This window comes from Quercus suber, unplaced genomic scaffold (genome assembly GCF_002906115.3).
Source record: "Quercus suber isolate HL8 unplaced genomic scaffold, Cork oak 2.0 scaffold_379, whole genome shotgun sequence".
Taxonomy (NCBI): domain Eukaryota; kingdom Viridiplantae; phylum Streptophyta; class Magnoliopsida; order Fagales; family Fagaceae; genus Quercus; species Quercus suber.
The window spans coordinates 28,469-161,157 of record NW_027069831.1 but is presented as its reverse complement, the minus strand read 5'-3'; the positions used below and the strand labels follow the sequence as shown (position 1 = coordinate 161,157).

At 32.2% G+C, this 132,689-nt stretch overlaps 1 protein-coding gene across 8 annotated transcripts; it reads right to left on the bottom strand.

The window, feature by feature from the left end:
* Nucleotides 1–37,324: 37,324 nt before the first annotated feature.
* LOC111986598 (cyclic nucleotide-gated ion channel 1) lies at nucleotides 37,325–96,828 on the bottom strand. Of its 8 annotated transcripts, XM_065760714.1 has the most exons (14): nucleotides 96,645–96,828; nucleotides 95,346–95,561; nucleotides 93,393–93,822; nucleotides 67,128–67,260; nucleotides 62,464–62,487; nucleotides 59,134–59,272; nucleotides 57,113–57,591; nucleotides 55,815–55,882; nucleotides 53,670–53,882; nucleotides 50,838–51,121; nucleotides 50,207–50,318; nucleotides 48,642–48,684; nucleotides 48,320–48,522; nucleotides 37,325–37,969 (listed from the first exon to the last, which is right to left on the bottom strand). In XM_065760714.1, exons 6-14 carry the CDS (start codon nucleotides 59,169–59,171, stop codon nucleotides 37,826–37,828), a joined length of 1,584 nt encoding a protein of 527 aa, XP_065616786.1. In that variant the 5' UTR covers nucleotides 59,172–59,272; nucleotides 62,464–62,487; nucleotides 67,128–67,260; nucleotides 93,393–93,822; nucleotides 95,346–95,561; nucleotides 96,645–96,828; the 3' UTR covers nucleotides 37,325–37,825. The 8 variants fall into 8 exon arrangements, with proteins under 8 accessions (XP_065616786.1, XP_065616787.1, XP_065616790.1 ...); XM_065760715.1 differs by lacking the exon at nucleotides 96,645–96,828 and having other exon boundaries at nucleotides 95,346–95,572; XM_065760718.1 differs by lacking the exons at nucleotides 93,393–93,822; nucleotides 95,346–95,561; nucleotides 96,645–96,828 and adding an exon at nucleotides 68,767–68,801.
* Between the last annotated feature and the right edge of the window lie 35,861 nt (nucleotides 96,829–132,689).

Below are 132,689 nucleotides of genomic sequence, written 5' to 3'. Positions count from 1 at the left end.
TGTATTAACGAATTTTTTTGGCATCTCTGTCCGCTACCTATTCACTAATATTGCCCCTGCTACCAACAAACAACAATCAGTCAAAGTGTCAAATGCTTTATATATATATATATATATATATTTTTTTTTTTTGAGAAAATAAAATGCTTTATATATAAATACTCTTAACTATTATAACTATATTAAGATATTAGATATAATCATCTACTAACAAAAACAAAATATACAAAATACTATTGCTTCTTAATACACACTACAAAAAATTGGACCTATAGTGGCTATTTTTTAGTGGCATTTGTAAAAAACGCCACTATAGGTACCCTATAATGGCGTTTTCTATATAGGCTGCTATATGCATATCTATAGCAGCGTTTCCAACGGCCTATAGTGGCGTTTTAAAAAATGGGTCTATAGGTCCTAGTGGCTATTTTTATTTATTTATTTTCGGTTGGGTAGGCCTATAGTGACATTTGGCGTTTGGCAAACACCACTGTAGGCATTTGTAAGAGTATGACCTGTAGTGGTGTTTGCGAAACACCACTATACTCTAGCATGACCAAAAAAAACTCTACTAAATGAGAGTCAACAAAAAAGAAAACTATGAAACATGCCTAGAATATTCTATGGCATATTCTAAAATATTTGAATATAATATAAATAAATATATTTATTTATATTTAAATGAGAGATGCAATTTTCACAATATTTTCACAACAAATTATAGATGGTTAGTTGTTATTAGTTCAAATTTGAATCTAATACTAATATTACTTTTTTGCCTTAACAATAACAACCAATAGTCATATCAAAAAAAAAAAAAAAAACAACCAATAGTAACCTGCCACTTAAAAATTGTTGTAAAAATGTTATTGACATATCATTTCTCTTTATATATATATATATATATATTTAGGTATGAGAGATGCTACGTCCACAATATTTTCACAACAAATCATAAGTGGTTAGTTGTTATTGGTTCAAATTTAAACTTAATATTAAGATTACTTTTTTTTTCACTAACAATTACAACCAGTAACAACCTATCACTAAAAATTTGTTATAAAAATATTGTGAAAATATTATGAATATATCATTTATATGTATATATATATACACACACACACATACATACTTATCATTTCTCTCTCTCTCTCTCTCTCTCACTCTCTCTCTCTCTCTCTCTCTCTCTATATATATATATATATATAATTAAAAAAAAAAAAAACATTTAAACCCCACCTACCCCCACTCTCCCATATCTCTTCCTATATATATATATATATATATAAATTTAAAAAAACATTAAAACCCCACCTACCCCCACTCGCCCACATCTCTTCCTTTTATATATATATATATATATAAATTTAAAAAAACATTAAAACCCCGACCTACCCCGACCTACCCCACTCTCCATATCTCTTCCTTATCTCCACGCCAAAGTCTCAGGGCTGTTTGGCCACCTTTTTTTGGTCACTCAATTTTCGTCATTCCATTTCTGTCACACATCACTCATCACTTATCACTCAATACTCATCAGTCATCACCCATCACTCTAAAATTAATACCCGTTTGGCCCATCACTGAAATGCAATAACTCAATATTTTTCACATTATTTTGTGGGCCCAGCTCTGTCACCCACTGTAGCTTTTTCTTTTTCTTTTTTTTTCTTTTTCTTTTTTTCACTGGGTTCGGTGAGTTCCCAGTGAAAAAAAAAACGAAAAAAAAAAAAAAAAAAAAGAAGGAAGAACAGGGACGGTGAACCAGGTGAAAAAAAAAAAAAAAAAAAAAAAGAAGGAAGAACCCAGTGAAAGAACAAAAAAAAAAAAAAAACCAGTCAACAAAAACTAGTGAAAGAAGAAGAAAAAAAGGACCAAACCCAGAAAGTGAAAAAGAGAAGAAAAAAAGAAAAAAAAAAAAAAAGAACCAGACCCAGAAAGTGAAAAGAAAGAAAAGAAAAGAAGAAAAAAAGAAGAAGAAGAGGAGCAGATAGTCCCAGACCCGTGAAAGACAAAAGAAAAGAAAAAAAAAAAAAAAAAGAAGATAAAGAGGGAGCAAAAATCTGACTGTGGGACCGGTTATGTGATGTTATTTACAAGTTTGCCATTGAAAACTGAAAACTGAAAACAGCTAAAAGTTGTTTTCAATTTTCACAACTCATAACTCAAAAAGTAGAGAATTAAGTATTAGAAACAGAGTTATGAAAACAAAGAAATTGTGTAGGCAAAACAAGTATTCTGCTATGGGTCCCACCATTTTTGAGAATGAGTTATGGAAACTGAGAATTGAGTTATGAAAATGTCAATCCAAACAGTCTCTCAGGCTTCCTTTAATTTCTCTTTTGGTTGTTTTTGTTTTTTCCTTTCTTTCTTTTCTCCCTTACCTCTCCATGCCAAGTCTCAACTTCCTTTTTTTTTCTTTTTCTTTTTTCTCCCTGTCTCCACTCCTCCATCTTTCTTCTTTTCTTTTTCTTTCACTCTTCTTTCACTTCACACCTGAACTGATACTTTTCTCTCCTCTCCATTTTGATTTTATTTCTTTTGTTTTATTTGTGGTAGTGTTAATGTTTTGTGGTTTGGATTTGCAGATGTGTTGCAGCTTATTGATTTTGTTCAAATTTGTAGATGGTGTTTGAAGCCATTGTTGTTATAGTTCAGGTAAGTATTTTTTTTTTTTTTTTTAATTATGATTGTTTGGGTCTATTTATTTTGTGATAATAGTTTTGGTCTATTCCTTGTTTGCTGTCAACTTTGCTTCATGGGTCTATGAGATTTCTGATCAATTGATGATTTCTTTTGCAGGTTGGTCTGTGCGGTTAAGTGTGTTGGGTGGATTGCTAAAAAAAAAAAATTCTTTTGATTACCAAAAATTAATTTTTGGTAATCAAAATTTTTTTTTGGTGGTTTTTTTGCTATAGTGGTGTTTGTAGAGGCTATAATGGCGTTTGCAAACACCACTATAGCCAAAATGTGCCTATAGTGGCGTTTTTAGTACCTATAGTAGCATTTCACAAACACCACTATATTACCAAAAATTAATTTTGGTAATCAAATTTTTTTTTGGTGGTTTTTTGGCTATAGTGGTGTTTGTAGAGGCTATAGTGGCATTTGCAAACACCACTATAGCCAAAATGGGCCTATAGTGGCTTTTTAGTACCCATAGTGGCATTTCACAAACGCCACTATAGGTCCATTTTTTGTAGTGACATTATCTATGAAAAGGGAATTCAATACTCTTTTAAATCTTCAAAATCATCTATCTTTGTCAGACTATAACCTACTACCCCAAACACACTATTACCCTCGTCCTCCAGTACTAATTTATAATGTATTAACGAATTTTTTGGGTATCTATGTCCGCTGCCTATTCACTAATATTGCCCCCACTACCAACAAACAACAACCAGTCAAAGTGTCAAATGCTTTATATGTAAATACTCCTAACTATTATAACTATATATAAATCACAGTTCACATCTCACTTTCTTAACTCAGACACTCCCACTCAGCAGCTGCATGAGTTTGAAACAAACAAAGACTCCCAAGTCCCAAACAATCAAACATAATCACATATTCAAATTAAATTCACAAATAATAGATTCACAATCATCCTCATTCCTCAGAGAAAAAAAAAATCACAGATTCACAAAACAGTGTATGGTCTAAAGTAGGGCTGTCCACGAGTCGGGTTTGGGCCTGGCCCAGACTCGACCCGACTGGGTTGGATTACCAAAAATGTGACCCACAACCAACCTGATATATGAGTCAGACTTGACGGTTTAGGTCATCAGTTGAACGGGTCAGATTCGTCGGTTAGGCGAGTTTAGGCTTCAAATTGGGCCAAATTTGTGAATTTACATGAATTTTTTTTAACTCAATTTTTGACAGGCCTTTTGGGCCCAAATTAATGGGCTTACTTTTAACAAAGATTTATATATTTTTGAACAATGTATATATATATATATATATCATATGGGCCTCTTTTCACATCCTTTATTTCAAATTGGGCCTTCAAGCTCAACTTGTATGCCATTACACAACTTTGAATCTTTTGGGCCCCCAGGCCTTATCAGTCCAAATTTAATGTTTCTAGCTCACATATAGTGACAACAAATACAGTAAATAACACATAAAAACCTGGGCAAATTAGCAAGCACATAAAAACACACATAAAATATCACTTTCTAATCACCTATTAAAACCACACAATACAAGAAAGAAATATTTTTCAAAATGCCTTAGGCCTTAGCCTTAAGACTTGGGCAGTACATAAAAACACACATAATAACACTTTCTAACCACTTGTTAAAACCATACAATACAAGAAATATTTTTCAAAATGCCTTAGCATTAAGACCTGGGCAGTACCTTAAAAATCCAAAAACAAATCAAGAAAGTCTAATAAGCACAAAAGCACATTTCAACCTATTAAACTTGCCAAGTTATGCCATCCATTCCATACATATAACACAAGCTAGCAAACAAATTCCAACAAATAAACCAATTACAACCACACCACAAGTATGGCAACAATAGATAATAAGAGCATCTTACAATATTTCCATAGAGTCAAAGAAGGCAGAAAGGTAGTTACCACAAGTGTGTAAGACAATAAACTACCAAGACAGTAGTTAGTTATAATTAGTTACAATTATGAAATACCTAAGTATTTCCAAAAAATAGCTTTTCTGAAGCATTAAAGAGCAACTACTCTATAGTTAAGTCCATGACTTATAGAAAAGAAAGCCTATAAACTTAATAAGTTTTCTTTCCTATAAGCAAGAGTTGATTTATAAATTATAAGTTAGAAAAACACTATGTCCAAAAGAGCTTCCAAAATGTATCCAAAAATCTGCCTCCTATACAAAATGTGTCCTTCCTCTTACAAGAAAATGGGCAAAAAGATATTTATCAATAGAAATATAAGGACAAGACCAAAAAATACAGAATAGTAATAACTAATAACAATAGAGAGGGCAGAACCAACTCAATAGAAATAACAGTAAGGGCATAAACTTACCCAGTTAGTGATTAGTTATCAACACTAATTAAGATACCTTTGCTTGAGCTTGAACTTCCACCACCTGCTGCTGCTTGGCGTATAACTAGAAAAGAGAAAGAAATGAAGGCTATTAGATTAAATTTCATTTGCATAAGACACATTTAATAGCACTTAATAGACAAAAAGTTTGGACGTTAACATATTACCTAAATCATGAAATTCATCTTCCAAGGCCTCTAACTCATCCTTTGATTTGTGAAAAGAAATTGGAACCAAGGCTTGAAGCCAATCTTGTGCACAAACAAGATTTTTGAACCATGAGTGGAGAGAGTGAACTCCGAAATGGATCAAGTATGCGTTCTCCAGTACTAAATGCTGACTCAGAAGCAACAGTAGAAACAGGTACAGCCAACACATCCCTAGCCAATTTGGACAGCACTTGATACCTATTTGAATTGGCCTTCCACCACCCCAATATCTCAAATTTCACATCCCCCCTTCTACTTTCACAATTTTCAACCAAATATTTGTCAATCTCATTGCTACACCCTATGGACTACTTAGCCTCCAAAAAATGCTCAAACCTAGAATTAACCATCGCATATGGATCGCCACAACCAATTGACTCACCTTCTATGTGTGTCCTCTCACTCCCACTTGGTACTTGTACATTTGGTGAATCAACACAAGAGTAATAATTATACAACTTGACCAAGGAACCCCTCACTAATTCAATCATCTCATCAGCCACTTCATTCCCATAAATTTCAAAAAAACAAAACTTCAAAAACCTCAACTTCTTTCTTGGATCAAGAACCATAGCCACATACAAGAGATGATTAATTTTATCCCATTTCCCCCAATACCTATCAAACGTAGATTCTATTTTAGTTGCCATGTTTTTCAAGAGGTGGTTTTGAGATTTACTTAAATGGGAAATATTCTCTTGAATAATAAACATCTCATCAAAAAAAGTGTTTGCAGTAACATACAAAGAACTTGAAAACTTTTTCGTTACTTCGTAAAAAGGCTTCAAAAAACCCACAAATATCCTACAATTTTGGAAATCAATACCACTAGGAGATCCCATACCACCACTATTCTCCTTGTTCATAAAGTATGAAGAATAACTATCATCCTCAAAGTCCATTCGTATGAACACTTTCTCAAATTTTTGTGTGGTTTCTAACATAAGATAAGTAGAGTTTCACCTAGTTGGTACATCTGGACAAAGAAGAGACTTAGACTCAATACTTAATCTCTTCACAAAACACATAAAAGTTTGGTTCCTATTTGGTGAGGACTTCACATACCTCACAGCTTCACGCACCTTAGCAATGGATGCATCAATTTCTCTCATACCATCCCCCACAATCATATTTAGGATATGTGCACAACACCTCATGTGTAAGAACTCATGTTCTAAAACAGTCCCCTTCCAATCTTTGAGTTACAATTTGCAAAAACTTAATGGTGGCACCATTTGAGCTAGCATTGTCCATTGTTAAAGTGAATATGCCATTAATACCCCACTCACGCAAACACATCTCAATCTTTCTACCTATAGTATTCCCTTTATGATCTTCAACTTGACAAAAATTCAAAATTCTCTTATGCAACTTCCAATCATCATTGATCAAATGACCTGTAAGGGACATATAATTCATATTTTGAATACTAGTCTATGTGTCCGTAGTAAGACACACCCTACGACCCTTTAAGAACCCCCTTAGTTTCTCTCTCTCAACACCATAAATGCCAATCACATCCCTAGCCATAGTTTGACGAGATGGGATATCCCTAATTCGCAACTTAGGTTGTAAGGTTGTTGAATATCTTTGAAACACATACCCTTCACAAACCTAAAAGGCAACTTATCTATTATAACCATTTCAGCGAGTGCCTTTCTAGAAGCCTCAACAGTAAAGACTATTGGTACAAGCTGACACCCTTCCTCTCCATCCATTTTGGGTTCAAATGCTAAGGTTTGTTGCCCTTTAAGTGTATCTCTATTAGGGTTTTTAACACAAACTTGCATATGATTCAATAAATTAGCAATATTATGCCCCTTACTACTAGCTAGATAAGTTTTTTGACAATAATTGCAAATAGCCTTAAAATGACCCTCTCTACTTTTTCAAAATGGTCCCAAGCAATAGAATTTTTCCTATTATTACACACCTTGCCTTTACCTTTAGGTGGAAGTGGGGGAACCTAAGCATTAGTTGGAGTGGCAGTAAGTACAGCTTGGGCAGTAGGTGTTGTTTGGGAAAGGGGCGCATCACTAGAGGGTTCCATAACCTAAAGACATCAAATTTATGCATTAGCAAACTACCATAACAATGATACTACTAAACCAGTAACAAGAACACACACAAGTGACACAACAACAACAATAGGTCAAAATAGCAACAAAAACAACAACAAAGTAACAAACAAACAACAACAAGTTAAAAGAGAAACAACTGAAGATAAATAATACCTTAGAGAATCCTTAGCTGTTATGGATTTGACCTTGAAGAGGAAGCAAAAAGAGCAGCCTACTTGAACAAATGTCAACTCTTGTATAAAATTAGGGTTCCAATTTTTTAAATTAGGAAAAAAATGAATCGGAAGGATAGGAACATATAGAAAGAACTTCAGGAGTGAATGAAATTAGGAAATAAGAAAGCACATGAAATAGCAGGATAAAAACAGGAGGCATGGATGAAAATGTGCAGGGAAAGTGCTCCACCTTCTACACTCATTTATTTATACTTAAAATACTTTTTTTTATAAGTTATTTATACTTAAAATACTTCAAATAAGTGGGCATATTGTTACAAATATGACTACCTCAGCTGTGCAAAGGATAATAAGAACAAATAAAATATAAAAATCACTATGACAAATGAAATATTGCTACAGAATAGAGCAACTATATGTAGGAAATTCTACCTGTAAATGATACCAAAAGGGTAAAAAAAAAAAGTGAAGATAGAAGTATATTGCTCATTAAAAAGAAATAAAAAATAGAACAAGGAATAAAATTGGGTAGATACAAACAGGACCACCACACGATCTAGCCTACATAGGATAAAAATGAAGAAAAAGAACACAAATGAGCACACTCAAATTAGGGGTTCATCTTTGACCCAACAAATCAAATCAAGACAATTAGGGTTTCATATTGAATCCAATCACATGGCCTATTTTGGTCCGCTAATGTTTGAATCAAATAGCAAAGTATAGAAACTAGAGAGACTGACTGCACTGGATACTATGTTTCAAAGTGGAATCAAGCACATGCAACTCTATGGCAGTACGGCTAAGCAATTTCTCACAACTGATCTTTAAGTTTACAATAAATTGAACAAGATGAAAAGCCCATATCTCAAAATAGAGAAAAAGATAGATGAAAAAGGAAGAAAATATACCTGAGAGTCTTGAGACTAGGAAGTTGATCCGTGAGCATGAGAAGGCTTAATAGCTTAACCCGTGGTGGAAAGTGAGGCGAAGCCGTGAGTGTGGTGATGAGGCGGCGGTGGCAATAGCTAGGGTTTGGATTGTGGAGGGTATAGAGTGAAGTGTTGAGACTTGAGACTAGAGAGACTTGAGATTGAGAGTAGAGAGAATGGAGACTGAGATTGAGAGTGAGATTTTGATTTATGAGAGAGTGAAATACTGAGAATAGGTCTAAGATGGGATTGAAGACTAAGGCTTGCGTGTGAAACAGTGTCTGAGATGGGATTTCCATTTCAATTTTAGCCGTTTTGAGCTTCGGTGTTTTGGTGATTTGATTTTTGCTTTGCTAATTTGATTTTTGCTTTTGTGTGGAAGATTCTAGATGCATGTAGTTATCAATTAGATAGTGCTTTAGTCTTATCATTCTCAGTCTCAAGTGCTCACCTCAAAAGATCTGAGATATATATATGTATATATATTTTCTTTACTTTGAAACTTTCGGGCGGGTTGAGTTATACGGGTTTTTAAACCCTTCACCTGCTACCCGAACCGAATATTCTGGTTTTTTAAGAGAAGGACCCGAACCTAATCGATCATAGGCTTCAGGTTGATGGAAATAGAGAACTGATCACACTATATTAAATTTTGTGTTGTTAATTTTTAATTTGTACTAACGTGCTTTTGTTAGTCCCGAATCACATGAAAACTTGGGATAGGAAGAACAATTAGTTGTGATATGGGAAACAACAATTACAAAATTACGGTACAACAATTAGCTGAGAGGTCTCCCTTACCTGTGGGACTGGAAAAATAACCAGAATGTCGATTAGGAATAGGAAGTATGGCCAAAAACACCTCCAAGCTCTTCTACAAGCACCTGCATTTTCATCTTTGGGAAATTTCTCTTCTTTATAACAAGTGCGAATTTGGAAACAAATATTCATTAAGTAAAAGAAATCAGTGACAGATCGCAAAGCCAGAGCTGTGGTCCACAACTTTTTGTCTAACCCAATGCACTTCTCTGATTCATTGATTAAAGGAGGGATCCAGTAATACTGAGAACACGCACACCACTACAAATATTGAGCGCAAAATACAAATACATGTCTTTGTTCTTTGATTCATTGCATCAACTCCACCATTCTCGGGAATTGGACACTCAGGGTCTTGATTATTATTCCTGATCAATACACAGTAATCATAAGAGCATTCTTATCAAACATGTCAAAAAATATAGCATTTAGCATCTCCAAACTCAATTTTATAATATATAACATACCACTTTTCAAAACAACCTATATCAAAACTTCTACTTTTTTTTTTTACCATTTCATTTAAATAATGTTTCTTTATTATTTTTCAATAATTTTTTATTTTTCCTCTCTCTCCTCTGTCTCTCTCTTTCTCACAGCACCGTCGGCACCACACTACCAACCACCCACCAAAAACCCACCACCCATACCACAACCACCACTAACAAAAAAAGAAAAAAAAAATCACAGCAGAAAGAAACCTCCACGTCCACATCTACATCCACATCCACCCACAACCACCAAATCCACTCACCACCACCAACCACAGTAGAAAAAAAGAAAAAAAAGAAAAGAAACCTCCACCATCACCGCCACTAGCGAACCCACTAGCAGACCCATCACGCTCTCTCTCTCTTCCTCTCACAATGAAAGCTTCTCCTCTCTCTCAAGATCGGCTTGCAGGCTTTAGATTGATGTGGGATTTAGATTGTCGTGGGTTGGTGGTGGTCGTGGCTCGCCGTGGGTGGGGTTCAGATTGTCGTGGGTGGCCATGGGTGGGTTCAAATCACCGTGGATTGCTGTGGATGGCTTCAAATCATGTGAATGGCTATGGGTTGGTTTAGATTGTGTGAGTGGCCATGGGGCCATTGCTCGCTGTGGGCCGCCACGGTTTGCTCACCTTGGGCTGCCGCGGTGATGGTCGGTGGCTGATTTGAGGTCAGTCACAAAGCAACCATGGGTTTGTGATTTGGATGGTCATTGACTATCAACCATGGGTTTGGAGGCAGAGCAGAGGGAGAGAGAGAGAGAGAGAGAGAGAGAGAGAGAGAGAGCAGAGAAATGGTGAGACGGGAGAAATGGAAATGAGAAAGAAAAGAAAGTGGGCCCCACTTGAATAAAAAAATAATATAAATTTTACAATTGGTGAACAATGCAGTCTCAAATATTACATTGCACTGTTCATCAATGCAAAAAATTATAGCATTTAAAACCCTTGATGGAGCAAGCTTTTGGGTCAAAAATGCTAAAAAAAAAAAGCATCTTTTAGCATATAGAAGGCTTAATGAGAATGCTCTAAGCATTCGCATAAGGTAATGCAAAACTTTCTGTCTATTTTAACATAGAAACAAATCTTTTATATTTTACATATTTACTTTTCAAACACTTCATATTATATATTATCTATTTTACAACTCATATCATATCATATTATATATAAAGGAAATGTATTCCTATCAAATACAAGTATCATTTTTTTTTTCTTTTAATAATAAAAAGGGTAATGTTTTGTATTTAACTATTTATTTTACTTCTTCTCAAAAAATTTTTTTTTTTTATTTTACTAAAAGAGAAATGATATATCCACAATATTTTTATTATAATTTCACAACAAATTCTAGGTGGCAAGTTATAATTGGTAGGTAAAAAAGTGATGTAAATAGAGAGCTCATATTATAATCAATAACAATTTATCACATAAGATTTGTTGTGAAATTGTAAACCAAAAAGGAAAAAAATTGCCAAAACTCACATCCCAATTTTGTTTGTTGCTTTATAGTCTATGCCTTGTGCTCCCAACACCAAAGTAATCATTGATATAGTTTATAAAAAAAAATACTAAATTACTATAAATCTTACACAATAAATTACAAATTGACATGATAATGAATGCAATTGGTTTTATTTCAACACAATATGTGTTCAAATTATCTTTTATGAATGAAATATTGTAAGACTTATATAGTAAAATTTGTAGTATTTTTAGTATCACTCTATAAGTAATTTTTTTCGGATTTTGGATTAAATCACACATGACTAGACATAAAGGTCATAAAACAAAGATTACTCTATTTATTTGAAAGAAAAAGTTAATTTTTTTTTTCATTTTTGTTACAATTTTTTTTGAAGATAAATATAATATACTCATACTATACACGTTGTTAGGAGCTTTAGTTGGTGATGATGATGGCACGAGGAATGATGATGCTTGGACAACATTAGGCCAGTCACATGGTTTTATGTCTCCTCAACACATTAATGTTTCCTTATGTCAGATTCAATATGCTCCTAAATGCTCTCTAAGGGGGATATGCATGGTCCCCCAACTCAAGTTTCATCATTAAGCAATGGATGGGGGTAGCAAGTGGAGGCACCTTGCTCCGCATGACATCCCAAGGCCGTGGAATAGGAGGGCTATGGTAGGCAGAGTGGGTTTCATGATGGGCAACAATAGGTGGTGTCGATCCTTGTGTATTGGTGCATGACATTGGTGGCTTAGTGGCTGGTTTCTTGTGTGTGGCTTGGGTGGCTTATGAGACAATAGCAGCAATTGATGATGTCCTAAGTAAGACCTAAGTGGCAGGTAGTCCAAGATGCAATTATTTGGCAATAACTGCCATTGACAGTTATTTCTGTGTATTTGACCCTTATGCTGTTGGGGTGTCAATAGTAAATGGTGTAGCTGGCTTTGTGAGAATTCTGTGTATTTCTCCAGGCTTTGTAAGGTTTTCCTTTGTCTTGAGAGTTAGTAGTAAATATTAGGGTTTTTCCTATAAACATAATGTGTGTTGTGAGCTTGTGTTCCTAATCAATGTTGAAAGGTTGTGTTTTACAACCATCTAATCTTGGTAACCAAACCTTGCACCCATGATTGTTTATGATTGTTTTGTTTCATTGTTTATAGTTTAAACCCATTAAAACTTATTGCTTGATGATATTTCACGGTTTTTTCCCTTTACTTTTTCTTTCAGGGTTGCTAGGAACACTTTCCCAGGTTTGTGATTTTTTTTCATTGTTTAAAGTTTAGACCTACTAAAATTTAAAACTTATTACTTTATGGGTTCATGTACTTTTTTCTTTTTCTTATTTTTCTCTTTTGAATAGTCATATATTTTTGGCATTTTGGAAGTTTTAACATCTGAATTTTTGTGTTAATTTTTGCAATATTTGAACATGTTTAGCAGGTTTTAACAACTATACCATGTATTATTCTTTTGAAGGTAATCAATTTTTCTTTCTTTCTTTCTTTTTTGGTTAAAAGGACATAAATAATACAAACTAGGAAGCCAAAATGGCTAAGTTCACGGCTGATAGCCTACAGTGGTTTACCCCATTAACATTAGAGCATAACAACTCCTTAACAAAGTTTAGGGTTGAATCAAAAATACAAAAATCTTCCTCCATCGTGCTACCTTTCCTTGCAAGCGCATCAGCACTGCGATTTGCTTCCTGAAATACATGGCTCACTATGGCATGAGGAATTTGGCTTAGCAGCAACCTGCAATCCACCAGAAGAGTAGTATATGCTGCATTAGTTTGGGAGTTAGAGTTGATCAAATCCATAACAACTTTTGCATCCAATTCAACTTCTAGATTTTGGATGCCGAGTTGGATAGCTAAAAATAGCCCATCCCTAAGAGCCCAACACTCTGCTAACCTTGAGAAGCCTTTAACCTAAAAACCAGCACTATCTCTTATAAGTCCACCTCCCCCAACCTTGCCCGGGTTCCCCATTGAAGCTCCATCAATATTTAGTTTAAACCGCCCAAATGGGGGCTTATTCCACCTAACATTTATAACCACCCTGCTTCTTTGCATTTTTATTTTCCCCACACAATAAAAATACTCTACTGCTTGAGTTATGCATTGTTTCTGCAGGTTGGGGTTTAAAGCAACATTTTCAAAAACCATCCGGTTCCTATGATTCTAGAGACACCACAAGGCAAAAGGAAAGATGTATGACCAGAGAGTATTAGAATGGTGAGTAACTCTACTAAGACAATTGACCCTAAGCCATTCCAAAAGATCACTGTTAAATGATCCAATCAAAGCAGCAGGTGCATGAATTTTATGCCAGAAATCATGAGCAAAAACACACTCCCTCAGCACATGAATAATGGACTCATTATGATTCTTGCACAGAGGACATTTTCTATCACAATCAATCCCTCTTGAGGCAAGCACATCCCTCACAGGCATGCTATTATGTATGATGAGTCAAAGGAAGTTGACAATCTTTGGAAGCATGTCCAACTTCCAAATCCATTCCCCTTGGAAGGGGGGAATTTTGTTCTTGCTCCAAGTTAGCAAGATCATAAGCTGACTTTGTGGAGAAATTACCATCCTTCGAAAATTTCCAAATTATAATATCTTCAGCTCTTCCAACTTGTTGGCAAGGAATGGCTATGATCATGTCTTTAATTCCTTAAGGGAGATCAAAAGAGATAGCTTCCCAATTCCAACCATGACCTCCACTGTACATAAAATCTACAACAACCATATCACTCTCTAGCCCAGTCAGTGGCCCTTGCACCAGCTCCCTTAAGGATTGCCCCTTAACCCAACAGTCAGTCCACACTTTTATTTTTTCGCCATTGCCTACACCCCAACATATACCTTCTTCAAAGGTTTTAAAGCCCAGCTTCACGGCTGCCCAATTAGGAGATGCAGGCAACTTATCCGAATTTCTTGACCTTCTCCTATCTGCAGAACAATACTTCCCCAAAATCACTTTAGACCATAAATCCTCTTTTTCTTGGTTCATTCTCCAGTTCAGCTTGGCTAAAAAGCCAATATTCCTTGCCCTTGCTGCTTGAATTCCCAATCCTCCATTCTCTTTGTGGTTCGCGCCATTGATGTAGCGAGTGAAAGGCATTATGGTATATAAGATTGTTCTTTAAAAGATCTCTTGCAGCTGGACTGCGACTTATGAACACCACCAATCCTATATTTTTATCTTCTGGTAAGGTATGGTCTTGAAGACGCTAGAGGCAAGTGCACATATCATGCAGAGTGAGTACTGGAGCATTTTTAGTGTCCCATGATAGGGCTCCTTCTTAAGTGGAATGGATCGATGTGGTCCTTAATGGAAGCGATCAATAAGGATTTATACTCAGAGGATATAGTTTTATTATCAAAAAAAATTTCTACAGTTTTTTTTTTTTTTTTAAATTATTCATTAAAAAAAATTAGACACCCAAATTCTGTGCATCCCATGAGTTATAAGCTACTTATTATAATTAAAAGAAATTCTTCTTTTACATAGTATGGTATAATGTAAATTTATATTTTAGACAAATATATATATATATATATATTGTACACATTTGCAAAAAATAGTAAATATTGTACACTTTTTATAAATGTGTACAATATTTACCACTTTTTGTGTAAAAGGGTAGACATAAAGTTTGACATCAAACAATTTCTCATTTCACATATTCTTCTTTTCCTAATTTTACCATTATCACTAAAGTTTATTATTTCACACACACTAGTTGCTAACCCGTGCGATGCACGGGATAGTTGGTTAAATAACAATTACAAATAATCATACAAAGCCTGCAAAATATGTTCTTTAATTATAAATGTAGGGTGTTTTGCATAACACATAAAGATATTGCCAACATTCCAATAGCTCATACACAAATTTGGGCATAATATGAATTCACATAATACTCAATTGCAAATCAATTTATAGTCTACCACCAATATAAATCATATAAAAAAAATTTATTGATTAAATGAATATTTAAATGTGTAAATAATCTCATGACAGCATTAGCAAGACCATGCATTTGCTGCCAGGGAATAATATGCCACATAAACACATGGGGCACTATAACACTATCTCTTATAAGAAGCAACTCATAAACACAATATTCAAAACTTTGGAAAGAAACAGCTGGCAAATAGTCTAATTAAGTATCTTTGCTTATCTACTCTTGATGGCCCTCAATTTTGATTATGTTGGCTTCTTGGAAACTGTTGAGGAGATCATTTGCAGCAACATATATTTGTGTCAGATGCATATAATTTCCTTTAGATACATCTTAAGTACATGCAAATAATGGTAGTTTGAAAGAGTGTCTATTTGAAAGGAATCAAACGAAATGTCTATATATTTCAATTTCAACTATCTTTATAAACAATTAAAACCAAATTTCATAGACTCTTTGGATACATCTTAAGACAGACATACAATCAATTTCATAAACACCAAATGTTGGGTTGAAAATAATACACAATTATTTGAAGCAGTGCTATTAGGCTCAGCCAAGCCACTCTCTATGAAAAAAATTTAAAATACAGTAAGGTTCATTTAAATAGAGACAATGCAATAATGTATTAATAGCTATTTCTATGCTAGGTTGCACAGACACGCCATTTTTGGTGTCATGTCGGTGTTGGACACGTGTCGGACATCGGAACGAGTACGACTCGCCGGATTCTGGTGTTCGGCGAGTGTCCTCTTTTTTCTTTTTTCTTTTTTTTTTCTCTAACATACACCGACGTGGTGCCGACACGGCTCCGATGGTGCTCTGACGCGTCCGACACGCCAACAGTGAAGAAAAAAAAAATCACAAATTTTGAGTTTAAGAAGTCATTTTGAGAAACCCACCTCTCAAGTTCTCAAACCACCCTCCCTCTGACCTCTGTCGTTGCCCTCTGTCCCTCGCCGGAGCTAGATCGGGTTGATCGAGCTCCATAGATGTAGAGTGACGTCATACCTTGTCCCTTCCGGCAATCTCTCTCTCTCTCTCTTGGCGTGGACAACAGGTCCAACTTCCTCTCCCTTCGGCGAGCTCAATGGACTTACCAGTCTTTCGGTGATCTCTCTCTCCCTTCGTTCAATGAATTATTATGTCATTTCATCTCAGTACTGTTACTCACTTATATAATTTATAACGCGTTTTTTTTTTTTTTTATTTAATCCCACTCTCACAATTAATGTATTTCTTTTCTCAGCCTTTTGTTTTGCCTTATAAATTATAATATTTATTATGAATTTAGTGACTTTTGTTTTTGTGTGTCCTGTTATAGTTTTATTTATTTATTAAAGTTAAATATTGTGTATTATTGTACTACTTTGGGTTTTAGTTTACTTATTTGTAGTTCTTACATAATTTAAATTCTAGACATAAACGTATTTTATGTCTAAAAATATTTAAAAATATGCCTAAATATAAAATATAATTAATTATTTAACCGCCATGTCTTGTCCTTATTTTTCAAAAATTACCGTATCCCCGTGTCCGTGCAACATAGTTTCTATGAGCAAGAAAATAAAAAATATTTGAAGCAATTGCTTGAAATCATTTAAGTACATGCCATCAATGAAGCTGCTTGAAATCATTTTAAGTACATACCATCAATGAAGCTACAACATTAGCATTGTTCATAACATTATTTTATTATTTGTAGCACAAGTTCTTGGTTCATGATAAGCAATGTGGGCATGTAAGATATACATTGGTGCATGGAAATCTACAAAATCACCTACCAAAAAACAAAAAAGGAGAGAGTTAAATCAATGATTGTGTAATAATCATAGTGCAGTTTAGATAGAGATGAATTCTAAATGCATGTTTAATCTCCTCCTTTTTTGGGTCTATAAAATTTACAAAATCATAGAAGCATTGCAAACAAACACCAACTGATTGTTGGAAATATGCATAAACGCAACGGAAAAATTAACGGATCTCCTTCATTCAGAATTGATAACATGCATTAAGTAATTTTCAGAATATAGAAAAAGAGAGTGTACATTGATGCGGTGAATTTCAAAACAAAGATCGAAGCACTTGGGAATACTTTTAATCTTCACTTCAATTCCACTAACGCCCAAGAAGTGTGGACTCTCAATCGGTCACAAAGGGATTAGAAAGTGACTTACACTCACTTACACACCATTTCACAATGATGTTTTTCATCCATCAAATTCTGTACATTTTTCTCTTTGTATCTAACCAATTATCTAATTGGGTTGGCCTTTTTGGGCCTTTCCAATTGGGCTTAAGTGTGTGGCTTGGAGTGGGACCAAAATGGACCAATAAGACACTAGCTCCAATGGGCCTTGGGCTTTTCTGTCAACTCTTGAAAAATCCAAAGTTACCATTAACTATATTTAATACCACTATATAAATATAGTTGCACTCTAGGCCTTATCTATAAATTATATCCAAAGACTTTATTATACATGCAACTCATTCATAAAATATTCGTAGTAATTCAAAGTCATAAATATAGACTGTCACTTTGAAGATTACTACATCTTAATCCTTGAGTACCTGGTTTAATCCTTTCAAGTTATTCACCATATATTTATGAAATCCAATTTCATAAATATATACTTTAGTAATTTCTTACCAAAGTGGTTAGGCCTAACTCTCTGAATAACTGAACCCATTAAACTTATCTCAAGGGAATATTTTACATCTCCATTAAGAGACTATAAATTCCATCTTGAGAATATATGTTCCATCAACACTAAATGTGGCTGCCCAACATACTGAGGTTTTAACCGTTACTTTAGATCTCACTCCTGATATATCAAAGCAACCTACACTTNACGTGTCGTTCCCCTCAATTTTTTTTTTTTTTTTTTCAGATTTTTCTTTTAATTCCGAATTAAAAAAAAAAAAAAAACCATGAAAACGACGTCGTTTTGGCAGCAGTAACGGCAGCAGTAACGGAGTCTTGAATTGACAAAAATTAAAAGTTAGAGAACTGAATTGACAAAAATGAAAGTTAGAGGACTGAAATGAAAAACGGTGAAAGTTAGAAGGTCAGTTTTGCATTTTTGCCTAAAAAATATTATCTTTCACAATGAGAACTAACTGCTATCCACTTATGTATTTGAAACGGAGGTTGTTTCAGTTTAGTAAGGGAAGTGAAATAATTTTCAGATTTACCACTAATTTTATATATTTACATATATAGATAAATAGATATAAATAGGGTAAAATATCATTTTCGTCCCTAAACTATCACAAAAGTTCGTTTTTCGTCCCTAAACTTTCAAAAGTTCTATTTTCGTCCCTAAACTATTACAAAAGTTCGTTTTTCATCCCTAAACTTTCAAAAGTTCTATTTTCGTCCCTAAACTTTTCCAAACGTATTGATTTTCGTCCCTCCCACATCAGTATTGTGTCAAGCCACGTCAGCACTCCGTTAGAATTTTTGAAAATTTAGGGACGAAAATAGAACTTTTGAAAGTTTAAGGACGAAAAATGAACTTTTGTGATAGTTTAGGGACGAAAATAGAACTTTTGAAAATTTAGGGATGAAAAACGAACTTTTATAATAGTTTAGGGACGAAAATGATATTTTACCCATATAAATATTTATTTATATGTTCCTTAGCTAAGATATGTATAATTATTTAAAATATTTAAAATCATTAGCTCATATCTCATTTATTAATATGCTAACCTTTAGCTAAAATGTCAATTTATTAATAATAATATACAATTGATGTATTTATATTAGACGGTAATGATGCAATGTTCTTTTTTTCTTGATGGGTATTATTTTATGATGACAGCAGTATCTTAGCTTGTAATAAAAAAAAAATTTAATTGTGGTAGGATTCATTTTTTAAAAAATTAATTTGTTTTTTTATGGGAAAATTATTATTATTATTTTCTTATTAATCAAATAGGTTTAGTCAGAATCAGATGTAATTTTTTAATGAGATTTGATTTGATTTTAAAATTTCTTTTAGTCAGATTTATTTTCTATTTAAATTAAATTAAAATTTAAAATTTCCAATTCAATTAGAATTTAAAAAGAACATTTTATTTTAAAAATGATTTTTATGGGAAAGTGGTCACATGCACAGCATGTGGCCATTTTATTTGACAAAATCAAGATAGAGGGGTCAATTTAGATAGTTCTTAAACCACGTGAGTCAATAATACCAAACTAATAGTACAGTTGACCCAAAGCCTAAGGAATCTTGTTGCATTTTGGCGTAAAAACAAAAGTATGGTCCGCTTAGATAAAATTGATTGTTGCTGAAATTGAAAGTTGTTGAAACTAAAAACTGAAAATTAAAAATATTGTAACAAAATAATTTTTAAATATGTAAATAATATCATGAGACCTATTTTTCATAAAAAAATTACTGAAAAGTAAAGTTTGTAGGTCTCATATATTGTTCTAGTACCCACTAATGTGCTTAAACAGTTAAAAAGTCAAAATTTTAGGTTACTGTTCATGTACTGTGTATAAACAGTAACCTTTGTCTCTGAAACGGGCGTGCAAAAAAAAAAAAAAGAAGAAAAGAAAAGAAAAGAAAAAAAGAAGAAGGAAAAACGCAGACGCAAGTTTAATTGGTATCCAAACCCCTCTTATATATCTTTTTTTCTGGTGTTAATCCAAGCTTCTTTCTGTTCATGTAGTCGTAATGACTACTTTGATAACTATTGGAAAATTTAAGGACAAAATTGTATTAACAAAATTGAAAATTTTAACTACGAAAATGACAGTTATTCTAAGCTAAAAATACTAACAAAAAATAAATAAATAAAAATTGTAATTTCAGATTTAGTAAGGCCTTGACATTTGTTCATAGCATATAGGGATAAGGATTTTTTTTTTTTTTTTAAATTCATTTTTCTCATAATTTATAAAAAAATACAGGTTATGGAAAACAAGATCTTGACGACGTTGCAGCTCCATCTGTGATTTCAATAAATAAAAACAAATCCATGTAAGGGTCGTGCGACAAATAAATCCATGTAACAAAAAAGTAAATATATTTTGCAATTTTCTGACTGACTAAAATATTTTAGTAAGGGTAGTGCGACAAATAAATCCATCTCTTTTCGTTGATAACAAAATATTTAAAAAAAAAAAAAAAAGGCTAGCAGGATCTAAGTCTAAAATAGATGATAAAGTAGTTGGTGTCAAATAGAGATACTTGAACAGTTGAACTTGTTTCGTTTAATCGTTTCTATTCACCCCGTTCTTTTCCAGCATGACTCTTCTCTAATCTCTAGTCGTTTTGTATTCATAGTTATTGGTGTAGATTTGGCAAAAACAAAATTTCCTTTTAAGATGGTTGCAAATGCAATAAATAAGACAGAAAAAAAGATACCATAATTAACTAAGCAAGCTGATGTGTAAAGTAATTAATATTTAGAATAATAATACAGTTATAAATTATTTTACAACATTTTTACAAAATGTTAATGTAGCCAATCTCTTATTGGTTTTCATCTAGGCCCACTATTAATATCACTTTTTCATTTACTAATAATTACTCACCCTATTAGCAGTTTGTAAAATTTTTTGTAAAATAGTTTATATCTTTAACATTATTCTAATATTTAAGGATGATTTGAGGAACCATTAAGCCAACTCCTTGGTGTTTACCGTTAGATCTTTTAAAAAACTATAATATAAAAAATGTGTAAACATATATAAGTGGGTTCCAGTTAGCTTAAATGATAAAATAAGAGATCTGGAGTTCAATTCCTGCCTATACCAAAAACCTTTTGATGTCTTGATCTGATGATTAAGAGTTATCATCAACAGCAGATGTCATAGCTTGAAACACTCTAAAAATAAATAAATAAATAAATAAATAAACAAATGGATCTTGTAGAATTCCCTAGAAATTCTTCGATTTCTTCTGTCTTCCAACTTTTTAAAGGAAAAACCCACCGATGTTGAATGTCCAAAAGTGTTGAATTTTGTTGTGATTCTAGCATTTTTCATATTTTAGCATGAGAGATCACGTCTGATCTACTTAGGAAGTGTTACTGCTTGAACAGTCCCAACAATGACATCCTGCTAAAAAGATGAAAGCAGTTGTTGCGCTTTGAATCACTTGCTGCACTCAAAGGAACACAAGGATAAACGACAAGTAGCATAAGCATTGGAGTTCTATCTGTATTCAAAACTACAAGTAGCTCAATGTTTTATTTTATCACACGTGAATAGCACGTGCCTTATATAATACAAGTGTACATGTAGCCGTTAGGTTTGTTAAGTTTGTTAGAGGGAGTAGAGAAAAAGTTTTAGTTAATTACCGAAACTGTTACTTATTGCTTAGCTTTGTTTTTTTACTATATAAACAGAGATTGTACTAGCTTTAGTTAATTAATTCAATGCACAAAATTCTCTCAATTCTTGGTCATAAATTGATACAGTTAATTTCAAGTAAGAATTTCTGATTGGTGTATGTCACAGTATTGTCACGCATAACCTCGCTTTTCAAATCAACAAAACCTTATTCCAAAATTCTCAATTAAATCCATGTTCAGTATATGATTAGAAGTGTATAATATACGATGAACCAATTAGAAAACCTCATATTCTAAATCTAAAAGGACCAAAAAAAAAAAAAAGGCCATTATTGTTAATGCATCCAAACTCAAGTGGAAATGCTATATCTTTTTCGGTTCATATGCACAATTAATTTAAGTAATTTAACATCCAAATCAAAATGAGCACAAATTCTAGACCCAAAAAAAAAAAAAATTCAGCAAAAATTATAAAACAAAAAAGCATAATCTAAACAAATTAAACAACTCAACGAAAATTCGAACCACATTGTTAATGAACCTCTCGAAACCATCTATTAATGCATACTGGGCTGGCTTAAGGCCTAGGCCTAAGGCTCTCTTTGCCCCCAAACATTTAAATAAGTTCTTAAGCCCCCCATTACATATAAAAAGGCCCACCAAAATTGTATAAAAATGTCCCAAAAAAAAACAAAAAAGAATGATAATTGAATATTTTTAAAAAGAGAATAATATAGGTGGGTTTTGTGTGCTTCCCCCACTTCCAAGTAGACATTCAAAATATTGAGTCAATAGAAATCCATCCCAATTAAAATGCCAAAGAGTTTCACTAAAAAATGTTATTAGTGTTTCAAAGAAGTATGATTTTTTTTTTTCCGCTCAACTTCGTCTTTTATCCTGTTTTTGTTGTAATTTATCCCCTTTTTTAATAGATTTTTTAACATGTATTTTTTTCACTCTGATAGATACGTATCATACGATACGTATGAATCCTCATTGTGCCAAATAAAGTGCGTACAAGTTACTAGCTAGCTGTGGTTCGCGCCATTGATGTAGCGAGTGAAAGGCATTATGGTATATAAGATTGTTCTTTAAAAGATCTCTTGCAGCTGGACTGCGACTTATGAACACCACCAATCCTATATTTTTATCTTCTGGTAAGGTATGGTCTTGAAGACGCTAGAGGCAAGTGCACATATCATGCAGAGTGAGTACTGGAGCATTTTTAGTGTCCCATGATAGGGCTCCTTCTTAAGTGGAATGGATCGATGTGGTCCTTAATGGAAGCGATCAATAAGGATTTATACTCAGAGGATATAGTTTTATTATCAAAAAAAATTTCTACAGTTTTTTTTTTTTTTTTAAATTATTCATTAAAAAAAATTAGACACCCAAATTCTGTGCATCCCATGAGTTATAAGCTACTTATTATAATTAAAAGAAATTCTTCTTTTACATAGTATGGTATAATGTAAATTTATATTTTAGACAAATATATATATATATATATATTGTACACATTTGCAAAAAATAGTAAATATTGTACACTTTTTATAAATGTGTACAATATTTACCACTTTTTGTGTAAAAGGGTAGACATAAAGTTTGACATCAAACAATTTCTCATTTCACATATTCTTCTTTTCCTAATTTTACCATTATCACTAAAGTTTATTATTTCACACACACTAGTTGCTAACCCGTGCGATGCACGGGATAGTTGGTTAAATAACAATTACAAATAATCATACAAAGCCTGCAAAATATGTTCTTTAATTATAAATGTAGGGTGTTTTGCATAACACATAAAGATATTGCCAACATTCCAATAGCTCATACACAAATTTGGGCATAATATGAATTCACATAATACTCAATTGCAAATCAATTTATAGTCTACCACCAATATAAATCATATAAAAAAAATTTATTGATTAAATGAATATTTAAATGTGTAAATAATCTCATGACAGCATTAGCAAGACCATGCATTTGCTGCCAGGGAATAATATGCCACATAAACACATGGGGCACTATAACACTATCTCTTATAAGAAGCAACTCATAAACACAATATTCAAAACTTTGGAAAGAAACAGCTGGCAAATAGTCTAATTAAGTATCTTTGCTTATCTACTCTTGATGGCCCTCAATTTTGATTATGTTGGCTTCTTGGAAACTGTTGAGGAGATCATTTGCAGCAACATATATTTGTGTCAGATGCATATAATTTCCTTTAGATACATCTTAAGTACATGCAAATAATGGTAGTTTGAAAGAGTGTCTATTTGAAAGGAATCAAACGAAATGTCTATATATTTCAATTTCAACTATCTTTATAAACAATTAAAACCAAATTTCATAGACTCTTTGGATACATCTTAAGACAGACATACAATCAATTTCATAAACACCAAATGTTGGGTTGAAAATAATACACAATTATTTGAAGCAGTGCTATTAGGCTCAGCCAAGCCACTCTCTATGAAAAAAATTTAAAATACAGTAAGGTTCATTTAAATAGAGACAATGCAATAATGTATTAATAGCTATTTCTATGCTAGGTTGCACAGACACGCCATTTTTGGTGTCATGTCGGTGTTGGACACGTGTCGGACATCGGAACGAGTACGACTCGCCGGATTCTGGTGTTCGGCGAGTGTCCTCTTTTTTCTTTTTTCTTTTTTTTTTCTCTAACATACACCGACGTGGTGCCGACACGGCTCCGATGGTGCTCTGACGCGTCCGACACGCCAACAGTGAAGAAAAAAAAAATCACAAATTTTGAGTTTAAGAAGTCATTTTGAGAAACCCACCTCTCAAGTTCTCAAACCACCCTCCCTCTGACCTCTGTCGTTGCCCTCTGTCCCTCGCCGGAGCTAGATCGGGTTGATCGAGCTCCATAGATGTAGAGTGACGTCATACCTTGTCCCTTCCGGCAATCTCTCTCTCTCTCTCTTGGCGTGGACAACAGGTCCAACTTCCTCTCCCTTCGGCGAGCTCAATGGACTTACCAGTCTTTCGGTGATCTCTCTCTCCCTTCGTTCAATGAATTATTATGTCATTTCATCTCAGTACTGTTACTCACTTATATAATTTATAACGCGTTTTTTTTTTTTTTTATTTAATCCCACTCTCACAATTAATGTATTTCTTTTCTCAGCCTTTTGTTTTGCCTTATAAATTATAATATTTATTATGAATTTAGTGACTTTTGTTTTTGTGTGTCCTGTTATAGTTTTATTTATTTATTAAAGTTAAATATTGTGTATTATTGTACTACTTTGGGTTTTAGTTTACTTATTTGTAGTTCTTACATAATTTAAATTCTAGACATAAACGTATTTTATGTCTAAAAATATTTAAAAATATGCCTAAATATAAAATATAATTAATTATTTAACCGCCATGTCTTGTCCTTATTTTTCAAAAATTACCGTATCCCCGTGTCCGTGCAACATAGTTTCTATGAGCAAGAAAATAAAAAATATTTGAAGCAATTGCTTGAAATCATTTAAGTACATGCCATCAATGAAGCTGCTTGAAATCATTTTAAGTACATACCATCAATGAAGCTACAACATTAGCATTGTTCATAACATTATTTTATTATTTGTAGCACAAGTTCTTGGTTCATGATAAGCAATGTGGGCATGTAAGATATACATTGGTGCATGGAAATCTACAAAATCACCTACCAAAAAAAAAAAAAAGAAGAAGAAGAAAAAAAAAAAAAGAAGAAAAAAGAAAAAAAAAAGGAGATAGTTAAATTAATGATTGTGTAATAATCATAGTGCAATTTAGATAGAGATGAATTCTAAATGTAGGTTTAGTCTCCTCCTTTTTTGGGTCTATAAAATTTACAAAATCATAGATGCATTGCAAACAAACACCAATTGATTTGATCATAGATTGATCAAATTAGAATGGAGTATATACGTTCCTATTATGCTATTCTTTTTTATTTATTAAACAAAGTAACAACTTTCCTAATAACCGGACAACATGGACTTTTAAAAAGGAAAGAAGTGAGAGACCAACCACAACAAACTAATATCTTTCCTGATATTTAGTTTTTTAAAAGTTGGCAATATGCTACAAAGGTTTGCATTTTGAATTTCTCAACTCCAAATATTTTCCTTGTTCATGACCTTTATTTTATTTTTATTTTTTGTATATAATACAACAATCACACTCATTACTTAAAATTAGGGCTCAGATTCATTAACTTATAATTAGAAGATTTTTAATGCACCTATCAAAATGAATACTCATGGCAGTTTCAATTTTCAATCAATCTTGTATTCCCAAAATAAGGTTACATTGAACAAAGTAGAAATCTAACAAAGAGGCAAATGAATTGCAATCTGCACTTCAATTTTCTTCAATTAGACAAAGACATAGGAAATGAAAAGATGGAAAAAAAATGAAATCAACAAAGATAGATGTAAGCAAGAATCTACCTAAAAAACCCTATCTCTATAACTGAAATTTCGCAACCAACATTAGGAAAGAATTATAGTTGGATTCAAAATTGGAATCACATATATTACAGCACTTGCAACTCATGTTGATATAAGAGTCTTAGGATGCTCAGAACATCCTATCACAAAAATTAAAATTGAATGAAAAAGATGGCATAAAGAAATTGAAACAAATCCTCTAACAATGACAAAACCATAACCTAAATAAAGAAAACTTTAAAATCTCTCAAAAGTATACCAAACAGGGAAAAATATTCTAACCAAAAAACAATAATTGACAAAACAGATCCCCAGAAACTGGAAAAATAAAATGGGAAATCAGGGTACCTTTAACCTTGATTCAATTATTTTTTTTGGCATAAGACCCACTGTCTAGTTCAAAAACACGGTGTGGGGCCAGCTATATAAGGTGGGATTGGTAAGTTTGTAGGGAATGGGCCTGCGGTCCAATGGCCCAAGATTCACCTCAGAACGATAGTCCGAGGTGGATGTAACTATCTGATTACCCTAGATAGTCCATAAGGTTGTATTGTAATTGAGAAACAGATATGGGATAGTGGAGGCAACAAATATCTTTTGACGCTGCTACCTCCACATTAAATGCTTCCCAGCTAACTCTCTGGCCGCATTAATGTGGAGGTGATACCTGAACAGTGATCAAGCAGCCTTATGATGGCTGGTTAAGAATTCTAGAGAGTGGGAGATGGGACACAAAGGAGTTCTCAGGATAGAACCTACACGTGTACGGCAAAAGTAAGGGGAGGAACGTAGTATAGAAACAGATATGGGATAGTGGAGGCAACAAATATCTTTTGACGCTGCTACCTCCACATTAAATGCTTCCCAGCTAACTCTCTGGCCGCATTAATGTGGAGGTGATACCTGAACAGTGATCAAGCAGCCTTATGATGGCTGGTTAAGAATTCTAGAGAGTGGGAGATGGGACACAAAGGAGTTCTCAGGATAGAACCTACACGTGTACGGCAAAAGTAAGGGGAGGAACGTAGTATATAACATGAAAGGGAATGACATTATAGGGAGAGACAAAAAGTAGACAAAGAAACGAGAGGCTTTTCCTATCAAGTAGAGCTAGTTCTTTTACCCACTTTCTAAAAATTTATTGTTTGGGCTTGTTGGACCATTTTTCCCTTTCATTTTAGGAGGCTTTTCCAAATTGAGTCCCTACACACGGTATACTGCAATTGGAGAAAAAGACGAAAAAGAATGAAAATAAGAAATAAGAAATTAATTAGGAAGATGTAATCTTAACAACAGTGAACAATATGGAAGTATTAAGGCATAAACAGTGAACAATATAGAATTCCATTTGTATCTTTAAAATTCTCACTAATCAATACCTTGAGCATAATAGGTTTTTAAAATTGGTATCCTAGCATTTGTTTTGGAATTGGAGAAGACAGTTGTAAACTAATTATTGAACTAGGTCCTGTGATTTTTTCCTTCCCATTTGAGGGATTTCACATAACAATTTGGTGTTTTGAATGTGAGTTTGCATGTTGAATTTTTTGTTTTTGTTAATTATTGTGTTTGGATAGTTTTACTTGGAATACCTATTGAATTTCCACAAAAGCTAAAATTAAAATAATTTCTTTGCATGTGTTGTATTTATTGCTATTTTTCCCAACAGTCTATACGTAATAGCACTTTATATATGTAACAATATGTGACCCCATGGCTTAACTTCAAAAGTAGTTTTCCATTGGTCATGAAAGTTTAGAAGTTAGAGAATCTATTTTTTCCTTTTTAGAATGATTATTAATTATTACTTTTTTTCTTTAGTTTTTATTGTAAAAAAAAAAATTATATAAAGGAATTCAGCAGAAGTTTCATTTAATTTCCATTTGGGAACAACTTATCTAACTTTTTTGAAAATTTTTTATTGAAAATGTACTAAAGCATACTTGTATTTTAAAAAAGGATGAAAAAAATATTTAAAAAAAAAAAAGAGATTTTAAAAAGTTGTACATAAAATCTAACTTTTTTTAAAAAATATTTTTAAAATGACATAAAAACTAATTTATAAGCTAGTTCTAAACATACATTTAATTTCTCTCTTATTGTTAGGACAAAAAACCTTACCTTTCAACTAATTGAAACCACTGTTATTGTTGTTTCGTTATAATATTTGCAGAATATAATGATGTTTAATGAGATGCTGGTGTTTTAGGTATTGGGAGCCTTTTGGTATTTTTTCTCTACTCAACGAATGACAGCTTGTTGGCATAAATATTGTGAAAGACATACTGGATGTGTCCAAAGTTCTTTCAACTGTGACCTCAATGAAGGAAATCACAGATTTCTTAATTAATAATGTTTGCCGTATTAATAAACCAAATACAAAGCTATTTGATTTTGGAATATTTCTTGAAGCCCTTCAATCTGGTGTGTTGGAATCCAAGGATTTTCCACAAAAATTATTTTACTGTTTCTGGTGGGGCTTGCAAAATCTGAGGTTTGCACACAAATTAGACTCTTCTGTTTCATATTAAGCAACTCCTAAATTTGAGGTTTGCGTTGTCGAGTCATACTTTGTGCCTTTAGTTATAATTTTTCACATTAGCATCTCATCTCATATATTGTAGTTGTGCTTGTTTTGCAGTTCACTTGGTCAAAACCTTCGTACAAGTAATTATATATGAGAAAACTGCTTTTCACTTTCCATTTGTATCTTGGGCTTGTTACTGTTTCTCTATTTTTTGGGAAATTTACAGGTTAGTACCCAATGCCCAACGTTTTTTCTTCTCTTATTTACATTCTTTTTAAAAGGTTTAACGCTTTTAGTTGTACAATTATGAATTGAAAATAGTTTAGAGAGAAATAGAGGGTGTATGCTTCTAGATAGGAAGTAAAGGAAATAGATACATAACATTGCCTCAATCCCTCAAATTGTTATGTGAAATCCCTCAAATGGGAAGGAAAAAATCACAGGACCTAGTTCAATAATTGGTTTACAACTGTCTTCTCCAATTCCAAAACAAATGCTAGGATACCAATTTTAAAAACCTATTATGCTCAAGGTATTGATTAGTGAGAATTCTAAAGACGTTTAATTTGCACTAGAGGTTTAATCCGTGTAATTGCAAAAATTAAAACTACTACTACTACTAAAACAATAAATAATAATAATAATAATAATAATAATAATAATAATAATAATAGCATTTGATAAAATTCGATAGATTGTCAAGGTTAAATTTATATAAAATCTGTATATGTAATCAAACTTACATGGCCAGCAAGGAGATACAGAAAGAAGTTCAGTGCAGCTTTAAACCATATGGTTTTTTCAAATTTCTCGTTACTTCTTATCAGTTTCTTCCAGGATATAGGTCGATTGGGAGAATTCTTGGCACATATTGTAACAGAACAAAAGAGTTGAACATCTTTATTTTATTTGAAGATTTCGTTTGTGCCATTTCTGAAAAAATCCATGAAGTTACCACCTGATAGATTACACTAGTGTTTAGAGTTAATGGATAAATCTAATTATGCATGGGACAATGTTAATTTAAAGATAATTCTGAGTTGGAAATTGTCTAAAACTTTTCCTTTTCACTTAATAGACTATTTGAAATTTTTCAGTATTGAAGGAAAATTATTTTCCTTGTTGAAAAATTAATTTGGCAATTCTTATCAAAGAAGTAATTTATTATTCCTTATCTTTAAAAATTAAAATTAAAAATTAAAACCAATCACTATGTTCTATTAAGAATGGGAAAAGGTTCATAAGAAAAAATAGTTTAGAAAAAAATTCCTCCAAGCCAATGCATGGAAATTGATAAAACCAACTATGCCTCATAATAATAATAATAAAATATAAAAATATAAAAAAATAAAAAACATTTGCTTGTACTTCTGGTCACATTGGATAAATTAGCGTTGTTGTGATGAAATATGAATCAAATTGTGGTAGAAAATTATTACACGGGAAGAATTTTAATAGATAGAAATCTAGATCAACGTCTAGACCATGGCAGAATATTAGTTGTATGGAGTTCTATTAATATCATAAGATGAGATATTATTAGTATTTTTGGAAGATTAAAGATCAATAACTATATTATTGATCAAAATTTTTGTAGTCTATAATTATATATGCATAAAAAAACGTTTATAAATCAAATAGTAAATAACATTAAATTGGTATAAAATTTGACATACATATTAAGAATATAAAAAACATGCAAGTCAATTTCAAAATATGTAGTTATGTTAATTTTTTTTACTGAAAGTTATAGTCATTACAGGTGAACTTATGTGAATATAAAGAACATGCAATGGGTGTGAATTTGTGTGAATGCACTTTTGTTAGCCTAATTACAACATGAGGTGAAAATAATATTTCTCAATATAAACATTATAGTTAAATAGAAGTATACCTGTGGGATGGGGAGAATTACTAGAAGGTCTAATAGGAAGTATGGCCACAAATACCTCCGAGCTATTTTCCAAGAATCTGTAATTAACGCAGGTCTTCCAAGTTTATGAAGTTTCTTGTCTATAAAACCAGTACGAAATTGTAATATGATATGCATTAGGTAAATCATATCGTTGAATGATCGCCGAAAGAGAGCTCTGGTCCACAACCTTTCGTCTAACTCAATGCACTTTTTGTCTTCATTGATCACGGGCAGGTAAAAGAACAAGGGATCCATTAATATAGCGATCACACACGACAATACAAATATTATATTCCACCTTGTAAGAATTTTCCATGTGGGTCAATAATTGTCTTTGTCCTCGTTCTTTTTGACGCTGAATCACCACCACCATCCTTGACCTTGTGAGGTTGCCTCACGATATCGTAATTACTGAACAAAATTTGGTCAGTGAAAGACCAAAATCAAAATGTTCTCAAACCTTCCCATTATCAAAATAATCTTTAGACTTTCAAAATGATCAAAACACACTCAAAAAGCTACATTATGACTAAAATTCCAAGAGTTAGACATTATTTAAAATCTAAGGATTTTGGGTTTTACATCCTATGGTGGATTTGGCCCAAATCCAATCGTTGCCTTCTCAAACTATGCAAATAGGTACCAGATTTAAACTCTCAAATCCAAATTCACAGGAAACAAATACTGTTGTACAAACACACCAATGACTCCATAATAGTAGTAACTAATTTAGTAGTAACTAAATAGTTTAAACTTCTGGCCAAAAAATTAGTAAAAAAGGAAAAATGTAATTGTCAAGTGTCAATGCATAATTAAGCAGAGGAGAAGAATTTTTTTTTTTAAAAAAATGCCAAAAGTCTTATAACTCAATTGATATCTTATAATGTTTTTAATGAAAATAACCAAGGTTTAAGTCCCACTATTATATTGTAACCATCAAATTACGCAAAAAGTTTTGCCACTCAACTTGTCTCTTTTGTGTTTCCAAAGAAAATGTTAAAGTTTCAAATCCCCCTCCCAGCCGTAACCAAAGTTTTGAATTCCATGCTGTTTTCCAGGCTTCCAGCAGGAACTTTTTGTTCCAGTGGGTAGATCGATCATCTGGAATCAGGGGTACGTCTCACTTCAAATTCCGACCTGCACCGGCTTGAACTGGTGTGCCAGCCAAAATACTAATTCCGGGCCGAAATAAAGAGATGGCCTTATTAGCTCGACTCCTCTGCATTTGATCTTAGTTAATCATGGTAATGAGTAGGTCGGGAGGTGATATGTTGTTTAGCACTTGACTTGCAGAGACAAGTTTTGCTTGATATGGCGAGAAGGTCAAAGAGGGCTAAACTAAAGAAGGTGAGAAAGATGAGAACAGAGAGTATAAAAGGGTTCTATGAGATGCCAATAATGAAATAATAAAAAGGAAAAAAAAAATCTAGAATAACAAATTATTACACAACATTTTTGCTCTAATTGTGATGTACCAAATTATGAAAGGTGAAGAAAATATAGTGATCTATGTGTGAGTGATAGAACTCTCGAATAAAGAAGACAAAAAAGATAAGGTGCGTAGAAAATAGACAATAAGGAGTGGGAAAAGAAAAATGATAGTCACGAGAGTGGGAAGGGTCAATTTTTGAATAGTTGAAAGAAATTTTCTTGGAAGCTGGATGCTTGCTTATTTACAAGAGCACCAACCTACGAAGTTTGATTTTTTATTTTTATATTCTCACTTTACAACTAACCATTTTGTCTTCTAAAAAAATAAAGACATGGCCTACGTAGTCCAAGAATGTTAGGAGTATTTTATAATCAATAATTTTGTGACGGCAACATTAACCATGTTTTTCTGCAACTATCCTACCTAGCTAATTGTAAACAGTGAAAAAAAATATTATGATTAATTAATTTGAAACGATTCAGAGGCTCAAATTGGCGACACAAAAGCTGAGCAAAAGAGACGAACCTTACACCGTTCCAAAGTTGACTCCAAAGGTTATGGATAACAAGTGATACAGTGGCGACAACCTTCATACAATCCATACTTGCATAGACCCAGAAAACTTTACTTGAAAAATCAGAATAATGATCCCTGGATAATTAAATGGAAAATAGATTAGACAAAAATACAACCAATTTTTCATTTATTTCAAGAACAAACTCCCAAGTGTGTGCACCATAAAACAAAAGTTTTTTCCAGCAGAAGCAAAAGGAAAAGTAAAGAGTTGTAAATATGTAAGTATGCCCATGGAGAGAAATAACATTTGTATTCATAAAAAAGTAAATGGTACCTGATAAACTCAAGTAGCTCGCATTTTACAAAAATTGGTAGAAACTGGGTTTTTTATAGGATTTTTAAGATTGCGAAGGTGAACGTGAACGTGCAGATACTACAAAGTCATAGTCAAAGTCAACTTCTGCGGTGCAACTGTGCAAGTAAACTAAATAAGCAAAGACCACACGTCAATTTTTCAAGTTTTCCTATACAACAATTTCCTAACATTCTCTGCTTCCCACTAACCATCTAACCCCCTGTACCTTCTACCCACAGAGAGGGAATTGATGAAAGTTGAAACTTATTAGTGGTTTTAGTTTATTTTAGCTACTATTTATGAGTTTTATTGTATTTTTGAGTACTATTTATGAGTCTCACTATATTATTCAACTGATTTTTAGCTTTTTTTCAGTACTTTCAGTCAAAAGTTTTCAGTTTTAACTAAATAAATTGTTCTCAAGCGAACTCATAGTGTCTCATATATTAATACAAGGTGTAAGCTAATTTGACAATGTTGTAAAATAAAATAATAATAATAACAAAGACTTCAAATATGTTCGAAGCTATTCTGCTTCAACCCATTATATAACAACTAAAAAAATTATCCATATGCAGTTTTGGTCTATTTTTTTAACGAGACATATGATGTGTTTAAATAATAATAATGGATTAGAAAAATACCTTCAAACATGTTTGGATTCAAAATTTATCTATTATGAATTGTTATAAATTTTTGTTATATCATTAAAAAAAATAATCTTTTCTATAATGGGGAAGTATTTCCGGATTTTTTTTTTTAATTTAATCACAGAATTATAATATTATTTTTTTACAAAGCTTGCCCTATTTTGAACCACGGGTAGCAAAGTGAAAAGGGCCTAACTCAGTGGGTTTATGTAATTATCCCTATATATATATATATATATATGCTGTGTTTGGAAAAGTCTTTCCCCTTCATTAAGGATTGCATGACATATACACCCTTTTTAAGCTGAACCTGAGTCCACACTGCTAGCATAGTCACATCTCTTTGGGGATTTCATCACCCCATCTACAGATGCCCAGATGAAAACATCAGCAGGGTTACCCATAATGAGATCTGGGGCTGATGTTGTACGCACTTCTGGGTCCATGGGTGAACATGAGTAGCTAAAAAGGCTCTCTCAATCCTTCCTACCCCATAACTTTCATGAAGGGAGGGGTATGGCGATTGAGGACCCTAGGATATGAACAACCTACCAGTTAAGCCTTTGCATATAGTTGGCCTAGTTATGTCAAACTCGTGAGGACTAGACCAAGCCAAAAGCCCATCAGGACTAGGTGAAACCTAAAGAGTGAACATTTGAACCTAGGAAAGGATACCCTTACAGAGCTAGAGGTCAGGGGAAACTGTCTTGTAACATGTGCGACCTTTTTGCTTGCGCCAAGGAAATTGTGCTCTACTCCAGGTTTTTTCCATCCTATTTGCACAGTATCAATGATTAAACCCCTAGGGAAAGCAACCCGTTGCTTGTACATGCTAGATCATACCCTATCCCTAAGGGTTTACAACACTATAAGGGCACTCATGCATACATTAATTGATTCCGTCACCTAATTGTACAAAGATAAAATCTGTGGCGAGTAGCCGAACCTCCGTTCAAGAGGAAATGCTACCAAGAAACGGTTAAGGATTCCAAAGCATCAAGAGTTCAAGACCTTTCCTAGAAAAGATCCAAAAAGATTGCCCATAAGCTTAAATCATCAAAGAGATCACACGTTGTCAAGAATCCAAGGCTCCCCAAGAGATCCAAGTGTCCAAGAGCTTCCCCAAGAACATCATTCCTTCTATGGTACCTACAATAAAACATACTTCACTTTTCTATTTCTATTGGCTCATGTTTGTAAGGGAGTAAGATTACCACTCCATCCTCTATCCAGGATGATGTATAACTCTTCTATTAATACAAAGAAAGGGGAGGAATATTGCTTCTCTCCTTTTTCTCCCTTTGGTTCACTTCTTTACTTCTTCCACCATAGCTGCTTCTATCTTCTTACTTTCTCACTTCTAAGGTGGCTTGGAAGCACTAGCGGTGTGCGAAGTCAAACTCTTGGAAGGATTCCTCACAGACACGGTGGTCCTTTTGGCAAATTCCTCTAGCCTAGTAAAACTAGGGATCTGTAGATTCTCCAAATATGGACGGTACTCGAACAACATACTGGCGATGCAAATATCTACCATCTTTTCCTTCTACGGGATTATAACATATCAGGGAGAGGTCTCTGAACCTATGAATGTAGTCTAGTAGTTCTTTAGAGACTCTCTGCCTCTCTTGCTGTAGGTCTAATTGCATAAGCCTCTCATCTAAGGCAAAAAATTTCTTCATGAACTAAGTGACCATTTCATACAATTGAGGACTGACCCTGGTGAAAGGCTAGTATACCAGGCAAAGGCCTAGCCCTAAGTGACTTGGAAAACTCTCTAAGTCTCAGTTCATGGTCATGAGAGTGAGTTGCCAGAGAGTCTACATACCTCTTGATATGCTCTCTAGCATTTCTAGCTATACCATCATATTTGGGAAATATAGAGGGCGTGTAGTTGGTACGGTATGGCTTTATAGCCATCTCTTCAGGATAGGGAGGCCTTGTGTCAATGTAGAAAGAGCTCTCTACCTTTCTGGCCTCAATTAAAATGACGACAATGTCTTCCTTGGTCAGATAGGGGGATGCCTGAGGTTTGAAATGTTGATGGGGTGCTTTTTGTTCTTGATTTGGGGGTGGACCCAAATTTGACCTCTTGGTTTCTCCTTGAGGTGGTTGACCTCCTTGTGGGTATGAGGAGTGGACACCCTTTGACATAGTAATTGAACTTCTGCCCACATGGTGGCTTGAAAACGTTGGGGGTCCTTTATGGTTGTGACAAGAGCTCGGTTGCTAAGTTTCCCGACTTCTTCAGAAGACTTTAAACCCTCAGTATGCACAGAAACATGATCAACGCTAACCTCCACTCACGATTCCTCATTGGAACCTGTTAGAGCCACTGCATTCTTCTTTCTCAAACGCATTGGATGATGAAAAAGAGAGAATGAGCAGAAATTCTCCCCAGTGGAGTCGACAAAAATGTACATGCAAGTTAGACTTTAGAATAACTCAGATGTTATATGACGTAAATCCTAATGGTACATTTGAATCCTAATGGTACATTTGGGTGTCAAGCTTGTTAAGTATTAAAAATGACATCTTTAACATCAAAGCATAAAAAGGGAAAATGGAAGAAAAGAAAAGCAAAAGAAAGACAGAGTAAGTATGTGGAAATCCTAAGAATAGGGATAAAAAAACCACGGTGGGAGGAAGGATGGAGTATCCTTATCCCTTAAAGACTATGCAATATTAAGAAAGATTAAGAATTACATAGCATTTCCCTTCCCAAAACCTTTACACTTTTTTTGCTCTCTTTCTCTACCTAAATTTTCCTTCTTGTTGTCATTGCTTAACAACATTCTCCTTTTATAGTATGAGAAATGTTGCTAGCTATACAAGGACAGGGTGCCTCACTCTCATTGCCCCTTACAAACCCAAAATACAACTACCACTAGCACTATTCCGTAGCTAAAAGAGAGAGAAAAACCATATTTGTCAAGGTGTAGGCTGAAGGGTGGCTTGTACTATCATTAAGGACAAGCAAAGAGAGAAGGAGAGGAAATTAAGCATGAGGCCTGAGGACATTACACGTGTCCTTGGCCGTGGTCTAAACTTGTACTATCCAACGAGAGGTGTCTTGTAGCATCTAACCAAAATGGGCTGAATTCTCTCTCATGATAATGCTAAGTGTCCATGCCAGACTACACACTTCTCTTCCTCCAATGGCATTTACGCTAATGGCATGAGCCAAATGCGCAACTCCCCTCACCAAAGTCCCTGCTTTTCTAACTCAAAGTTGTCCACATGTAAGGCCAAGATGTAGCAAAGTCAGTATGCTCATTTACACCAGCTTGTGTTCTGTATAGACGCTAAGGTTTTTTTTTTTTTTTTTTTTTTGATGTGTATGTTTGCTGCTAGGTAAAGAAAAAATTATTTTATTTAAAATATTTTAAAAGGCCAAGTTGTTTGTTTTGGGTAAAATTTGTTGGTCAGGCTTAATTTTTAAGTTTTGCTATTGGTATTTTTTGTGCTAATTTTTTTTGGACTCGTATATTTTGTTTAAAATTTTAGATCTATAGATTTTTTATAGCCTCTAAAGGAGGAAAATGTTAAAGACACAAACATTTTTCCATAAAATAATGATGTCCAAACCCACCCTCCCCACCCCCCCCCCCCCTTCTCCCAAGTCCAAGGTTTAGCTCCATCATTGATTGAATCCTATCATATAAAATAAAATTAGATATCCAAATTCATCACACGATCACAAGCTAGTCTAAATCAAAAGGTATAAATATAAGATTCTACACACAAGAAGGCATTTGGTATCAAATAATACCATGTCAACAGTATCAAAATCCAATAAATGTGTGACATGTCAGCCAAAAATAACTATCCCACTAACAAATGAAAGACATGTAAGTTGGTAGTTATTTTTATACACATTTCTCTCATTAATTGGTTTTGATATGGATGACATGATAGCATTTGATAGAAAATATTTTTCCTACAGACAATCCTTCCTGAATTTAATACCGTGCATCAAACTGTTTATTATTTCAGACGTTATCTTTTTCCTAATTTTACCATTATCATTGAGAATCCGTAGTCCAAACAAGTAGCAACTCACTAGAAAAACAAACGTAATACAAAGACATCAATACAAACCATTTCTTTGCAACAACAGTGAAGCACCAACACTTAGGAAATTCAACAATATCATCAGGCTCCGCTGGATTCATAAGTTTTTCTTGAACCACCAATGCCATCGTTATCATCATTTTCTTTTGAGCAAGTCGTTGGCCATTAGAGCAAAGGCTTCCACTTTTGTATGGGTTTTGAGGGATTTTGAGTAAATGGGAACTTTGGATAGATTGAACATGTTGGAGGAAGGTTCCCAAAACAATTCAAGAAGTTCTTCTCCAAAGAAGTCACCTGCTTCAAGACGCTCAGCACATCGGGAGGCAGTTCCTGTTCCTTCACCATTACTGCTGCTAGGAAAGGCCCATGCACTGCCGTCTGTAATCAAGAAAACCGCATCCATAGGCTCTCCCTCCGAACAATGTAGCACTGCTCGTTGTAGTACACTGGCTTGAGAGAGTTGCAGATGTCACACAACAAATTTTCATGCTCAGGATTAGCCAAGCTATTCTTTTTTTGGATCATGAACTGAGCAAGAAAAAATATTAGTTGAAGTGCAAATCTATTTCCTAACCAAAAAAAGAAGAAGTTTTTTTAATAAGTAAAATAGAAGTGTTTTATAGACTAATTTTTTAATATATTAATATACACCAAATAAAGTTTAGAGTTCTATATATATCACTATAGAGTTGCAACCATTAATTTTTATGTTATCCCTTTTATCTAGTACAAAATTAACAATTTTACAAACTAAAAGCATTCATAGCAAAGATGTGAAAAAAGCTAAAAAGCTATTTTAACAACTCAAATCATGAAAATCAGGCTGCATCAAAGTTGCTATATCTAAAATTTTTAGCTTTCAGCTACAGTAAGCTGTTATCTATAATAGCTCACTGTAGCATCAACTTAAACATAAAACTCAAATTTTTATACTACCATCTCTCTTCCTACAATTAAAATTCATTTCTTTCTCACTCTCTCCAATGTTTCTCTCTTTATTCTCCTCCCTCTCAAACCCAATGTCTTTATTCTACCATCTCCTTCCTTTACTTATTTTTTTATTCCTCTCATCTCTCATTTTCTCTCTTCTCTCACTCTCTTGGCTGTGTTGTGGGTTATGGTGGTTCTGTTTGTGGTTGTGGGTCTCAGTGGTTCAATCGTGATTATGGGTGACTGATTTGTGGTTGGATTGATTTTGGAATGAGTTATGGTGGGTTTATGATGGTTGAAGTTCTGTGGGGTTTTTTTTTTTTCTCTAGAGAGTTGCTTTTTTCTTGTTTGTGCTTGAAGTTTATGAGTTTTTTTGTCCGGTGGTGGTGGTGGTAGTTGGCAGTGGTTGAAGTTTGTGGGTTTTTTTTCCTCCAACAAGTTGCTTTTTTTCTTGTTTGTGGTTGAAGTTTTATGGTTTTTTTTCTTCTTCAGTGGGGGTGTTGGTAGTGGCTAGCAGTGGTTGAAGTTTGTGGGTTTTTTTTTTTTTTTGGTTCCGGTGGTGGTGGCTGGCTGTGGGTTGTGGGTTCTTGTTTTATGTTTTTTTTAACCAGTGGTGGCAATAGGTATGGGCCGCAGAGAAGAGAAGAGAAAGAGATGGAGGAGAAGAATAGAAGATGGAGAAAGAGAAGACTAAGAATAAAAAATGAATAAAGAGAAAATATTTAAATGAAGCGGTAAAAAAATAGAAAATTTAATGTAGGGTGTATTGTAAAGTAAAAAATTAAAATAAATAAAGTAAGGTTTTGAGTTGCTCAAAACTAAAATTTTTAGTTCCTTTGATGTGAATGGTCTAATTAGAAAAGAACTGTCAAAATTTATATTTAGATCACATGTGATGAAAATTATATATTGTTAAGAAAATGATAATGAGAGAGAGGGAGAGATCGTGAGAATTTAAGGCTAACTCTTTTTTATTATTTGTAAGGATATTATGTGACAATGACATGCATCATTTAAGAAGACCAAAAAGTCTTTTATTTATTTATTTATTAAGAAACAAACACACATGGGAGAAAAAAAGAGATTCTAAATCCAAACTAATTTGGAAAGAAATTGTTTCAAACTCCGGCGATATCTTTTTATCGGGTGTGAATTTTAAAAATCAAGCTTTAGATTGCACGTTCTTATTATATCTTTCATGTTTGCAAAATTCAAAGAATATCAAAGATCGATAGATATGTCATCAATGAAAATGTTTAAATTTTAAGCATTTGTGATATAAAATTATGCATAAAAAGTTAATTTATTAATTGAATAGTAAAAACATTAGATTTGAATGAAATTTGACATGCGTGTTAAAGTACATGAAATTCAATGGTTTGATTTTCAAAATTCACATTTAATAAAAAGATATATGAAAAATTTAATAGGTATTTTTGTAAATTAGTTTGTAGACAAACTTTGTCCTGATAAGAATATGCATATATGTATGTATTTGGTATAGGCACCTCTAGAGTGGGTATTCCAATATTTAATATGTATCAAACACAAACACGCCTCGTACACTTGTTAAACACTTATTCAAAAAAAATATTGATCTTGACATTAAACAAAAATAAATATTTCAATAAATATTGGACAAAAACTTTTTCTAACTTTTGTAGATAATAAAGGTATGCAAGATGCTCGTATCATTTATAAAACAAGATGCTCATATTAGTGCCAGCTCTAGGAAATTTTTAAGAGCTGTCACTAAGAAAATTAAATTATATAAAATTTAATAAAAAGATAACTTAAATATATCAACATCACAACAACAACAACATGAAAATACATGAATTATTACAATTTTTTCCTACTAACAAAGAGAAAAAGAAAGAAATGTACTAATAAGAAATAAAGTGGTAATTGAGAATGCTAAGATTAGAGTAATAAAGTAAGAATTGAAATGATAATAGAAAAGAGAAAGAAAAATGGATGATTTTGTTACAACTATGAGCTGGTTTGCCAAGGATAGCAAAATTATTGCGATTGCAAAACCAAAAAAAGCATAACTGCCAACACTGCCAAAGAACCTATGAAATTAGAGATTATTTTTATAAGATATGTTGAAAGAATTACAAATTTGAATGATTATTTTTATTTTTTCTTTTTGAATAGGTATTTTGTTGAATAATTTGTTTACTAGTTGTTGTTTGATCTAGTATTGTTTTTGTTTGGGTTATTTTTGTTGTTATTTGGGCTTTCTTTTTGTCATTTAAGGGTTTTTTTTTTTTAGGGGTTAAGAATTATGTTTGGAGAGCCAAAATTATTTTTGGAATATTGCTACATCTACAACATTTAAAAAAAAAAAAAATAAAAAAATTGTATGCACTAATTTGCTATTAGTGGGTTAAAAAGTGATGTCAATGTTGGGTTCAAATTAGAATTAATAGCCACTTTCCGCTTATCACATAAAATTTATTGTAAAATTATTATAAAAATGTTGTGAATGNCGAAATAAAGAGATGGCCTTATTAGCTCGACTCCTCTGCATTTGATCTTAGTTAATCATGGTAATGAGTAGGTCGGGAGGTGATATGTTGTTTAGCACTTGACTTGCAGAGACAAGTTTTGCTTGATATGGCGAGAAGGTCAAAGAGGGCTAAACTAAAGAAGGTGAGAAAGATGAGAACAGAGAGTATAAAAGGGTTCTATGAGATGCCAATAATGAAATAATAAAAAGGAAAAAAAAAATCTAGAATAACAAATTATTACACAACATTTTTGCTCTAATTGTGATGTACCAAATTATGAAAGGTGAAGAAAATATAGTGATCTATGTGTGAGTGATAGAACTCTCGAATAAAGAAGACAAAAAAGATAAGGTGCGTAGAAAATAGACAATAAGGAGTGGGAAAAGAAAAATGATAGTCACGAGAGTGGGAAGGGTCAATTTTTGAATAGTTGAAAGAAATTTTCTTGGAAGCTGGATGCTTGCTTATTTACAAGAGCACCAACCTACGAAGTTTGATTTTTTATTTTTATATTCTCACTTTACAACTAACCATTTTGTCTTCTAAAAAAATAAAGACATGGCCTACGTAGTCCAAGAATGTTAGGAGTATTTTATAATCAATAATTTTGTGACGGCAACATTAACCATGTTTTTCTGCAACTATCCTACCTAGCTAATTGTAAACAGTGAAAAAAAATATTATGATTAATTAATTTGAAACGATTCAGAGGCTCAAATTGGCGACACAAAAGCTGAGCAAAAGAGACGAACCTTACACCGTTCCAAAGTTGACTCCAAAGGTTATGGATAACAAGTGATACAGTGGCGACAACCTTCATACAATCCATACTTGCATAGACCCAGAAAACTTTACTTGAAAAATCAGAATAATGATCCCTGGATAATTAAATGGAAAATAGATTAGACAAAAATACAACCAATTTTTCATTTATTTCAAGAACAAACTCCCAAGTGTGTGCACCATAAAACAAAAGTTTTTTCCAGCAGAAGCAAAAGGAAAAGTAAAGAGTTGTAAATATGTAAGTATGCCCATGGAGAGAAATAACATTTGTATTCATAAAAAAGTAAATGGTACCTGATAAACTCAAGTAGCTCGCATTTTACAAAAATTGGTAGAAACTGGGTTTTTTATAGGATTTTTAAGATTGCGAAGGTGAACGTGAACGTGCAGATACTACAAAGTCATAGTCAAAGTCAACTTCTGCGGTGCAACTGTGCAAGTAAACTAAATAAGCAAAGACCACACGTCAATTTTTCAAGTTTTCCTATACAACAATTTCCTAACATTCTCTGCTTCCCACTAACCATCTAACCCCCTGTACCTTCTACCCACAGAGAGGGAATTGATGAAAGTTGAAACTTATTAGTGGTTTTAGTTTATTTTAGCTACTATTTATGAGTTTTATTGTATTTTTGAGTACTATTTATGAGTCTCACTATATTATTCAACTGATTTTTAGCTTTTTTTCAGTACTTTCAGTCAAAAGTTTTCAGTTTTAACTAAATAAATTGTTCTCAAGCGAACTCATAGTGTCTCATATATTAATACAAGGTGTAAGCTAATTTGACAATGTTGTAAAATAAAATAATAATAATAACAAAGACTTCAAATATGTTCGAAGCTATTCTGCTTCAACCCATTATATAACAACTAAAAAAATTATCCATATGCAGTTTTGGTCTATTTTTTTAACGAGACATATGATGTGTTTAAATAATAATAATGGATTAGAAAAATACCTTCAAACATGTTTGGATTCAAAATTTATCTATTATGAATTGTTATAAATTTTTGTTATATCATTAAAAAAAATAATCTTTTCTATAATGGGGAAGTATTTCCGGATTTTTTTTTTTAATTTAATCACAGAATTATAATATTATTTTTTTACAAAGCTTGCCCTACTGAAGTACCAAAAAAGGTGCGCATCGTAGGTTGGTTCTTTGGTTTCCTTTAGAATGAAAGTAGCTCATACAATAAGGCAAGATTTTTTTTTTTTTTTTTTTTTTTGAGAAAGAATAAGGCAAGAATTTAAGACTAGAATTTATTTCCAATCTTTTTTGGATTTATTCACAGTTTTTTTTTTTTTTTTAATGTCATATTCATAGAACTTTTTTTTTTTTTTTTTTTTTTGATGGGATATTCATAGAACTATTGATAAAATACAAATGTGACAAAAACTTACCGTTTACTTATAAACGAGACAAAAACTAACTTTTCAACGTATATTTTGCTAATAATTTTTTTTTTTTATATACCTCCCTTCACATTTAAAATATATATATACAAAGACCATTTGATGTATTAATGTCTCATTTTATTTTTTTAATATCTAACTTTTTTTGCAATATATAACTAATTAACTTTAGAAGCATTTAAGTCATATGTTTCAATAAAGAAATAAATAAATATACATAAATTCTAATAAAATAGTAAAAACATTTATTCCTTTCCAAATATAAATTCTTTTCATTTTAAATTTGGAGATGTAGTTTTATTAGAGGTGCACATGGTCAAATTGAGAAATTTTCAACCCAACCCAACCCAACCAATAATATGTATAGAAACCAACCTAACCTAAGTCACATGGGTCATGATGGGTTGGGTTGAGTTAGTGGATTGTACATACTATGAACATACATATTTTATGGCTTATAAAAATTTGAGTTTCCATAAATTATTTAAAATTTTTTTCAATAAACTATTAAAATTCATATACTATGCTTAAATTATAATCTAAATTTCTAAATTCATCAAAACTAGTTCTTAAAATACCAAAGTCAATCAAATTAAAGAATTAAAATAATGCTAATAAAATAAACTTATATACATGGTGGGTCAGGTTAGGTCATATGGGTAAAAACAACTATTAACTTGATCCTGACCCAACCCAAAGCTCAAAATAAAATTCCAACCCAACTCACCAACTCACAAAACCCAACCAGATGCATCAGATTGGATTGGGTTCAATCGGTTTCGTCAGGTTGGCGTGCATGATGCACACCCTTAAGGCTCTAATGGCGTATGAATCCATGGTTTATTTATTTATTTTTGTTAACACCGTATTTTGGCTACCCTCGATTTGTGTGTCAGACCCTAAAAACCCCAAAAATAACATTTTCTCTCCATGAGGTCACAAGAACTTATATAATGGTGTGGCACAACCCGTTCGGACACCAAAGCGCTCAAAATTCCTTTTTCAGCCAAAATGACCAAAATGCCTCGGTTAAACCTGGGTTAACTAAAGGTCAAACAAGGTCAAAATCCTTACAAAACAATATTTTTGATAGTTTAATATCAAACTCGAGCTCCCCATAGATTTTTAACAAGTTTGATCAGAGTTGACTCCTAGTGGCTTTTCATGTCTCTTACCACTTTCTATGCTTGCCATGTCTATCATGCTTATCTGCTTTATGCCTTTTTCATATACTCTTTGCATCTTTTTCCTTCCATTACTTGTCTACTGGTTTCTTATCTTTGCCTTTGCATTTACACATATGGAGTGAGGACGCGTGGAGCTAGGGCATGATCTCCCAAGCGCAAGCAACAAGGGCGAAGATACAAGCATGTAGATGTAAGCCAATCGGTTATGTTCAGTAGGTTTAGGGTCTAGCTTCTCACCTTTGGTTATATACTCTTCTAAACTCCCCTTCCTTCCCCCTTTTATATCTTAGATAGGTTGTATTAGGTATATCATGTCATGTATCATTTGTCCTCATCTCTAGAATATGGCGACCCCTGTTTATTTTCCTGCACTTATATTTTGGGCCATGCTCTAAGGATGTAGGCATTTAATTTCCCGCTCTGCGTGCTTGCATTGTGCATGATGTATGTATATATATACCCGCTCGCCCCTTCCAATGTGATTGTCAAGTCCATGTCACCTAAGGCCAAGCGATGCCTAATTTCTCCTACGAAAGTAAGGTGACATGCCATCGGATTTTCACCATGGAAATCTGGCACTCTGCTTGAATGCCTTAGGAAAGCATAGATTGGGACCACACCCATTCAAAAGCCAAACCTCAAAGCCCCCATGCATGCAAAGCCCCGAAAGCCAATGCCAAAATCATGTCTTTATTATCAATCTCTAAAAATTAAGGTTTTATCAAAACAAAAGATTGTCCTTGGACATACATTGTGGGGTGCCTAACACCTTCCCTGTATGTAACAAAACTTCCAGATCTAAGAATCAAGATTTTTTGCCATCCACAGTAGATTAGGAAAAATGTCATTTTTCTTAACCTAGAATTGGTAATAAAATCAACTAGAAATAGGGAACCAATCACACCTTAGAAAAACCCAATGATTGGTGGTGACTCCACTTACTTTTGCTAATCCCTTAAAATTTGGCCCAGGTTCCTACCGTAACGCCAAAGGTAGACCTACCTTCCTCCACCAAGAGAGAGAGCACACGAAGGCTCACACAAACCACAACACACACTACAACGCACAATAAGCCGAGAAGGGCTCCAACAGGCCCCGTGTGCGTGGGAGCATTGCCATGGCGAGTGTTCGAACAAAGACCCAACGATGGCAGTTTTTCGCTCTGTTTTCAAGGCCAGGTGTCGATAAACTGGCGACTCCACTGGGGATCGATGAGAGTTTAGCCTTTAGAGCTTTTGATAAAACCATAATCTTTGGACATTGGCTTTCAAAAACACAAAAATTGGCATTGGCCTCTGGGGCTTTCTTTTTGAAAAAGGCTTCTATTATATCCTAGTAGACTATTTTCAAAAGAGCAAAAATTATTTCTTTCGAAAAAATCCTTTGGCGAAAGGGAGGCTTTGAGGTATTTTCACATGGGGCTTTACGGCTTTTCTCACATGCTTCACAACTTTCCTCACATGCTTTATCGCTTTCCTCACATGCTTTACAGCTTTTCTTCACATGCAAACATAGGGTAGCAAAATTTAATTTATGCTACACCTTTATCCACTTTCATATATATATATATATATATAGGGATAATTACAGTAAACCCACATGAGGTTAGGCCCATTTTCACTTTGCTTACCCGTGGTTCAAAACTTATCACTTTACCGACCTGAACTTCAATTCGTTACTCCCCGTTGCCCACCTCACCCTCAGACGTTAGACAAACATGTTTTTATTCCAAATTAGAACATTAAACTTTTTTCTTCTTCAGTGGGGGTGTTGGTAGTGGCTAGCAGTGGTTGAAGTTTGTGGGTTTTTTTTTTTTTTTGGTTCCGGTGGTGGTGGCTGGCTGTGGGTTGTGGGTTCTTGTTTTATGTTTTTTTTAACCAGTGGTGGCAATAGGTATGGGCCGCAGAGAAGAGAAGAGAAAGAGATGGAGGAGAAGAATAGAAGATGGAGAAAGAGAAGACTAAGAATAAAAAATGAATAAAGAGAAAATATTTAAATGAAGCGGTAAAAAAATAGAAAATTTAATGTAGGGTGTATTGTAAAGTAAAAAATTAAAATAAATAAAGTAAGGTTTTGAGTTGCTCAAAACTAAAATTTTTAGTTCCTTTGATGTGAATGGTCTAATTAGAAAAGAACTGTCAAAATTTATATTTAGATCACATGTGATGAAAATTATATATTGTTAAGAAAATGATAATGAGAGAGAGGGAGAGATCGTGAGAATTTAAGGCTAACTCTTTTTTATTATTTGTAAGGATATTATGTGACAATGACATGCATCATTTAAGAAGACCAAAAAGTCTTTTATTTATTTATTTATTAAGAAACAAACACACATGGGAGAAAAAAAGAGATTCTAAATCCAAACTAATTTGGAAAGAAATTGTTTCAAACTCCGGCGATATCTTTTTATCGGGTGTGAATTTTAAAAATCAAGCTTTAGATTGCACGTTCTTATTATATCTTTCATGTTTGCAAAATTCAAAGAATATCAAAGATCGATAGATATGTCATCAATGAAAATGTTTAAATTTTAAGCATTTGTGATATAAAATTATGCATAAAAAGTTAATTTATTAATTGAATAGTAAAAACATTAGATTTGAATGAAATTTGACATGCGTGTTAAAGTACATGAAATTCAATGGTTTGATTTTCAAAATTCACATTTAATAAAAAGATATATGAAAAATTTAATAGGTATTTTTGTAAATTAGTTTGTAGACAAACTTTGTCCTGATAAGAATATGCATATATGTATGTATTTGGTATAGGCACCTCTAGAGTGGGTATTCCAATATTTAATATGTATCAAACACAAACACGCCTCGTACACTTGTTAAACACTTATTCAAAAAAAATATTGATCTTGACATTAAACAAAAATAAATATTTCAATAAATATTGGACAAAAACTTTTTCTAACTTTTGTAGATAATAAAGGTATGCAAGATGCTCGTATCATTTATAAAACAAGATGCTCATATTAGTGCCAGCTCTAGGAAATTTTTAAGAGCTGTCACTAAGAAAATTAAATTATATAAAATTTAATAAAAAGATAACTTAAATATATCAACATCACAACAACAACAACATGAAAATACATGAATTATTACAATTTTTTCCTACTAACAAAGAGAAAAAGAAAGAAATGTACTAATAAGAAATAAAGTGGTAATTGAGAATGCTAAGATTAGAGTAATAAAGTAAGAATTGAAATGATAATAGAAAAGAGAAAGAAAAATGGATGATTTTGTTACAACTATGAGCTGGTTTGCCAAGGATAGCAAAATTATTGCGATTGCAAAACCAAAAAAAGCATAACTGCCAACACTGCCAAAGAACCTATGAAATTAGAGATTATTTTTATAAGATATGTTGAAAGAATTACAAATTTGAATGATTATTTTTATTTTTTCTTTTTGAATAGGTATTTTGTTGAATAATTTGTTTACTAGTTGTTGTTTGATCTAGTATTGTTTTTGTTTGGGTTATTTTTGTTGTTATTTGGGCTTTCTTTTTGTCATTTAAGGGTTTTTTTTTTTTAGGGGTTAAGAATTATGTTTGGAGAGCCAAAATTATTTTTGGAATATTGCTACATCTACAACATTTAAAAAAAAAAAAAATAAAAAAATTGTATGCACTAATTTGCTATTAGTGGGTTAAAAAGTGATGTCAATGTTGGGTTCAAATTAGAATTAATAGCCACTTTCCGCTTATCACATAAAATTTATTGTAAAATTATTATAAAAATGTTGTGAATGTAGCATCACTCTTATTTTGATTGAACCAAAATTTTTGTAATTCTCAAGTTAGGATGGTCAATATTTTTATTAAGGTAGTCAAAATAGATTAGTTTAGTGTGTGTGTATATATAAATATTTTGGCAAGTAGGTAGTCCAGTAACCATCCTGAGTTACATATGGAGCCACCACTTATAATAATATAATCCTTCAATGATATTTATAATACCATTCAATGGCATGTTCAATAATGCCCGGGACAAACAGTTATTTAGCAAATTTATAGAGGCAAAGAAACTCACATTCTTTAGTGGATTAAAGCAGATTTGGTTCTTGACATCCCTTTGAAGTTGTGAAGGAAGTTCAGAGATCAGTATCTCCACATAAATATCTTCTTCTTCCTGAAATTTCTTTTGCATGATCTTAATAATTTCTCTGCTTGTTTCTGTCTTGAGCTCTTTATTTTGAATCCACGAGTTAATGCTTTCTTCTTTCCTTTTCGCGGCTGTTTGGTAGAACTCATCTTTTCAGTTTTTGAAAAGGAAAATCTAGGATTTTTTAAAGAGTTGTACTTGGAAAAAAGTTAATACTTGGAAGAAAAAAGTTGTACGTACTAGAACGTACCTTCTGCGATTGATTTTGAAGTTATCCGCCGCTGCAAATATATCTGTCCCACTTATGCTAGTAAGTTAACTTTGGCATATCTTACAATATACTACAAATTTACAAGCATACATCTCATTGTTCCAAACACATCTTCTTTTTTTGCTTTTTTTGAGAAAGTTGTTCCAAAATTCTTAAGTGGGAGATCCACTAATGAAAAAAAAAAAAAAGCACTCATTACCCTAAAATTGAGAAGTGTAGCTTAGCAATATCTCTCTGGAAAAATTGGAAAAAGAGAAGGTTTGATGGCATAATAAAAGCGAATTGGTCTTGAATTTTTTTTTTTTTTAATAGAATCTTTGACAAAGACCAAAATAATAAATATTATGAGGTTCCAAGGTATTTGGGAAGACCAAAGACAATAAATGTTGTGTGATTCCTAGATGGTTATGTTTGAAGAGAAGAATTCCAAGACAATTTCAACTACTTTACTAAACATCCAAACTCATGTGATGGGATAATTATTAAATTTGGATAAGACATTAACCTAGTCTAAGAGTTGGGTCATTTGGTCATTGGTTCAACTAATGGCTTATCAGTCAAACCACATTATTAAATAAAAATATATATATATATTAAAATAAGTTTGAGATGCCATGAAATAAATATGAAAGTTGGAAAAATTAGCATGTCTAAAATACAAGCCATCTAATATAACTCAATGTTTCCCAAGTGACAACACTAAAAAATAAAAAATAAGAGATAAAAGAATGTCAAAATTGTGGCCAAGTCCTTACTATATAATTTTAAAAAAAGAGTCTTTACTATTTTTTTTTTTTTTTTTTTTACAACACATTTTTTAAAATTTTTAAATAAGAGATAAAAGAATGTCAAAATTGTGGCCAAGTCCTTACTATATAATTTTAAAAAAAGAGTCTTTACTATTTTTTTTTTTTTTTTTTTTACAACACATTTCTTAAAATTCTAGGAATAAAAGCATATCCCAACCTTCTTTTTTTTTATAGGTAATAACAAACTTTATTGATAAGCATATCCCAACCTTCTAAAAGTCACATTTTACATTTACATATTAAAAACCATATATGAATATATTTTCATAAAGATGTTAAATGTTCATGATTAAAAATCATATTTGAAATTTCCTTTGAAAAAATATTTCTTTTTCATATAAAAAATCAGATCTGGAAATTCACTTTCAAAATCATTCTCTTTTGCATATCAAAAACCAGATCTGAATCTATTTTCCTAATAAAAAATCAGATCTAATATTTTTTATATATAATATATATTTCTTTCAATAAAAATAACAATTAACAACAATAGTAAAAACGAGAGCAACAAGTAAAAATAACAGAAATATAAAAATAGCATTATGAGATTGACAATCGTATCAATGTAATAATATAGTAGGATGATTAGTATATTACTTGAAAATTATGGTGTTTCATTCTTCCTATTTAGAAACCACTGTCTCTCTGCTTTATAATTGTACAACTAAGAGCCTAACATTAAATAAAAAATAACAAATAATAAAAAATAAATAAATAGAAGAATTGGATTCGCACCTGAAAATTTCCCATGTAATATAGAAATAGTAACAAGCCAAAGATAGTAATGCAAAGTACAAAGCAGTTTTCCCATACATCGTTACTTATTCGGAGGTTTGAACCAAATGAACTGCAAAAGTGGCACAACTATAAGGTATGAGATGCTAATCTTGAAAATTTATAACTACAATGAATTTACAAAATTTTATAGGGAATGAATAAGTTTAGAGAATATATAAACATATATATATATATATATATTTGTGCGCGTGTGTGTACGTGCATGCGCATGCATGAATCCACTAGGTTACGAGCATAGGTTTTAGGCCCTCCAATCCTAATATGCAAGACGTAGAGTAATGACAATGCTTTTGGCAATCAGAGAAGTCCTGAACCACTTTGCTGATACTCATCTACCAGGGTAACAGTTTTAACATCAAGTATAGAGGTCTGTATGTTGAGCACGAAATCCAAGTCCTCATAGTGGATAAATGCTATGGGATAAACCACCTAGGAAACTAATAGTAACTCTTTTAGTCCGTAATGTAAGCAAAAAACAAATTTAATGCATTGAAATAGCTTAATATGGATCTTCTCAAAAAAATAAAAAGCTTAATATGGAATTGTACAAAGTCTAATATGTGCAAACCTCAGATTTCGCATGCCCCAACAGAAACAGTAGAATATTTTTTGTGGAATATTTTTGGACTCAAGGATATAAGACTGATGAGCGTCCAGATATACTCCAAAATCAAAGAGCTCCACATTTGGCATATTTTTAGGGCAAAAATCATCTATAACGGAGTGATAGCCAAAGTTGTGGTCGCAGTAATAAAAAGAATTTCGGGCACATCCACCATGATTTTCACACGCCATGTACCAGCAAGACACAGTTCGTTGAATAGAGAAACAATACCAAAAGGCTCCTAATACCTAAAAGACGAGCAAATCATTTAACATCAGTAAATTTTGTAGATATCATAACCAAATGTAATAACTATTTCAACTAATACGATAATAATTAAAAGAAAAAAGAAGAAGAGAATAGAATTCAAAAGATATGAAACTACTTAATTTAGTTAAAAGATTTAAAAAAGGAACGAAGTAATACACTGAATTCCAGTAATAATGCCAAGTTTACTTAATTAGCCAATTATGCTCGAGTAATATTGTTTGTGATTTATCACAATATGCAACCATATCGCAAAATAACGAATTGTAGAAAATAAATAACATTAACAATATAGTTACAAAGAAAAAACACTATATACAAAATACTCTCTGGGAGTTTACTACCAACCCTCAAGGAAACAGAGCCACTATAATAGAATGAAAGTTTTAAAATATATTTCGCCATAAATCTATTGCTACCTCATGTAGTGCTTAGTTACATGACGATACTCAACTCCATGACCATTGAATCTTCTATCATGAACTTTATTTCACATGAACGTTCAGCTTGCAAATTCAAGAACCTCTTGAAGATTCTTCATAGCAACTTGACTGTTCTTATTGCAGCAACTTCAACTTGATCACCAAGTCTTGAATCCTTGATCACTGGGTGATGCTTTGAGAGGAATTAGTTAACCCTAACCCTAGATATACAATCCATAGTTCTCCAAAAGTCTAAGTTCATGTCCTCTAGGTTTTCATTTTATACCTTGGCTATGGGGTCAAAGCTTGGATGGCTGATTAAGCTAAATTAGGAATCTATATGCAGGATTCTTGATTGATCAAATTTAGAAAGCTATTTGTCAACATCTCATTTGATCAATTATGTGTAGATTACGTATTGAGATTTCAAACCTTGTAGATCTCCATTAGTCATCCAGAGCACATGTCTTGGACTTTAAATACATCTCAAAGATACTAACAAGTGTATACACCCCATTTTGCACCTCTCATTTAACATCACTTGCATTACATTTGCATATCATCACAATCTCATTTCTCTAAGGCAAGACTGTGATTTTGATCATTTGATCTCTAAATACTTTTCAAAAAAAACAAATCTTGAGGTTACAACAATCAAAATGACAGTTCATGAGCATTAATCAGATCACTGTATTAAAAGATATCAAAGAAATAGTTTAAAGGTAAAGTGCACTTCAATTTTGGTAAAAGTGTCAAGCACACTTAAGTGCATAAGCCTCCTAGAGCATAAGCACAAAAAGCACACTTGATTGCAGTGAAGCGCACCATTTTCAAAGATAATATTTCATAACTTCTAATAGAAATATTCGAAACATATTATAAAAAAAATAAGTACAAAGTTTAGCTTAAAAAAAAATAACATTATTACATATTTTGAAAATTTAATAATTGGATTGTATGCTCTTTATTCTCTATACACATGTCAAAATTGTGTCAATTGGACATTATTTATTATATGATTTATAAGCTTATATTTTATGCATAATTTTAAACTATAAAAACTTGCATTTTAAACAATTTATTGATGACATAGTTATTAATCTTTAATTTGCTAGAAATTTTGCAAGCAAGGAGGGTGTAAAAAGAAAATGTAATCCAATTGTGAATTTGTTAAAATTCACCTCCAATTAAACTTTTTCCAAAAAATAATAATAGCCCAAAATTTCTATTTTTTACCTATTAGGGAAGTCAATTGTATAATGTTTGTAAATTCAATTTTTACCTAAGTTATTACAATCCTTAAAAATTTTATATGGTAAATTGAAAACAATTATCAATGGTCAATATCATAATAATCTAGTCATAGAAAGTTTTATGTATAATATTTTCTATATTTCTCTTGGGCTTTATAAAGTACATAATCATGATAGTTATAATCAAATGATGAATGTCGTTCAATCAACATACATCTAAAAGTCAAAGATCAAAAAGCACAAGAATTGTAAATTAACCTATCTTATGACACGTAAATAAAAAAATAATTTGTATAATACAACACCCTAAAGATAATAGTTGTGTAGTAAATCATTGGTCCATGTTATTTCTTTCAAGATCAAACAATTAATTTTAATGATCCATATCTTTTTTAGCAATAAAATAAAATAAAAACGTGCCTATGCGTGCTTTATTTTTCTTCAAAAAGCTCCCAAAAAAAAAAAAGCGTAAAGCATGCTTCATTAAATGATCTATTTTTTGGCCTCGCAAAGCTTTGAGAGATTGGGGTTTTGAGCTTTGAGCTTAGGCGCACTTACATGAAACCAGTCTTGACCACATGTGATTCTGATCTCTTAAGATATGAAACTACTTAATTTTAAGAGGGGAACCTAAGCACCAATACCAAAGTAACCTAAGTTCTGCCCATAGTTATATAAGATCTAACTTTACCCCAACTCCTCAATAAAAAAATAATAATAAATAATAAAAAATGAACCCATCTCTCTCTCTCTCTCTCTCTCTCTCTCAAAGATAGAGAGAGATGGGTTCAACACTTGCACACTTGCCAAAATTAAATTTAATGAATATGAAATTTCTACACAATCAAACTTACATGGCCGGCAATGATGTATAGAAAGAAATCCAGTGGACCTAGGACCCATAGCCTTTCACCAAGTATCTCATGATTTGATCCCAGATCCTTCCTTGGTAGGTAAATTTGAAAAACTCTTGGCCAATATTGGAAGAAAATAAAAATGTTTAAGATCTGTAATGTTTTTAAAGATTTCATGGCTCTCACGTCTAAGAGTATGCATAACATTACCACCTGAACAAATTACAAGTAGTTCCATGTTTAGAGGTGCTGAATAAAATCTAATTATGCGTACGACAATGTTAATTCAAATAAGACAGTATGCACGTATGAGAAATTGCATCAAATTTCTGTTTTAAACTTATAATTATTCTATTTGAACCCTTTTGTTGTGGAAGAAAAATGTTTTATTTGTCAAAGAAATAATTTAGTTTTCCTTATAAAAGAATTAGTATTATTTGTCCATTAAAAATTAGGTGTTATAGCCGTATGTAGGCACTGCAATTAATAAGTAATTAAGAATTAAATATATGCAACCAAAAAAAAAAAAATGTGATTATGTTTAGAGGTTAACAGATATCTTATTGGTTTTGTGGTCAAAAGATACAGGAGCATGATTTTTTGTTTATTTTTGTAGTCAATAGATACAGATATCATATTTTTGTATATTGGCGTAATTCGAATTAAAACAAACTTATAATGTGTTAGAGCGGTATCTAGGCACCGCTATTGATAAGTAATTAAAGAATTGAAACATATGCAATAAACATGATTGTGTTTGGAGTCTGACAGATATCTTATTGGATTTTTGGTCAAAGATACAGGAGCATGATTTTTTGTTTATTTGCATGGGTGAACACATTGAGTATTGTTTGGGTCATATTTTTGTATTTTGGCATAATCTGAATCAAAACGCACTTTTTATGTATTTGAGTCTTAGTTTAAGTGTGTTCATATTCATAAACAAAGGGAATATACTGAAGACACAAGAAACTACTAAAGAACTGTTGAATCTGCTACCTCAATATCAAGCTCAACTCCACTGCAATGGCTTGGAGGTATGACAAAATTGCTTTCCATAGATTCTATTTTCCCCCATACTCAAGTAGTTAAAGGGTTATTGTAAACTTGCCTCCAACATATAACCAATCCTATTGGGTTTTACAAATTGCAACTTTGGAGAATACCTAGTGTTTCTAAATTTTTTTGTTAGGGAGAATAATGAGAGTTTATACATTATATATAGACCATGAAAATTCAGAAATAAAATGTTATAAGGGCTAAAAAAATGTTAAAAACAATCTCCAAATATTCATAAATGTTTAGATATGAAACGGTGCAACTCTTGGCAATAACTCTGTAAAAAAAAAAAAAATTGCATAATCTCATAAGACATTTGGTCAATGAGCGTTTCAGACAAAAACTCTCGTAAGACATTTGTTAGATGTTCAATCATTCAAAAACACAATTTCAATCAACTCAACATCTATCCAAACATTATAAATGCATTTTTCACTTGATTTTTAATCATTTCTTTCACACTATCTCTTCTAAAGAGATAATATCACTTTTCAACTTGCAAAGTGGAATCAAACGACATTCTTCCACTACCAAAGTGGGATCAAACTTGTACTACAACTTATTTAGATATACAAAATATCCAATGAAAATTTGGTATTTTGATTCTAGGTTGTTGCTAAATTTTAAGCTTTCAGCTGCTCAGGAAGTGACTGGCTGCTCCTTCAATCCAGAGTGGATTCTAGGGGAAGGGCAAGGCATTCAAACAAACAGGGGGCAAGGAAATAGTCTGTTGTGTGTTATATCTATTAATTGACTCTTTTTCCCAATAAAATATTTGAGAATTTGTTTTGAGCTTAATGAGATTTAGGTTAATTTGTGTTTTTTAAAGGATTGTGAGTGCATTGATATTTGTAAGTTCGTAAGTGAGGTCTATAAAAATTTATCAAATGTGTAATACATATCTTTGATAATAAATTTTAACTGTTGTTGCAAATGAATGAAAACATGTGATTTGTTGAACTATGTTAAATTTTTGTGTCGTTAAACCTCAGTTTACATGATTGTGCTTTTGTTAGTCCGAAACTACAAGAAGATGTGAAAAATGTATTTTGCAACCAAGAATTTAGCTTTAGTCTACTCCATTACCTGTGGGATGGGAAGAAAAACTAAAATGTCAAATAGAAAGTGTCGATGCAAGAAAAATTTTCTGAGATCTGCATAAAGAGAAGCAGGATTTTAGTATTCGGGGAGCCAAATTATAAATAATTATTTTTTTAATTAAGAATTAGAAATATACTCAGGGTTCATTTGGGAATAGCTTATTTAGCTAAAGCTAAAAACTTTTTGCTGAAAGTGTAGAAAAAAAGTTGAAAAATAAGTTAAATAGTACAATAAAACTCATGAATAGTATCAAAAAGTACAGTAGGATTCATGAATAGTAGCAAAAATAAGTTAAAATTGAAAATAAGCTGAAAATTTCAACTCATCCTAAACGATCTCTTAGAGTGTGTTTGGGACTAGCTTATAAGCTAGCTTTTTGTTTTTTGTTTTTTTTATTTTTATTTTTTTTACAGCTTTTTGAAAACCTCTTTTTTTTTTTTTTTTCTTACTTTTTTAAAGTACAAGTATACTTTAACACACTTTTTGTAAAAAGTTAAATAAGTTGTTCCCAAACAACACTAAAAAACAAAATGCTAGCTTATAAGCTAGTCCCAAACACACATAAGATGCATTACTAAATACTATGAAAAAAATAAAACTAGTACCAATTCAATATAACAATATATAAACAAATGAAAAGACAAATAAATATTACTCAATGCATTTCAATCCGTCATTTATGAAAAAGAAAAATAATTATTACTCAATGCATTTCAATCAGTCATTTATCAAAAAGAAATTTGACACTCTTTTAAATACAGGAAATCATTTATGATATAAATGATTCTATATTAAGCTCAAGGTAATTTTCCTTTCAATGAACAAAATCAAGTAGTCCTTTAAACAATCATTTTCCATAAGAATAACTAGTAAGCATAATTACAATCACTTTATAAACAAGTTGGTAGATCTTTATCTTTAAATCACTATCAACCATTTGGTACCATTCAAAAAGAAATGGTGAATAATTTTTATAAAAAAAATTATATATATGTGCGTGTACTTCAGATTTACTACCATTCCATCAAAATTTTGAAGAAAAAACACACACATGGACACCTGTACATGCAACATATATAAGATCAAGAAAGCAACTCAGAATTAATATTTAGTAAAAAAACTGGGGGGTGTAGTATGGATTGTTGATATCATTATTATTTTTTTTGCTTATGTTGTTATTATTATTTAACTAGGTTCATTTTATTTATTTATTTATTTATTTTTATTGGAGAGATATTACGTAGATTACAATTTAGATAGCATGTAATTATGTTGATATTTACCCTTAACAGGTGTTGAGTGGGAGGAGCCGATTGGGCCAGTGGGGGCCATGGTCTCCGTTGGTCTTGACGCGGCTCCTTTTCTTTCTGCGTGTAACTTATTTTTTAATTTTCTTCTATATTTCTGAAATTGGTTGCCTAAATACCCAGTATGAAATCGCAGAACTAGGTAACTGATATCAAGGAAAGATCGCGAAACTATAGCTGTGATCCCCAACATTCTGTCTATCTCAACGCATTTCTTGTATTCATTGATCATGAGACCATACAAGAACAAGGGTTCCAGTGATAATGCAATCATGCGCACCAATATAACTATTATATTCCAATCCCATGGAAGAGAATTTACCCATTTAATTATTCTATTCCAATCCCATGGAAGAGAATTCCCTCGTGAGTCCGAACTTGTCTTTTCTGTCGTAGATTCTTTCACTGAAGCAACTTTGCCAACCTCGAGACCCTGCTCTTCAGTATCATTTAGCCTAAATAAAAAGCATGGCAAACATAAAATTAGCTTATGTAACTCTTATCTTATGTACGATGCAGAAGAACCCCAAAATCTTTGACTAGTAGAAGTAACTACATCTACACATCTATTCAATTCTATGGTGGTGTGAAATGAGAAAGGAGAAACTAGAGAGTCCATTTAAAATCCTTGACTATTGTGCCCATAGTTTTAAAAAATGGTACGGTCAAGGTATTGGAATAGTAAATGGTTCTCAGTTTTATGGTCGGACCAAAGTCAAAGTCATATCAATGGTCGAACCAATGATGATGACATAAACAAATAATTAATTAATTAATAATTATAAAATTATACTGTATAAATAAATAAATAATTTTATAACTGTTCATTGTAACTAAAAAATTGAATAATAGTAAAACATTAAACATTGGTATGTAAGCTCACACAATAGTTTTTAATGTTTAAACACTAAAAACTGTAGGCCCCAAAAAGAAGGCTGTGCTTGGTAGGAGTTTTTTTTTTATCAAGAGTGTTTGAGTCGTAGTTCTCAATTTAGGTTGTTTAAAACATGAATTTTCAAAATTCATCTTTACCAATTTTTAGTTTTCAATTAACGTTGTTGAATGTTTTTTTTGTAAATAAGTTAATAATTGTGGGGACCATTGACAAGACCAAACTCTTTCTTTTTTCTTTCTTTTCTCTCACAGGCCTATCACTTTGTCCTTCTCTCTTCTCTTATTCTTTATTTTTCTCTCTCCTTAAATAAAATAGTATTTTTTTATCACTTAAAAAAAAAAAAAAACATATACACATACCAAGCTAACAATTATATTTTTTTTTTTCATATTTTAAAATATGTTATTTGAAACATGATACCAAACACATTTTTTGCATTGTAAGTATTTTAAACACATGTTTTCACAACATTTCTTAAACCACATTTTTCACATTATTTTAAACAACAAATACTTAAACACCACTACCAAACATACCCTAACTTACCAACTTTTGGACACCACTTCACAAAATAATAATAAAAACATATAAAGGCAGCCACAACCCCAAAACCCACTACAAAGTATTTTAGTTATTTTTTAATCTTTCAAATAACAAAAAGTAAGTGCACCAATGAGTAACAAAATCATTGCCCACTTGGTACTTTTTCCAACCACATATCCACTTAAGCATTAATATTGGTGTAGGCATTTTGCTAAAATGCTAAATTTACCATCAAAATATAGCAAAAGTTAAGACTCATAAATAGTATTAAAAAGTGCAGTGTGACTCATAAATAATAGCAAAAATAAGCTAAAAGTGTAGATAAGCTGAATTTTTCAGCTCATCCCAAACGGATGCCTAATAGTAACCAATTTAGAAATATGTTAGACTAGTAAAAAAAGACAAGTGTTATTGTTAGAACATAAAAAGAGGCAAAAAAGAATAATAATTAACTAAATATGATTAATTAATTTGAAAGGATTTACAGTATTTTGAATAGATATTAAAGACACAATAGATGAGGTAAAAAAAAATGATGTCAAGAGCTAAGGAAACTAACCTCGTACTATTCCGTCGCTGATATGAACGAGAATTCATAACTAAAGCTTATCAAGGAAACGATGTCCAAAATAAAGAATCAGCCTTTAAACTATATGTAGTCCCAGCCAACTTAAACAGGAAAATCTGAATCTTGATCCCTGGAGAAATGGGAAACAGATTAGACAAATAAGGCAAATTTCCTTTTCTTTTTCGTATGTTTTTTTCTTGAGAGAAGCAAAAGATTTGCACCAGATGGTGTTACTAGCGTGTGAAGTGTGAGAAGGTGGAGCAATGCATAAAGTGGCAGAAGTTGGCTTTGTAATGGGATTTTAAGAGTGCTCAGAGGCAGATGCAAGTAATAATAAGCAGGAGCAAATCCTGGCTTCTAATAGTCAATCCCTCAAGTCTTCTAATGTTGTCTACTACTAGCGTGTGAAGTGTGAGAGCCATTCACAATGGTCAATAGTCTTCTAATGTTGTCCTATTTCAGCAAGTCTTTGGTTTTTCTTTTTTTTTTTTTTTTTTTTTTTTTTTTAATAAAAGAAGAACTATTTCACAATTTGTTGCTACAACTTTAATGAGGTAAATTATGAGTAATTATAAATAAATCTACAAAATTAATAAAAATATTTTATAAATTTTTTTATATGAGAACGTTTTTTCAAAAAAAAAAATCTTATTATTTTAGATAATTATGTAGTTAATGGCAATATTTTAATAGAATTAGTGAAAGCAAGGCCAGCCTCAAGCATATACAAGTAAGTGATGCAATATCCTAAGCCCCCAAATAAAATAAGGTCTCCAATTTAACTAATACAATATAATTTTTTTATTTTAATTTAGAAAAAAATTTTAAGTCCTTTTATTGGTCAATAAAATGCATCAAAAAGGCCTCACTGTATCCCAAAATATAGAAAATTAAAAAGGAAAAAAAAAAAAAAAACACAAAAAAAATTAGTCAAAATTCAGCTAACAAATTCATAGGAAACAAATTCATTACCTCATTCTTGAAATCCACTAAAATCAAATTTAATACCAGACAAATTCGCTAATAATACAACACAAATATCTTGAAATATGCTAAAATAGAGATTATAAATCTCTAAAAAAGACAAAAAAAAAAAAAAACTCTCTCACACTCATACCCATATTGCTATGCAATCAAGAAATCTCCACTAACAAAGGATGAAACAATTAAGATTTTTAGAAGTTTATTCACAGATGAAATTGATAGGTCAACATTTCTTCATCCCTCTATTCTCTGAGTACAAATAAAATACTCAGAAATCACACTAAAGCATCACATAAATGAACTTCATCACAAAAAAGTGGTTCAATTCTTTTCCCATTTACCTAAAAATATAAACTACCATTGTTTCTTGGATTGAGTATGGGATAGGTGGCCTATACATCCACTATCATAGCATAGCTGGTGTGTCAGTGAATGCCGTATTACTTTATATGGTCACTTACACCTTATCAAGTAGTAGTTTTTTTAAGCTTTCATTACACTTATAACTCCTCACAAACCCAACGAAACAACTTAACCAAGCTACAAATTAAGCGCCTNCCCGGTCAACTCCATCTGCTCAGCTACTGTAGTGTGGACCATGGTCCATGGACAATGGTCTAGTCTTTCTTTAGCATTGTCTCTTCTCCAACCAATAAGAACTCAATTTTAAACTTCGTGTTTTACAGCTTGATTTAACTCACCCTCAAAAACAGGCAACTTGAATGTATTTTTGCAAGATTGCAACTTTATTTTATTTTATTGTTTTTCATTTATAGGTAGGCACTAGGCAGTACAAGTACGAATCAATTGGTTAAAAGTCCGCAACTAATTCAACAACTTTTGATTTGATTTTAAAATCCTAAACTATTTCACAATTTGTTGCTACAACTTTAATGAGGTAATTATGAGTAATTTAAAATAAATCTACAAAATTAATAAAAATATTTTATAAATTTTTTTATATGAGAACTTTTTTCAAAAAAAAAAATCTTATTATTTTAGATAATTAATAGTTAATGGCAATATTTTAATAGAATTAGTGAAACAAGGCCAGCCTTAAGCATATAAAGTAAGTGATGCAATATCCTAAGCCCCCAAATAAAATAAGGTCCCAATTTTAACTAATACAATATAATTTTTTATTTTAATTTAGAAAAAAAAAATTTAAGTCCTTTTATTGGTCAATAAAATGCATCAAAAGCCTTACTGTATCCCAAAATAAGAAAATTAAAAAGGAAAAAAAAAAAAAAAACACAAAAAAAATTAGTCAAAATTCAGCTAACAAATTCATAGGAACAAATTCATTAACTCATTCTTAAATCCCTAAAATCAAATTTAATACCAAACAAATTCGCTAATAATACAACACAAATATCTTGAAATATGCTTAAATAGAGATTATAAATCTCTAAAAAAAAAACTCTCTCACACTCATACCCATATTGCTATGCAATCAAGAAATCTCCACTAACAAAGGATGAAACAATTAAGATTTTAGAAGTTTATTCACAGATGAAATTGATAGGTCAACATTTCTTCATCCCTCTATTCTCTTTAACCAAGCTACAAATTGAGCGCCTAGTGTAGAATACTCCTCCAACCCATAATACATCACTTGGGTGGAGAGCACTTGCCATATTTAATGTTAAAATAGCTATCTAAAAAGCTTGATCTCAAGGTTTTGAATAAAGTTTCTATATTGACATTGATATTCTAGAACAATCAACAATTTATATACTGTACTTCGACGTTCTAAAGCATTCTAAACATCATTAATTATTAGTTTAACAGATTCAACCAGAGCAACAAAAGATATTAATTCAGTCCCCTAAATTACAACATCATGCTCCTCCCCTTCTTGGCACAAAACTAATCAAGAATGTAAAGAATTAAAATTTTCACTTTTAATTAATAAGTAAATTTTGAAATGTCAAGGTTTGGGTAATGTGCTTCATACGCATATCTTTACACACAATGTTGCTCAGTTTCTCTCAAATCTAGGAGAGGTATCATATTTACAACCAAAAAAAAAAAGCCCAAAGAGCCCAGATCATGTCAAATTAATGTAACTTAAAGTATTTTCTAAATGATATAGTTCAATATTTAGGTGTTTTTCCTTAAGTTCTCTTTTTAAAATTCAGTTATGTAGCTACTTAACTAAAAATACACTTTTATCTCATAAGAAAAAAACCACATAACTGAATTTTAAAAAGAGAACCCAAGGAACAACACCTAAGGTACTACATCTAAGTTTTATCCACACACACACACACACACATATATATATATATACACACAGAGAGAGAGAGAGAGAGAGAGAGAGAGAGAGAGAGAGACCTCAAGATCAAGGCAGCGGTAGAACTGCAGGTCACGGGCATCAACAACCATTACAAATTGAAAAGAACAAAATGAAATCAGTATTAACCTAAACTAAATCATATGATTTAAGACGAAGGAAGCAATGTGTTCCATAAAAAGAAATGCAAAAAATAAAGGGATTGCTTGATATGTGTGCAAGGAATACTAACATGAGACTTTAAAAGGGAAATCTATCAGGATTTCATAATTATGGTAGATTGCATGTATCAACATTACAAGTGAATAAAAATTGCTATCAGCCAGTAAGGTCAATGCTCAAAAAAGATAGGTCATTAAGTATGATCACAAACTAAAACTTAGAGAAAGCATACTATGACCGCAAGGTCCACAAACTAAAACTTCAAGAAAACATACTCCAAACATGCATTAGAGCAGTTACTGCCAAATATAATCACCAAATGCCTACAAGAATCTTAAGTGAAATAAAACAAGTCTTCCAATTACAGGCAATGACACCTAATCTTCAATATTTAGGCATGTTTGTTAAATTAATTATATGATAAGTAGAATTCTAGCATGTTTATAAAAAAATTTACTGCCTGGATAATAATGCTGAAGGCAAACAAACATCTCGGGTGAACAAGAGTAAAAAAAGAATCAAAATCATATGCCTTAGCCTATGAGATATTTTTATGCAAAGAGCAATAATTTCCTAAAATAACGGTGGTTTAGAAATATCATTACAATTACACTCCTAAATATATGTCAAAACAATGAATATCTTCATTCCTAATATTTAATTAAGTCAATTTAAGAATGAAATATTTCTGTTAACAGCTTGTATTAACTTTTGACATCCCAATCGTTTAGAAAGCAGCAGTGTTTAGAGCCAATTAGAAGTCTCATTTACTGTGAGAGCTTATATGATAATAGTAGGTAAACCCAAAACTAATTTGTGCTGTACGAAATTTTCCTATCTTTCCAGGATACTTCTACAGCCATTTAATAGACCAAGAAGATATGGCCAGACAAATGTAATAATTTTTTTCAATTGGTCTCTTTGTAAAATCTCTCTGTTTTAATACAAATATTTAATGCCTATAAAAAGAACATGAGTAAACAAGGCCAAACATGAAACCAACAAACGGCATGAGCACTCAAAATCCCCAAATTATAAACCATTTTGAAAAAACAATATATAGAAAATAAAAAAATAAAAAGCAAAACTAACCAGGTAGATTGAAGCCAGTTTCCTACCCCTACATTACAGCTTGTTATCAAGGGTACTTCAAAGCCATCCATATCCCATATACAGGGCAATGTCATAATATACAATTGTTTACTAAAGCGACGGTCTTTACAAAGTTACTAGTCTAAGCTTACGTGGTCTTTAATTGAGTAAATCCCTTCCGGCTTCATCATTATCTGGAGTTTCAATTTTCAAGCCAATTTACAGAATTACTCCTTCAGATGTCTAGTACTTGCCATAACAATTTCAGAGTCAAAGAATAAAGCCATTATTTATTAAATTCATATAAGCCAATATACTCAAATCTGCCTAAACAGAATTTCAGTCAACTTAGAAATTGCACCATTATTTCTATATTCATCCAATTGCTGTGAGACCAATTCCATTATAAAAATGTATATTAGCTTTCATAAGAACTGCCCCCAGCATCCAAATTCACAGAATAGGATTTAATCGAACATTTTCATGTTGAGAACACAGAATCTGTCATAGTGGCAGAGTTAAAACATTTACACAAAATCATAAAATAATTTTATATTGTCTTATTATCATCTGAGGATTTTTATACACTCATTAGACATGTCAAACAACACTTACAAACAATCATTTCACCATTTATAACAAAATGAATTATAACAAGAATTCCAGAGGTATTTAGTAATCAAAGTTGAAACAATAAACACACTAAGAATTTTGTTTTTGGCAAAGTTTCACCATGACTGTGAGGTTATCAAAATCTGCTTCTTAAGGTATTTTATGTAGTATTTTCATCTGTACTACATTAGTGAAACTTTTACTTGGCAAGACAAGTATTAGCTGCATGACAAGTTGTTCAGTAACAAGCAATATATCATAAACTAAAAAAGAGCACATGTATAGCATGCCAGCACGCCATCTTTTGAGCACTCAAATAATAAATTCCAGCTAACCTAATACTAGAGATTTTAAAATCATTCAACACTTATGCTACCAAATACCAATAAGATGGCATCAGCTACAATGTTGGGCATTATCAATTTAAACCAGTAGGGTTTTGCACTACCAATATCTTCATGCATCATTCAGGTGTCATTTAAAAATTATTCATGTTTAAAGTTGTATTGCTCTGTTTAATTGCTAAAATGAGATATTTTCACTACAAAACTTTGGAAGTTAATCAAGATTGATTTCATCTGCTTTCTTACCATATCTTAGCATCCAAATGTGGTATAACCTCTAAGCTATATAGAAACGATGCAAGATCTTTATCCAACCTATTTAAATTATCCATAAAATTTAACTCAGAAAAATGTCAAGCATGTGGAGTTCACTTTAAAGAACAGATAAATAATACCAAGAAAATAAATGATCTTCTCAGCTAATGGCATGACAATTAGAGATCATAGTATCATACTCATGAAAAGCAAAGGAGAGGCAAACCCCAAGAATTAATATTTCCTTTTTGTAAGTTTAGAGAAAAAATAACAGCAAAGCTATAGTTCATTGCTTTGTTAAATCTCAAGAACAACTAAGTTTTGGATGTTAATTACCAGGAAGGTGCATCTCACATATTAAAAAAATCAAAATTAAAATTCACTTAAGCTACCAACGACAGTAAAAAGTAAGTGTACAATCAAAACCATTTAGGCCACTTAACCATCAGTAAGTAGTTAATGCTTCCATAGCCAAAATCGAAACACCCACAAAAAGAAGCAAATCTGAATAGTATGTACCAGCACAAATCTAACATTATAACCCATCTTCTTCATTTGGTTATGAGTGAGTGAATACCATGAAGGAAACAACCACAAAAGAAAAATAAAACATAAGACAAATTCAATTCATCTCCTTTTCGTCCATTTTCAGAGCAACCAAATAAAAATTAAAGCTGAAGTTTCTTAGAATCTCATATTTGTAACCAAAAAGTACAAGATTGAGAAGTTAAACCACAAATCAAAAGCTTTAACATAAATCAGATAATCATGTAGGTTACATATCTTTCAGAAGATTTAACTTTTAGCACCATAATAACCACCACCAACACCCCCCTAAAACAAGATCTCATATATAAAAACTTTCAAAAGGCCAAAAAATTTAATAATTAAACTCAGAAATTATTAAAACTAAGCCACCCCACCCACACACACACACGACTACAAAACAAAGAAAAATAAGAGATAAGAGGGGAAAAAAACAATTGAATATCTTCACAGTTGTTGAGGTGATAACTTGGTGATCAAACTTGTATACCATATTGCCATCCACGTCCCCATGTAAACTACTACCATGGTGATTTTGAAAGGAAGTTTAGAATTAATTCATGCTGCCTATGCACCCTTCCCCACATTGCTTCAATTTCGTCTATTATTTTTCTTTCAAAAAAACCGGATATCTAATAAGTGACACTGAATGTATACATTTATAAGTTATATAATGATTTATGGGGAAATAGAACTAAACAAAATTTGAAACAGGTACATTTAAAAATATATTTAAAAAAAAAAGGGTGAAACAGGTCTAAATGGTATTATAACTTGTTTAGTACGTACTATATAGTTTTATTCAAACATTAATAACACAAAAAACACAAACCCAGATATTTATATATCAAGATTCATTACAAATAAATGAATTTAGGACCTAAACTTGGTGAGAACACCAAGCTCACCATACTTCTTATTGAAATATGAGTTGTATAGATAGCAAGAGTATAAATATCAGTTAAGGAATTAAGTGGTTAGGTAGCTCTGAAATACCTTAGGACCCATGGTGACCACTATTATCCCAACACCTATACAGGCTTGTAACCAACAGGTGCAAAAATGCCAAGTAACACCAGTTGCTCTTAGAGGCATTTCGTCAAACACCTAGCAGATATAACAAAGAAATAAACCTTGGTTCATCTACAGTTTCTGTAATAGAGGGAAGCATAATTTTCAGCACCTAAAAGATATTTAGAATAATGGAATCTACTATTTAGAAACATATTGATACATCAAAGTTATGAGTGATTGTATACCATGAAGGAAATAACCACAAAAGGAAAAATAAACATAAGACTCAAATTCAATTCATCTCCTTTTCATTCATTTTCAGACCAACAAAACAGAAATTAAAGCTGAAATTTTTCTTAGAATCTCACATCTGTAACCAAAAAACATGAGATTGAGAAGATAAACCACAATTCCAAAGATTTAACATAAGTCAGATAATCATGTAGGTTACAAATCTTTCAAAAGATTTAACTTTTAGCACTTCAATAAACAGTGCCGTCCCCTCCCCCCAAAAAAAAATCTCAGATATGAAGACTTCCAAAAGGCCAAAAAAATTAATAATTAAACTCAATTTATTGAAACTAGGCCATATGTGCGTGTGTGTGTGAGAGAGACGATAAAACAGAGAAAAATAAGAGATAAGAGTGGCTAACATTTATAAAGCATAAGATGAAACATACAAATGGATATACCAACGTAGTATCACATTAGACATGCCACCATTGGAACTTCAATTTTAGTAGCCTTGTCATATGGCTTTCCATTGTCCCAAGTCTCAACCGCAGCAAGTTCATCATTGGGTTCTCACAACACCTAAACCAAATATCAAAACTAATTACCATCAAATCTAGCTTAGCATAACTTACACATGCATCTCACAGCCTACCTCTTAAAATCAAGAAAAGCCTAATCCCACCTCAAGGAGGTTTCCCAAACATTAAAAAAAATTAAAAAAAAAAAAAAGGAGGAGATTTCCCAAACATAAGATACATATATCAAACAACATGAAGTGCCAAACTATGGAGAAACCATTATTTTTATGTTCACATTCATATCAAGTCAAACAAAGCTAAAACCAGTTCAGAATGTGTTTGAGTTTGGGAGCAATATTGCATGCATATACATAAGATCCTTAGGTTCCAAAAAGGGCACAATGAAGACATATTAGAGTCAAGTTCATTGGTTTTAAGAATCACTTCGGAATTATGACTTGTCTAGCAAAGCTAGCTTAATGAACCATACTGAAAACAAGCTTTTGTCATATAAATCAAATGACAGTCTTAAGGAGCCTTTTACTTGAGTTTCTTACATGCATTAACATACTTAGTTAAATACATTCAAGGACTGGACAGCCATACAACTTAAGGGAAGAAAACACAAAACAACAACTATGACAACGAAATACAACCAATTTCCAAGATAGTTACTTAAGGCTTCTTAAATCAATTCTTTAGGCAGATGCATACAATTTAGGGCTTTCATAAAACATGAAACACATACTTGGACACAAGAAATTGCTTAAAAAAAAGTACAACCATGCCTTATGCTGTAGCATGATTATACAATAAACATCTACAGCCATGATCAACAAATTTTGCAAAAGTTGTTACAATGTCATTAACAAGGCATAAGGTTAAGAGTTACATTAGCACAACTCCAGGGATTTAAGATGTTCAATACAAAGAGGTTAAGGTGCTGAACCATTTATTAGAAACAAGGTACATCACAAAGAGAGCTTAAAAATACCATCATGAACACAAGATGTCACATGCATGCATAATTATTGAATCAAGGGCAAGAACAACATGAAATTGACTTAGGATCATGGAATTAACTCAAGAAATGTATTAGTAATATAAAAACCATACTATATTGAATCCAAATAAAGAGCTATGTACAGCCAAGGGGAAATACTACTTACACAACTAAATTTAGAAACGGAATAGGTAGAATAGATAAGTCTTACACCGAAATTTCTTTATTTCTCATTTATTTTAGCTCATGCACTTGGTCCTCATATGTTGGCTGCCTAAAAGTAAAGTCCCAAATGTCGTGTCTGTGCTTTTCAGAAATAGATTCATCCTTTACAAAAGCTACACAATGCTATGTTCTCTCTATGTTGGCTGCCTAAAAGTTAATAATTTCTCTTGTTACATGAAATTCAATTGTGGAATGTATACATCCTAAGTTATGGATCATCATAAGAACTACTAAGTTTTTGGATGTTAATTACCAAGAAGGTGCATCTCAGATATTAAAAACATCAAAATTAACTTAAGCTACCAACAACAAAAGTTAAAAATAAGGTACGATCAAAACCATTCAGGCCACAGTCAGTAGTTAATGCTTCCATAGCCAAAATCCAAACACCTACAAACAGAAGCAAATATGAAAAGTAGTACCAGCAAAATCTAACATTTAAGCCATCTTCTTCATTTGGTTACGAGTGATTGAATACGATGAAGAAACATCCACAAAAGGAAAAATAAAACACAAGACACAAATTCAATTCATCTGCCTTTTCACCCATCTTCAGAGCAACCAAATAGAAATTAAAGCTGCAAATTTTCATAGAATCTCACATTTGTAACCAAAATTCAAAAGATTAGCATTGAAGATTAATCAACCCAACTTATTGGCAACTTGAATAAGATTTGAAACTCCCACCATGATGTCAATCACTAGTATTTAGAGACTTTTTACAAACACATTTTCAACCCAACCTTTTTGCTCAAAAACTCAATCCCACACAATTATCTGGAATAAACACTCCACCCCATTATATATTTTCACCATTCCAATCTCCAATACATTTCACCATCAGAATAATCCAGAGATTCAAAAAAGTGGAACTAAAATTTGAATTAAAGCATAGGATGATACAAAAGATTAAGACCCAAAAAGAAATTTAGTCTCTTTCATCACTCTACTCTTCAAAACCCTAAGCCCAGATGAAAATTGTACAAGTATCAAATGCAGGTGTACTATACAGCCAAGCTAGTCTCTTTCATCGCTCTACTCAGCAAAACGACAGAACGAAAAAAAGCAAAAGATCAGAAAGATATTAACCCAAAAAAAAAATGAGAAAGAGGACTCACCGGAAAGAAAAAACTCCACGATGTTAAAAGGAGAAGCTTCTCCGGCGAGAGAGACTGAAATAGCCCTTACAAAATTAAAAAAAAAATTAGAATATTTTTTTTTTTTTTTTTTTTTTTTATGACAAGAATTTCACAAAGATAAAATCACAAAAGTTTAACAAAAAANAAAAAAAAACGCAGTTGATTAGGCTTTTTTTTTTTTTTTTTTTTTTGAGCTAAATAGATCAGTTGATTAGTTTAAATCAAATAGGAGTATATAATTATTTTTTTTTTAAGAAAAAAAACCAAGTATATGGTAAAACCTATTAAACTTAATTATTAGGTAAGACTTTCTTACATAATTTTTTTTAGATTAAATTTAAACATATACTTGGTCAATATAATCATGAATTTCCTTTTTTTTTTTAAAGGAAACGTAGTGTATTACATTGAATGTACTATACCTAAGTTTTGTTTTATTTATATGAATTAAATGGTTATATTTTATGTCTTGAAAAATTCAACCCATTATACCACAAATAATTAGTCGTATTGCGAGTTTTAGTTAATTCAATTAATAAAGTTTCTGATGGTTATATAAGAGACTTGGAGTTCAATCTCTGCTTACACTAAAAACTGATTAGTGTTTTGGTCTAATGATAAAGAGTTATCATCAAGAGCGGACGTTATAAATTGAAACTCTCTAAAAAAAAAATTAGTCGTATTGATTCATATTGACTGTAGGTTAAGCATGTCAACCTACAATTCACTCATCTCTTGGGCTAAACACATTTTAGAGAGATGGAATATTTATGTTATAAATCCACCAGTTCCTAAAGAAAAATAGATAGGAATTGTTTGTGAATTTACTTAATTTAATGCAGTTTTTCTCCGATTGACATATTAAGAGAGACAATGCACAAATACAACAACTTTGTTATTGTTAAACGTGATACAAAAAGGGATTATATGCATTTATTTATAGACATATGACATGCTTAATAGTATTATCCCACATGGCTCAAGACTATTGGTTTATTAGTATTCCATGTGCTTTTACTAATATCACATATGTTCATAAAAAATGCATATGTGATAAATGTGCTAGACTACTAACCAGGCTACCATTGATTATCCAATTGTAACTAACTATTAATTAATTTTTCTAATCTAATTCCACCATTTATATATCATCCCTCTAAGTTATTGGGGTTCCTAGTATTTCCCTCCCCTCTTGAACACCTTTCCCACAAGGTGGTATTGCCAAATGTTCATCTTGCTTCTTAATTAAAAGGGATCTTTAAGTGGAACAATTTTTTGGTGGCATATTGATCACCATGTTGACAAGCGGCCTCATGTACATTAAAGTTATTTCTTCATATAATTTCAAAATATGCTTAAATCCTTTAGCCTTCAATGGTTCTTCAATCTACAAGGCCTTGTTAGTTCTTTAGACCTTGGATTAATCTTGGATCTTTAAGACCTCGTTTGAATTTTGAATCATTAGAATTTTTTGCTCTCTCATATTCAATTCATGGATCATACTTGGATTGCCAATTGTTGAATCATGGAAACTCTAGTAGAGCCTCCATTGGTGCATCAAGGATTAGTATTTGAAACTGACATTGTATGCTACATACGTATTCCACCAAATTCACAAATAGTCTTGATGCCTCCATGTATTGAAATCAACATGCGTCTCATTCCATGTAATAAGAGACAATGGAAACCACAAGCAGTGGTGGAATATCATCAAGAGTATGTGCAAATGTCTAGCACTCTCCATAGATTGTTACAAATGGTATCATGGCAAACTTGGTAACACCATATGGCTCAAGGGAACTATAGTACAACATGAACCTTAATGATGAACACAAGTTGTCATATGCATGCATAATTATTGAATCAAGGGCAAGAACAACATGAAATTGAATTAGGATCATGGAATTAACTCAAGAAATGTATTAGTAATATAAAAACCATGCTATATTGAATCCACATAAAGAGTTATGTACAGCCAAGGGGAAATACTACTTACACAACTAAATTTAGAAACGGAATGAGTAGAATAGATAAGTCTTACACCAAAATTTCTTTATTTCTCATTTATTTTAGCTCATGCACTTGTTCTCTCATATGTTGGCTGCCTAAAAGTTAATAATTTCTCTTGTTACCATGAAATTCAATTGTGCGAATGTATACATCCTAAGTTATGGATCATCATAAGAACTACTAAGTTTTTGGATGTTAATTACCAAGAAGGTGCATCTCAGATATTAAAAACATCAAAATTAACTTAAGCTACCAACAACAAAAGTTAAAAATAAGCGTACGATCAAAACCATTCAGGCCACATCAGTCAGTAGTTAATGCTTCCATAGCCAAAATCCAAACACCTACAAACAGAAGCAAATATGAAAAGTACGTACCAGCATAAATCTAACATTGTAAGCCATCTTCTTCATTTGGTTACGAGTGATTGAATACGATGAAGGAAACATCCACAAAAGGAAAAATAAAACACAAGACACAAATTCAATTCATCTGCCTTTTCACCCATCTTCAGAGCAACCAAATAGAAATTAAAGCTGCAAATTTTCATAGAATCTCACATTTGTAACCAAAATTCAAAAGATTAGCATTGAAGATTAATCAACCCAACTTATTGGCAACTTGAATAAGATTTGAAACTCCCACCATGATGTCAATCACTAGTATTTAGGACCTTTTTACAAACACATTTTCAACCCAACCTTTTTTTTTGCTCAAAAACTCAATCCCACACAATTATACTGGAATAAACAACTCCACCCCATTATATATTTTCACCATTCCAATGCTCCAATACATTTCACCATCAGAATAATCCAGAGATTCAAAAAAGTGGAACTAAAATTTGAATTAAAGCATAGGATGATACATAAAGACTAAGACCCAAAAAGAAATTTAGTCTCTTTCATCACTCTACTCGTTCAAAACTCTAAGGCCCAGATGACAAATGTGTACAAGTATCAAATGCAGGTTGTACTATACAGCCAAGCTAGTCTCTTTCATCGCTCTACTCAGCAAAACGACAGAACGAAAAAAAGCAAAAGATCAGAAAGATATTAACCCAAAAAATAAATATAGGAGAAAGAGGACTCACTGGAAAGAGAGAGAACTCCACGATGTTAAAAGGAGAAGCTTCTCCGGCGAGAGAGACTGATATAGCCCTTACAAAAATTAGAATTACTTTTTATCTAAAATAAATAAAAAAAATTAGAATTACTTTTTTTTTTCTTTTCAAAATTCAAATGCAGGTTGTGTAAAAAACGTAATTGATTAGTCTAAAACAAGTAGAGTATAATTTTTTTTTTTGACAAAAAAAAAAAAAGTATAAATTAATTAAAGGTAAATTTTTTTTTTTTTTTTTTATAAATTAATTAAAGGTAAAATTCTTCTTTTTTTTTTTTTTTTTTGAGGAATGTTTTCTTTAGACTTAATTATATGGTAAAACCTATTAAACTTAATTATCAAGTAAGACTTTCTTTCATAATTCTTTTTAGAGTAAAATTTTAGATGCATTTCATTATATTCTCCAATTAAATTTAAACATATAATTGGTCAATATAACCATGATTTTTTTTTTTTAAGGAAACGTAATGTACTACATTAAATGTACTATTCCTAAGTTTTGTCTTATCTATATGAATTAAATGGTTATATTTTATGTCTTGAAAAATTCGACCCATTATACCACAAACAAGTAATCGTATTGATTCATATTGATTGTAGGTTAAGCATGTCAACCTGCAATTGACTCATTTCTTGGGCTAAACATATTTTAGAGGGAAGGAATATTTATGTTATAAATCCACTAATTCCTAAAGAAAAATCGATAGGAATTGTTTGTGAATTTACTTAATTTAATGTAGTTTTTCTCCTATTGACATATTAAGAGAGACAATGCACAAATACAACAACTTTGTTATTGTTAAATGTGATACAAAAAGGGATTATATGCATTTATTTATAGATATATGACATGCTTAATAGTATTGTCCCACATCACTCAAAACTATTGGTTTATTAGTATTCCATGTGCTTTTACTAATGTCACATGTGTTCATAAAAAATGCACATGTGATAAATGTGATTAATGTGCTAGACTACTAACCAAGCTACCATTGATTATCCAATTGTAATTAACTATTAATTAATTTTTCCAATCTAATTCCACCATTTATATATCATCCCTCTAAGTTATTGGGTTCCTAGTATTTCCTTCCCCTCTTAAACACCTTTCCCACAAGGTGGTATTGCCAAATGTTCATCTTGCTTCTTAATTAAAAGGGATCTTTAAGTGGAACAATTTTTTGGTAGCATCTTGATCACCATATTGACAAGCGGCCTCATGTACATTAAAGTTATTTCTTCATATATGTTCAAACTATGCTTAAATCCTTTAACCTTCAATGGTTCTTCAATCTTCAAGATCTTGTTAGTTCTTCAAACCTTGGATTAATCTTGGATCCTTAAGACCTCGTTTGAATTTTGAATCATTGGAATTTTTTGCTCTCTCATATTCAATTCATGGATCATACTTGGATTGCCAATTGTTGAATTGTGAAAACTTTAGAAGAGCCTCCATTGGTGCATCAAGGATTAGTATTTGAAACTGACAATGTATGCTACATACGTATTCCACCAAATTCACAAATAGTCTTGATGCCTCCATATATTGAAATCAACATGCGTCTCATTCCATGTAATAAGAGACAATGGAAACCACAAGCAATGGTGGAATATAGTCAAGAGTATGTGCAAATGTGGCTAGCACTCTCCACAAATCGTTACAAATGGTATCATAGCAAACTTGGTAACACCATGTGACTTAGGGGAACTATATTACAACATGAACCTTAATGATGACATTAAGAATTTAAGAGATTAAGATTATGACATCCCAAATCGGGTGAATTGAATTGTTTGAGTGTGTATTATGCAAATGTGTACTAAACCACAAAATGGGTGTTTACTATGTTGATCTTAAAATTACAATAGATTACAAGGAGCCTCAATTGCAACTTGTCTAGTCCTTGTGGGGTATAAGCACAAAATGGCTAACATTTTTTTATTGTTACAAAACAGTAGCATATGATAACGAGTGTGATCAATGTAAGTTGATGAAAATGTGTATGCAAATTGGTTAAGTTCATGCACTAATTTTGATCTATGGGTCATAGATGAGAGTTAAGTAGAGATAAAAACCATAGGAATAACATATGTACACAAATTGGCAAGGTTATGCTCAAAATGTGTTTTTAAATTTAGTCTAAAGGTAAAATAAATTTAACAACTATTAAGGTAGGAAGTTGTTATTGATAAATAAAAAAGTGGAATTAGTAGTGTTCTCACATATTAATAAAAATTGATAAATAAATTATTATGAACATTTTTATAAAATTACTTATAAAAAATGGAATTTTTATACAATTATCATGCATGTAGGCAATACTTGTGTTTTTACTAAGAAAGTCTATAGAAACAACAACAAAAAAAAAAATAAAATAAAATAAAAAAATAAAAAAAAATCATACATAGTGTGCACTTGGCATTGGTTAAAAAATTAGTTTTTTTTTTTTTACTATTTAGCTTATTTTTATTATTTTTTTTACTGTTACAAAACAGTAGCATATGATAAGGGGTGTGATCAATGTAAGTTGACGAAAATGTGTATGCAAATTGGTTAAGTTCATGCAGTAATTATGATCTATGGTTCATAGATGAGAATTAAATTGAGATAAAAACCATAGGAATAACACGTACACAAATTGGCAAGGTTATGCTCAAAATGAGTTTTTAAATTTAGTCTAAAGGTAAAATAAATTTAACAACAATTAAGGTAGGAAGTTGTTATTAGTAAATAAAAAAGTGATGTTAGTAGTGTTCTCACATGTTAATAAAATTTGATAAATAAATTATTATAAACATTTTTATAAAATTACTTATAAAAAATGGATTTTTTACACAATTATCATGCATGTAGGCATTACTCATGTTTTTATTAAGAGAAAGTCTATAAATACAAAAAAAAAAAAAATTCATATGCAATGTGTGTTTGGCATTGGTTACAAAAAACCAGCTTTTCTTACTATTTAGCTTATTTTTGTTACCATTTATGGGTCTTATTGCACTTTTTGGTACTATTTATGGGTTTTACTGTATTATTTCAGTTATCTTTTAGCTTTATTTACAGTACTTTCAGCAAAAAGTTTTCAGTTTCAGTAAAAAGTTTTTAGTTTTAGTAAAATAAGTCGTTCCCAAACGAACCTGTAATGTGATAAATTGTTAGTGAGATAAAAAAATAATGTTAAAGATGGGCCCAAATAAAAGCGGTCCAATTCAACTATTATAAATAATAGTTTAAAATTATTTGAGTATGCAATATTACTTTTTATTTATTAAGAGTTTGTTTGGATTTGCTTATTTTGCTGTAACTAAAAACTTTTTGCTGAAAGTACTATAAATAAATATAAAAGTTAGTTAAAATAGTACAGTAAGACCCATAAATAATACCAAAAAGTACAGTGAAACTCATGAATAGTAATAAAAATAAACTGAATAATATAATAATTAGGTTTTTTTTTTAATTTGAAGTCAAACTCAAGTTACTAGTAGCTAAATGGTTATTCCCTGTATATATTTTATTATTATTTATTTTTGGGTTAATCCAACAACAACTTTGGACAAAACTTTTAATTATGAGACAATTGATGGAGACTAGTCGACTAGAGATGCTCAGGTTGTCTTGCAATCACATTTTGATGCTTTTGTTTCTTCTTTTTTTTCCTCTAATAGTGGGATTGCGGTAGCAAAGTACTCATGCATAATAAACCAGCTTCCCACTACCTGAGCTTGTAGACCAACATAGGAGGCTTGGGCTTGGGCTTGGGCTTGGGCTTGGGCCGTTAGGTTTAATCATTATTATTATTATTATTATTATTTTAAGTTACTTTCAACCTTTAACATTATCACTCTTTTGTGTTTTTCTCCATGAGGATTGAGGCAAGAGGGTGGGAGATAAATCTCTCTCTCTCTCTCTCCAATTCCAACATTATCACTCTTTTGTGTTTATTATTATTATTATTATTATTATCTTCTTTTTAAGAACTGACTTTTTGATAATTTTTTTATCAATTAGACGAGAACATGTATTTTTTTGGTCCACTTTTGGGTCAATTAGAGAATCGTAATTATGTTAATATTCACACAGAACATACCCTTATTTTATTTTATTTTATTTATTTATTTTTTGTGGAAAAACAATAACTTCATTTCATTTAACTTTGAAAGAAAACATTACAAAGCTTCATTGGCAATTATAACAACAATACAGTTAGGATAGTCTTAATCCATACATTCTCTAAATCAAGTTTTTATTTTTGCATTTCAAGCCATCCAACGAGCAACTTCATTAACCTTTCTATCACATGTGAGAAGTCCCATTTTCCTACTGCTCTGGCAGCAACTTTTGCATCCTCGATTATAGGACATACATAAAAATTATTAAAATAAAAGAATAAGAAGATAAGTATATGTTGATGATGAAGAAAAGAATTTAAATGAGGAAATAATTTCGCAAGATGATGAACATTATGATAATATTAACTTAGATAGAGTTGATTAAACATTAATCAATTTGAATGTGTATGTTATAAACACATATTAATTTGATTTATTTAGATAGTTTTGTTAAATATTATTTCATAAGTAATAATTAAATGAGATTAAATTCTATAACGATGGGGTGTAAAACCCATGTTTTACACAATCCAATAAGTGATTACTACATCAGCATTTTACTTAAAATTCAATACATATTACCACACCTAATAACATCTTGAAAGATTTTCAATTTGGTTGGATTTATATATGGGTATTAGAATTGATTGGGTATAATTGTATTTATTTTTAAATATGTGATAAGATGATGTGGCATGTTGGGATTGGAAGAGTAAAACATGAGTTTTACACCACGTCTTTATAGAATTTAATCTCTAATTAAATTAGTTATTAGTTGAATCTATTTTGAATATATATAAATATGCATTTTATATGTATATCTATAATTTTTTTTATAAAATTTTTTTGGTGTTTATATATCGTACGATACACAATACGATACAATACGATACATTAATAATTTTTTTTAATATTCCTAGCATTAGTTGATAATGTCTATAAGCCTCGTCACATTAAACCTAGAAATGGATTGAAAAAGATTCGCTAGAACTTTCTCCACATCAATGGCTGAAGTGCAACCTGCTGTAAGTGCAAGAACAGATGGTGAAAGAGTTGAGCTCATGAAAGTTAAAAGTTCCTTCTCTTTAGATTTTCAAATCTGGTAATCTAGATTGAGTATTGCAGTAATTGAACCAGAAAGATCTTTGAGAAATCAGAAAGATCTTTGAGAAATTTCTCTGGAATCGGTTGAAACTCATCAAGTAAATCGAACATTGAGTTATTTTCAAGCACCATAGTAATCTAATGCTTCCAAACAATATAGTTTGTACTATCCAACTTGACAGTCTTCATATACACCATGTTAAAAAGAAGCAACAGAGGCTGAGTCATCAAGTTCACATACAAAGTTGTAGTTGAGGGAGCCATTGCTGAAGTGCTCAAATTAGAAGTTGAATTAGATGATACATTTGATACCATGAAGAAATTCTGTGTTTCTTAAGCTAAGCAATAATGGAGGAATTTAGAGAGGGAGAGAGCCAGTAGATAAAACTTGTATATGCTTTCATAAAAATAATTCAATACACAATGTATATATTTCTACATCCCTCAACTCACTAACTGAATACTAAAACTGACTCCACAAATATCGAATTTTCAGCGTGATCCACGCTTCTCTAATAGATTGGGCTTACGGGGGAGATCGACCATAACTGCTATAACTGTATTTTGTATTTCATGGAGGGAAAGGATGGCTTAGACAAAACACTGTCTTGTTTTGATCTATGCACATCTTTTAGTAAATCGGCTTCATGTGACTTAGTTATTTCACATGTGATCTTTCGAAATGATTTTTCCACACGTGTGACATGTGTCCTTAGACGAAATATAGTTTTGTGCCAATTTTTTTTCATAAACGTTGTCATTTGTTGCAATCTTTGTTTTAGAGTGAATCTAATGTTTAACGCTTGTCATTTAGGATTTGTCGTGAAATTTTTGTGAATGTGTAGCATTTCTTAAAAAAAAAAAAAAGGCAAATGAACTTGTTTGATGGAGAGAGGAATAACTTAATGGGGGAGGATAATTAACTGGGCTGTTACGGAGGGAAGCCAAAAAAATTGTGGAGGTATTAAATAATCAAGAATAATTGAAAAAAAAATGTTTTGGATCAAAAATAGCTTTAAATATTTTTGCATACTTACCATTACATATATAACTTTTTATTTTTTATTTTTTATTTTTTTGATAATTGAGGAAGGAGGATTTATTAGATTTGAATCTTGAATGAATGTCTTATTTGAAAACACCAAAAAGTACCATCTAGTTGAGCTATATGATTTTAGGTGACTTTTATTTTTTATTTTTTGGGAGTGCAATATCTGAGTCCAGGAAGCAAAAGCAGTTTGTTATTTTGAAATAACTGATATAATGACTGCTTGCATTGGTGCTTACCCGGGCCAATAGTTGGAGATGGTTTGTAAGTGGCTAGTTATTCAACCATTATTAAGTTTAAGGTTGGAGCGCATCAACGGTTGTGGCTATTGAGGGATAGTGACGTTCACTAAGTAATTGGCTTTGAAAGAAGGGTCATGCTAACAAGTACCCTTAGAACAATAATTAACAATCCATTTTAGAATAGTTTTGACACTATTTTTATGAGAAATAAAAAAAATCTATTAAAACATAAATTGCTTTTTTTTTTTTTTTTCATAAAAACTTTCTCAAATCTTTAGAGCATAGCTTGCCATCAACCATTGCAGTAGTTCATATACTTGATTATGACAAGAAATCGAGAAGTATTAACCACTAATCAATGCCATTCATATATAAACATGTAAATTTATTTAAGAATAAGGCACTTAATTATGTTTTTATTACTTGATTAAAAATAGTGCTTTAAATCATGCTTGAGACATGAAAGCTCGAAAATGTGTTGAAAACACAAGAGCTGTTTAGACCCCCAAATTAAAGTTATGGTTCGATAGATTTTACACTAACTTAATACTAAGTGTAGAATAGTGTAAATGCGAGTTGATAAACAAACAAGCTATTTTAATCCATAATCATGACAACACAACAATAAATGGAATATAAAAGAATAGGGAAGAAAGATGCAAACACAAGATAACATGCTGATGTGTTATCGAAAAGGAAACTGAAGAACTCGGTGAAAAACCTTTCCGTCGCCCTCTAAGCGATAATCGATCCACTAGACAATCAGTTGGGATACATGGGTTAGCAAAAGATCCTCTAAGCCTAATCTACCCGATGTACCTAAGCCCTCCAAGCTCTTACTCCAACAAGGCTTCTTGAAACCGTGTCTTGTCTAGTTCTCCAGATTTTACAACAAGCTCCATGTTGCATCTGCTATCCTTGGTTTCTTCAAATACTTCCCAGCAGCCCCAAAACCTCACTTGACACTCTGAAAGGTGTGATATNTTTTTTTTTTTTTTCATAAAAACTTTCTTTAAATGGATTGTTAACCATTACTCTAAGAGTATCCTTTAGCATTTCCTTAAAAGAAATAGATTCGGATGGTAAACTGAACAGTTTAATATTAACTGTATTTAATTTTTTTTTCAAATAAAAAATAGATAGAAATATAAAGGGAAAAAAGAGAGTATGACGTGGTAAAAGAGTAACAAAATAGAGAGAAAATCAAGATTATTGTAAACACATTGAAATATATACCAAATTATGATGAGGGCGATGTATTGGATAAAAATATTTTATCATGGGAAGCACATCTGAATCTTAATAAAGGAAATCCATATTTTCTTCATGGATGTCTTTGCTACTCTTGTCCTTGTCCTCATACGAGAACAACGTTTACAATTTTGTATAAGTTGTATTGCAAAAGACTTTTTAAGATTTGTCCAAAGGAATCGTAAAATTAATTTCATTTAGAACATTGTGGCTTATTCTTGAATCTAAATGTCAAAAGCAAGATGAACTATGTTTACACTTATTATATTGGGGTTAAGTAACCAAATGGAACTTTGCCACATTCAGCAACTGAATAGCTCATTGCTTTTTATTTTATAATTTTTTTTCCAATTATAAACATATAAATTAAAGTATATGAATGTGTAAAGGCAAAGAATATATAAAGCTCAAACCACCCAAAATAATTTAAACTATTTTCTCAAAAAAAAAAAAAAAAACTTTGGATGTTCTTATTGAAAAGACTAGGAGGTGTCAACCAATTGAGTTACAAGATTCTTAACATTTTTTTTTTTGAAATAATTGTTATAATGAATAATGATTGCTTGCATTATGATAATTTTATATTAATGAGTATTTATCATAAATATGCTTTACATGGAACTATACATTAAACTATCTATTCTATTATTTAAAAAATTATTAAAAAATATATTAATATATTGATCTGTAAAATTGCAAGGTCTTAGAGATCAACTAAAAGCTAAACTAGATTTTATATATACTATATAAATTATAGATTATAGTTTTATTGTAGACGAAGATAACCAATTGAGGCAACCATAATTTTCATGATCTAACTTTGTTATATTTTATTATATAATATATGTCGTTTTACATGACTAGCAGTTATATGTGCAACGACAAACAAAATTAGTAATAGGACCTGCTTGTCCAGTTATTTGAGTACATACTCCATAACTTCCTTGAAATAAACCGTATATTGCTATGCACCTGGTATTACACCAAAACGCATTGCAACCGCTAATGAAATATCTTATGTCTGTAGTGCACGTTTTAGAACTACTTGGATTGTTGTATTTGGGCTATCAACCTCTCAATGGTATGGAAATGGAGAGGTAGGAGTTGAGGAAAATTCACAAGCAATTGTGTAGAGAAATGTGGGTATAACAATCTCTAACTCTCAAGGTTTGTGGTTAGGGTTTTCTTTCAGAAGCACTCCTTAACATTTGTGGGTAATGTCGGTATATATAGTGTGGGTACAGAAAGTGTGCATTAGATAGTACAGTCTGGCAAAACAGAATGTTTTGCGGGTGTCTCGCGGGAAGGCCTTACCCGCGAGCTACTCGTGAAACACAGTTGTCTCTATCTTGTCCTGACTCTTCGCATTCCAGCATGTGCAAGTCACATGGATCACTTCGCGGGATGCAAAGTCGCGAGCTACCTGTGAAAACCTCTTCAGTCTTCAATTGCTTGAGTCTTCACGCACTCTCTCTCTATCACACAACCCTTACAATTAAATCCTACAATAATTATAGGGTACAAAAGATTGAATAAAATTACAATCAAATTTGGCACGAAATAAAAGCCAACAAAATACATAGTTGTAAATTTCAACTTTATAATCTCCCCATTTGGCTATTCTGTGACAAAACTCCTAAAATAGACTTTAGACTTAAACGTGAGTTTGAAAATAGTGGCAAAACTCACTCACACCTAATTAATCTAGAAGTTGTGATGCACTTGCACATATATACTTGTAACCTGAAACACTTGCACACAAACACAACTTTCATTAAGCTTATAACAGGTTGAATACATGTTATGTACATGAGCAAGTAAAGTGCGATCAAGTTTGTAAACACAACAAAACAAGTAAGCATATATTGATCAAACAGGAACAGTCATTAAAGAATGACTACAATGAACATTTAGCTAGTAAATACTCATCCGAACATGCAATGCAATTAAGAACAATCAAAATCATGGTTATCAAAATCCCGATCCGGATCCTAGGATTTTACGATCTCACCTGCTCAAAACAATCAAGATCTTTCAAGGATCTTTGCGATCATTCAAAATCAGTAGGATTGTACAATTTTGACGATCCCAAATGACCTTGATTTCTTGTAATCTTCTTTAACTTGATAGAAGGCTCAGTTGAACCAAAATGAAAAATAAAATCCCAATAGACCAAAATTTTCCACTCTAATGTAGCGAGAGCATCAGTTGGACCAAAATAAAAAATGTTCCAATAGAGTGTCACATTTTGAGATTTTTGGACTCTTTAAATAATGTTTACAAATAGATGTAGTGATGTATGGTAATTATATTAATGAATGTATAATTTATGTGATTATTAAACATACTAATGTGTATTTTTTTAGTTTTTTTTTTCTCAAATAATGTAGGATTTTATGATTCACAATCCGGTCATACGATCCACGATTTCACCTACCTCCCACGATCCTATGTAGGATCCCGATTTTGACAACCTTGATCAAAAAGATTAATTGCATGTCCAACACTCAACCAATGCAAAATACACGAAGTATTTGCATCTAGGAAACAAGATCCTACTAGGGTACAAGAGTGAGGTACTTAAGACATATTAACAATTTCTTAAAAGCACCAAAAAAAAAAAAAAATGCTACAACACATTGAGATATCTTAGGCCTAGGATCGACCCAGCTCATGACTCGTGAGGGCTCATGTCTTAGGACTCAACAATTAGCCACATCATGGCCCAAGTCTAAGAATACAATAGTCATTATCCACATCGTGGCCCAAGTCTAAAGACCCAAAAGTCTTTTCTTAAAAGGGATCAAATTTAAAGTGTAGGTGAATCACAACATGCTCTGGGTCCCAATATGATAATCTATAACGTTAAAAGAATGTGTTGCCCTAGTGTGGGGTGTGAGATGCGGACCTACTTTAACTATTCTATATTATATTCCCGAATATGTATTATTAAAAATAAAGGTACGAAGAAATACATAATATTTATTTAAAAAAAGTATAATGGATGTATAAAACTCGCATTCTTTAGAAGATTTAAGCAGAGATGACGCTTGACATTGTTTTGAAGGTCTGGAGGAAGATCAGGTATCAGGTTTCCACATAAACATCTTCGTCTTCTTCAAATCTCTGATCTATGTCCTCATAATATACTTTTAATGGTACTATCGAAGCCCCTCATGATTTTTTGTTGTTTTTGTCGTTTACTTGACTTCATCTTTTGCGTACCTTATCCCAATTTTTAACAGATTTTGTTGCTGTCCACTGCACGTACATCTAACCCACCCTCTACTAGTCAGTTCAATTCACCAATCTTACCGTGTATAACATTAAAATTAATTATATTTTACAATCATACATCTCATTGTTCAACACTAACTCCATGGGAACACTCACCCCGAAAATAGAAAGTCAATGAGTTGTGCATTTTATACGGCAAAATTTGCCAAATGGTATATTTTTGCAAAAAAATTTAGGGTGCGTGGCATGAGTTCAAAGTTAATTAGTTAGTTAGACGTGTTTTGAAAATCGATTTTGGCAAAATCGACTTTGGGCTGGAAAATAAACGCTATAGTGACGTTTTTTTAGTGGCGGTTTGTAAAACGCACTATAGGTACCCTATAGTGGCGTTTTTTATAAACGCTGCTATAGGCACTAAAAAAACGCCACTATAACGTTCATTTTCCAGCCCAAAGTCGATTTTGCCAAACTCCGATTTTCAAAAACAGTCTAACTTACTAAATAATTTGAATGCATGCCACGTGCCTAATTTTTTGGAAAAATATATTATTTGGCAAATTTTGCCNGTGGGGTGTGAGATGCGGACCTACTTTACAAAATTCTTGAATTAACATTATGCTTAAGCCTAAAAATGCATTCAAATCTCACCAATTGCACCACCATCTCTGCCAATATCTTACTTTTTTTTTTTCTTCAATTGTTTTTCTAGTGTGTGATATTGGCACTTTTTTCACGTCATCTAATTCTGTTGTAGTTAAAAAAAATGCCCCAAAAAGCAAATCACAATAAAGGTAAATGCCTTATAAAGAAAATTACAAAATAGGTAAATATCTCAAAAAGAAAACTACAATGAAAGTAAATATCATAAGATAAACTACAGGGTAATTCCATATTTTAAGAATATACCATGCCTATGGAAAAAACAAAAGGATATACCACATGTGGTATGTGTAATTTACATTATATAATATCGAGAAAAAAAAATGTGTCCTATCACCGATGTATCATGGTGTCCATACATTGCACTAGTAACACAAATGAATGAAACATAATGGGCTACTACTAACAAACTTGAATAATTACAAGGTGCAGACATATGTTACCCTAAACAATTTACTCTAATTCTACCATTACCATTTTCACAATCCATAAAAAAAAAGAAGAGCAGCAGCTCTATAACTAGAAGAAAAAAAAAAAAAAAACTAACCAGTCCATCAAAACTAACTTAGTACATGTTAGACATCAAAACAAACTATTGCTTTGCAACAACAGTGTCAGATTCGTTGTAAAATAGAAGGTTCCTTCGATTCAACAACAGCATCATCTGTCTTTGGGTGATCGCGGGTGCCCACGCCAACGTCGTTGTACACGGGAAGCGGCCTGGGATTGCAGTTCTTCGGGGCCAAATTGTGACAACTTAGAATGCCATATTTGCTTCAAGTCGGAGGCCATTATTAACTACCCAGGAGAGAGCACAGCAGTAATATAGGAGCATAAACAATGATAAAATAGATGATAAAGAAGAAAATAGCAAAACAGATATATTCAAAAATAAGTTAAAACAGAGTATGGAATATGAAAACTGAAACTGATAAAATCTTACTTGAAAATACTTCTGTCTTGATTAAACTTGAAAACAAACTGTCTTTGATACAAGCTTGAAAATAAAACACTGTCTGAAGAGTTACAAAATTACAAAATAAACTGTCTGAGAAGAAGGGTACAAGATTACAAAAAGGAGTTACAAAAGTCTTCTGAAAGGGATGGCTATTACAAGGCTTTCTAAAAGGCTTTCTAAAACTTTCTCTGGAGCTTGACTTGGAAATTGAACTTTGAAATTGGGACCTTAGAATTGGACCTGTCTTCTGTCTTCGGAGTCTGTCCTTTTATAGATGAAGTGAACCATGGTAAGTCTCTAAAAGTAACCTGAGTTAAGTAAAGTGAACTCAAGTTAATCTGTCGTTAGAATCTTGAACAGTAACTTAAAATATCTTATCTTATCTTTTTCTGAATTCCTTTTTGCGCATGTTGATGAATAGTAGACTTTGGCTATCTGTCAGGAAGCATGCTGGTGAATAGTGTCTGTCAGGAGGCATGCTAGTGAATAGTGATCTGTCCTGTGTCTCTGGTGAATAGTGATCTGTCCTGTGTCTCTGGTGAATAGTGATCTGTCCGGAGTGAATAGTGATCTGTCCTATTTGTCTGTGTGAAAATATCTTTTGTCTATCTTCTCTTCTGTCCATCTTCTCACTCTGCATCAGTCTGTATCTGCATAATTATCATAATCTATCGGATCAGGGTTATACTCATACTCCTCATACTGCTCATGCTCATCGGGGCACCTCCATAATCATTGCATAAAGCGCAATATGAAATTAGAATGAAAACAGGAACACGATCCTTGGCTGTCATTAATCTGGGATCTTTAACAATCCTTCTTTTCCTAATAAGCCGTCTTGCTGAAGGTCTTGGACCATACACAGCTATCCTATCAGTGTAGCCATATAAGTGGAAATCTCTGTCTAAGTCTTTCTGCACTTCATAAATCTTGTTACACTTGAAATTAGACCATTCTTGAGCTAGAGCACTTGGGTCATCAAGTGATAAGAAAGTATCTCCTGAATACCAGTTATTCAGGAAGAAAAGCCCCAATCATGGATAAGAACCAAAATATGTGCTGGCTGAGATTCCATATAATAACTACTGTCCCATACTGGAAGTGTACTCCAGGTTTCCATCTTCATATAATTAAGTCCTCCAATCTGTGCTGCTGCTTCTTTAATGACTTTGGGGAATAAACTAATCTGAATTGCAGAAGTTATCACTAATTTGCTAATAAACCCTGCTTCTAACATTTCAGATAACCATAAAGGATCACAAATTACTGGATCTTCTGTCTCTGTATTGATAAGTAATCCCGGGTAGGGATCATATCTGTCACTTGTTCTTTCATAAACTCTGTCTGCATTTCCAAAACTCTCATACCATGTAGCTTTATGAGATAACCATATTTCGCCTGTCATATCTTCTGTCCTGATAAATGCTGTAGAAACAAGTACCTTAAAAAGATGCATCCACCTGTCATAAGAACTGGTTAAAGCTGTATGGGTTAATATTTTCTGTTGGATTTCAGGAAGTAAATTTCTGATGGCAAGCCTCGTTTTTTTGCTGAATCTTAGGGTGGAGCTTTGAAAAGCTTGTTCCCATAAGATAGCTTTTTAGAGACTGTGATTCTGTCTTTGTGGAGCTTGAATCTCCATCCTCCTTGCCAGGGAGTTGACAACCGAGAGCTTCAATAAATGCCCCGGTGTCAACAAGGTGTAATTCCAAAGCCTGAAGGGTCTTTTGGAATAAGTCTTCTGTTTAAGGGTAAAGCTGCCTGTAAATTATCAAGAAGTAGTTTAATGGGAAGAGGGGAGGTCTTGTAAATTCTCCGTCCTGAAACATGAGATCAGTGTTGAGCACTTTTGCAGCATTTTATACTGAATAGTCACCAAGAGTCGGTGATAAATGAGGCACCATTGTGAGACGAGTGTCACGAAGTGTCCCCATGCATAGCTAAACTTCCAAACTCATGTTTCTGTCTCGAGACACAATTTTGCCCATACCTAGGCTAAAAAATTTTGTGACATTCCATTAATCTAGGCTTTTTCAATGGAAACGTCTAGAGTTCAAATCTCACCTCCTCATTATAACTATTAAATTTATCAAAAAATTAATAGTATCAATTTAATACTACTACTAATAATAATTGGATGATTAGCATATTAAATTATTGATGTGTCATACTTCTTGTCTAGAAATCACACACTCTCTCTTCTTCATTTAGTACAGTAAATGGTATATTACAAACCTCTCTCACATTCATACTAGTCCAATCTATGAAACTAATGCTTAATAAAGGTTACTTTTATGTGAGAGAAAGATGTTATACATTAGATTTACTGAATAAGTCAAAAAATAATAAGGGGCCTTTTTTCTATAAAGAAAAGAAGAGAGAGAAAAGAATTGGGTACTCACCTGCAAATTTCCCATTAAATATAAAAATAGTACCAATCCAAAGATGGAAATACCAAGTGCAAAGCAGTTTTCCCATATGCAGTTACTTGTTTCAAGGTTTTGACCAAGAGAACTGCAAAAATGTCATAACTATAACGTATGAGACACTAATCTTAAAGATTTAAAACTACGACGCAAAAAATAAGAATTTAAACATTTTTAGGGGAAATGAATAAGTTAGGAGGAGATGTACGTACGGTCCTATGCTTGGGCCTTCAAGATTACAAGTTTATGGCCTTTGGAGAAATACGACCTCCCCTTACATTAATGAGAAAATTTTCATGATGAAAAGAAAAAAGAAAAGAAAAACAGCCATCACCACAGGCCTAATAAGGGAAGAAAACAACAATTGAAGACCAATATTGAACTCAAACTCTATCACATGCCGCTATTTCCTTTTTATTTCGGATGAGTCAATGTCTTAGTCTTATACCTCTGTGTATATGGCAGCAGCGGCGGAGCCAGGAATTTTCGTTTGGGGGGGTCAAGTTGCAACTCTAATATATTTATTAAGACAACCCCCACATTCACTTATACACACGCTTTTTTATTATATAAACACACTTTTTTATTTGATAAGTTATATATACACACACCAAACAAAAACAAAAAGAGCTTAGTAATTTTAATCAAAATTATGTTTGGTGGCAATCTTTCATAAAATAAAATTCATTTTTACTATTTTTATATAGTGAAATTCTTAAAAAATTTTATTTTCGATACGAATTATCAAATTTTATACTAAAGTAAAAAATCTTTCAATTGAACTAATAAAATTTTTAAAACATAAATGATCCAAAACTTGGAGGAATAAGTTAAGCTTCAAACATATTTGGTGTTATCTTGCTCTAACCCATTATGTAGTAACTAAAAAGACATTTCATGTATAGTTTTAGTGACATTATTTTTTTTAATAAGTCAATGACTTGTTAATTGCCACATAACTGGTTGAAAAAGATATAGATTAAAATATGTTTAGTGCCAAACTTTATCAAATATTTAACAGACATAAGAGCATATTTTACAATAAAAAAATAGAATTGTGAAAAATAATGTTATGTTTCTATAATTATTAAACCAAATTTTTTTTTTTTTAAGAGCATCATTGGACAAATCAAATATTTGGGGGGAGGGGAGGAGGGGGCAACTCTATTTTTGTAGACTAAATTTTGAAAAAATTAAAAAAATTATATAATATTTAAAAAAATTTCAAAATTTTGGGGGGCCATGCCCCCACCCTTACACGTAGCTACGCCCCTGTATGGCAGAGAAGAAGCTACCAAAAGTTACACCAAAAATGTATCGGGAAATGACTATAGAGCAATAGACAAGAAAGTATGACTGTGACACAGATGTTACTTCTTGACCACAACATTTTTAAAAAAAAAAATATATATTTGCCTAGTTCGATACTTCTTTGATATTTAAAAATATCTATTAGCTAAGTAGCAAAGAGCAGGGAAATTATTATTATTATATAAGATAAAANTGAACTTTGACCCTTACCCTCCACATCCCACAAGCTTTAATACTTTTAGAGTGATCACTGATCATCACATCAAAGGTGTGTGGTGGTAAGAGTAGGGAAATCATTGGTTTAACAAATGTGTGAGGGTCAATCTTCCACCCACTTCATATCCAAAAAAACAACAGACAAGCGTGTAAGGACAACTAATGTTCTTGAAAATTTTAAACTAGGGGAAATCAAACTATTTTAGTCCTAGTGTGTTCAAATATCAAATTAAGAATTGATTGAGATAGCTTTAATATGGAATATAGCAAAAAGTCTAATATGTGCAAACCTCAGATTTCGCATGTCCCACCAGAAACTGTAAAATAATTTTTGTGGAAAATCTTCAGATTCTAAGACACCAGATTGAAGGGCTTTAAGAAATATTCCAAAGTTAAAGGACGTTTTATTTTCAGTATTTAAAGAGAAAATATCATTTATAAAAGACAGATTTCCAAAACTGTGGTCACAATCAAAAGAAATTCCAACACATCTACTACGATTTTGATCACACTCTTCATGCCAACAAGCCGCCAGTCGTTGAGTAGAGAAAAAATACCAGAAGGCTCCCAATACCTAAAAGACCAGAAAATCATTAAACATCAATAAATTCTGTAGATATCCTATGTCCCAACTAAATATTATTAATTGTTACAACAAGAACAATAATAGCAAGAGAAAAAAGAGAATTCTATAGACATGAAACTTCTATTTATTAATTGAGAATTCCTCATCATCTGATGGCTATTATCTTACTCAGGCCAATTGCAAGCCTAACCTCATCATTTAAACTAGTATCAATAGACAGTAAGATGGTTAAAACACCCATTGAGAATAACACTCGATTACATGTTTATAACAATGATCCTCTTCGCAGTCTACACTTCACAAGCAGAACTGGTTAGGAGTGCAGTCTATATCTAATACTCGACCAAATATCTCTTACACAATACACATTGTTAATCAATTTGTTAGAGATATATATTAGACAGATATTAGCCCAATGTAATAGGCCCAAGCCCAGTCCTACTTGTACTAGTAGTCTAGGGTTTAGTCGCCTATATATACTCATGTTAGGGTTTATTATAACACAGGTTATTGTACTACACTCCTATACAATAAAGATGTAGCCCTTAAGGGATTCCTCCGTGGATGTAAACCGTCAAGGCTGAACCACGTAACCCTCGTGTTCTTGATGTTCCTATTCTATGCTTCCTCTTCCACATCCACTTTAGCATACACAACATGGTATAACACATTGCGTTTGATAATATTATCCATTTAACATGGTATCAGAGCTAATATTCAACACAATTCATGGCAGCAGCTCAATCATCCTATTATGATGTTTTTCTTAGGATCCTTCGAGATCTAAAAGGCATTTTTTTCATAGAATTAATTTATTCTTCCAGTCGTTATTAGCACTCCGGGCATACACTAATGCCAAATTGCCAACTAGGTAGGAGATCCCAGTGATTATCGTTCCATCATGGGATTTTGTTTCAACTCTAGGATTCTCATATATCTTAATGCAGCCAGACAAAATTGCTACAATTGAGAAGTTAATATAACATTCAGCTTCGGTATTGAAGTGAGTAACAACAATTTGCTTCTAGCTGCATTAAGATATTGGACAGTCCCTGTACACATTGTTTGTTAAGTTCATTGCAACACATCGTTCATCCCATTTAACAAAGGATAGAGTTTGTGAAAGATTGTCAATATAGTATTTGTGAAAATTAATAACATTCAATAATCTCAAATGACAATCAGCTTGGTTGGAAAGATAAGATACTTGAAAAATATATCTAACAAAAAAATTAATCAACCCTGATTGTTATAAGGGATTACTACATATTTGTTGAAATGTCAGGGGTCAAGCTCCAGCCCCCTGACCCCCGGTCTTCCCCCTAAATAAATCGGCTCACGGGTTGAACAAAGAAAAGGGGATATAAACCATGTTGGAATGTCAAGGATCAACCCTTGAGTCCCCTGGCCCACGTAAATCGGCTAACAGATTGAACAAAGCAAAGGGGATATAAACCAGGTATTGTAAATCATTAATATTAATTATAAAACACAAAGAGTCATCTCACAAACAAGTGCTTTAGATCGCACACAAATAGTGGGTTCCAGTTAGCTCAACTGGAAAAATCTTTAATGGTTGAATAAGAGATTTGAAGTTCAATTCCCGCCTACACTAAATACTGAATAGTATCTTGATCTGATGATAAAAAGCTATCATCAGAGTGGACGCCATAAATTAAAACTCTCTTTCAAAAAAAAAAAAAAAAAAATCGCACACAGACATGAGTTATAGCCTTTACATTTCCACCACTGCACCAGGCATTCATATAAGAGGTTTAATCCACACAAGTCCAAAAAAAAAATATAAAGTGAAACCTTTGGAATCTATAATTTTTTTCATATGTGGGTTCATTTGGAATAAATGTTTATTAAAGATGACAAAACATTGATAAAATATCAAAACTTGCCAAGATTAAATTCAATGAATGTGAAATAACTCTCAAATCAAACTTACATGACCAACAAGGATGCATAGAATGAAATTCAATGAAGCTTTGACCAGCACGATTCTATCAAATTTCTTGTTATTTGTTATTAGTTTCTTCCAAGATAGGTAGATTTGAGTAACTCTTGGCACATATTGGAAGAGAACAATAGAGTTCAAGAATTTTACTTTTTTTGAAGATTTTGTGCCTCTCATTTCTGAGAAAATAGTCAGAGTCACCACCTGAACATATTATAAGAAATTTAGTGTTTAGAGCCAATGGATAGAATCCATCTGTAGGACAATGATAACTTAAAGAAAATAAAGAATATGGATGTAGTGGAAATTAAACTAGGGTCTGTTTGGATAGCACTTATTGTTGCTGAAAGTTGCTAAAAACTAATTGTTGCTGAAGACACTGTAACAAAATCATTTTAAAATATATGAATAGTACCGTGTAACCCATTTTTAATATTTTTAATGTGTGAACAGTGCATAAACAGTGCGTAAACAGTGCACGCACAGTACATGCACAGTAAATTTTGTCCCCCAAAATCAAAAAAGCCGGCCAAAAAAAAAAAAATACACAAAACGCAACTTTACTTTGAGTAAGAAAAATTGCTATCCAAACGCAGGCTAGGATCTAATCCTTAGTGGTCAAAGTCTGAATCAATTTTTTTTTTTTTTTTTTTTAATTCAAAGAATAAGAAATAGACTAAAATTTGACACCAAATTTATACATGAAAACCAATATTAATTGTTAGCAAAATATAAATAAATGGAACGACACAAAATTATTGTTTTTTAAAACAACTCAATTGTCTATTAAAGAAAAGTTTATTTTACTTTATCAAAAAACCTAGTTTTGACAATTTTTTGATTGGAAAAGTCAAACATTATACTTGAATTTCCCATAATCAACAAATAAAATAAATGTTATATATATTACCTCAATATTTTTCCAATATTCTGATAACTAGAAAACTAATTAATATGGTCAAGTAAAAGTTAAAAATTAAAAATTAATTTAAAAAAAAAATTAATAATTCAATAGGGGAGGGGGATTTTAAACTATGGATTTGTTGGAAACACTGAGAGATACTAGTTGAATCACAAAACTCTTGGTGAAAATTACTTTGACTTACAAACAAATGTTTGAAACTATTCAGCTTTAGCCTCTTTGTATCATGTTCTATATTATATCCATTTTTCTTCTAGTGTATTGCCAGAAAAATTTCTTTTAAAAAACACAATCGAATGGTTTAGACAGAGTCAGACAACAGAATGCACAAAGTCCCAAATTTTTAAGGTGCTAAACAATAAATAATCAACGCGACAAATACATTGTCATTTATCTATTTATAAAAATAAAATAAAAAAGCCCCAAAACAGAGTAGTTTGATTATTACTTTTATTTTAAATTTATATTCTAGTAACACTTAAGATTTGTTACACATAAGGGTTCTTTCTTTGGTAGGGGCTGCAAGCCACAATAATGGATTAGCTAACACATACACATATATATTATTTTTGAAATTTTAAATTATTTAAAAAAAAAAAAATGTAAGCAACATTTATCAAACCAAAGAAGTGAACAACAATTAGCAGAGGTCTCCCTTACCTGCGGGATGGGAAGAATAGTTATAATGTCGAATAAGAACCACGGCCATAAATATTTCTGAGCTATTTTCCAAGCATCTGTATTCAACTCAGATTTTCCACTTCTCAGAAGCTTCTTGTCTATAAAACCAGTGCGAAATTGCAATATGATATGCAGTAGGTAAATGATATCGAAGAAGGATCGCAAAACGATAGCTGTGATCCACAACTTCTTGTCTAACCGAATGCACTTCTTTTCTTCATTGATCACAGGAAGATAAAAGAACAGAGGATCCAATGATACTGCAATCACGCACGACAATACGAATCCTACATTCCACCTTTTAAGGAATGCCTTCCTTGGATCAAGAATTTTCTTCCGTGCCGTTGTTTCTTTCACTGAATCACCTCCACCATTCTTAAGAAATTGCCTCTCAATGTCTTGATTATTCCTGAATAAAACAAGGCAAACACAAAATAAATTATTGACTCTTATTTACTATCATCTAGTGTAAAATAAATAATAATAGAGGTATGTTTTTTTTTATTCAAATAAATTAGTTTGGATTAAGGTTTAGTTTGATAAGTTTCAATTATGGTTAGTTTTATTGATAGAATATAAGAAGTTAGTACATTTTTTTCTTGGGAAAGGTTTTGCTGCATAATTGTATTGTTGCATACAGGGGTATGTGGCAGCCAAAAAAAAAGGAACATGTCATGCAGGAATTATAGCAAAACCTTTCTTTGTATAAATTCAGATGTTGAGAATGAGCTCTGAACTCTCTCAAAGTAGTTTATTTATGAAAGTTAACTCGAAGGTCAACTCACCACACTCAACCAATGTGGGAATCTTTAACAACTTTTCCCAAAATGCCTATAAGCTTTGGAAAAATTTCATAAAAAATACACTACTAATATCTTCAAGGGTGCATAAGCTCTTCTTTTATGGGGTGCATAAGCTCTTCTTTTATATATAATGTTTAAATTTTAAGTTTTTGTATTTTAAAACCATGTGTGAACTATGAGTTTATGAATCAAAGAGTAAATAATATCTAATTAGCTTGAAATTTGGCATGTAAGTTTAAGAACATATAGAAAATGTAATTGTAATCCAACGGTAAGAGTTTTGAAATATTAATTCAATAAAATTTACGAGCTGGTGTAACATTGCATATATATATATATATATATAACTTTAATTCACTACTTTAAAATATTAATACTGAAAAATTATCATTTTGGAGGTTTATATATTAATGTATGTTCTAGCATTTTGTTTTATTTCTATCATTTCAAAGGCTTTCATGTTATTTTGGTCATTATAAAGGTTTTAAGGGGCATTTGCGTATTTGGAGGTTTAGAGTATATTTTGGTCATTTTGGACATTTTAGAGGGTATTTTTGTAATTTTAGAGGTTTTGTTGGGTATTTTTTTCAAAGAGATTTTCAATGGAATTTTGATTTTAATTTTGATATATATATTTTTTAATTTTTAATTTTTAATAATTTCAGGAATATTTCAGTCCTTTTGAAGGTTTAAATATTGTTTTGGAGGTTTTGAAGGTACTATGGTCTTTCAGAAGATTTTTGCGATATTTTTTTTAAGTTTATGTTCTTTTGAATTTGAAAATGGCTGAAAATGTTTTACGTGTTAACAAGAGTATTTTTTCTGCTTAGTTAAAAATGGTTTTGCTTTGACCAAAATTTTCAAGTGCCAAACAACTCAAAAAATAAGGAAAGTATTTTCTAAAAAGGTTGTATGCCAAAACAAACTACACTTAAGAATATGACCAAAAAAGAACAATGTTATTGTTAGCACATAAGTAGAGAGAGGGAGAAAAAAAGAATGGACTAAATATCAGCGTATTCAAATAAGCAGCATTAAAGCTGGAAAATGATAAATAATAATAAAATAAAGCTAAGGACACAACAATTTCATATTATCGATAATAATGTCAAGAGCAAAAGAAACTAACCTTGCGCCATTCCCTTGCTGATGGCAAAAATAACTCATAACACTAACAGTTTTTTTGAGAATCTGATAACTCATAACCATATTACTTAACTATAGGGCTCTTGGCTGGGGTCTGATTTGGGTCCTATGCAATAAATCTGACACATCTTCAAAATTGATCACGTGTTCACATCGTGTCCCCTGTTCAATGCTCTAGACAAAAGCTTTGGTCCTACACCTGATTGTTCAGAAAATGTAGTAAACCTAAACACTATGTAGTTCTAAATATTTAATTAAAAAAATGGTCTAAATATGAGAATGTGTATTTATAAAATGTAAATTGAACCTGAAAAACTCAAATAGCATGCATTTTACAAGGCAGAGCAAGAGGAAATGGGATTTGGAAAGCATAAAGTGACAGAAATTGGCTTTGTTATGGGATTTTAAAAGTGCACAAGTGCAGGTGCAGGTGCAGAAACAGTTGCAAATTATAATCCATATATGGCAACTCCTGCCCTGCTCTTAAAACAGTTGGTACTAGTGTGTTAACCATTCACAATTTAAGAGTTGATTAAGAAAAATTCATTTGAGCCTAAAAAATGCTACTGGTTTGGTTTAGTGCTTTAGTTAGTCCTCCTCTCTTAAATTCATTTGAGCCTCCCTCAAATTTAAGAGTTGATTAAGAAAAACCAAACACAAATTATTTATTTATTTATTTCAAACTCGATCTCCAACAGCCTGTTTTTTAGTATTATTTACAGTCCTATTACCTTTTTTTTTGGTACTATTTATAGGTTCCATAATACTATTCAACTAGTTCTTATCCTTATTTTCTACACTTTTTCAGCTGAATAAGCTGAAACTGATAATTGATTAAAAAAACCCAAAAATAATAATAGCAAGTATCTGGCCCAGTCCATAGCTTCTCCAAAACAAACAACTTTAACAAAGTCCTAGATCAGCTTTTCCCTATCCCAAAATAAAACACTTTTTAAGTCCTGAGCTCCATTTTTTCACGTTTGGACCCATTAGTAGGATCAATAATGTGCTCTTTGCTTTCACATCCACAATAGTCCTATTAATTAAATTCACGATAAGTCCACAAATGTATGAAAAAGCTGAAAAGAGAGCTACTTAATTAATAATTTTCCATAAAACATAACAAACAAATCCTTAGTAAATCAGTAGTACTCACTACTCCACTTTCAAGTAAATCAAAACTCTTCCTAATGCCAAACCAAAAAAAAAAAAAAAAAACCAACTTTAATACATTTATCTCTGGTTTACTAAGAAAAGAAGCTAGAGAAAAAGAATCCCTTACACTACAGATATGCAACGCTCTGAGTCCTCTATAACTTGCCACCCGGAGTTGCTGCCTGCTGGCCGTGGTATCAGACTCTCTGTTTTTCGTTTCGATGTAGAATGAACTGAGTGATCGATATTGTGGATTACTGCGTACATGAGAAACCAAAACATAAAAAGAAAAAAAAAAAATACTACTGGGTATATGGTGTGATTGATGGCTGCATATCAGTGTAAAACGTTTTACAGTTTAGTGGTACACGGCTTTGCTTGCTCTATTATTGATCTGACAAGACAACAACATTATATTTGTTTTTGGTTTTTTAGTTATCAACTTTATATTTTCCTATTATTTTAGATGCACGTGTAAAGTGTGCTATTTGTTTTTCTCGAACGAAATTGGGATTTAACCATAAAATCCCAACTATGTAGTTAATAGTCATTAGTTTCAAATTATATTTTTTACTAGCATCTCGAGTCTAAGAGACTCGATTTAGGAGCTATAAATCGAGTTTTTGAGGGTCGATTTTTATGTTTAGATCCGGTCTGAGTTGGCATTTTTTCCACGTGGCGTCCACATAGAAATCGACTCTTTCAGACTCGATTTACAAGCCTATATATAATATCTCCACAACGCAGCAAATCAGAAATCAGAAATGAGCCAAAAAATATTCTTGCAATTTGCTAGTGAATGTGCTTTCTCCTCTATAATCTTGGAGGATGATTCTAAAACTATGTATAGAACTCTTTGCTGCGAAGGATTTTGTATATCCTGTACCCGGCATATATGCCGGGTACAGGATATATATACCACCTCGCTGCGAAGATGTCTCCCCTCTCTTCGTTTGGCCACTTGGTATAAGAATTCAAGACCCTTGCAGAGACCTTTTGTGTAGTCACTTTCTCCCGTACGTGTAGACAATGTAACTCTGTAGTTCACAACCTAGCTAAGCATGTTATACATGTTAGATGTTTATTAGGGTGGAAGGAGGATGTTACTTCACACCTACTTCCTTGCAGAGACTTTTGTGTAGTCACTTTCTCCCGTACGTATAGACAATGTAACTCCGTAGTTCACAACCTAACTAAGTATACTAGACATATTAGATGTTTATTAGGGTGAAAGGAGGATGTTCCTTCACACATACTTTCTGTAACTTTAGCCGACTTTGGCTGAGTTTGCTTCAATAATATCAGTTTCCTTTTTCTCAAAAAAAAAAAAAAGAAATGGATAAATGTTAAAAACTTATTAATATTCCCAATTTTAAAGAATTAAAATTAGAGCTTTTTATTCTAAGATTGCAGCAAATCCTGCAAAATAATGACGTGTCAATATCTGAGAACAACACATGTCTTGCAAAATTTAAAATTAGAGCTTTTTATTTATAGGAATTAAGCATATTAAAAAGGGGCAAGGATTTGCTACAAACTAAGTTACAGCAAATCCTACAAAATAATGATGTGTTAATATCTGAAAACAACACCTGTCTTGCAAAACTCAACACCTTGCCTTGCAAAACTCAACACCTTGCCTTGCCCTGGAAGGGTGCTGTTCTTAGATATTAACACGTCATTATTTTGCAGGATTTGCTGCAACTTAGTTTGCATCAAATCCTTACCCATTAAATTCTTTTTTTTCCCCTTTTTGAATGGATACTATACATATTTCATAGTATAGTATGCATTGAATGAAATAAGGTAGGTCATTTTGTAAGTGTTAGTATTGTATATATATGCAATTAGTTTAATATATAAATAACTTACTAAAAATTTTATTTATTTATTGTTTTTTTTTTCACAATTGACTAAAAGATTGACCTTGGGACGTGGTAGTGCAATAAATTAAAAAGACCCCACTTGGTGACTTCCTAACAAAATAATGTTAAGATAACATTCTATCTTGTATCAAAAAAGAAACTCAGCATTTAAGAATGTGAGACGTAGTTATTATATAATGTCAAAATATAAAAATATTAGGAATAACTAAAAATAAGATGAGAATGAAAAAAAAAGTAGAAGAAATTAATGTGACTCTCTTTTAGTAGTCTACAACACTGCATTCACAACAAAAATCTCTGAATGACACGTCTTAAATGTTATCACAAGCATTAATTTCATCTAAAGTGAATATATTTTTTCAATGGATTTACATTTTTTGTTAATAAAATATTTTTGATGTAGTGAGTACTAGCTTTAATTGTTATTCAAGAATTCTTTATTAAGCAATTTATATCATCCATACCATATCTCTCTTTTGGTTTGCTTAATATGGCATTCACCTCTATTGTGGTTTGCTACGTTGCTTTATGAGGTATTTTGACTATTTTTGCTACCATCAGCGGAATTTTGTAATGTGGCAAGTCCTACCAACACTCACTGGGAAAGAATTAAAGAAAAAATTACCTTAAACGTTCTCTCTTTTAAACATACACAAACCCAAATGTCAGGAATTGAAAGAGAAAATTAGAGTGAGAATCAGAAATATGAGTGTATGACGTCTTTTTCTTCCATTCTTTTTCTATATGTGATGTTGGCAATTGCCAAATTATCAAAATTAGCAAAAATGCTGCATAAGGCAATCCATGAGAGAGGTAAATGCCTTATAAAACGAATCACAATGGAATTAATTAGTGTCATAAAATTATCGCATTGTAGTTCTATGTTTGAAAGGTATACCCTATCTATAGTTAGAATGTGTAATTTAAAAAATAAAAAATAAATAAAAATCTACCCTATATACCAGGGTGCCCGTGCATTGCATTAGTTACTCAAATGAATATTCAAGCATGATTGTAAAATATAAGATCAGATAACCAAATCCTATACATCACATCACACGGATTAGGATTACAAAAGGTGTAAATAAACTATACACAAACACAATCCTTATTGAATTTAATACCGTTCATCAAACAGAATTCACACATTGTCCTCTTCCTAATTTTGCCATAATTATTCAGAATCCAAACAAGTAGCAACTCCACTAGAAAAACAAATCTGAAAACAGCAAAGACATCAAAACAAACCATTGCTTTGCAATAACAATGTCAGTTACTCCTTCTGGATTCAGAACTAGTTTTCTTAAAGCATCAGCAATCAGAATCTTTGTAAAATAGAAGTTGTCTTGGGTTCAACAACAGCATCATACGGTTTCGGGTGATTCAAAATTCTGAACTCTTTCAGAATTTTCAGGCGATTTTGAAGCACCACGCTGCTTGTAAAGCTCTCCCAATTCTTTCAGTAATTTTTCAAAACCAGCATCATCTGAATCCAGTTTCTTATCATTATTTTCAGAATTCTCTACATATTTTGAAGCACTACGCTGCATGTAAAGCTGTCTCAATTCTTTCAGTGATTTTTCAAAACCAGCATCATCTGAATCCAGTTTCTTATCATTATTTTCAGAATTCTCTACATTTTTTGAAGCACTACGCTGCATGTAAACCTGTCAAAATTCTGTTAGTAAGTTCAATTCGGGATATCTTAGAGCATATATTTAGGNAAAAAAAAAAAAAGCTGAAGAAGAAAAGAAAGCCCCAGGCAGCGGCGACCCAGGGCCAGGCCGCGCGCGAGCCCAGGCCGGCGCGAGGCGCGAGCCCAGGCCGGCGCGTGGCTCGAGCCCAGGCCGCGCGCGAGGCTAGGCCGGTGCGAGGTGCGAGACCAGGCCGGCGCGAGGCGCGAGCCCAGGCCGGCGCGAGGCGCGAGCCCAGGCGCGCGGCCTCTTTCTCTCTGAACTGATCTTTCTCTCTCTCAGATCTGGTCTTTCTCTCTCTTTCTCTCTCTCTCTCTTCTCTGATCTGGTGAGCTCGCGCGGCCTCTTTCTCTCCTCAGATCTGGTCTTTCTCTCTCTCTCTTCTCTGATCTGCTGAGGTGAGGCGCGTCTGAGACTTAAAATTTTTTGAAATATTTTTGGTTTAGAAATCGAGTCTTTGAGGCTCGATTTTCACGTGATCTGCCACGTGAAAAAAATGCCACATCAACCCATAAAAATCGAGTCTTAAAAATTCGATTTATAAGCCCAAAATCGACCCTCTTAGGCTCGAGATGCTACTATCTTATATACTTTCTAAACCGGCCAACTAACTATAAAGTTTGATATTTATGCTTAGTTACCCGGATTCCATTGTTTTTCTCGGGAGAAAGTCTGTGCACCCAAAAAATTTCACACTTGGTTATAGGGACGGAGGAGGCTTTGACCTGGGGCTCAACGACCCTTCCAAATTTTTTTCTTTTTTTTTTTTAATATTAGGCAAATCTTATTTGAGATCCGCTTATTTTGTAAAATAAAATTTTTTTTGAACAATACTTATAATAAATAAAATTGACTAAATAGTACCGTAAGAATTATAATAGTACTAAAAATGTAGTGAGACTCATAAATAATAACAAAAATAACTGAATATATAAAATAAGTTGACTTTTGAATTTAGAGCCAAATGAATACTTAGAATATTCACATGTATCAATTTTAGTAATTTTTTTTATAAAATTATATTTTGTGTCTCTTAATAATATTATTAATTTTTTAAAAGTAACGTTATAATAACAAACTTTTTTATAATATATTCATAAATTGATAAGGTACTAAAATTTTATTAGCTTGCATCTAGACTTACAACTTATATGACTTTTTTTATTTACTAATAATTACTCACTACATTAATAATTTGTAAAGAATTTGATAACTCTAGCATTTAACTACTTTAAAAGGACTTTCTGAAAAAAAAAAAAAAAAAAAAAAAAAAAAAAACTCCTTTTAAAGGCCATAAAAAAATTTATAGATGTAAAATTTAAAACAAAATATATAGCCCAAAAACAAAATTTCCAATAATAAAGCTAAAAAAATTAAGCTTAATTAACCAATTTTACAAAAAAAAAAAAAAAAAAAAAAAAAAAAAAAAAAAAAAAAAAACTTGGGTGTTTAAAACATTTTAAACAAAATAATTTTCTTTTACTCAGTAGCAACTGCACACATCAAAAACACTAATAAATAAATAAATAAATAAATTAACCTAAGTAGTTAAGTAACAGAGTCGGAGGTCAAAGCCACCACATGCAACTAGAAGCAAAGCCGCCCCCCTGACATCAAGCTCTAACTCCATCCCTACTTGGTTGGAACAAGATTTCTCTCCAAACTAGTTTAGAGAGAATCCTTCAAATTCTTCTTATATCTTTTTATTGAATGTGAAATTTTAAAATCTAACTGTTAAATTGCATGTTTTTTTATGTTCTTAACATATATGTCAAATTTCATTTAAATCAGGTGTTATTTACCATTCAATCAATAAATTTATTTTTATGCATAACTTTAGACCACAAAAACTTAAAGTTTAGACATTTGATTGATAGCAGATTATTGATCTTGTTCTTCTTAAAATTTTGCAAGTATGAAGAATATAATAAGAACATAAAATCCAATTGTTATATTTTCGAAATTCACATTTGTTAGTTTCTAAGACTTTAGGATCTAAATGTATTAGAACTTCAATTTATAATGTGTTGGCAAACCATAATCAAAACTTAGAGTCTAGATTTAGGCTGCTCAAAGTATGTTTATTTGTAAAGTTGGAATCAAGTGATTGCAGGATTAATTGGTTAAATCTGCAAGACTCGATCGATCGAAAATTAGGCTCGATCGATTGAACCTCATGCAGATTATTTTTTCTACAGAATTTCCAACTCAGTTCAAGCCCGGTTTGACATGTAGGGTTTTATGTTTTACTCCAAATATAAAAGGAAAACCCCTAGTTACGTTTTAGAAGTCTTTGATGTGCTGTGTGTTGAATTTCTTGTGAGATCTAAAGGTGTTTACCTTCATACACACTTAGGGTTATCAAGATCAAGATTCATGTCAAGAGCTTGGTGATCATTTCAGTTGCTGCATAAAGAACATGAAGAAAGTCACAAGTAGGAGTACTTGTGGTTGCTGTGGATCAAAGAAAGAAGTAATCTGTGAACTCAGAGCTATCATGTAGTCGTGGTAGTAAGTTTTCTATTCGAGGTAGTAATAGGATGTTAGTGGTCTAAGTTCTATTGTACAATCTTCAATTCTTTCTAGTGGATCTGTTTTACCTTGAGGATAGTTATGTTAAATCCTCCCTAAGTTTTTTACTGGTTTGGTTTTCCTAAGTCATCAGATCTTTGTGTTCTTTATTTTCCACTACTTTATTATTTATGGTTATTTGTGCTAAACCTAATCTTGAAAACTATCTTGTTAATCAACTTAGTATAATATTAGGTTAAGCATATTCTGGTAAAGGGTCTAAAAACGTACAACATTCAATAAAGAAAAACTATAAGACTAGTTTGAAAGGTTTATCTCCAAATATTTTTTTCCAAACTAATTTGAAGAGAAACTTTTTTTCACTTGAACATTGTTATGTGGTAGATAAAAAATTAATATTAGTGATAGGTTTAAACAACAACCAGTAAAAACTTGCTAATTTAATTACTGTGAATTTGTTTGTGCTTGTTGCATGCTCTTTGTGTTGTTGACTAAAAGCTTTTTAATTTTCGGGATATCTTAGAGCATATATTTAGGCATTAAAAAAAAAAAAAAAAAAAGAAGGTATATTTATACAAGTATACAACATCTCATTCCTCCACACACAAATTTGCTGGTTTTTTTTTAAGAAATGTTATGGACACAAGAAAAATTCACAACATTTCCAAATTAACATTTAAAAAAAATTAATTGGAGATTATTGTGGACCTATGTGTAAGTTGACATGTTAATTTGAGAATGTTATGAAATTGTTATGACATTTTGTTTGTGTTCTTGGTATTACTGTATTTTTTTTTTCCTTTAGACTCCATTACCCTAAAATTGAGAAGTATAGCTAAATAATAATTCTCTTTAAAAAAATTAAAAATAAAAAGAGGGGAGAGCTTCGATGGTGGTCATGCACATGGCATAATAATAGAATCTTGGATGAAGACCAAAAACAATAAATGGTATGGAATTCATAGATGGTTTAGTTTGAACTTAGAACTTTGAAGTAAAGAGATCCAAGACTAGTTCATCTAATTTTCTCATTTAATGTCCAATACTGTTAATATATGTGTCCAATTAAGGAGTGCTCTAAAGACACTAGTCAAAGACTAATAAATGCTCAATTATTAGCTCTAATGCAAGCTTTTAAAAAAATAAAATACACATTAATTATTTATTGGTTTACACGGACAAATTATTTTTAAAAAAATGTATAAATATGATTTAATATAACATTAAATGCATCTTAATTATTGTCCTTGGGGTATTTATTAACAAAATCATTAAGTGAGTGAGTTCCTAAGAGAGTCTCTCTTCAAGTGAGTATTGACTCCTTGAGTCTATCTTATTTCTTGAGAGTAATAATTTCAGCCAATTATGATTTGACACTTCATATCACTAAATTCATGTAGTGCATTCAAAATGGCTGATTATAGGGAGCCATATACTACTCTCTTTTTCTTTTTCTTTTTTGAGAGGAAGGTGTTGTATATTACTTAGTAGGCTACACTATCTTAATTCATAGATTATTGGAAATTTGCCAAGTGTCACTTAAAAAAAATACAAAGAATGCTCAAGAGCCAATGACACGTCGACACATCCTGAGATTTAATTTAAAATACAAGCAATTTAACTAAATGTTGTCGTATGCTATTTTAAATTTAATTAAGACACTTTTGACTAATCAAATGATGTCATATGCTCTTAGGAGAATAAAATAGTATTCTTTCTCTCAATATATATAAAGCAGAAATATGCTTTTGGTTAGCCAAGTTGTTGGCTAAAGTAATTTTATTTAAATTTCCTTATTTTGAGAGTAAATTTTTAGGTGATGTGCCTTCTTTTGTTAGCAAATTAATGAAAATAAGGATACAAAGAAACAAGCTTCAAAAGAGTTTGGACTCAAATAAAACAAGAACAAAAATTATAAGGACCAAAATGAAACCATCTCAAAAATTTGTGGACCGAAAGCAATTTAAGCATCAATCACAATAGTAATACTAAGTACTAACAACGGTAAAATGACAATAAAAACAATAATAAAGTAACAATAATATCACTGGTAGGACAAAAAATGTTCTAATAATATTTGGCTGTGATTGTATACAGCCTGTGCACTTGGGGAATCTTTTTATTGTTGTTTTTAAGTTCTGTTATTTATCAAAATAATAATATGTATATCTCTGGATTAATGGAGCTAATGGGATTTAATTGTATCAGGTTTTGCCTGATCTGCTTTTAAGTCGGTCAGATGCGGTTGCCATTAGACATTAGTACACAGTAGAAATGTGAGCAGGCCGGTGGCTTGGTGCACTGTCTGTTACTTCTGATTTTCCCAGCTTTCGTGGTCTTGTGTTCTAATAAGTGAGGATTTGGCTCTAAATTCAAAAGTCAACTTATTTTACTATTTAGCATATTTTTGCTATTATTTATGAGTTCCACTGCACTTTTTGATACTATTCATAAGTCTTACGGTACTATTTCAGCTAATTTTTACCTTTATCTATAGTACTTGCAGCAAAAAAATTTTAGTTTTAGCAAAATAAGCGGATCTCAAATAAACCTTTAAGTATTATTGTTTCCTCCCAAAAAAAAAAAAAAGAAAAGAAAGAAAGGATCTTCCCAGCTTTAGAATCACATTGCTATCTATAAAATGTTATTGTGAAACCTAACTCTCTATTTATCTAATGAAATAGTTGGATTGGGTATACTAGGGATTGATGGATTCAATCAATTTGAGTGATATGGGTATAAAATATTGTCGTTGAGATTGGTTCCATATTGTGTATGACTTTCATTTTCGGAACATTAATGTTTAGATGTTATAATCATAGTTCTCAGAACTGGACCGGACTGGGAGGTCGGACCGTGAAAACCGTGAACCGTGATGAAAACCGGTTTTTTAAGCATAAATAACCGGGCATATGTGGCAATTCCGTGAACCCCTAAAACTGGGGTTTGACCGTACGAACCGGTCAAGAACCGTGCGGTCCAACCCCTTACCAATTTTTTTTTTTTAAAACAACTTAACACAATTTTATTCTACTTAATTAAATTATCCATCTCTTATAAGGAATAAAAAAAATTGTAATTAAAATCCTTCAAAGATATTCAACTTTACTTCAAAAATTAATCATAAATTTTAATGTTTTCATGGTTATTATTTTATTATTAAATATATGCTTGAAAATCATTAAATTTTCCCTACATATATAGATATACTAGTCAATTTTGCTAGTTTTATAAATTTAATATCTATATTTAGGCTTTAATTAATTATTAAATTAATTATGACGTCATCACGATTCGACCCCGGTTCAATCTCGGTTCGACCTCAAAAACCTTGAACTTCTTCCTTTTACGGTTCAATGAACGGTTCGGTTCTGAAAACCTTGGTTTTAATGTAGACGAAATCTAGATATCAAGGTAAAAGCAGAATCTCTATCTTTCATTTAATTTTTACTCTTTCTAATTTTTTGCTATTTTTTATTCTTTGCCCTTTGCCATACAACAGATGTCCGCAGTTTAAATCCATCATTTCCTTTCCTATATTGTTGTAGCTATTGAATTATATTAAAATAAAAGTAATTAGTATATTACTTAGTGAATTAATGAGGTATCATTCTCTCTCTCTCAATTGACAACAAGGACACCTAAACAATTTTGAAAAGAACTAAAAAGAAGTGAAAGGAAAAGGATTGGGTACTTACCTGCAAGTTTCCCAAGAGATAAAGAAATAATAACAGGCCCAACATAGAAATTCCAAATGCAAAGGCGTTTTCCCATATGCACGCACTTGTTTGGAGGTTTGAACCAAAAGAACTGCAGGCACAACTATGATGTATGAGAGTCTGAGACGCTAAACTTGAAAATTTTATAACTACAATGCATAAAGTGAGAATTTACAAAATTATACGGGAAATGCATAAGTTAAGAGAACATATGCAGACGTGGAAGCATATAAAAGTAACAAAATCTTATATGCATGGGTATTTGCGATTTATTTGTTGCTCTTTTAGATGATATCATTTGTGAACTTTTGATTATATAAATTTAAAAATTGATTTATTATTTAAGTTTTAAAATAAGAAGACAATATAATAATAATAAATTATTATTATTACTATATATGATAGACTAGTTTTTAACCCTAACTCGAACCTGAACAAGATCTGACCCGACCCATTTACCTGGTCTAATAAGAATACATCTCTCTCACACACACACGATAGAGTTTCAATCTATAATATCAACTCCATGATGCATGCTTTTTATTATCAAATTAAAATACCAATCGGATTTCAGTGTAAATGGAGTTCGAACCCCAATTTTGTTATTCAATGGCAAAAAACTTTACTAGTTAAGCTAACTGAAATCTACATTCCTAATATATATATATATCTTGAGTTTTGTTTAGAGTAATTTTTATAGTACTATATATATATATATATATAGTTAAAGAAGAAAACATACCAGAGCATCTCCGGGATAAAAGCAGATTAGTTCTATTAGTAGCAACTTCACAAAAAAAAAAAACTTGTAATTTAGATCCAAATCTATAAAAAAATTTGTAAAAAGACTCAATACAGATATTTATATATAAACAATTCATGGTTTAAGTATTTTCTTTCTATTCTAATCCAATGTTTATCAGGCGATTCATGGTTTACAAATGTGTGAGGATGAGTGATTCTACTTTACGATTTCACCACGTAAGAAAAAAAAGAATAAAACCATATTTTTATTAAATGAGATCACTAATAAAAACTAGGAGAAGCAATAATTATTTTAACTATAAAAATGAATCGATAGAAAATGCCATGAACCTTGTGACTCAGTGATATTGCTGAGTTTCTATCACAAGGAGATCTATGGATCAAGTCCCTTTATTTGTTGCAACAACTGATATATATGGAATAGTAAAGGGTGAAAACCTTAAATTTCGCAAGCCCCACCAGGCAGTGTAAATTAATTTCTTTGGAAAATCTGTGGACTCTAAGATCCCGGACTGTCGGGCTTCGAGAAATATTCCAAAATCAAAGGCTCTTGTATTTGTTGTATCAATAGAGCAGAAATCGTGTGAAACAGAGAAATTTCCAAAACTGTGGTCACAGTTAAAAGAGCCTTGGACGCATCCACCGTGATATAAACACGCTTTACGCCAACAATATGTCAGCCGTTGAGTTGTGAAAAAATACCAAAAGGCTCCAAATATCTAAACGAACAGAAAAACCCGTTAAAATATTAGTAAATTTTGCAGATATCGAAACCAAATGCTAATAATCAACAATATCAATAAGAAGCCACCACACACTTTTGGTGAATGGTCACTTCACAAGTATAAATGTTTGTGAGATGTAAGGGACAAGAGCCGAAATTCAAGTCTCTATACTTAGATTAGGTTAGAGTAGAATTTCTATCTTGTATTAAAAAAAATATATATATATATATATATATCAATAAGAGAGAAAAAGAATTGTATAAATATGAAGCTTCCACTTAATTTCTATAAAATATATTTTTATTTTTGAATTTAAAAAGAAGTAATATTAATAAGTCATCCTCAATATGCAAATATGTAAAATAGAAAACAAAATTACTAGGTAAGCAAACCTTAAAACTTACATAACCAGCAAGGATGTATAGAAAGAAATTGAATGAAGCTCTGATCCGTATGGGAATAATTTTATTTTTGCCCAGTTCCTTTAAGGATAGGTAGATTTGAAGAACTCTTGGCACATATTGGCTAAGAATAACAGCGTTCAAGATTGTTACATAATTTGTATATTTCGCGCGTCTCATTTCTGAAAGTATTTTTGACATTAACACCTGAATGGATTACAAGAACTTTCGTGTTTAGAGTCAATGAATAAAATCTAATAATGTGTAGGATAACATTAATTTAAATAAATTAGTGACTATGAAAAAAAAGAACTTTTGTTGTCAAATAAGTAACATAACGTTCCTTATCCAAAAAGAAAGTATTCTTTGTCAATTGAAAATTAGGTTTTTTTTTTTTTTTGTGTTTTTATATATAAAATTTTAACCTATGATATCAGTTCCAAAATAATTTATTTTTATCATCAAGGCAAGATAGCAATCGATTTGTTATAGACAAGAAATGAACCTTAAATCTTTTATTCGATAATAAGAAACGTTATTAGTTGAGTTAACTCAAACCTATAAAAATTACATGTTAGAGTGTTATTCTATAGGCACTACTATTATGAAATAGAAATAAGAAACATTGGCATAGTGTGCAGTGGCATTTTTAAGAATTGTTTTTAGGGTGGTTACTAAAAATTTTAAATTATTAAAATATATTTTTTGGTACCATTTTTTAAAGTAAAATGAAATCAAAAATTATTTTTATTGAATAAGTTAGACGAGCTACAAATATTATCTTTTTGTTTTATAATAAGCTTTTTATTGAATAGCTTTTTCATTTCCTGTTGTTTGGTCTTGTCTCTTTTTTTTTTTTTTTTTGGTTTATATTTATTGTTATTTGAGCTAATATTTTTAGCTTATTTTTGCTACCATTCATAGGTCCAAATGCATTTTTTGATACTATTCATAGGTCCTATAGTACTATTTTGATCTACCTTTTAGCTTTATCTACGGTACTTTTAGCAAAAAAAATTCAGTTTCAGTTAAATAAGCTATTGTCAAACAAAAAGTTGAATTAGTGAAACCATATGTTTTCTTTCCGACTCCCACTCTTTTGCACAAGATGATTGGAATGCATTGTTTTGGAATTTTACTAAGCAACTAGCATTAATAATATGTTGAATTAAAGAAAATATTATAATAATTTAATTCAAATTGAATAATAAAATTACTTTGAATTAGCTTGGCAAAGGCATATGTAAATTCGAATTTTTATCAGTACTTCTGGTAATAAATAGCTTAAGGCTGCAACATTTTCTTATTTCCTAAACATTTCTATCAGCAGTCAATTACTTGGTCTTCGAATCATGGTTCAACTTGGACTACTATGCTCTGGGGATTCTGCTCTCGAGTCGATGAATTGTTCAATTTTGAGTAAGGTCAAAATTATTCATATGCACTTATTCACTATTTAATTTCAAATGATTTTTTTTTTTTTTTTGTATGCATCTAACAATGGATTTGGCTATATATTTTGCTTGAGATCCTATTCACTTACACCTTATTCCGATTTTTCAATATATTTACGTGCCAAAAAAAAAAAAAAAAAAACAAAACAAAACACATTGTCCTACTTCTTGTGTAAAGAAAAGACAAGAAAAAGCAATTTTTTTTTTTAATATTCAGGATTAATTGCATCTTATATTCACCTTTTAAACAAATGGCATTTTATATTCATGAGAACCTAAATTTTATAGCAAAGCCATTTAATTAGGAGAAAAATGTAGGTGGGTTAAAACTTAAAGTAGGAAAGTACAATTATGGATGAAGAAAATTCCTTTGCCACACAACTTTCATAATACCCTTCACATAGAGAACGCCACAATACTGTTGTGCCACATCAAACACATACATTCCCTTACCAAAATTCTTTTAGTGCTTTTGGCTTTTACATAATTATTGATTTCATCCTGTTCTAACTAGGAAATATTGTATTGGTAAACAAATTGAAACAAGGAACCCACTCATCCTGTCTCGGGAAAAAATTCAAATCATTCCAAATCATTTCTGTCAATATCGACAAGTATTTGAATGTCAGGCTAAATGCAATTTAGCTTTAAAATTTTTACTTTTCTAAATAATCTACTATTTTTTTTATTCTTTAGTCACTCTCATCTCTCAATCTTTGTTTAGTTGCAAATGAGGAAAGATAAAAGAAAAGAAATGGGTAAAGGATAAAAAAAAAAAAATGGAAATTCTCTCATGTATGTTTGGAAATAAGGAGATGAGATGAGAAAAGAAAAGAATAAGACACTTCTCGTTCCTCTCGTTTACAAAGACAGAGGAAATTAAAAAAGAAAAATATAGGGTTTTTGACTTTTACGCTCACATGAATGAAAAAGATGGATAAAAGATATGGCAAAAATGTAATTTTGGGTCATAAGAAGTTAAACATGTGGACTCCATTTTTTNATTTATTGTTATTTGAGCTAATATTTCCTTTAAAAAAAAATTATCTCTTTTTCTTTTCGTTTCTTCTCATTTCCCGTTGCCCTCTTCTCTCTTCTTCTTCCTCCCTCCACCTTTGCCGATCTGCTGCTCGCCTACTCGCTGCCAGCTGCCAGCCATCTTGCCGACCCATTTCGCCGACCCACAAAACCATCTCCCAGACCCATCCCGCTAAGACCCTATCTCCACAGACCCATCTCGTCGAGACCCCAAATCCCCAGACCCATTTTGCAAAGCCCCATCTCCCCAGACCCATCTCTTTTCTCTCTTTGCTCAGATCAGAATTTGGGTGATTGGGTTTTTTTGCGTGTGTTTGGTTGATTTTTGGTTGATCTTTGCTCAAATAGAAATTTCTATGTTTGATTTTTTTTTTTTTCTATGGGTTTGATGGCTTTGGTGGTGGTGATGGTGGTTGTGGTGGTGGTTTGGTGGCTAAGGTGGTGATTTGGTTTTTTTTTTTTTTTGTGGGTTTGGTTGTGACTGTGGGTTGTGGATGAAATGGTGGTTTTGTGGCTGTGTTGGTGGTGATTTGATAGTTGTGGTTGTGGTTGCCGTAGTTTTGGTGGTTGTGGCTGTGTTGGGTGGTTTTTTCTGTTTTTCTTGCCGTGGACTTTGGATGAGGTTGTTGCTGGTGGAGTGTGGTGGTGGTGGAGGCGGTTGTAGCTAGTTGAAAAGTTGTTGGGGTGGATATTTTTTATTTTATTTTAATTAATTTTTATATTATTTTAATTAAATACTTAAAAATATAGATTTATTGAAGATGGTTATATTAAAAAATAGTTAAAATAATTTTTTATGGAATTATATTGCTAAATTTATGAATGGACTGACCCACTTAAAATAAAGCCTGGCCTTTCCACTGGTTGAACAGACTGGTCTGGTCCAGTTACGATAACAATGCTTATGAGTACGTGAAGATAGTAGAAAATATATAAAAGTCTCCCTTACATGTGGAATGGGCAGAATAAAGTCTTTATAAAAATCATTTTTGTTAGTTCCAAAATACTAGAAAATACGTGAAAATAGTAGTTTCCAATAGAGAATCCAGCTAAAGTCTCCTTTACCTGTGGAATGGGCAGAATAACTAGAATGTTGAGCATGAAGAAGGGCCAAAAGTACCTTCGACCTTTTACCCTTGACTCATCACTATGCTCCTTACTATTTGACTCATCATTACGTTCCTTACGTATCTTGGATTTCACTACGGACTTCACTACAAAATGCACTAGGTAAACAACATCGGTGACCGATCGCAAAACAATAGCTATGGTCCACAACACATTGTTTAACTCAATGCACCTTTTGTCTTCTTTTATCACGGGAACGTAAAAGAACAAGGGATCCAGTGATACTGCAATCACGTGACAGAATACAAGTATTCCTTCATACCAATCAAGGAACAAACCTACCAATAGCTTCAATGTTGACCTTCATACCAAACAAATTGGTTGTTAGGATCTTCTTTAAATAAAAAAAATAAAATAAAATAAAAATTATGTATTAGGACTGAGTTATGTCGACTTTGTACACTTTAAACTATTATAGGCTAACCTTACTTAACTTTCAACCTATAACATGTGTTTTATAATGATTGCTTTTTATCATTTAGTCAAAATGCTAATTAGTTTTTAGTATAAGTGAAGATTGAACTTCTGATCTTTTATTAGATAATAATAGATTTTACTAATTGAGTTAACTGAAATCTACTATTTATTAAAAATTAAAATATCTCTATAATTCTATTTACAAGAAAACTAGATTTTTATAACAAAGTACATGTGCACTGCTTTCTCTTTATTAAAAAAAAAAAGAAAGATTTGGAATGGAATTCTTCATATTTAAGAAGTTTGGGATTGGAAAGAGGCTAATCCATCCCAAACCTAACAAATTACCACTCTATGTGCACGTATGAAGTGTGAGTTTGGCATTAGCTTAAAAAGCCAAATTTTTTTTACTATTTAGCTTATTTTTGCTACCATTCATAGGTCCAAATGCATTTTTTGATACTATTCATAGGTCCTATAGTACTATTTTGATCTACCTTTTAGCTTTATCTACGGTACTTTTAGCAAAAAAAATTCAGTTTCAGTTAAATAAGCTATTGTCAAACAAAAAGTTGAATTAGTGAAACCATATGTTTTCTTTCCGACTCCCACTCTTTTGCACAAGATGATTGGAATGCATTGTTTTGGAATTTTACTAAGCAACTAGCATTAATAATATGTTGAATTAAAGAAAATATTATAATAATTTAATTCAAATTGAATAATAAAATTACTTTGAATTAGCTTGGCAAAGGCATATGTAAATTCGAATTTTTATCAGTACTTCTGGTAATAAATAGCTTAAGGCTGCAACATTTTCTTATTTCCTAAACATTTCTATCAGCAGTCAATTACTTGGTCTTCGAATCATGGTTCAACTTGGACTACTATGCTCTGGGGATTCTGCTCTCGAGTCGATGAATTGTTCAATTTGAGTAAGGTCAAAATTATTCATATGCACTTATTCACTATTTAATTTCAAATGATTTTTTTTTTTTTTTTGTATGCATCTAACAATGGATTTGGCTATATATTTTGCTTGAGATCCTATTCACTTACACCTTATTCCGATTTTTCAATATATTTACGTGCCAAAAAAAAAAAAAAAAAAAACAAAACAAAACACATTGTCCTACTTCTTGTGTAAAGAAAAGACAAGAAAAAGCAATTTTTTTTTTTAATATTCAGGATTAATTGCATCTTATATTCACCTTTTAAACAAATGGCATTTTATATTCATGAGAACCTAAATTTTATAGCAAAGCCATTTAATTAGGAGAAAAATGTAGGTGGGTTAAAACTTAAAGTAGGAAAGTACAATTATGGATGAAGAAAATTCCTTTGCCACACAACTTTCATAATACCCTTCACATAGAGAACGCCACAATACTGTTGTGCCACATCAAACACATACATTCCCTTACCAAAATTCTTTTAGTGCTTTTGGCTTTTACATAATTATTGATTTCATCCTGTTCTAACTAGGAAATATTGTATTGGTAAACAAATTGAAACAAGGAACCCACTCATCCTGTCTCGGGAAAAAATTCAAATCATTCCAAATCATTTCTGTCAATATCGACAAGTATTTGAATGTCAGGCTAAATGCAATTTAGCTTTAAAATTTTTACTTTTCTAAATAATCTACTATTTTTTTTATTCTTTAGTCACTCTCATCTCTCAATCTTTGTTTAGTTGCAAATGAGGAAAGATAAAAGAAAAGAAATGGGTAAAGGATAAAAAAAAAAAAATGGAAATTCTCTCATGTATGTTTGGAAATAAGGAGATGAGATGAGAAAAGAAAAGAATAAGACACTTCTCGTTCCTCTCGTTTACAAAGACAGAGGAAATTAAAAAAGAAAAATATAGGGTTTTTGACTTTTACGCTCACATTTTTCCTAATTTTTTAATATTTTTAATATATATATATATATATATATATTCCAATGTTTCTCTTCACATCTGCCCAATTGGATTGCAAACTTGTGGGTGTGGGAGAAATGATTTTTCTCATTTTCTTTTCTCTCCTGGGCCCCTGGTAACCAAATTAAAAAACAACTATCTCTCCTCTCATTTCCCTGCTCTTTCTCTTTCCTCCTTCCTTTCCAAGTGCAATGTCACTCTTTTTTGTCTTTTTTTTTCTTTACTTTTTCCTCTCACTTTCTCTCTCTCTAATCATTCTCATGATCTTCCTTTTATCTTCCTTTTTTTTTTTTTTAATCTCACATCACCATCTGCCCAGGCCTCGCCTTCTCTCTCCCTCTCTCTCTCTCCCTATCAAAAGACTCAAAACATTCATCCAAATATTTTATAAAAAAAAGACTAAAACCAAATTCTCTCCTTGTCCTCCTCCCAATCATTTATTATCTTAATTTATTTTATATTTTAAATATATTTTAAGTGTTATATATATAACGGTAAGCCCAAAATGCATGGTAGACAAAATACATCTATATTGAAATATTTTATTTTAATGGACAAACCAAAATTAGTACCAAAATGGAATGACCAACATTTAAGAGTAAGAAAGTATTTCAATTGGTGAAATATTTAAGGTATATGACCAAGCTTATGATTCATTTCTTAATATTAACTACAGTTGAATCATAGTAAACAACTACTCACAGTATACAACTCTTTTATATAATTGAGAAAATTAAGACCCAAATTTTTATTAAAAAAAAATGTACACAATTAAATTGATTTAAAATATATATTAAAAATTTTAAAATAAAATTTGGTGATATAAATTTAGTGAAAATATTAGTTTTAGATTTTGGAAACAGATTTTTATGTATTTCTAATGTGTCAAATAGCTGAAACATGTGTAACATTTATAATGAATCACATTACATAAAATAAACATAATATTTTAAGACCCAGTTTTTAGCATATATAATATCACAAGTCATTGTTAGAATAATTCTTTATATTTTTATTTTTTTGCTAATAATAGCTAGTTTTTGGCGTCATATTATTTTTGTGCGCCATATTATATGTGCTGTGTTGGTAACTTGGTATATAACTTGGCAACTTAAAATCATTGATTTTCTGTTTCTCAAAAAACAAAATTGTTGTTTCTCATAAAAAACAAAATCGTTGTTTCTCATAAAAAAAAAAAAAAAAAATCATTTTCTTATAAAAAAAGATCATTCATTGATTGAAAATTCGTGACTTGAAATTAAGATCATGAAAACTTTAGTTGGGTTAGACATAGTTGGCCCCGAAAGCAACATAATACAAGTAAGATGCTGTAATAAGGTGTCTTTCAGTTTCAGACATTCGAAATGTTATTAAAAAAATGTTCTAATAGTAACCAATATATTGATTCAGACTACTGACAGAAGAGGGAACAACAGTTTATTTTTAGCACATATATATATATATATATATATAAATTTCAGGTTCAGACATACAAAATCTTCTTGAGAAAAAGAAACTACCTTTTATTATTCCCTTGCTGATTGTCACTCATACCTAAAGCTTATCGATGATCCAAGGTCCAAATAAAGAACCAACCTCTGAACAATGTATAGTTGACCAAGCAAACTTTACCAGAAAAGTCTGAATTTTGATCCCTGGAAAAATGGAAAAAGATTAGACAATACAACCATATCAAAACATATAATAAAAGTAAACAATAAGTATTTCTAAATATACATCTTTTTTTAATATGCATTATAAAAAGTAGTTGAACCTGGCAAACTCAAGTAGTATGCATTTTACATGCAAGGCGGAACAAGAGGGACAGAGATTTGGACAAAACAAATTTGAGTGGCAGAAATTGGCTTTGGTGTAGAATTTTAAGATGAGAGCATCTCTTGCCGTGCACTTAAAAAGTGAGTTAATATTGTGTGTATTCACAGAATCACAATGGTCAATACCTCAAGTCTTTCAATATTGTCGTTTTTTCAGCAACGAATAAGGTAAGTTCAGAATCTTTGAGTGCAATTATTGCCAAACTTATTAGATTTATTGACACAATTATTGTTGATATACAAGTGTAAGCATTCCAATGCAAAAAGAAATGCATTTTGGACTATAAAAAAAACTATTTTATCTATTTTACATTATCATTCTAATGATTTATCATACATCTTATACTATATTCTCTTGTCACTTTATTGAATATTCTTTTTTTTTTCAATTTTATATTATCATTTTAACAATACACCTTACATCTCATATTTTATTTTGTTTGGTGCGATTAAAATATTTGTAGTGGAATAAAATAATATATTGTTCTAAGAAATGATTAGGTCTTTCTGGTGGAGATTGCCCCTCATCAAAAGGGATGGGCCAAGGGGTAAGACCCTGGAAGGACTTAATAATTCCTCCTTTTTTCCAAAGTCAAATTAGCTAGCTAAAGTGGAAACATGAAATACGTGGGGAAAATGAAAAATGTTAAAAGAACACATTTAATAAGGTGGTGAGTTGTGATTAAAGTTGTAGGGTCAGTTTTTGTAGCCCAAGCCTAAAATGTATGGATTAGGGGCCCAATAAACCCAAGACAATGAATTTGTAGAGCGTGGGTGAAAGAGTTGGGCCAGATGTGAATTGGACAAGAATTACTTATGGTATTTAAGGATGAATTAACATGAAATCATGCTTGAATAACTGGTTAAGTGTATGTCCGAAAAGGTATATTATTGAATGAAAGATGATTACAACTCTTAGAGATACAGTAAAGTTGTTTTCTCCTTCTTTTTTTTTTCTTTCGCCCCTTTTCTTTCAGAGGCACCTTCCCTTTATATAGTATTCACTCCCATCATCTTCACCGTCCACTTGTTCTTTCTCTAGGCATCCACTTGAGTACATGTCCCATCAGGTATCTCCTTTAGCTCTTTATGAGTGGTGGTAGCTGAGGTTACACTGTTCAGGGGTCTTCTCCACATTAATGCGGCTAGAAAGGTAGCTGTAATGCATTTAATGTGGTGGTTGCAGCTTGTCTTCTAGATATTTTTCTTCGTTCCTATCATCTCCATACGTGCCTGAAGCCTGCCCTTTCATCGAAATCATTAGAAAGATTACTTGATCCTCCCAGGTATCTGCTTGACCAACGCTCTTTGTATCCGAGGAGAATGACCTCTTCGAACCACTAGTGATCTCTTCGGACTACACTCCTCATTCATTTCCAGGTATACCTCTTCCACATGGACTTTTTCTCAAATATTTTCCTCTCTTCGGACTGACAATAGTCTTCAAATAGGGCCTTAGGCCCAATATATTAGGTTGGGCTTTTCACCCCCCACAAAAGTAATATAACTTCTAATTGGATCTATAATTGAAACAATTTTTATTATGCATTAATCACAAATTCACAATATATTAAATCAATAATTGAGAAAAATTTGTATGAGAAGTCTTATTGAATAAAAATCCAATTTCACAATTTCCTAACAAAAAATAAAAAAGTAAGAAAAAATTACACTTTTTAATTTTTAATAATTCAAAGTATGGTTTTTTTTTTTTTTTAATACAAATAAAACTTTTACTCTAGCATAATTTAAGTATATAGATGTGTAAAATTCTCTCTTGAAAACTTGAACCCTAGTCTCACCCCCCACACCCCACAAAAACTTTATACTTGTAAAGTGACAATCATGCCAAAAGTGCGTGATGGTAAAATATGATTAAATAATCTAACAATTATGCCCAATTAACATTGTCATCTATCATGAATTAACCTTGTAAGTTTTTTATTTTTATTTTATAAGATAATGTATGTATGTTAGTTAAAGGTAAAAGTACTAAATGTTTGAGACAACATTAATGACTAGTGTTTCTCAAAAAAAAAAAAAACATTAATGACTAGTCACTACTTAGGTGATTAGAACATTAACTAATAATAGATCATGAATCATGATATGGGTTCAAGCTCCATGGTAACTTGATTAAATTTACACCATTTTAAGGTCATATATTCTCATTAAATCCAACAGTAAAAAAAAAAAATACTATTTCCCAATAATTAACGTAGAGTTATTGATGGAGATCATTTTGTCAAACATTGGTGGAGCAAATATTTAGTATACTAAGGATACTATAAATATTTCTCTAAGAATAAAGATTGGTGATGCACCACTAACCTTTACTCTAAAGAGTATCATGAATTTTGGACTTAACTCTAGTTATGTAATATATTATAAGCCTGCTTAAAAAACTCAATATACTACTTTTGTGTTTGTGTGTTTTAATAAGTATTATTATTTCCTAAAAATTAAAAAAAAAAAAACTCTCCTTATTTATTTACATTTATCAAATCTGAGGGGTGTTTTGGACAGTTTTCCTTCTATTTGGCATTTCCGCTAATTGACCCTGACAAATTTCAAATCAGATTCCTCTGATTTTGGACATAAAAAACCAGTTAATTTCAATTAAGAATTTCTTATTATTGTATGTCACATAACCTCGCTTATTAAATCAACATAACCTTATTCCTATTGGCTGTGATTGGCTACGATTGGCTACAAGAATCATAATCCTCAATTAAATCCATGTTCAGTATATGATTAAGAGAGTGAACAGATATCAAACTAAAACCTTAAACTCTAAATCTAAAGGGTTAAAAAGGACCAAATAGAGAAAGGCCATAGTGGCTAATCCATCCAAGCTCAATTGGAAATGCGACATCTTTTCTAGATCTGAAAAATTATGCAAAATTAATTAAATTTAACACGGAAAATGAGTTCAAATTTTCAATAAAATTGATCAAAACTTGTAAAACAAAAATGCATAATTAAAACAATTTAAAGAGCTCAACGAAAACTTGAACCACAACCATCTGTTATATATAATATCAATATGGCTTGCCAATCCACAATATTTGCCCCAGGTGTTTTGCTTGATGGATCTGAATTGCATCTTCATATATAGTTCTGAACTCCATGGTATTCACTAGAACTAGAGGACCATGTTAGTAAACTTAACTAAAAAAATCAATTCCTAACCTCAAACTTATTTAACCCAAAAACAAAAACGTATAAACCCACTATTTTCTCAAATAATAGATGTCGGTGCTAGTGTCTAGCGGCTTCCTTGTAAAGATATGGCAATGAAACAAGCCAATCTTGTGGAACCATCCTCATTAATTTTAAGACTTGATGTAATTTGTTATTTCTTGCTGATATGGAATGGAAGTCTTTTCTGTTTCTCAAAAGAGAAAGGGAAAAAAAAAAAAAAAAAATTAACCTTATTAGCTATTCTTTAAATCAGCCTAGTCATGAACTAAAAACCAAAAGAGAATTTTTGACATTCAAAAATACCTTCCCCACCCCAATAGCCCTACCTTTTCGCACTCCAACATTAAAATACAAGCAGCTTTCAATTCAAGCGGAATAATATTAACCCACAACGCGACCATGATTTCAGAGGATAAGCAATTGGAAATTAGACAGAAAAAAAGGCTCAAAAGTAGAAGAGAGAGGACGGATGAAGCACGCTTGAGTAGTCTTCACCGCACCAGATCAGAGTAGGCTACATTGTTGTTGCTATCGAACGGCCCGGTGGGACCACAAACAGCGAGATTGGAGACGGGAAGGAGGGAGGGACGCCGCTGTTCAATTGAGAGAGACCATCTCCTTGTTTGAGCTGTCTCTCATCAATTTATGTCTCACAACTAAACCTCTAGTTTCTCCATCTCCCAATCTGTCTGGGTTAGGCAAATTTTGTCCAGCTGAGAGGCGTTAGTAATTTATTTAAACTTTAGACTTAGCAGAAGTATTAATTTGGCTTATGTATGAAGTTGAGGAAGTAAGTGTCTAATTGGGATCTGCGTATTTTGCTGAAACTAAAACTTATTATTTTTTTCTCTAAAAATACTATAGATAAATGTAAAAGTTAGTTGAAATAGTACAGTGAGACTTATAAATAGTACCAAAAAGTGTCGAGTGGCCCATGAATAGTAACAAAAATAAGCTAAATAGTAAAATAAGTTAGCAAAAACAATCCATACCAAACGCATACTAAATTGACTAAAATAAAAGTTCAGTGGATGTAATGCCTACTATACACCTCCGACTATTCTAAAGTTCAGGGGAGGTGTAAGAGCATTTTTCCCACAAATTTATAGAGTTAAACAAACTACTCTTTTTAAAGGAGATATGGTGCTTGACATCGCTTTGAACTTCCCAAGAAATATTATGGATTAGGTTCTCCACATAAACATCTTCGTCTTCTTTAAATCTCTTCTATATGTGATCCATAATCAAGCTTCTCATTATACTAGGAGATTGTTTCTGGAAGTCCACAGTTCTATGATTGCCTTTTATTCTTCTAGTCATATCCTTTTAATTCGTAAAGGTTTTTTTGGTTTACTCTTTTTCTTCTTCATTTGCAGTTGTAAACCCCTTTTAAAATTTTCTTCCTGAGAAGACCACCATTTTCCAAATTTTTCTATTTGAGAAGAACTGCATACTTCAATTGATTTTAAAGTTCTCTGCTGCATGTACACCTGTCACACTTACTCATAAGTTAATATCGCTAAATATTACACTATATAGGCATTAACAAAATGTTTATTTTTACAAGTATTGTCAAAAATATGTGCTTAAATGATTAAATTTACTATATTTCAATAATTTAAACTTTTGAAACAATCGGTAATTTAACATGGTATATATAACACCTCTTTATTTCACACACTTATGCACACAACCTAATTGGGTAATACAGTGAAAAAGTCTGAATTTTTTGCTTGGAGGTTGGATTATGTTAAAGATAAATCGGTTAAAACATACTCAAAACAGTGTGTGTATGAAAAATACTCAAGAACATACACAACCTAATTGGGGTGATAGTGATTCTCAAAAAAAAAATAATAATAATAATAATTGGGGTGATATTGTGTGTATCCCCGCATGCATCTATGAAAAGAAGTACAAATCTTAATTTTCTAATGATAGAATATATTATAACAAATAAATATACTATATTCAAAGTGTTCATACATAGAAAGACAAAAATATTAAAGAGAACTTATCATCTTCCTAAATTTTACAAAGTGAACAAAAATTGTGTGATTTGCTATAGACATATATAAAAAAAAGTTATTTAAAAAAGAATTTAAACTTAGTGATATTATTTTATGAAATAAAGTTCATCCTTATTATTATTAATTTTTAGATAGGTACATAGTTGGGGGAGTTGGAGTTCAACTCATGGTATTAAAAACTAGAATGATCAAAGAACTAGAAAAGGGATCCGTTCTTTGTTTTTTCTAGTTCTTGATCAATTTTCACTAGTTTTTGTCGAACTAGTTCCTAGTTCGGTTCAACTAGTTGTACCGATTGGTCCGATTTTTAAAACAGTGGTTCAATCTCTTTAATATGTTTTGGCTTTGTCTTGTCGACCCTCAAACCTTTTTCTTCTCAGCACATGAACTTGAATGTGATAATTTTGATTTTGTGGTTGGCTTATGAAATTTATTATATTTTCATCTTTGTATGAATTTATAGATCTATAATCCCCAATTGTATAATCTAGTATTTCATAATAATAATGAAGAAACCATAAATAAACCAACACTTTTTTCATTCTTTACCAAGAGCAAATTTTATGCTTACCTTGATGCTTACTATCGATTTGAATGTCATTCCACCATTTGGCTTTTCTCTGTCTAATTTATTGGATACAAGTTGTAATTTTTCCTCACCACAATCTCCCAATAATTAAAGTACCCTTCCAAATCTAGAATCCAATCAATAAAATCCAAATTTTACATCTCTCCATCAAAGAATGGAACTTTCTCATATTTGGGAATGCGTCTACGAATAGATTAATTGTTGTTGCTGTGGAAGGATTTCCTAGCAAGAAGAGTAGTGACTACTTGTTTTAATTCGTGTAATTCTTGTTGGTTCTCTTCACAAAATTGTTGAGACTCAGCCCTAGTGAGGACTGCATCCTCAACTTCTCATCTCTAGGATGGTAGCCATCGCGTCTATTAGTCATCAGACTAGGGTATGTTAAGGCTCTAATACCAATTGAGGGTGGTGTGGAAGCCACAAGAGCACATCTATTTCAAGGAAATAATCTCAAATTCACAAGAGTTCATCGAATCCATAAGGGTTTCTTGAATCCACAAAATATCTATACTTTTATTAAATTGAATTTGAATTACAAAAAAACCTTTACAGACTTTGAGATCAATTTAAAGGCTCTAACATACTCTAATTGATATAATCCATAAATAGGACTCTAATTTGAATTTAAAAGCATTAAATTCACCTAAAATCAAGAAAATAAAATCTTCAAACCTAAAATTTTGAAAATTACTCAAAATTTCAAAATTGATAAATAACAAAAATTTTATTGTAAATTCTGTCCCAGCACACACTCACTTTTATAAAAAGGATCGATGAGGTGAGGTGGCCCCCGTCAACAACCCATACAACCCTGCCCCCTCCAACATTTTGCATCTCCTAAACTCATCAGTTATGTCAAGTCACCAAATGTCTCCATTTGAATCCAAATCCTGATACCAATCCCAAACTCAACTGCACATTCAACCACCCAACCACTACCATCGAAACTCCTTCCTCCTATCTTGGCTTCCATTGTCGCCTCCTCCATCCTCTTATTCTTGATCATCCTTTACAGTAATATCACCTACAAGTGCACCACTCCTGACTCCTAACTCCCACATCAATCACTTGTCCTACTCTATCCTCTAACATGCCACTAATTCCTTCTCCCATTGCCTCGTCTTGAGCAACTTTGGCCCAGTTGTATTTGGTTGCAAACACCCTTACTACCATTGCCATCAAGGTCATCAACTCTTGTTCTCTTCAATGCATGTGCTAGTTCCATAACAAGCTCTTCTTCTGCTTCAAGCTCCACTCCGCTTATCTCAACTTTGTAATTGTGTTTCTTTTCCCACCGCAAACGACATTTTTTGATGTTTTTGGTTGCCAAGAAATTAAGGGGAAACTAAGGAAAACAAAATAAAGTAATTTTATTTTAATTTCTTTATTTTAAGAGTAATTTTTAAGCTAATGTGCCTTCTTTTTGTTGGAATTTTTTTATTTTTTTATTCATTTTTTTATAGCTAATTGTAAAGTTGTGATTTACAACTATATTTTATGTTGGCTTTATTTCATGACAAAAAGTGTTGTATTTACTTTAATTTATTTCCTTGTATTTTGTGGGATTTTATTGTATTGGGTTTAGTATGAAGTTGGTGAAGACTCAAGCTTAAATGAAGAATCAGTGGATCTCGCGGGTGTCTTGCTAGAAGCTAACCTGCGAAAGAGCCATGTGAGGAGCACATGACTGGAAGCTGAAGAGTCGTGTCAGGCTGTAGTTTTCGCGAGTGTTTCGCGGGTAAGGCCTTCCCGCGAGATAGTCGCGAAACATTTTGCTTTGAGGATTTTAATGTGTGACTTTCTTACCCTTCACCCATACTATATATACCCTAATTACCCACAAATGTATGAGAGGCTATTCAGAGAAAAAAACCCTAGATAGGTTTTCTACAACACACACACCTATCTTTTTGAGAGAGAGCTACTCATCCTTAGTGAGAAATCATTATAGCCTCTTCTCCATCCCTCTCATATTGTCATACCTTGAGAGGAGATTTGTACCCAAAAAAAAAACCACACGTATTCAGAGTGTAGAGAGTGTTTTGGAGCTGCTGGGAAGTATTAGAAGAAACCTAGGATGGCAGATGCAACATGGAGCTTGTTGCGGGATTCGGAGAACTAGACAAGACACGGTTCCGAGAAGCCTTGTTGGAGTAGGAGTTTGGAGGGCTTAGGTACATCGGGTAGATTAGGCTTGGAGGGTCTCTTGCTCACCCATGTATCTCAACTAATTGTTTAGTGAATCAATTTCCACTTTGAGGGCGGTGGAAAGGTTTTTCGCCGAATTCTTTGGTTTCCTCTTCGATAACACATCTCGGTATTATCTATGTTTGCATCTCTCTTCCTTACTCTTGTTCATTTCATTTTTACTGTTGTGTTGCTTTAAATATGGATTAGAGTAGTTGTCTTGCTTATATGCTTGTGTTTACACTATTCTGTACTTAGTATTAAGTTAGTGTAAAATCAACCAAGCCATAATTTTAATTTGGGGGTCTAAACAACTCATGTGGTTTCGACACATTTTCAAGCTTTCAATTGGTATCAAAGCGGGTATACTTGTGGTTTAAATACCTAAATGTGATCCTTGACCCCTTGTGTTTATTTTCCATGGAATTGCTTTGTATGCCTCTTTGTATGATTTGGTTGGTGATGAATGTAACATGCCACGTGCTTGTGAAAATGCCTCTGTGAGTGATAATCCTCATGATTGTGATATTATGTTACATGAATCTTTGGGTGTTGTTGATATTCCTAACATCAAACTCTTAAAGAAAAATGCTAAGAAGGTTCAAAAGAGTTTAAGCAAGTTATTTTGTAAAAATGATGATTTGATTGCTAAGCTCAATGAATTCAACAAATTGGTTGAAAAATATAAGAAACTTGCTAAAAATTCTCTTGAAAAGCTGAAAGAGTTTGAATGTTTGAATATGGACTTGGATGCTAAACTTGTTTTGTCTAACAAACTTGTTGATGATCTTAAATTTGAAAATGAATCTCTTAAGATGCATGCCAAGTGTTTGATTGCTTAACCTATTGTTAAAAAGGATGAAAAAATTTGTTGCAATCATGTTGTGGTACCCGATGTTGTGTCTATTGTGTGTTCTACCTCTAAAGACAAATCGGTGTACATTCCTCCACACAAAAGAAACCAAAAAGTGGAGAGAAATGCTGTTAAGTCTAAACCTCTATTTAGGTCCCAATCTAAGGTTTTGGATGGATCTAAATTTATTCCAACTTGTCATCATTGTGGTGTGATTGGTCATATAAGACCTCAATGTCATAAATTGAAGAGAAAACAAAACCATGTTGCTAGATCCCTTTCCAAAAAGCCTAGTGGACATAAACACATTGTTTGTCACCATTGTGGTGCTTTTGGTCATCTAAGACTTTATTGCTTTAAGTTTCATGCTCTTAAAAGAATCAAAAGAAAAGAGAAACTTGAGCTTCTTGGAAGTTGTGCTTTGCATGCTAAACTGGATTTAAGTGAAAATAGCATGTTGTTAAAGAAAATGTTTAATGCTCTTAACTCCTTGTCTATGTGCATCTCCGGTTCTCATTCTCCCAACCCTCGTCTCACTTCTCATGAGACACTCATCCTAAACAATCATTCCGTTTGGATGAGAAAGGATTCCTATGGTTGAGCTTTTGCTCTTTGATCTAATTTTTTCGATCTTTGTAGGACCCTTCATGCATTAGGTGCTCTATTGTCATGCATTTGTGCATCATGCATCTCTTTATATGCATTGTTTTGTTTTTGTTTTTTATCTTACTTTTATGTCTTTTTTTTATGTGTGTAAAAATCCAAAACCACATAAAAAGTGAAAAATTCAAAAAGTTTGATCGTATATGTTTGACCATATATCACATGTGAGTTTGGCCTAGTACCTTCGTACTAATGGCGTAGTGCATTTACGAGTTTAGCTTGTTTTGTATGCACATTTATCTGTGTGGAAGAAATCTTGAAAGCTATGTGTGATTGTTGTAAATAGATCTTCAAGCTTGTCATGAATGATTGGTCAATAGACTTGATGGTCTTGATACTTGCACAGACTTGTGCCTATATCTCTTCCTACTTTATTTTTATGTTTTTGCTTAAAAAGCTCAACAAATGTAAATCTTAAAATGAAAAGACATAATGAGCTGCAAAAGCTTGTTGCACATACTAGTATTTGATTAGGAAAAAGGGAAAGCGACTTTTTATTGAAATGTATGGTACTCAAAAAGCCAAATGCTAATTATCAATGTTGAAATATCAAAAATTTCAAGCACCGATCTCAAAAATGAGATATATTATTCTAAAATGATCAAATGTTATGATTTGTAAAGAAGCCAAATGAAAAGCTTCTAAGTTTTGTAATCATTTTCTTGTAGGAGGTCATATATGTTCATTTCTGTAATTGAGATAGACCACTTGACTTAGTACTAGTTGTGTATAACTTGATTGAATTGATCATTGAAACTTCGCTCTAAACTAAGGACTATTCCACACTTGATCCACACACACAACACACAAGTTTAATGTTCAATGAATGCCTATTTCATTTGTATGTTTGTACATGCTCAAATGTGATGTGTGTGTGCTCAACCATATATGGATAAAAAAAAAAAAAAGATTTTTGTTCTTTTTGTTTGCTTTTGGAAGTGATTTGTATCACCTATGTTTTTCAAGTTGTTTTTGTGTGAAAAACATGTGTTTTGGGTGTTTTCATGACCCATTTCATGTGTAAGCTCAACTGGGAGTTTAAAGGTCCAAATTTCAAGTTTTTCAACTTTGGACAGAGAGTTTCGCGACTATTTCGTGAGTAGCTTGCGAGTAAGACTTACTCGCGAAAAATTTTGCGAGTACTTTCGCGAGTAAGCTTCCCGCAAAAATTTACAGATCAGCTTTTTAAAGGGTATTTCATGGGTTTTCTATTTTAAACTTCTCTCATCCTCTCCTAAACCCCTGTTTTAATGTTTCAACATCAAAACCTAACTAATTTCAAGTGTTTTACATTCCATAAACATCTCTAAGGTTATCTTTAACTCTTTTTTATTGATTTTGATCCTTAGATTTTGTTTTGAGGGTTTTATGTTCATAGTTGGGATTTTCTCAAATGGGAGTTGGAAAACTTATTTTTTGTCAATCTTTTTTATTGGGCTTTGTTTTAAATGATGATTTGCTTTGGATGTTGGCCCCTTGTGGCAAATATAACATGTATTTAGGCAAGATTTTCATATGTTCTTACATTGTTTAACATACATGTATAGTGTGTGCACTCTAAATGTTTGATAAAATGCCCAAATGGCATTTTCTCATTGTTTTGGACTTCGATGAGTACCAAACTTTGGAGATCACCATAATTATTCATGTTTATCATGTTTTGATCATTGGTGGTGTGTTTTTACACTTTACTCCGTGAGTGCTTATTCATGCATTAATCATGCATCTCATATGCACACTAGGTGCACACTCGATGCAATTTGCTGCACACACTCTAACACTTGACATGTTTTTGCATTCACTCATGCTAGTTAAGTCTTTTTAGACTTTTTAGCACATATAACATGTTCTTGTGTCTTTGTCATGCCTAGGTTCATATCATGTTTCATCATCCTTAGCATGTCATGTTCTTTGCATTTTGTTAGGACATATGTGTTTTACTTGTCAAGAACATATGTCACTTATTTATGTAAATTGGCTAATCTTTTGACAAAACACACTCTACTTGTAATTGGATAGTTTTAGGTGTTTTTAATACTTCAAGAAACAAGGTTTCAAGGTCAAGCGTTGAAGTCATCAAGTCTGTCCAAGAAAAAGCAAGCTGAAGTGCAATTTCATTAAAGCTCGACACTTGCTCGATAACTACCTCGACACCTGCTATCTGTTGAGATTTAAAATTTCAGATTTTCTAATCTGATTTTCTTGGGATCCGTGAATATGCTTTTGGGCCTTCTTTTCTTCTAACCCTAAACATATAAAAGGATTGTTTTAAGAGCCGTCAAGTTGAACACAAGTTGCAAAAGCATTGAGCAATCTCTGTTCAAGCAAATTGTGATCAAAAGACGAAGTTCTTGACCTAGTTCATCTTCTCTGAAGAAGTTGCTGTGTATTTGCACCAAAGGGTTTTGTAACCAAGCATCTTCCTGATCTTCATCGTGTAGAATGAACTAAAGAACTTTGCAGCCAACCTCTCCTTCTTAGTTGGTGTTCAGAAGTCGCGTACTGGGATATGCGCATTGGTTAGTCACGTACTTGGGAGCCGTGCATCAAAGGTGGGAACTGTCGCTACAGATCAAGTCCAATTGAATATTGGGGTAAGGGTTCCATTGTAGGTTGGTAAGGTACTTGAGATTCCTTTACTTGTAACCGCTTGATTTGATAATAGTGGAGTTTCGGGAGTGGTGACCTGAAAATCACCCGGTGGGGTTTTTTGCCATTAGGGTTTTCCCCATTCGTAAACAAATCACCGTGTTATTTAATTTCCGCTACATATTTAGTTTTTGGTGATTTGTTTGTGCTTCCATGCAATTGCATGATTAATTGATTAATTAACAACTTGGCTAATTAATTAATTAGGTTTAATCACAATGGGTCATTCAGATTGCGGCCTATCAAGTGGTATCAGAGTAGGCACACTCTGATTAGGTTTAATATTTACTGCGTTGATCCATTGACCCCTGTTTGTCATGGATAGAGGACAGTTATTAATCATACCTCCTTTATTTGATGGCACTAACTATGCATACTGGAAAGTACGCATGAGAGCTTTCTTGCAGTCTTTAGATGAGAAGGTGTGGCAAGCTGTAGAAATTGGCTAGATTAAGCCAAAAGAAGAAATGGCCGATTGGGATGATGCAAAAATCAAGGCGGCTAACTTCAACAGTAGAGCGTTAAATGTTCTATTTAGCGCAGTCACCAATGAGGAGTTCAAGAAGATATCCTCAACTAAAACTGCTAAGGAGGCTTGGACCATCCTCTAGACAACCTATGAAGGAACAAAGGCTGTCAAAGATTCAAAGCTTCAGAGGCTCATTACTAGCTTTGAAGAAATTAAAATGGAGGAGGATGAGTCGTTTGATGAGTTCTATGCCAAGCTCAAGGACATAGTGAACTCAGCCTTCAATCTTGGGGAAACCAACCTTGAACCCAAGGTTGTAAGGAAGGTGCTCAAATCTCTACCTGAGAGATTCCATGCCAAGATTACGGCAATAGAAGAATCAAAGGATATTGACAAGATTCCTTCGACTGAGCTGGTTGGAAACTTGCAAACCTATGAGCTAGGACTCTCCAAGATTGGCAAAACTGGGAAAAGCAAGAGCATGGCTTTGAAGGCAAAGAGCAGTGATACAGATGAGTCTTCCGATGATGAAGATTCCAAGATGAAGTCCTACATTACAAGGCCGTTCAAGAAGTTTATGAAGAATGCCAATGGGAGGAACTTCGACAAGGACCACAGACAATCAAGTTCTTCTCAGTTCAAGAGTTAAGACAAAGGGAAGAAGGATGCTAAGGATGGCGGTCAGTACACTGGTCCTGCAGGACCAAAGTGCTTTGGATGTCATGGATTCGGTCACATGAAGCATGAATGCCCGACATATCTCGAGAGCATTGGGAAGAGTAAGGCACTTGCTGCAACCTTGAGTGACACTAAGCCTGAAGATGATTCCGACAATGAGGATGACGGAATCTTAAATGCCTTCACTGCCACAGTCAATCCTACTGAAGGGATTGTTGAAGAAGTGGATGAAGAAGAAGAATTGGTGGAGTCCAAATTTGAGAAGATGGATGATCAAGATGATATCCATTCAGCCTATGAGAAGCTTTACAAGCTCTCTGAGAGGCATAAGAAATTGTATAGGCTGGCCACCAAGAAGCTCAGCGATATGGAACTTGATCGTGAAGAGTTGTCCACAAAGGTTAATGAGGCGAATCAAACTATTGGAGCACTGATATTTGAGAACAACTTTTTGGCTAAGAAGACCAAGAAGCTTGAAGCAGAGATGTCTCAAGTCAGAGCTCAATTGGAGAGGACTTCAAGTGCAAAGCTTGATGAGATGCTTAGCAATCAGAAATCTGCTTCGGATCGAACTGGCTTGGGGTATGGTCTTTCTTTCTCTAATACTGCTTCAACTAGTAATACTATTTTTGTTTCTCCTGCTAATAACACTGAAATTGAGAACACTAATGTTAACACTGAATTAGCTAGTGAGAACTTAGACAAGGGTAAATCTATCTTAGGAGCACCCCCTAAGCAAGATAAGAAAAATGCTAAAAACCCTAGGGCTAAGAAGGCTATCTCTCAAAAGCCTAAACAAAAGAAGCAGCATCTGTGTCATCATTGTGGAGCTGCCGGTCATACTTGACCAAATTGCTATAAGTGGCTAGCCACTCAACAGAGCAATGGTATGATAGCATCTGGAAGCCAAAATCAGCTTCAATCCTCTCTTGCTCCTCTTGGAGATATTCTAAAAGCCCTCATGTTCCTTTTGAACTTGAACGGTTTCAATTCTTCCCCCTCACCACCGGTTCAAGGGTTCAATCAAAGGAAAGATTCTTCCAAGGGGTGGAAGAAAAAGGACTCTAAGTGATTTCATCACTTTCTTTTCCCTTCTTTTTTTTTTTTTTTTGTTGCATTACTTGTGTTTTTTGCATTTTTTTATTGAGTCAGTCTAGTTTTATGCTTTGCTTTGTTTAACATGTTTTGTGTGTTTACTTTCAGTTTTGTTTATTTTATTTTTAATATAAAAAAAATACAAAAACAGTGTGTGTTTTGTGTACTTTGGTATTTGTGTACCTTGGATGGCCATTGAAACAAAGTTTCTAAACTTTGTATCTCTTGTACCTTAGATGAGCATCTCTATGCACAACTAAGCAAGTGAGTTTTGTGGATCTTGTTTGTGATGAGTAAGATTAGGTTATCTTTTAAAACTTAACACTCATATCACTCTTTTTGACGGATAGGACTAGAAATCCTAAAAGAAAGGCATAAATAACCACCTCACCATTGTTGTCCGCCAATCATAATATGACACCTGTATGCTTCGGCATAGCAAAAGTGCAGTATCAAAGACACCTATATGCTTCGGCACAGCAAAAGTGCAGTATCAAAGACATTCGTATGCTTCGACATAGCAAAAGTGCGATGTCAAATGCTTAACATCTTGGATATTTCTTTCTCCTTTTTATGCCCATGTATGATATGCTAAAAATAAAAGAAAACATGCAAAGAAAATTAAAAGCAAAAAGATTAAAAATGCTTTAAATATGGTTGCAAGCGTGTATTCTAGGAGATGTGGGAGTTATAGGATGTACCTCTAAGGTGATGGTCCTCATCAAACAGTTATGATTGTGTGTGAGTTAAAGTTATTTTCTCATATCTCAGATCGTCATAACATGTATACACATATGCAATCTTACAATGTTTTTCACACACAACATGCAATATTCTTTGCTACTTTTGATACATGTGCAGGTACAATGTGATTTGGCCATCACAAAGGTTTTACATGTGCTAATGTATGCTCACTAAACTGTCTTAACTTGTTTTTGAAAAATAAATTTGGTTAGACTTGTTTAGTGTGTGTGTATGTTTTTGAGGATCCGTGTCCTAAATTTTTTATTGAGAGATGTTTTTGAGAGCTTTATATGTTGAGTGGGTCATTGGTTGAGGTGTATGTTGGATTGCATTCATATCTGTGTTTTTCTCTTCTCGAAAAACTGCTTTTAACTGCTGTCTCGACACCTCCTCAATACCTGGTCATCTGTCGAGCTTCTCAAGCCTTTTCTTATCTCAATCTCGACACCTGGTGGATCGATCGAGAAAGTTCCTGTCTCCTCAACACCTCCTCGACACCTTGTTGATCGAGCGAGATTCTGCTCCTTGAAATTTGATCTTGCACCTCGATACCTCTCGATACCTCTATCTGTGGAAGGCCAAATTCTCGACACCTTACTCGACAGCTTCCTCGATACCTCTCGACACCTCAGCTGTTGAGAATTACTGAGGTGTCTATAAAAAGGCTTGTCGCGATTTTTCACTCATTTCCTTGATCTCTCTCGATCTGTCCGACGGGTTTTCATCTCCCAACCAATTTTCTCTCACTCAAATCTTCAAATCCTCTTCATTTTTGGTCTTCCCTTGATTTCTATCACTTGGTAAGTTCATTTTTCCCTTCCTTTTTCATGCATTGCATGTTTTGAAACCTAGGTTTTGGGATTTTTTGAAATTTTTGGGGTTTTTCAAAATTGATGAGTTTTTCTTGAAATTTTAGGTTGGGTTTTCACTTAAATACTTTCAAAATGTCATACATTGCATTCCATGTGCATTAGAATGATATTTACATGCATTTAGATGTGTCCTATATGTTTGTGTGATGGTAGGATTGGATTGGACTGAGCCCATGATGCCTTTTGATTTGCATGTCACATGCTCATGCATTCCCATGCATACGTACTTTTTGTTCAATATATTTGATCTATTTGAATTATGTTGGGACTTTTCTGATTGTCTCCCTCTCTATCTCTTTCTCATACTTTTACGTTAGTAGTGTCTATGGCACCCAAACGTAAATCCACTCCTGCTCGGAACCCTCTGCGTTCTAGAGCTTCCTCTTCTTCTGACTCTGCTCCTCTTAACCTTCGGTTCTGTGATGGAGATGCCCACAAGGCATTTTCGGAGAACTTTTCTTAACGAGGTGTTCATTCGGAACGCCAAGTCATTCTGGCGGATTTCGCCTACACTGACCTTCCCACTGTCATTCACAGTAGGGGATGGGAGTCACTGTGTGACGTCCTGGTCACTTGCCCCCTTGTACTGATACAGGAGTTTTACTCCAACATGCACGGGATA

Bases quoted from the DNA above. Each gene is read 5' to 3' on its own strand.
- LOC111986598 (XM_065760714.1), bottom strand. From the start codon at position 59,171: ATGAATTCTCGTTCATATCAGCGACGGAATAGTACGAG. The intron at 55,883-57,112 runs GTAAATATCAAC...CTCTTTATGCAG, and splicing joins CCACTCAACACCTGTTAAGG to ATCTCAGAAAATTTTTCTTG. The intron at 51,122-53,669 runs GTAAGTTTGATT...CTCGTCTTTTAG, and splicing joins TATACATCATTGCCGGCCAT to GTATTAGGAGCCTTTTGGTA.